We start from the raw sequence: 139,981 nt of genomic DNA on the forward strand, positions 1-139,981 counted from the left end.
TAGGGTGGGGAACATCCAGAAGAACTTGAGAACCAGGGGGCTCGGGGGCTGGAACCAGGGGCTGCCACATGCCAAGCCTGTCCCCGGCCCTGTGAGCCCTGCCCTGCTCCAAAGGCACCGTGGGGAGAGTCTGAGCAAGCGAATTCTCACATTACTCTCCTGCACCCTGAACTGTCTCAAGAGAGAAGGAGCCTCCCCCCACAACTGCACTGGCGTTCAGGGGAACCCGGGCATTATTCTGAGCGAACCCGGCATAGGTCTACATTTTCTGAGGTTACTGGGGACTCCAATCTGAGCTACTCACAAACGGCTTCCCCTGGCAACAACGTCTGTCCAGAACATTCTTTCCCCCTGTGGGCCATGATGTCCTGGGATGGGGGTTGAAGGGGACAGGAGAGGACAGCAGCCACAGGGACAATTGGGGTCTTTCTGTTTATTTGTTTTAAAAAAGGTGGATTGGGGGGCTGGAGTGATAGCACAGCAGGTAGGGCATTTGCCTTGCATGCGGCCGACCCAGGTTCGATTCCCAGCATCCCCTATGGTTCCCTGAGCACCGCCAGGAATAATTCCTGAGTGCAGAGCCAGGAGTGACCCCTGTGCATTGCCAGGTATGACCCATAAAGCAAAAAAAAAAAAAAAAAATTAAAATTAAAATTAAATAAATAAAAACCAGAAAGTTGGATTGGGCCAGAGCAGCAGCACAGTGGGTGGGGCGCTGGCCTTGCACGCAGCTCGCCTGGTCTGACCCCTGGCAGCACATAAACCTACAAGCACCACCAGGAGTGGCCCCTGAGTGCAGAAAGGAAGGCAGATTTCCAGAGGCCAGGGAGTGGTTCGGGGGAGGGGAGGGCTGTATTCAGGGTACAGAGTGCTTTGGTTCAGGTCGGGGGGTGTTCTGTCCTGGAAAGGGGTGCAGTCAAGTGTGTTTGGGAACCTCTGAGCATCAATTACTGATCACTAAGTACGGAAGCAGAAGATGATCTGGGCTCAGTCCATCCATTCTCCTCACTGTGTGGCTTTGTCCAGCTGCCTCCCCCCTCCGAGGGACGGCCCCGTGCACGGGGTCTTGAGCACAGGCTGGAGTCAGTGGAGTCCGGGATGCGCCTGTGCGGGCGAGGAGCAGGATGGGGCGGCCTCGGGGCACCTGAGGGGCAGGAGGAGGCTCTTGGGGAGCAACTCGCGTGTGGCCGGGGGTCAGATTCACCCGTAACGCAGGTTCCAGCCGGGGCCCCACCTGCGGCTGCGGACGGGGAAGTCGGCCCCTTCTGCTCCTTACCGTCTTGCTGGAGGCAAACTGCGCATCTCCTGCCCCTGGGCTGGGTTGGATGCCATTGGCTGCTTCGGGTCTCGGCCTTTGACCCAGATGGAGTTAGGCCACTGGCTCTCCTGGGTCAGGAGGACAGACACAGAGGAAGGCCAAGGCCTCGCAGCGACGTCTCGGTCTCCCTGTCTCTAGCTCCAACACAGTCTGTTTCTCGGGAGCCTCCAGTACAAACTGGAGCCTGAGAGTCCACCCGCTGGCCATCACAGAGGAGTGCAAACCCACAGCCCTGCCTGCACGCCCCCTCTCCACACACCCCTCTCCAGGTCCCAGCTCCCCTTTCACAAATCACGTCTGAGAAGTGGGGGCTCCCGGGAAGCAGCAGCCCTTCCTGCTCTTAGCAGTTACCAGCGCCCTTGGGCCACAACCCGGAAGGGGGCCAGGAAACAGCTCGGAGGAGACATGCCTTATGCACCCGGGCCCGAGCCCCAGCACAGGACAATCCTCAAGCATGGAGCCAGGGGTGGCCTTGGAGCACCAGGAACAGGGCAGAGCCCCAAACCAGTCCGCTGAATAAACCTGGAAGCAAGTATGCTTGTGTAGAGGGGAGTTTCGTCCCCAGGCAGCTAGCACTTTATTGTTTGGGTATTTTTTTGGGGGGAGGGGGAGCTCTTTGGGTCACACCTGGCAATGCTCAGGAGTTCCTCCTGGCTCTGCACTCAGGAATGACTCCTGGTGGTGCTCAGGGGACCATGTAGGATACCAGGGATCGAACCCAGGTTGGCTGCATGTAAGGCAAACGCCCTCTCCACTGTGCTGTCACTCCGGCCCTGCAGCTAACATTTTAAACATTCATCAGGAGTGTGATTTAGTCCCCCCCAAAAAAAGAACAAAACCAAGGCTCAAGCCATGGTTGAGTGTACGGTGTTTGCCTTGCACGTGGCCCACCCCAGCATCCTATCAGGGCCCTTGAGCACCTACCGAGTCAGGAGTAAGCCCTGAGCATCACCGGGTATGGCCCCCAAAGCAAACAAACATAAAGAGAAAACAAAACCTGGGCCAGAGACAGGACAGTGGGGAGGGCGTTGGCCTTGCGCGAGGCTGACCCAGGTTCCATCCCGGCATCCCATAGGGCCCCCTGAGCACCACCTGAGTGCAGAGCTGGAAGCCAAACCCGGCATCACTGGGTATGACCTCAAAACCAAAAGACAAATAATGAAATAAAAATGAATATAGATGCCTTTAAAAAAGGAAAGGAAGAAAGAATGGAAGAAAGAAAGGAAGAAAGGAAGGAAGGAAGGAAGGAAGGAAGGAAGGAAGGAAGGAAGGAAGGAAGGAAGGAAGGAAGGAAGGAAGGAAGGAAGGAAGGAAGGAAAAAAGAAAACCGAATGGCATCGGGGACGTCCTGCCTCAACCTCCCTGTGAGTGGGTGGGACGCCCCGTGTTCAGAGCGGCACCTTCAGCCGTCCTGCCGAACTGTTGTCCATGCTGGGGCTGAGGACACGTGATGCCTGACCACGGTCGGCCACTGTCCAGAGTGCTGTCCTGTTGACCTTTTTCTCAAACCTATGACCTGAGGGACCCAAGACCGGAGACTGGTCACGGGAGACGCGTGGAAGCCTCCCGAAGCTGGCCACAGACACACGCGTGCGCACTAGAGAAACACTTCCTGGGGCTGTTCCCGAGTCTAGACTTGCTCCGAACATCCACGGCCCATAGCTGAGGGCGTTACTCTGGGAAGACACCTCTTCCCGTAGCTCACCGGAAACTTGGATTTCACGCCGTAACATTTAAATTTTGGCCCCTGACTCCGGGTTAGACCCTTTCCCCATCACCGTATCATCGCCTTCATACTCCGTCTCAGGCATAATTTAACCACGCTTCACACATTAACTCGAGGAGACAGTGCATGGGATAAATCATGGCAAACAGCGAGGTGCGAAGACGTTCTGTGGTGAATAAATTAAAGCATTAATTTCAGACATATCAAACTAACACTTTTTTAAAATTTGTGGTTCCTATAATTTTCAGGCCTGTTTCTAAAGTCTTTGGTGGGGAGGAATTAGATGGAAGTGATTAGTCAGAAACTTCTAGTTTCATTTCACTGCTTGGAGATCAGCCATTTCCATGAATATTTAAAAGAGAAAGAACTTTTTAAAAAAGAGAAATTGAGCACAGAGGCCTCCTGAGAGCTACAGTGTTGGAAGTATAGGAAAAGAGGTAAGAAACAGGGCTCAGCCGTTCCCCAAACATAACTACCATCAACATGGCTTGGTGGCCACAGGACAGGACACCCAAGGAGAGTGGACACACCGGTCTGCAGGGCCAGGTGGCACGGAGGAAGACACAAATGCGCTCCTGCCATCGTGAAGGAAAGACTAAGGAGAATCTGACTCAAGTGCAGCCGGTCCAAGTGTGGAAAGGGGAGCTTAGCACCAGTCTTTGGGGGGTTCTGGGAGTCTGGTTTTTATGGGGGTAACTTCAGGGATGCACGGGGAACAGAGGCTGGTTTCTATGGGGGTAACTGCAGGGATGCACGGGGAACAGAGGCTGGTTTCTATGGGGGTAACTGCAGGATGCACGGGGAACAGAGGCTGGCTTCTATGGGGGTAACTGCAGGGATGCACGGGGAACAGAGGCTGGTTTCTATGGGGGTAACTGCAGGGATGCACGGGGAACAGAGGCTGGCTTCTATGGGGGTAACTGCAGGATGCATGGGGAACAGAGGCTGGCTTTTATGGGGGTAACTGCAGGGATGCACGGGGAACAGAGGCTGGCTTCTATGGGGGTAACTGCAGGGATGCACGGGGAACAGAGGCTGGCTTCTATGGGGGTAACTGCAGGATGCACGGGGAACAGAGGCTGGCTTCTATGGGGGTAACTGCAGGGATGCACGGGGAACAGAGGCTGGCTTCTATGGGGGTAACTGCAGGCTGCACGGGGAACAGAGGCTGGTTTCTATGGGGGTAACTGCAGGGATGCACGGGGAACAGAGGCTGGTTTCTATGGGGGTAACTGCAGGGATGCACGGGGAACAGAGGAGCAGGTGTCCGATGTGTATCCGTGCCCACACCCACGTTGCCGCACACGCGTCAGTGTGGAAAACCATCTTTACCTCTTGTTCCCGGTTTTGTTTTCCTTCATCGCTTTTTGTCACCTTGTTCTTATTTCTCTGTCTGCTGTTTCTGGCCTCTCTCTCCCATCCCGGCCCTGGAACCTGACGAGGGTAGAACTAGACGCTCTTTCGCCTTGTTCACATCAGCATTCTCAGGGCCAACCGCACCGCCGGGCCGAGGCCGGCAGTGAGTGAGTATCGGAGGAGTGAATGACCCCTCTCCTTCAGGGAGCAAACGGGAAGGGAAGGTGCAAGTCTCTCTGCTATCCCTGTTCTATCCCTGGCACCCTACCCCCTGAGCACAGAGCTGGGAGTAACTCCTGAGCACTGCCAGGTGTGGCCCACTCTCCTCCCCCAAACACACAGGAAAGGGTCAGATTTCTGAAACTAAGTTACTTCCATGAGGGGAAGAAGCCTGAATTCCTCCAGGCAGGTGGGACAGTCTCCATCTTCGCAGGAGGAGCGGGAGCTCTCGCTTCGGACCAGGGCCCCAGAGACAGGCTCACAGAAGCATGCCCTGTTCTCCGAGATCAGCCCTGGCCTGGGCTGATTTGAGTCACAAACAAGGGTCCCTGAGAACAGCTGAGAACGTGGCACCACCACCAGCCTGCGCACGCACAGGCTTCATTTTCCGCAGTTGCTGCATCCGGGGCTCACGTCTCCCCAGCTTCCAGGCGACTGGAGAACCAACAGCCAGTGGTGGGCGCACGTCTCTCCTCGCCACCCTTCCCGCCCTGGCCTTGGGTGGCAGGATGTCAGGTGGTGCCACCGAGGGTGCCAGGGGGGCACCACCAGGCTGGCCCACAGCCTCACCATTCCGCAGGGAGCCAGACACCGGCATGGAGGGGCAATGCCTTGGGACACGGCGTCCTCATGGCGGCTGCTCCCACAGACGCTCTAGAACGACCTGGCCAGCTGCAGTGCCCCCTGATGGTCGCTCCTGTGACGAGGACAGTGCCCCCCATGTGAGTGACCACCCTGGAGTGTCGGGACAGTCCATGTCAGGGGGTGGTCCTGGGCTGAGGCGGCTGGTGGCGTGACCCCAACACCCGCTGCCCATCCCCATGACTGCGCGTGCCCACGCGAACCTGGCAGAGCAGCCGCCTGAGATGGGCCATGTGTGACCACAGGCGTATGTGGCCGTAGCTCGGCGTGTGCGAGCACACCAGAGGTGGGAGTGACTCTCGCAGGTAAGCGTGGCTCGGGGACACGCAGGGCCAGCAATCACGCTTTGCGTGAGACCCTCCATCCCTTCCACAGTGTTAACTAGAGGAAAGGGCAGGGGTGAGCAAGAAAACAGAACTCCAAAATACGTCCAAGGCTTCACGTGAAACAGACGGCCCTAGATCAGAGCAACGTCTAAGTGGCCCGCGATGGTGGTCCCACGGGGAACAGTCATGGTGGCACCATGGTAGCTTTTATAAAGTAAACTATTTATTGATTTTTCTATGTTCATAGAGAAGGACTGACTAGGGTGTCTGCAGATGGAATTCTGCTCTTAGCCCAGATTTGGAGAACTGGGTACAGGTTCAAGGAAAAGTGATCAGTTAAACTATCATGACTTTGACATGTCTTATCCTTAACTATATACAAAGTATTGCCTTCACTTAATGAAATTCATATTCCACTTGAACTAAAATAATAAAAGGCTAAGTGTTAATATTTCCCCAGGGAATCTACCTGCTGGTATGCCACCTTTGTTTTTTTTTTTTTTCTTTTTGGGTCACACCTGGCGATGCACAGGGGTTACTCCTGGCTCTGCACTCAGGAATTACCCCTGGCCGTGCTCAGGGGACCATATGGGATGCTGGGATTTGAACCCAGGTCGGCCGCATGCAAGGCAAACGCCCTACCCGCTGTGCTATCTCTCCAGCCCCTGGTATGCCACCTTTGATGATTTCATCACAGTTTAAATATAATAGCACTGTAGTACTGTCGTCCCATTGTTCATCGATTTGCTCGAGCTGGCACCAGTAACGTCTCTATTGTGAGACTTGTTACTGTTTTGGCATATCGAGTATGCCACAGGTAGCTTGCCAGGCTCTGCCATGTGGGCGGGATACTCTTGGTAGCTTGCCGGGCTCTCTGAGAGGGATGAAGGAATTAAAGGTGCCTTAAAAGAAAAAGGCATTACAAACAGGAAAGAAGTGGTCCCAGCTGAGTTTGCAAAACAGCAGGTTTTGAGGGGCCAGAGAGATAGTACAGTGGGTGGGGTGTTTTGCCTTGCACACGACCAACCCAGGTTCAATGTCAACCCCCGGCATCCCATATGGTCCCCCAAGCACTGCCAGGAGTAATTCCTGAGTGCAGAGCCAGGAGTAACCCCGAGCATCACCGGGTGTGACCCAAAAAGAGCAAACAAACAAACAAAACCAGCAGACTTTGATTCTTAAGAGACAGTTTAAACATCTTCCTGTTTTATCTATTTTGTTGTGCTCACAAGTGCTGGGGGCATCCAGAACTGACTGCATTTATTAGCTTTAATAGCGTCTGCCACCTCTCAGAGCTCGGAACCGCAGGGTTCTGAGAAATCTGTACAAAACTGTGTTTGTTCTATACATGTTCCCCCCAGCCTCACCCTGGATAAGGGACCCTGAGCTTTGAATTATGGTCTCGAAGGTGAGGATGGCCCTGCTTACACTTGCATCAGAAACGAATGGTCGCTCCTGCCAGGCCCCTAAAAAGGTCCCTCAGCCTCCCACCACCTCAGGGGCTCACCCTCGAGCCTGCTCCCACTTTGGGGAGGGGGGAATCCTCGGTTCCGTTTACGCCATAAAGGTGGCTGTGACGTTGCCTCCGACTTCTCAGGGCGCAAGTCTCTCCACGCGCCTCGCTCCACTCTCCTTCCTCCTCTCCACCCTCGGCTCCCCGGGGCTGCCATGGACATGCCTGTTGGCCACCATCCGTTTGAAGGCGGCTTCCTGCTGCCTCGGGGCTGTCCTTCCCCAGGAGGTGGACACTGCCTTCCCCGCCCACCCTAAAGGTGGGGTGCGGGGCGGTGAGCTGAGCGCCCCAGAAGAGGACGCCACGGACCCCGCCACAGCCGAGTCCTGCCCACACCCGGGGTGCCCCTGGCACCTGCCCGGGCCTTTTCCTCCCTCCATCAGCAGGGGCAGCTGTGCACACACTCCTCCCTTCCCCCACTCTACAAGTTCCCTCTGGGGTCCGACCCGGCACTGGGGACGGAACTCCCAGGCCTTCCCCCGAACACCCTAAGCCCCCTTCATCCCTTCCGTGCAGAGCACTCAGATGGGGAAGTTTGGGGGCGGGGCCCCGAAAACTTGCCTAGAACCCGAGCCTGGCGCCCGCCTCCCGCCACCGCACCCAGTCCGGCCCCCGGGTCGGGTCCCCGACCCCCGCGCCGTCTGCGCCCGGGAGGCGGCGGTGCCCGCGGTGCCCGGGTCAGCGGGCGGGCCGAGGCCTCCGGCGGCTCCTCGGGGCGCGCGCGGCGGCGGCGGTCGCGCTCGGCCAGCAGGTGGCCCCGGGGTCCCGGCGGCGCCGCCTCCTCCGCGACGCCCCTCCTCCCCGGGGGCGGTCAGCGCCCCGACCCGGCTCGCACCCCGCCCGCCGCGTCCCCGGGGCCGCGCTCGCCGCCGCCGCGTCCCGAGCAGCGCCCAGGCCCGCGCGGGGCTCCCCGCCCCCAACTCGCCCGCTCCCCCCGGAAAGTTGGGCTCGGGCGGCGCCGCGGGGTCGGGGGGCGCGCGCCGAGGGGCCCCGGCCGCCGCGACGCGGGGGCGCAACTTGTCCCGGGAAGGCGCCTCCCGCCGAGCTCCGCGAGCCGCCGCCGCCGCCGCTCCCGGGCCCGGGTGACACGAGCCCGACGCTTCTCCTGGGCCCCGCGCCGGCCGTTCCCGCCGCCGCGCCCGCCGCTCCCGGGCCCCGCGCCCCGCGCCCGCCGCCGCGCCCGCCGCTCCCGGGCCCCGCGCCCCGCGCCCGCCGCCGCGCCCGCCGCTCCCGGGCCCCGCGCCCGCCGCTCCCGCCGCTCCCGGGCCCCGCGCCCGCCGCTCCCGCCGCTCCCGGGCCCCGCGCCCGCCGTTCCCGACGCTTCTTCAGCCGCTCCCGGGCCCCGCGCCCCGCGCCCGCCGCTCCCGCCGCGGCTCCCGCCGCTCCCGCAGCCGCGCCCGACGCTCCCGCCGCGCCCGCTGCCGCTCCCGCCGCGCCGCCGCTGCCGGCCCCGCGCCCGCCGCTGCCGCTCCCGCCGCGCCCGCGCCCGCGCCCGCCGCGCCCGCCGCCACCATGGAGTTCTCGGAGAGGAAACGCAGCCGGAAATCCCAGAGCTTCAAAGTGGTGAGCCGAGGTAAGGGCACCCCGCGCCGGGGCGGCGCCCTCCCGGGACCCCCCCAAAGTCCCCTCCCGCCGGCCGGGTGCGGGGTGGGGGGCGGCCGCACCCGCGCGGCGGCCGGCAAAGTTGTGCGGGGGGGACGCGGGGTGGCGGCGAACGTAAACAATGACACTTGGGGAGCCCCGGCGGCCGCTCCGGCTCGTCCACCCCGGGTGCCCGGGCTGGGGGGCCCGCCTTTCCCGCAGGCCCTGAGCCCCGATCGCGGCTTGGAGGGGGGCTTGGCGCGCGCCCCCCGCTTCCTCTCCCCCAAAGAGCCGGCGAAGCGCGGGGGGCTGGCTCTGCAGGGAAGGACAAGGCAGCCCATTAGGTGCCGGGGCCCAAATGAGAATTGTTGACATCCAGCCTCTTCTTTTCTCTGGCTACGTGATTGGGGTGGGCAAAGAGGTTTTAGAGTAGATGGCCTCTCCGGCAGATAAGTAGCATTCAAAATTCGAAAAATTAAAAGAAAAAAAAGGGGGGGGGGAAGAAAACCAACAGTCAGTTCCTGAAGATTTAACAGGTGCACGCCCCAGGCTCGGGCCGGGGTGGTTTTGTGAGGGTGCAGAAAGTTGCACGGCTCTTTGGCACTGTTCTGGTGGGGACTTCTTAGGGTCTCTGTGCCCCCCACTACCCCACCATTCCGACTTTTGAAAAAAAACTTTCAAGCTCAGAGCAGTTTTCAGTTTTACACACCCGAATACGCGTGTATGCACGTGTCTCGGTGGAAGCAGGTGGCAGGGACACCCCCCCCCCCAGCCCCAGTGGAACCCTACACACTTCCACAGAGGACTAGGAGCCACAGGGTTTAGTCTCTGCTGCAAAGGAGCTTGAGCTCACAACCAAAGCGCAGAAGCCGGTGGCTTTTCCTGGCGATTGGGCATGTGAGCAGAGCCAGGCAGGGGCTGGAGCCACCTGGAGAAGTGGGACTGGCTGATGGAAACAGTTGCAAAGTCTGCAGCGCGGCCTCAGAGCCACTGTGCTGACCAGGACAGTGTGATAAGGGACATTGTGAAGATCTGTGCATTCAGAGCTGTTGCCCCTGGTGGTACTGTTGAATGAAAAGGCTGGCGTAGTTTTCCCGGCTTCAGAATATTGGGCCCTTCCTGCTTGCCATGTTTTTCTTCCAGCAGTGTGGATTCTCCGGTCGTTCGTACTCTAAAGCTTCCCATATGCGACCGGGCTTCCCGGTCTGTCGGACTCCAGCCCAGGATTGCGGGCTGTTTCCTCAGGGGGGGACCTCAGGGAACTTAACGCACTATCTTAAAAAGTGAAAATGCTTTTGAGAGACTTTGTCCTGGGAAGCCTAAGGCCCAAGCAAACTGGTACTGTGGTGACAGAGACCTGTGAGAGTCTGTTCTATAAAAATAGGCACTTCCCGACAAAATCGCCTTCACGGAGAAGCTCGGGAAAAGATTGTACTTTAAAGTTTGACTGATGTAGCAGGCTTTTCTTTCTTTTTTTAAATTAGAATATTTTTTAAATTTAAATTGTTCCTGATTCTTTTCTCTGCGGGTGCAGTTTTTAGAAAATGAAGTGTTGTATGTTAAAATGTACTGGCTCAATGCATAAGACTTACTTGTGTGAACTGTGAGCCCTTGCTTTCTTACCCAAGTTATATTGTTTTTGAAATAGCAAGTCCGTATTTTTCCCGTGTGCTTGCCTGTAAGGTGCTTTTATTTAATTTATTTATTTATTTTGCTTTTTGGGGGTCACACCCAGCGATGCTCAGGGGTTACTCATGGCTTTGCACTAAGGAATTACTCCTGGCAGTGCTTGGGGAACCATATGGGATGCCAGGGATTGAACCCGGGTCGGCTGCGTGCAAGGCAAACGCCCTACCCGCTGTGCTATCGCTCCGGCCTCCTGTAAGGCGCTTTTAAAGGCCACCGTCTTTCTGGGCAAACTAAGAAAATAGCATCTGGTAAGAGTGCTGTTGCTTATATACTTATGAAAGTGGGTTGTGGGGGTGAATTTGGAATCCTCCCCTGCCCCCCGATTGGGTGAGGATTTCTCTTTCTTGTAAACATAGTCATCATCTGAAAGACAGGGAACCTAGTGATTGGCATCCGTGGTCAGATTTACTATGAAAACTGTAGGATCGAGCGAAGCTGTTTTCTAAAGTCAAAGTCATTTCAAGTTTGTATACTTCCTCAAAGTTTCAGGGATTCCTATTTGACTGCAAAATATGTGATTAATCAAGTTCGTTAGCATTTTATTTGCAAATTAAACTACAGACTGTCCATGCTCATAAGGCAATTCTAGCCCTGTTGCTTATTCTTATTTTGCAGGTCATTAGAATTCTAATTTTCGGTTGTTTTCTCATCTAGATTATCACCATGAGGTATATAAGATCTCAGAATTCAGCAACGATGTTAATGGGCAGGCCAAAGAGACACAACCCATTTTTATAGGTAGGTTCTTATGTCAATTAATCTCTCAGCCAAACAGTGTGGCCATTTGCAATTGCGGGTGGGTGGGAGGCGGGGGTGCCGGCAAGGGCAATGGTCTGCCATTGCTTCAAGTCTGACGTTCTTCTCAGGACCTTTTATTTTACAGATTGCCAATATATCCCTTATTAACATTGCTAAAAGTTGTAATTTCAGACATAAATGTTTATTAGTGTCTACGCAGAGTGCTAATTATCACTCCCTCCGCGCCTGTGCTGACTCGGCACCCGGCCTCCGCGCTCACCCCATTTACATCACATATTCCCTGGCATGCTTCACTGGCAATAGTTTGTGTAATTGGGGTATTACATCTTTGACATCTGGATAACAGAAATTCAATTTCCAGGAAGCCGCTATTTGTTTGGTTTTGCTTCTGCCTTGGGTGGGATAGAGAATTAATGTGCTGTCGTATTATAATGTCCCTTCACCTCTGTGGCCTGGTTGCTAATCCTGCCATGACAAAATTAAATTAAGTCGACAGTCAGAAAGCGGAAGGGAAAGTGACGGGTCCGCCGCAGCACCCCTTGCTCGGACGTGTTCCCGGGCAGCCCCGTCCTCCTGGCTTTGTGGTCAGGGCCACCAGCATCCGGGCTGCGAGGGTGCAGCACACGGGCTCACGGAGCTCATGCCAGAGGCTGCCTCGGCGACGCCCTTGACCTGGTGGAGTGGGAAGGATGAGTATGTGGCCAAGGACAGGCCACTGTTTAGGGGGCAGGGACTGGTGAGCTGTCCCCCAGTCACACACACACACACACACACACACACACACACACACACACACACACACACACACACACACACCCTATGCTGTTTGGTATTTGTGAACCACGAACCCCAATAGGACCCTTTAGGATCAGGCTGAGCTAATTGGTGGGGCTGGTGGCCTTGCCCAGCTCACACCTGGTAGACCACCTGGAGGAGTAGGGGGTGGTCCTGGGTGCTGCACAGTCCAGGAAGAGGCATGTAAAGCAAGTTCCGTGCCTGGCGTGAATGAGGACCTAAGCCTGGTCCCCAGCCTCACGCGCCCCCCCCCCCACACGCCCTGTCACTGCAGGGTGCGGCCCCGAGGGCCCCAGGCACTGCTGGGGTGACCATGCTGGCTCCCTGGCACTGCTGACCCTGGCTAAAGTAAGGCCACATCTCTGGACCTGGCGTTCCAGCCCCGTTGACCAAGTGTCACCCTGCAGCCCCTCTGACCCCCTCAGCTAATTAACAAAGGCTACAGTTGTCACCTCTAGAGGTGTTTCCTGGAGCTTAGGAATGGTCGCAGGGTCACTGCTGAGCCCAGCGTGCATGGTGTCACAACTTAGAGCTGGGGGAAAGTCAGAGTAGAGGCCCCCCGGCCCCCGCGCCCCACGATGCACTCGCTCGTTTGCTCTCAGGAGAAAGGAGGGGGCACGGACTGAGGACTCGGACTCTACCCTGGCAGGTGGGCAGGACGGCCCTTGGCATCCAGGGAACAGGTCCCACGCCCAGCGCTAGCTGACCCTGGCTTCCTGTTCAGAGAACCGAAAGTCAGAAGGTAAAGACTGGGCCCAAAGGTGACGACTGAGGAGACGCAACTGACCTTTGTCCCTCACACTTGAGACGGACCCTGGCTTTTCGGTGCTTAGATTTGCTGAGTGCGGATTCTGCGTCTCCATTGCCCTGCTCCTTTAGCCGTTGGACACCAAGGATTTCTCCTTTCGCAGAAAATACATTTGTCTTTTTTTTTTTTTTTTGGTTTTTGGGTCACACCTGGCGATGCACAGGGGTTACTCCTGGCTCTGCACTCAGGAATTACTCCTGGCAATGCTCAGGGGACCATATGGGATGCTGGGATTTGAACCCGGGCCGGCCACGTGCAAGGCAAACGCCCTACCCGCTATGCTATCACTTCAGCCCCATTGTCTGTTTTTTTTTTAATGTATAAAAACAAACCAAAGATGACATCCCTGATCCCGCTCCTGTCCACCAAGCAGCCTCTCCCCTTTCTGCAGGGGGCGTGGAGGATGGCTGGGCGGGCCGAGGGAGCAGAGGTGGGGTGAGCAGGGAGACCAGGTGCCTCTCAGGCTTCGGCTCATTCGTGGCTCCCAAAGAACCTTTCTGTCCCGGGCCCATCTCTCCAGAACCAAGTGCCAGAGCCAGGGCTGCGCCCAGCCCCAGAGAGCCTTCCGGAACCATGGCGGGGGGCGCTGGAGGGGCCTGTTTGTGGTGACGTTGTCCTCTGGACACTGCGCTGCTGTGCTCTCCTGGGGACACGGGCTTAACGCTCATCTGTCCTGGGCCTGAGTCTGTCTCCACCGTCGTACCAAGTGTGGCGGGTCATTAGCTGAAGGTCCAGCGTGCTGCCCCAGGACTGGTGCATATCTCCCTGGGATATGCTTGGGGTGTGTGTGTGTGTGTGTGTGTGTGTGTGTGTGTGTGTGTGTGTGTGTGTGTGTGTGTGTTTCTTTTTTGGGTCACACCTGGCGATGCACAGGGGTTACTCCTGGCTCTGCACTCAGGAATTACTCCTGGTGGTGCTCGGGGAACCATATGGGATGCTGGGAATTGAACCCTGGTCGGCCACGTGCAAGGCAAACACCCTCCCTGCTGTGCTATTGCTCCCTGGGATATGCTTGGGCATGGGGTGTTTGGGGTGGGAGGTGAGTGGTACCTGTAGGGTCAGAGTTTATCTGCAAGGGCAAAGTTCATGTCTCGTGCGGGAAGGAGCGGGCCGACTTCAGCAGAGGTGCTCTGATCTGACCTGGTGTTCTGGATTCGCCCCACCCCGGCGAGCAGCTGGAGGCCCAGAGGCGCAAGAGGCCTGGCCTGTGCTGCAGGAGTGACTCAAGCGTCTCAGACGAGTCCGTTTTAAACAGTCAGAAGAGGGCCTGCGGCCCTGTGGACATTGACTTGCCGCGATAAGGCTCCAATAAAAAGCAGCGCTGTGCTCCTGGGTCACCGAGCTTAGCGAGCGGGGCCTCAGGGTGGGTCTACCAGCAAGTGTCTGTCACTGCGACCCCTGGGCAGCTCTGTGCAGGCTCGTGTGACGGCAGGACGGGGGGGGGGGGGGGTCAGCTTCCCCTGCATGAGAGATCTGGACTGAGGGAGCTGGGGGAGATTCCAGGTGGAGGTGGCGAGCACTGGGGGCGGGGAGCACTGCATCCTCTCGGGGAGAGCAGGGTTGCCCTGGGAGTGGGGGAGCAGTGCGTCCTGGGGGAGCAGTGCGTCCTGGGGGTGCCTTTGTCATCTGAAAGCGCTTACAGATGTCAGCTCGTGGTGTCTTTCTAGTCTCCCCATTAGTGCACAGGGGGTGTTGGGTTCCGGCTCCCAAGTGTCCTGTCACAGAGCTTCCCCCACCCCGGAGCCAGATAGGGGCAAGGACCACCCTCCCCGCCAGCCCAGCTCCTCGGCAGGATTTTGCCTGGAGATTCGTTTGGTATCAAAACAGCAGGATGGGTGTTTACTAAGTATCTTTTTTACTGTTACACTTTCTCTCATAGTATGTTTCTCTTTTACTGTTACACTCTTTCCTCTGTGTGAAGTATCTATCTCAAAGGTGTTTAGGCTTTGGGTACGCGGGCTGGGGGCTTACCCCTGGCTCTGTGCTCAGGGATCACTGCTGGTGAGGCCCAGGGGACCCTCTGGCCAGCTGTGTGCAAAGCAGACACCCACCCCCTGTCCTCCCCCCAGCACCTCATTTTCCGCCAGGGCTTTGGCCTCTCCGTTTGTCCCTTCACACCTTCGCTGGGCTCTGGAGACTGGCCGCGCCCTGTTCTGGGGTCTCTCGGGGGCCTCGTCTCCCCGCTTTGGGAAGGTGAAGGCAGGTCTGTGGGGCTCCAGAGTGCGGGGCTTTCTCTGGAGTGTGGGGCCTCTTTGTCAGGGCTTTTCTGACCCCCAGGGTCACCCCAAATGGCACAGTACACATGGCCCTTCTCCTGCTGAGGGCAAGAAGCCCCTCAGGCCCCCCCGACAGGCGGGGGGGGGGGGGGCGAGGCTGCCCCGTTGGCACTCACAGGGCAGAAGCAGCCTCCGAGCCAACGCTGATCCCACATGGAGGGTTGGGCCGGGGCCTGCGCGGCTGTTCCACAGAGTGCCCCCCCCCCAGTGCTACAATAAAAAACGGGGGTCTTCCCTGCCGAGCATCCTTTGGTTTTGGGGTCCGTGCCTGGCAGTGCTCAGGGGTCACTCCTGGAGGTGGTCTGGGGACCGTGTGGTGCTGGGGGTCCAGCTGGGTCGGCCTCGGCAGCTCCCTTGCTAGTCTGGGGGTCCCGAGGGGCTTAGTCACAGGCAGGGCCAGGGATGGAGTCAGGGTCAGACACGCCCGGGACTGCCTTCCCAGGCCCGGGCAGCGAGTACGAGTGGGACCAGGACACATGGCAGCATGTGCCCTCCCGGCCCTCAGGGGACCCCGTCTGTGTGGAGGGCGGGCCGTGTAAGGGCACTGGAGCGGGTGGGAGGCCCAGCGCACCGTGACCGCCCCCCAGCACTGCTGCCTCGGCTTCCCATCCCCGGGGGCCTGGGCCGCCTCTCGGGGTGCCCTCCCCATCACAGTCTAGAAGCTTCCTCGAGCACTCGAAGGTTGGAAAGTGGCTTCTGGAACAGTTGCCAGCAAAGCCGGGGCTGAGGGAGCATCTCTGCATGCACATGGACACAGACATGCATTTGGGGCCGCGGAGAGAGCTCAGTGGTTAGAGTACTGCATTCCGAATGCAGCCATGCAGGCCTCCGGTATGGCGCCCCTGGACACGGCCCACAGTAGTGGGCTCAAGCATCAGACTGTCCCACCTGGTTGGCCGAATGTCACTGGAAATGGCCCCTAGACCCCCCTGACCTCTGCTTGGCAGCCCACCCCCACCCCCCTTAAAGAAAATGTGTTTCCAGGCTGTAGGCGGGCCTTGTCCTTCCTGTCACGGGGCGGGGGGTGGGGGGGTGGAGGGTGCTGATTTCCCTGTGCTGGGTTTCCGCCGTGCCACCTCACAGCAGGATGATACGGGTAGATGCGAAGCCAGACCCGAGGTGAGGGCACTCGCCCAGGGTACAGGACATTCCTCACTGACCCGAGTGTTAAGCTCAGGCGTCTGTCGCCCGCGCCCGGCCCCTCACCCCATCTGTGGGGACAAGTTGACCTTCCTGCCCGGCCTGGGTCTCGCTGCCTTCTCTCGCCTTCCGGAGCCGGCTGAGGGAGCGTGCCCGCAGTGCCACTCCTCCCTGTCTCCATCCCGCCCTCCTGTCACTGCCCGGGTGAAGGAGGGGCCCCCAGCCAGCGCCCTGTCACCCCGCGGGACCCGTGGCTGGGCACAGCCCCTGCTGCCCCTCAGGAACCTTCTGGAGAGGCCGCTTCCATGCCTGGGTTGTGCCCGTGCCCGAGTCTGGCCTCAGACTGCAGCACCCCCTCGGGGCGCCCATCCCCCTGCTGCCCCTCCCCTCCCCCTTAGCTCACTGCAGCCCCTGCCAGCTCCCGTTCACTTCTGGGGACCCCACTGCATTTCCTTCTCTGCTCTGGGGGCGTTATTTGATGTTGGATTTTCAAGCATGATTCAAACGTAGCTCATCCTGAGAGTCCTCGGCCTGTGGGCGAGGTTGAGGGGAGTCAGGTGACAGCCAGAAAGCCGGGTGCCGGGGGCTGCCCTCTCCCCGCTCTGCAGAGAACAGAGCCCTCAGCCCCGGAGCACGAGGAAACCCGGGTCTCCAGGCACCGTCTCGAAGCAGGAGGCGCTGTGCTCCTTCCGGAGCCTTCTCCCAAGTCAGAGTGGCCTTTCCCTCGCGTGTTAGCTGGTCGTTTGGAGGCTGCTGAGCAGTGGCGAGGCTGGGACGGACAATATTCAGTGCCAGGAATTGAACCCGGGTCAGCTGCGTGCGAGGCCGGCCTCGTAACTGCTGCACGGCCACAAAGCCCTCATGCCGCGTGGCTGGGATCAAACTTGGGCCCTTGCACGTACAGGGCAAGCACGGGGCCCCGCGCCATCTCCTGTAAATTCCCCGCAGGCTCCCCCATCCGGCCCGAACCCTGACCAGTGGCTCCTGCCTACATGTCCTCTTGGTGTGTGGTGGCCCCGTCAGAGCCCTGGGCGCCAGCACCGTGGGACACGCGTCACGTTCTCAGCTCATGGCTGCCTGGGGTGGGTTTGCACCTTGTCCGTGAGTCGGACTGAAGCAGCCTCCCTTCTGGCAAGAAGCTCCTGTGAGACACTAAGTGGCACAGAAAAGGGGCGTTTCTGGACCTACAACTTGTTTTGATGGGAGCCACACCCAGCAGTGCTCAGGATTTACGCCTGGTTCTGGGTTCGGGGACCCTGGTGGGCCATTTGGGATGTCGGGATTGAACCCAGGTTGGCCACCCACAGCCCTGTACGTGCCGTCGCCGCTGCACTGTCGCCCCAGCCCTGGAAACCTCCCTGAAAGTCACAGGTGCGGGTTGAAAACCAAAACTGAAAGCATAGAGAAGCGAGGCTGGTGCCCAGACCTGCCGTGACGGGCGGGAGCCGCGGGCCAGCAGGGAGGGCGCCGGCCTGCAGACCCAGCCCCCGCTGGGAGGGAGCCCTGAGTGCAGCGCCAGGGGTGAGCCCCGCGCCACAAACAACACCACAACAAACCCTCTGGAGCACTGGTTCGATTCCCCGGGGCGTGCATCCTACTGACAAGTTTCTCAGCTGGCTGGCACAGTTGCTTCGGGTTCCCCAGGAAGCAAGGTGGGGGGACCCTTCTCCTGGGGCCAGGAAGCAAGGTGGGACAGGAAGCTTGGTGGGACAGCTGGCAAGGTGGAACCTTTGAACGGGGATGATAGAGCCGCTGACCGAACTGCTTGGGACCTCGGCCAGCAGGCAGGCAGGGGCCACCCCCTGCTCTCCACAGAGCCCCCACACAGGGAACAGCCCCTGCGGTCCCTGGCTTCCCTTGCACCGATCATCAGCAAACCGTGAAGAGCAAACTTCCACGAAGGAAGGCCAGACACGCAGGGGATGTCGTGACGAGTTAGCCGCTCTGGTTCCCATGGGAATATGGATTTTTCTCTCCTGGAAAGGAAACAGTCCGGCCCTCTACAAGATAAGGATTTGGGAACAGTGTGTTTGCATCGCAAAGTTAAAAATAGACAGAGGGGACGCGGCGACTACAAATCTGGTCGTCTCCTAAGTCAGAGATTTGGGAGGGGACTTGACCTGACCGCAAGAGCATGGGGTGGGGGCGGGGCAGGCGGACCCTGCCCCAGTTCATCCCAGGGGTGCCACGGGGGGCCTTGGTCCATGCACACAGCTTCCCCGCTGCTCGGAGGCCAGGACTGACGGGACCCTGCATGGACTTCCGTTTCTCCTCTCAGCTCCCCTGCTCCTGCCAGGGCTTCCCCGCCCGGCATCCTCTGCCCGGTGCTCTGACCCCCCTCAGGAGCCATGTGCCGCCTCCCGGTCCAGGGGAGGGGGAGAGCTCCCACACTTGCACCCCACTGCTTCTTTTCTGCTCCCGAAAGGCTGATGCTGCTTCCTCCAGGCCTCCTTCTGGGATTTTCCCCGTCCATTCTCCTTTCCAGCCCCCTTTGCGCTGTCGCATCTCTCCCCCCGTTGGGGCTGTCGGCTCCCCACAGCCCGCCTCTTGTGCCCCCTCCCCAAGCCGTGGCCGGCACATCACAGACAGCCGTGGGAGCTGGGGGCGAGAGTCAGCACCAAGGGTCCCCTACAGACGGGGCCCAGCCACAGGTGCCTCCGCAGCTGTGAGCTGACGCCCACCCCTCCCGCTTCCTCGGGGCTCATCCCTGCGGGAAATGGCGGGCACCCCCCAGCGTAAAGTTCAGCTCTGAGGCAGGACGAGCGTGCCCTGGTTTCTGCCCGCACCCCAGGTCCCGCACTCCCCTAGAACGTGGCTGTCGTGCCAGCCCCTGCCTGCTCTCCCTGCCCGAGTGTCAGCCGAGCGCCCATAGATAGGGTACATCTCTCCCTTCCCTGCTCTGCACAGTGCCATGTGGTGCTGGGGGAAGGAACGAGCCCCCCCGCCCCCCAGCACAGTGCCCTCGAGGGCATTGTCCGTGGGGCATCAGCGGCCACACAAGGGCTGTCGAGAGTGGGGATGGTTGTTTCGTGCCAGTGTCCTGGGGTCTCCACCCACCACAGATGCTTTGTAAAGCTGCAACGTCTGAACTAAGGCAGTCTCTGCCGGTAACTCTGCTCCCTGCGGCCACCAACAGACCCCACAGGGCACCAGGGTCCACTTGGGTCGGGCGGGAAACCTCAGTGGTGCCACCAGGTCCTGTACAGCCTGCCCTGGCCGGGGACGGGGCGGGCAGAGAGGGGGGGTAATAGGCTAGAAGCCCCAACATGCCCTGAGAAAAGAGGACTGGGGGGCAACATTCCATCGGGGTCAGGTGGGCACCCGCTTCCTAGACAAAACACATCTTGCTTCGTGCCTGCCTCGGAGCACCCAAGAATCATTGCGAAGCTCGAGACATATTTTCTTTCAATAATTCCAGACAATCCGTGTCCTTGTAAATCAAAAGCCATAAAAGTATTTTCTTAGTATTGCATTCCCCCCCCCCCGCCATGCGCACAAATATACTGTGTTGTTTGAATTCCAAGTCCTTACAATGACTTTTTTTTTTCCAACTTGGAAATCAGATTTTTTTTTTATCTGAAAGGTTAATGGCAAAAACTAATTATGCTCTCTGGTAACCAAATGTGTGATGAGACATTTGTCTCTGTAATTAACAGCAAGGAACTTTTATCATTTCATAAAACCGAATGCCGCCCGGAGGTGTATACCGAGCATTTGTTTGGATGAGGTGTCCAAAACAGAGATGTTTATGGATGATATAAAGTTGAACTAAAATCTAATGCAGGTGTCTGTGCCTCTCACCGCATTTCTCATTGTTGAAATGGAAGCCAGAAGATTAATAACTTTACTTTGTCATGATAAAATAAGTAATGTGTTCTTGGAACAGTGGTACGGTACATAAGTTACTCAGTAATTCCAAGAATTTATTCTGTTCCAGGAATAATATCCTTAACAATTTATTTTTACAGAAAAAGTTGATGCAACATAATAGCCTCTGAAGTTGCCTGGGTGGCTAATGGAATTATATCTCAAGTCTGACTTTACACCTACCTATAAAACGCAGAGATCCCCACCAGAAATGCAAGGTTAAGGTACAGCTTAAAAGTTAAAAAAGAATAAAGTCGGGAGATGCAGAAGCAAGGCGCTCCTGTCCCCATTAACTCATTCTCATTGCACATATATAATTTTTTCAATTACTACCAAGACTTTAATCGGCACCTTAATAAGCGCGGCGTGAAATACGGCCCTGGGCGGGCTCCTGCTGCTGCTTCCCTGGGCTGGATCAGCCGGGCCGGCCCCGCGTGGCCTCTGGGTTCTGCAGGGCATGTAACCGGGTCCTCCCGGGGCCCTGACCGCGCCGGGGCCACGTGCTGCCGGAGAGCGGCCTGGAGAGGTCTGAGAGGGTCCGGCCTCCTCACCCAAGGCCCGCGTGCGCCCCCGGCTGACTGCGCGAGGCTTTCTCAGCTCATTTCACGTGGTCAGTGCGAAGCCGGGCCGTGAGGGCCCGCCGGCCTGGTGCGGGGCGCCTGCATGCGTGTGCAGGGCCAGAGCTGCCGCTCCAGCACCGCATGACCCCCCCTCACTGCCAGGTGCCGCCCTGAGGCCCCCGCCCCGGGCATGGTCCTGGTGGTCCCCGGGACCTCTGGGCCCAGCAGTGCGTAGCGTGGCACCATCCTGCCCGGAGGGCGAGAGTCGCTGAAAGGGGCCCCCGTCCCACGGACACTGCTCAGGAGCCCCCCGCCAATAAGACCCCACTAAGTTGATGGAATAAAAACGACCTTCTAGGGGCTGGAGCACAGGGCAGCGGGGAGGCCCTTTGCCTGGGTACAGCATCGCATCCTCGGCAGCCCCCGAGCACTGCCCCACTGAGAACCACGCAAGCCCAGCGCCGCCCCGTGCCACGGCTGGAAGGCGGCCCCTCTGCCCTGCAGCTAGGGAGCCCCTGGGCTCGGAGAGGGGGAGGGCAAGGGCGGCCAACTCTGTGGGCGAGCGGGCATGCTGGGCTGGCACGGGCGAGCACTTAGCCACGCAGAAGTCGCGAGCAGAGCCCGAGGAGCTGGCCAAGCAGGGGGGAGAGGGGAGACCCACATCTCCGGGGGGCACCAGCTACTCGGTGCTGTTTGCTGAGGCTTAGGGATGGTCGTCGCTAAACATGCTTTGGACATGTTTGTCTTGGGGGCGGGCTGGGGTCCCAAGCAGTGCTCGGGGGGCCCACAGGCCCCTCCCAGCATTCTTAAAAGTTCCTGGGTGAGGCGCAGGCTCTGACTGTGGGTCCCGGGTACCACGCCAGGGCAGCTGCCTGCAAGGCCTGTGCCCTCACCCCTGGACTCTCGCCAGCCCCTGGGCATGGTGTCTGGGCCCTTCTGGATCGCTGGGTGAGGCGTCTCACGGGCCGCGGGATGGGGCTCTCTGGAGCAGTCAGACCAGGGAGCCTGCCAGGCACTGTCCTGGAAGTCCTGGGCTTTCACACCGTGGGCCGGGAGCTCAGCCTTAGCTAGCACAGAAACAGGAGCAGTGACAGGAATGAACAGGTGAGAAGGACCTGCAGGACTAGAGGGCACAGCCAGAGGGGAACAGCACCCGCCTCGCACACGGCCGCCCCGCTCAGTATGTCACACAGGTGGTCCCCTGAGCCTCACGGGAGTCAGCCCTGAGCACAGAGCCAGGAGTCGGCCCTGAGCATGGCCAAGTGTGGAAGAGAAAGGAGGGAAGGAAGGAAGGGAGGGAGGAAGGGAGGGAGGGAGGGAGGGAAGGAGGGAGGGAGGGAGGGAGGGAGGGAGAGAGGGAGGGAGAGAGGGAGGGAGGAAGGAGGGAAGGGAGGGAAGGGAAGGAAGGAATGAAGGAAGGAAGGAAGGAAGGGAGGGAGGGAGGAGGCAAGGGAGGGAAGGAAGGAAGAAGGGAAGGAAGGAAAGAAGAAAAGAGGAAGGAAGGAGAGAGGGAGGGAGGAAGGGAGGGAGGAAAGGAAGGAAGGAAAGAGGAAGAAGGGAAGGAAGGAAGGAAATAAGGGAGGAAGGAAGGAAGGTTTACATGCATTGAATGTCACTGTCACTGTCATCCCGTGGCTCATCGATTTGTTTGAGCGGGCACCAGTAACGTCTCTCATTGAGAGACTTATTGTTACTGTTTTTGGCATATCCAATACGCAAGAGTAGCTTGCCAGGCTCTGCCGTGCAGGCTCGATACTCTCGGTAGCTTGCCGGGCTCTCCGAAAGGGGCGGAGGAATTGAACTCAGGTCGGCCGCAGGAAAGGCGAACTCCCAACTGCTGTGCTATGAAACTTTGTTATGTTCATGGGATGTGTGTGTGTGAGAGAGAGACGGAGGGAGGGAGGGAGGATATTTGGGTCATCATGAAAATGCGTTTCTTTCCCTGACAGTGGTCACAAATCATGTAATCACCCGTTGAGGCTCTCGCCGCCTCCAGCCCGTTCCCCTTAATCTCACTTGAGGGGACTCACTGCGGTCCACATGCCTCGGGCCGGGTGTCCCAGTTCCTCGAGGTCCGGGGGAGGCAGGGGAGCTGTGAATGTGATCCGTTTTGCACTGTCATTAATATCACTTACAGTAGGGATGCAACCGTGCGATGGCATGTAGATCTATTTAATTGGAATGCTTTTAAATGTTGAATGACTGGGGAATGTTCTAGAACCAGGGCTTAATCCAGCCTGGGACGGCCCAGGGTGAAGCTCTCTGTAAATTCCCCCTCGGGAGGAGGCCGGTTGGCGGGTCATTTTCTGTACAGTTGAGCTGAAGATCAGCGTTTCAAGTTCTACTGGAAAGAATTGTCTTTTTCTGAAGATCCCGAGTGTTTTCTCTGTCTCGGGATGCAGGCAGGAGCTTGGTTATCCCTCTGCAGGGGTTCGGAAGCGGCTCAATCCCCCGTCTGGCTCTGTCTCTCCTCAGGGTGCCTTGGAAGACATTAGCTCAACATTTCACAGAACCCTGATCGCAGATCTTTACTCCTACCTCTCCCAACTTTAAAACTTTGGCTGAGGTAAAACAGGCATCTGGGTCTGGAGCGATAGCACAGTGGGTAGGGGGTTTGCCTTGCACACGGCTGACCCGGGTTCGATTCCCAGCATCCCATATGGTCCCCTGAGCACCGCCAGGGGTGATTCCTGAGTGCAGAGCCAGGAGTAACCCCTGAGCATCACTGGGTGTGACCCAAAAAGAAAAAAAAAAAAACCCGGGCATCTCGGGAGCCATGGCCCCAAGTGGAAAGGAAGGCGCTGTGCCTGTTCGCGGCCGAGTCAGAATCCAAACAAGTAGTGCGGGGCCTGGAGCAATGGTAAAGCGGGCGTCTCTCTTGCCTTGCACGTTGCTGACCTGGATTTGAGTCCCCGTATGTTCTCCCGAGCCCTGCCAGGAGTCACTCCTGAGTGCAGAGCCAGGAGAAACCCCTGAGCACCATTGAGTTGCCCCCCAAAAAGTGGGGCTTCAGTGGGGGTCACTGCCCCCAGCGCGTGCATTCACATCACTGGACAGTCACGTGACTCGGACAGCGCCCAGCACTTGTCACAACAGCTCCCTGGATACCCACAAGCCCCGTAGCTTGGTGATGGCACTAAGGAGACGTTTGCGAGCCTGGCAACGCTCACAGCACGAGAGGCTGCTGGACAGTGAAATCTTGAACCACCAAATGTCCATTTTCCTGGGAAAGCGGTTTGGCTGATATCAGAGGCTGTTATCGGCATTAAACAGAGGCCAGAGGGCCTGGGACACAGGGGGGCGCCGTCCACGGAGGCTCGGGTCCTCGCCCCCTCCTAGTGCCTTTAAACCCGAGGCGTAACCACAGAACTGGCAGTGCAGGCTGAGGGATGGACGGGGTGCCGGGGGGAAGGAGGGAGTGGAGGAGGGGGTGGGCCAGCAGAGCGGCAAGCTCGAGACCACCCCTAAAGCACGATGCCTCCCTAAAACGGTCCTGAAGGAAAGCGCCACCGCTGGTGAGTGGGAGGGAGCTTCCGAGAAAGTCATTTCAGGCATGTGCCCCGGCCGTGGCGACACCGTCCACGCCCCACTCCACCTTTCTTGACTTTCCTCTGGCCACACTGCTCACATTCCTGGACAGCGTTACAAAAGGGGTTTTGACGCCCCAAACACCCATGCAGCCAGCTCTGCTCGCACGGCCCCGCACCCAGCCTTGCGGTGCCCCAGGGGAAACGGCACGGAAGCCTGGGCTGGTCTTGTTACCACGGAGGGGCACAGCCCACTCCAAACCCAGCCTGGGCTCAACAGCAAGGTCTGAAGGGGAAGGGGAAGCTGCTGTCCTGTCACACTCCCCGGCAATGACCAGTGAAAGTGTGCAAGGCGCAGCCGTGAGCGTGCGTGTGCGTGTGTGTGTGTGTGTGTGTGTGTGTGTGTACGCACATGTGCACACACCTGCAGTGAGATCGGATGTTTCGGCCTTGTTACGAGGACTGGGTGAGATAATTGTGTCCTCGTCTCTTGGGGACTGCCGTTTATCTTGCACAGACTTCTAAACAGCCCTGGGTCTGCTCCGCGCTTTGCCGATAGGTAACGATAGGCCGTCGTTTCATTACCCTGATGGGAATTCATTTCCCTAATGCTCTATTGATAAATGCTTGGCCTGTTCCCAGCGTCCCAGTAGCAAATGGTGCTGCCGTGGACATCGTTCTGCGTTGGTTCAGATTTTTCTATGGGATGAATTCCTGTCAATGAAACTGCAGTTATTTTCCAAATGACACTCCCCCTCCCCCAAAAAAGGGGCTCTGTGCGCCGCTGCTCTTGGCCAAGTAGCTTCCGTGAACATCAGAATCGGAGCGGGAGAGACTGGCACGGCCGTTCCTCTCCTGAGCTGCACGTTCCTGTTTCGCCCCGGCGTGGGCTTCCGCTCCCGGCGTGGCTCCGCGCCTTGGCCCGGGGCCTGTCCTTTCGCCTCCCAAGGCCAGTTTCCCAGCCGGACTCCCTGGCCGTCTCACCTGATTCCTCTCCTGAGTGCTCGCCGCAGGCTCGGGCCAGCCGATGACCCGTCCCTTCCCGGGATGACAGACGTGCTAGAACCGTCCCAGAACTGACCCGGCCCAGGCTGTGCAGTCCGGCGGGAGAGACCTAGCCCGTGTCTCTCTCATCACACTCCTCTGCTCGCACAGTCCCATAGGCGGCATCATACAAGAAACACTGAGAGAAGGCATGAATGACCCTGCCGCCACCTAGAGCGGCCTGCAGGGAACTTAGTTGTCCTTCCGCTGCAAGCACCAAGCACCCACTGGGCTCCTCTTCCTGCCAAGAAGTTTCATGCCCAGGACGCTGAGACACTCGCCACGTGTCCCCGCACAGCCCCGTTGTGGTTTTGGGGTCAACCACAGGATGTTGCAGCGATTTTCTCCCTCGCCCACCGTCCAAAGCACATGTCACCACACTCACTGGCACCCTGAACGTTCTGGAATATTCCCAGGGGTGCTTCAGGCATCGATTCTCACACACATGCTTCCCGCCGACACTTTGCTCATTTTCCTTGCCCCCCCCCCACCAACGCCCGCTTGGAACCCGTGGCCGTTTCCTGCGGACCCAGGAGGCCAGGCCATTTCTGCTGCGGGCAGCCATGTGGGAGGCAGGTAGCGAACGCCACACCCCCACCCACCACAGACGCCTCCCGTTCCTCTCACACTCCAGCACGGAGGCCTTTGTTGTGTGCGTTTGGGGGGCACACTTAGAGGGGCTCCGGACTTAGCGCTCAGAGGTCACTCCTGGTGGTGCTGGGGGGCGACATGGCGGTCCCGGGGACTGGAACAGGGTTGGCCCGCGCGAGACCAGCGCCCTCCCTGCTGTACCGTCAACCTACTGGCTCAGGGCTTGCTCCTGGCAGTGCTCGGGGGAACTCGGGGCACGGGGGACATTCTCCACATGGCTCTGCGTCTGCCTGAGCTGCCAGTGGGTTTCCGGACCCTCCTCCTGAGTCCTGGGCATATTAGTACTTCTCACTGATAAATCCTCGTTCTTCCTTTTTGTTGGGGAGGGGGCTGTTGGGACACACCCAGAGCAGCTCAGGGCTTCTCCTGGCTCTGCACTCAGGGATCACTCCGGCCTCTACCCGAGGGGCCACACTGGGTTCCCGGGGACTGAGCCCAGGTCTTGTGCGTGCACCCTACACTCTGTCCTAGCACTCCGGCCCCCTGATAACTTCTTTGTCATTTGTTCCTTGGAGGTGTTGTCACCGAGAAAAATCAAGGCATTGTAAAAGCCTGCTGTCTTTCTTCCACACGTCTTCGCAGCATTGCACAACCCTCCTGGGGACAGAAAAGCCTCATTGTCCCTCTCGTGCACGCCTCCCCGCACTTCTGGGGGTGCCCTGGGTGCAGGCTTGGTGGAGCAGAGGGGATCCCCTGAGCGATGTTGCCCAACCTCCTGCTGGCAGCTTCAGTGTGCGTCCACTTTCCCCTGGTTGGGAGAGAACAATGCACTCCTCATGATCACCCAGGGTGGCGGAGGGGAACAGAGTGGCCAGCGCCAGCCCCTCTCCCCTCTCCAAAGCCCTGCCTCGGCGCCTTCATCTATTTGGTTGACTTTTTCATCATCCCTTTGAATGATCCCAAACTGGACCAGATGGTAGATAAAAGCAGCCCGTGCCGGGCGGGGTGGGAAGCTCGGGCCCCGCAGCCCACCGTCCCACGCGTGGCCCTGGGTGGCTGGGGCTGACATGCTGGTGACTCCGCTCTGGCCACTCTGGCCCCATGGCTGCCGCTCGCTGTGAATGAACCTGTTCCGTCCTGACCAAGTGAGGGAGAGGGAGCGCCTCCTGCGTTTCAGGGCTGCACTTATCCACATTAAGGGGAAGTGAGCTAGTGAGTTAGCAACGCTGGATTGCCTAGGGAAGGTGGTTTCTCAGCACTTCAAAGGATTTCTCTTTCCTTTTTGGGTCTTTTTGGGTCATACCCAGCGATGCTCAGGGGTTACTCCTGGCTCTGCACTCAGGAATTACTCCTGGCGGTGCTGGGGGGTCTGGGGGTGCCGTATGGGATGCTGGGCGCTAGGCAAACGCCCTCCCCACTGTACTCTTGCCTTGGCCCCTTGATTCAAGAATTTTTCTGCAAGTTGAGGTTTTGACGCCCAAGGCTGTATGTCGCATAGCATGGATCCATCTGTAAGATGACTTTGTGTTTCCAAGTGATCGGCTCTCACGGAGCCGCGTGTAAGCGAGGACGCAGATAGGTCTGGAAACCAGCCAGGCGCGGGGAAGGTTTCTGGAGAGTCGTGTGTCTGCAGAGAACCCCTCCGTGCCACCTGTGTCCCCGGCATCCCCGCAGGGAATGAGACATTGACTGACCCCAGCCCGGGAGACAGGGCTGTCCCGAGCATGCCAAGGCCCCACTGTGCACACGCTTCCCGCCGACGTTCTTGGTTCGGTTCTGAGGCTGCGCCCAGAGCTGGCGGGAGCTGCCCGTGGCTCTGCACTCAGGGCTCGGGGCCATGTGTGGCGCTGGGGATGGCAGGGCCGGCCACGCGTGAGGCAGGTAAGGCCAGCGCCCGTCTGCTGTACTATCTCTCGGCCCCCGTACTCCCACTTTCTGAACAATTAAAGGACCCCGGCTCCCCGTGCCAGACAGAATTTGCACCCCTGTCTGGGGAGGATGCATGTGCCCCTGTGGGCCCGGGTGCTCTGTGGGAACCTGCCTGCCCCCTCCCCCCACCCCAGCAGCAAGGTGGGCGCTGGACTGAGCCGGGCCTTTGCCGTGTGGTCCGGAAGTGGGACCCCTGTGCCAGGGAGGCGGAGGGGCTCGGCAGCGGCTCCTGGTGTGCGAGCCGGTGGCTACCCCACGCCGAGGCCGACCAAGCGTCTCACCCTGTGCCGGACAGTCACACATCAGCCCTGAGCCTCTGCCTCAGGGACTACACGGCCGGCCCATGGAAGTGGGCTCCACACTCTCGCCCCCGGCCCCTTGTGGCTAAAGGAAGTGACCCATGCTGGTCCCTACAACTGACTTGGGAGCCCCACACACCCACACACACAGCCGGGTGACCTCCAGGGAGCCAGCCTGGCCCTCAGACCATGTCCCCACTGCACCTTCCCTGGCGTCCCTGCTTTGGGATAGGAGGTCAGGCAGGTGACCCTGGACCTTCGCAGCCCCCGTGGCCCCTGGCTCCCCGAGAGTGTGGTGTGTGTCTGTGTGTCTGTGTGTGTCTGTGTGCACGCGCGCATTTGACTTAGGCAGAAATGCTTCTGAGACACTTGCGGGCTCACCGCAGAATTCTCTGTGCCCTTTCACCTCCGGCTTCTGGCACTCGACCAGGAAGAGAAAATAGAACAAACCCCAGCTGTCTTTTCCACCTTGTGATTTTCAGGTCAGAAGTTCTAATCTTTTTAGACCTCTGTGACATGAGGTCATGACTCACTCTTAGAAAGTTCCAGAACTGCAGTGACCTTTATTTTGTTTCCCCTCCCTACAGATGGCGCTTTCTGGGAGCACTCAGCCTCCCAGTGCCCTTCTCCTGGGGTCTTGGGGTCCTTGTGGGAGTAGGAGTGGGCACCAGGCAGGCTCAGGCAGTGTGGCCATAGGGGCAGACCCTCTAGGGAGCCAGGAGGGGGGTGCTGCTCCCCACCAGTGTCCCCGAAACAAGGGTTCTACCAGGGACGGGACCCCCGTGGGAAGAAGCTGCCGCTACCCCGGGCCAGACTGAGAGGCTGCCAGGAAAGTCACTTGAGTCTGGCACCCCCGAACCACACTCGCTGGTTTACCTCCCGGTTCCCTGGAGCCCCCCGCCCCCGCCCACACCCGCTCCTGTTCCTTGTGGAATTGTGCCGCCTCAGCATCACTCTCCTCAGACCCGCACGCTGATGTGTTGTCTCGCTAGCGTCGGCTCGCAGGTGTCTGGTGTGCAGAGAGTTTTATCACACACAGAAGGATGTCCCGTGCTCATGCCGGCCCCGGTGGTCCGTCAACGAGAAGATGGGAGAAGATGGGTGTCGTTTCTGTGCTTACCCTTGCGGGGCCTCAAGAACAGAGTCCACCCCTCGTCCACACCCTTGAACAGTCTGTGAAAGGGCCCAGGATGTAGCTCCGTGATAAAGCTTGTGTATCACTATGTGAGGTTCTGGGTTCGATCCCCAACACCGCAAAAATAATTTTTTCCCCTTAATTGAAAAAAAATATGTGGAAGTTTCCTGATAATTGAGCTTATATTCAGCGAGGCAACACAAAATGCCGAGACTAATTGAACAGTTCCCAGTTCTGCAGAGAAATCCTGCGTGTTCGACGCTGCTGTGTTAAAGCGTCATTAGATTAAAGGCGTTTATTGCAGGAGCTGAGTTTCGCCGGCTAGAGACATTCTGTTGACCTTTCCTTTTCCTTGTAGTTAAAATTCAAGGCATCGAGTCACATCCCTGTGTGCGTGTGTGCTCACCCTGCATCAGACACGGGCTCACCATCCGGATTGGGACGTAATCGGGGCTTGGTCCTGGGGGAGGTGCAGCTGAGCGGTGTCTCAGAGCTGTCTGAAACGGCCAAACAGGGGCGGCATCTAGCATTATTATTTACAAAAAAATATTATCTACCTGTATGAATCTTGTTTTTCTCTTTTTGAGTCACACCCAGCGATGCTCAGGGGTTACTCCTGGCTCTGCTCTCAGGAATCACTTCTGGCGGTGCTTGGGGGACCCTCTGGGATGTCGGGGATCGAACCCTGGTCAGCTGTGTGCAAGGCAAACGCCCCCGCTGTTCACATGCTCTGCTCCCAACCTGTATGACTTTAGGGTCCCCTTTCATTTGTATTAAGCATCCTTGGTCCGCACGCAGGTGTCTTAAACCTGTTTGGAGTGAGGACACACCAGGCGTGCTCAGGGCTGACTCCTGGCTGGGCTCAGGGAGCCACCTGGGTTCTTAACGACGGAGCCAGGTGAGCTGTGTGCCAGCCAGTGCTCTACCGCTGTCTTACCTTTCCAGCCCAGATTAAATAGTTGTTGTTATTAGCCCATTATGGGAAAGGAGATCTTTAAGAGCTGTCCATGGCAGAGGTCTGGAGGTGTTTGCATGGCACCACCACTCCGTGTCACGCGTGTGTGCAGTGCAGAGCTGCGTGGAGAGGGGTGAGGTCTCCGCCGGCACAATGCAGAGCCAGGCTGCCCCTCATGCACGGCGGCCTCTGCTCCCGCACTGCCGTGGCAGGGCTGTGGGAGGCGGGGACCCTCTGTGGGTGGTCCCCCATGCTCCCACCAGCTGGCACTGGCTTTGCCTGGCGTCTGCACTGTGGTGGTGAGGCGTCCGGCCCTTCTCGAACCTTCATTTCCATCCCAAATGATTAGGTGATTTTGGCTCTGGCCCCCGAGCCTTGGCCTTATGTCCCAATTTCCTTATGACATTCTCGCTCAAAAAATGCTTCCAAAGAAGGAACTAAAAGCTCAAGCCAGATGAGACACATTCAGGGCGGGGCGGGGGGGGGGGGGCGAACCTCTTTTATCATTTGACCAGGAGATTTTTTTCTTATTGTTTTTTTGGCTTTGGGGGGTCACACCTGGCGATGCTCAGGGGTTCCTCCTGGCTCTGCACTCAGGAATCACTTCTGGTGGTGCTCGAGGGACCCTATGGGGTGCAGGGGGTCGGACCCTACCCACTGCAAGCAAGCATCCTGTCCACTCGCTCCGGCCCCGGAGAAGGAGATTTTTAAAAAGAGATGCCCCAGGAAACTCATGCCCGTTCTGTAGGGACGGCTGAAGTTTCTGGATGCTTGCATCTGCAATCAGCCATCTTTCCTGTTTCCAGAGAAAGGTTTTGTCTCCCTGCAGACTGTTTTCCCTTCTGCTAATTTACAGTGATATCTTTGGCCCTGTTTCCATTAGGAGATGAAAGCATGGAAATTAAAAAACAAGTTACAGGAATGAGAAGGTTACTGAATGACAGCGCCGGGAGGATCTACCAGCGCGTCGGCAAGGAAGGAGAGAAACTCAAGGAAGAGCCACAGGACCTGGAGTCCCTCTGGCCGCCGCGTCTGAACGCCCCTGCGGACCCCCAGAGCCTCCAGCCCTCGGCACGAGGGGCCTGGAACGAGCTGCCACCCCACAGCGGGCAGTTCTCAGGGCAGTATGGCACCCGTTCTAGAACCTTCCAGACTCAGCCCCACACCGCTGGAAGCTCCAACGGTACGGCCATTATCAGCATCCGGCACGGGCCTGGGGGCTGAGGGCAGGGGCGGCTTACTGAAAAATACCCGCCTGTTTCCTGAGCTAATACGGTGCGTGGGTTATAGCCATCCTCAGCGTCAGCCTTAGCGGAGTTCACTGGAGAGGAAGAATGAGGGAATATGGAGAAGCCAGAAATCACCGGGGCGCCAGCAGAGGCCATCGCTGGCGAGAGTTTCCTTTATTAAGAAGCTAACGCAGGGCTGGAACAATAGCACAGCGGGGAGGGCGTTTGCCTTGCACACGGCCGACCCGGGTTCGATCCCCGGCATCCCATAGGGTCCCCTGAGCACCGCCAGGGGTGATTCCTGAGTTCAGAGCCAGGAGTAACCCCTGAGCATCACCAGGTGTGACCCAAAAAGCAAAAGTAAAAGAAGCTAAAGCTCGGGGCCAGAGCCATCACACAGCGGGGAGGGTTTGCCTTGCATGTGGCCAACCTGGGTTCAATCCCTGGCACTCCATGTGGTTACCTCAGCCCCATCAGGAGTGATCCCTGAGCACAGAGCCAGGAGTAAGCCCTGAGCATTTCTGGATGTACCCCCCCCCCCCGACACACACACAGAGTTAAAACTCTCATTCACTCTACGCAGATTTTTTTTTGATTTTTGGGTTACACCTGGTGATGCTCAGGGATTACTCCTGGCGGTGCTCAGGGTACCATATGGGATGCTGGGAATCGAACCCAGGTTGGCGACGTGCAAGGCAAACGCCCTACCCGCTGTGTTATCGCTCCAGCCCCACTTTACGCAGATATTATCACAAAGCAATGAAGATGAGGGCAGGAGAGCTACCTGGGTCATTAAAGCAGCTTCCTGTTCTCTGAACACATAATTAACATCCTAATTAACATCCTCTTACTCTCCTGTCAGTCTGTGACCGCTTGGACCCTGTCCGGGTGCAGGCTCAGCCCTCACACCAGGTCACTCACCGCCCCTTGCTCTCATTTTCTTGCCCACCTGATCTGTATTTTAGAACCTGTTTCATGAGGGCTGGAAATTACTCTTCTAAAGCAAAAGTTTCTCGTGTGAATTCTTGTTAAGGAGGAAAAAAAAATCCAAATGGCATTTTTCTCCCCCAAGCTTAAGGAAAGAGTGGATTATTTTTTTAAGTCGGGTTAATTTTCCATCCAGCGACATTGGACTTTCCTTGTTCTAAAGATCATTTCTAGATGCGCTGGTCTCCAGTTTCCTCCCGAGAACGAGAGGAAGGAAGAATGTGTTTTCATAGCCAGGGACAGCACAGCAGGGAGGACACTGGCCTTGCGCATGTCCGACCCAGGTTCGGTCCCCGGCATCCCATATGGTCCCTCGAGCCTGCCAGGAGTGATCCCTGAGTGCAGAGCCAGGAGTCGGCCCTGAGCACAGCCAGATGTGCTTTTTTTTTTTTTTAAAGAAAAATGTGTTTTTGGTTTCCTTGGAAAGTTAAGTGTTGCTTTTCCAGTTCAGTGTCCTTCAAAACAATGCACACTGTTTTGATTTTTTTTTTCTCCTTTTATGGGGTGGGGGTTTAGCGCTCACCTGGTGGTGCTCAGGGGCCGTTCTCGGCTCTGTACTGAGGGACCACTCGCGGTGCTGGGGATTTGAACCAGGGTCGTGGCCACGGAAGTGAAAGCAAAACACTTATCTTAGCTCTCCTACTTTCTCTCTTTGGCCCTGAGTTTTGATCTTTTTTGTTCCTATTTTTATTTTGGGGCCACACCCGGTACTGCTCAGGGGTTACTCCTGGCTGTGCTCGGGGACCACGTGGGGTGCTGGGGATAGACCCTGGGTCAGCCACATGCGAGGCAAGCGCCCTACCGCTGTGCTGTCGCTTGGGCCCACGTTTTGATTTTCCTGAACATAATCTCTCGGAGGTTATAATAGTCCTGAAGCCACCCGGACGCTGCCTCGAGGCCCCCGGGCCCCAGGACAGATGGGCTTCTCGGGGCTCCAGTTACATAAGCCGGTATCAGATCCACTGGCTGGCCTGCTGCCAGGCCAAGGGAGATGGCTCTTTAAAAACTCCTCCAGACAGCGGGAAAGTCAGTTCTCTTTAAAATTAGAGAATGATTTATAACAAGATAAAAAGGGTTGCTTTTGTCCTCTGAAAAACGATAAAAATAGTACTCCGTGGCTAGAAATATTCCCCGCGGCCCTCCTAATTCTCCTGCCACGGGAGAAGTCAGAGGAGGAATAAAATACGCTCTGGCACGTATTAGTAAGCAAACCCCTCTCGGCCTCCCCGGCCCCTTTGTGCTTCCCGGGATGTACGCGTTCAGGCTGCTTCTGGAGCTTGTTTGGGTGTGACGCACGGTGCTCACTGTAGGACTCAGTGTTAGACGCCATTCACATGGGCATGACACATTGCGTGGACAGCGAGATGGAGCACTGGGACCGAGCCCGTGTGTGTGTGTGTGTGTGTGTGTGTGTGTGTGTGTGTGTGTGGACGTCATTCACACGGGCATGGCACATTGCGTGGACAGCGAGATGGAGCACTGGGACCGAACCCGTGTGTGTGTGTGTGTGTGTGTGTGCGCACGCGCGTGTGTATATGCATGCGTGTGTAGGTGTCTGTGTGCGTGCATGTGTGTACACGTGTGTGCGTGAGTGTGTGCGTGTGTGTGTGCATGAGTGTGTGCGTGTGAGTGTGTGTGTGTGTGTGCGTGAGTGTGTGCGTGTGTGCGTGTGTGTGTGTGTGTGTGTGTGTCTGTGGGGAGTTCATGGCGGGCCCGCTCAGGAGCGGGGCTCGTGTGACCGCAGGAAGGAGCAGGTGAGTCTCCCAAAGTCCCAGTGATCTCGGCCCAGACAGACGCGCGTCAGGCTCGGTTCCCTGAGGAAGAGATTCAACTTCAACAGTGATGTGAGACGGACGGGGGGCCGGGAAACAGGGAGGGCTGCGGGATGTCTCCCGATGAAGTGGCAGGACAGGGCCGGCCAGCGGCGCCTGGGCCACGGCCACGGCACAGCAGCTGAGGCCCAGCGGGGTCACCGACCCCAGCACCCCGAACGGCCTGCGGGCCCCGCCACTAGGACCACTGTGGGGTACGGCCCAGAACCAACCAGGCAGAACAGCCAGAATACCTTGAGCTGTCGAGTCTAAATCCGTCCCTCCCCGGCACCCACACCCCGCCGGCCTCCACAGCCCCGCACGCCCACGGTTCCTGAGGCCACAGCCGGGTTCCATACGGGAACTCCGATTTTTTTTTTTTTTTTGGTCATTTAACATTTAACTCTGAGTATGAGTCTCATCCCGCGCGCAGTGGACAGGTCACTCTCGGTAAGCCCACGCCGGCGCTCAGGTTAGTGCACAGCGTGATGTCCGGTGAGTCTTCACGGCGCTATGGGCAGAAATGGACCGGGTGACAATAAGGAACGGGCTGGGGCCTGCGTAGTGCACACAAGCTGGGCTCCACGCCCTGGGAAATAGCACACACCTCGTAGGAGCCAGCACTCGGGTGCTGGAGGCGACCAAGCACAGCACTCAGGTGGTGGAGGCGACCGAACTCAGCACTCAGGTGGTGGGGTTGACCGAGCACAGCACTCAGGTGGTGGAGATGACTGAGCACAGCACTCAGATGGTGGAGATAACTGAGCACAGCACTCAGGTGTGGAGGCAACCAAGCACAGCACTTAGGTGGTGGAGGCGACTGAGCTCAGCACTCAGATGGTGGGGTTGACCAAGCACAGCACTCAGGTGGTAGAGATGACTGAGCACAGCACTCAGGTGGTGGAGGTGACCAAGCACAGCACTCAGGTGATGATGGCAACCAAGCACGTTTTCCTGAGGCGGCTTCGTGCTCTCTGCGCAGGCTCCAGATCCCCTCAGGACCGTGTCTTTGCTCTCTGCTTTGTTACTTCCTTGTGTGGAGTCTGTCATTCTCTTCCTTCTTGCCCAGGAGAACTTCCGGCGGGGAGTCCGTCGGTGGGCCCCGGCTGCTGCACCTGCAACTGCCAGGCGACCCTGCAGGCCATCCTGCAGGAGCTCAGGACCATGCGGAAACTGATGCAGATCCAGGCAGGTACGAGGCGTCTGCGTGTCCGGGCTTCCCTGACCCCCTCCCGGGGTGCTGGGTGCTGAGTTCTCTCCCCACCCGCCTGCCTTGCTGGGCTCCTTCCCATGGATGCTGTCTCGGCTTTCCCGGCCACCCCCCTTCTGCCCCTGGCCCGTCTAGCCAGTTTCTGCCTGCGAGCCCGACGCCCTCAGGAACGGGTTCCGGGCATTTGGAGAGCACCCTGTGCCGGCCCCCGGCTCCTGTCCCCGCTGCAGGACAGAAGGAGCGTGTCTGGCCCCGCAGTGGGGCCCCCGAGCTGGGAGCCACCCAGTCTCCAATGCGGAGGAGGCCTGCCCGCGTCTGGGACCCCACGGGGCACTCAGGCCTCTGGCATGGTCCGTCCACTCGCTGCTGTCCCGGCCCCTCGCCGGCCAGAGGAGAACCAAGCTCTTCCTTTCGGCATGCTCCAGCCTCCGTTCCCCTTCTCTGAGCCCAGGCTCCCCCACAGCCGGACCCCCGGGGCCACGGCCTCGCGGCACCTTCGGTCAAACGGTTATTGCCACAGCCCTGTTCTCTCTACGCAGTCACCACCCTCGCCCTCTCAGCAGGGAAGGTCCCCGTGAGCCACACCGTGGCCTGTGGGGTCGACATCCAGGAAAGGCAGCGGGCGGAGACGGGACCCCGTGCCGGGGAGAAAATCCTAGAAAAACTTTAATACTCGGTGATAGGGTTTGATATAAAAAACGTAATACTTAGGCCTGTCAGCCTCTGAGATTACCTAACGTGAGGGGAACAGAAGGCGCTCGGGAAGCGCCGATTATGCTCCGGACCCACGGGTGGCACCCCCGGGAGCCACAAGCCCCTCGCCGGGCCAGCAGCACTCAGCCGGCCTTGCTTAGTCATGATAATCTGTGTTCTTACGAACCTAGCAAAGGTTAACATCTCCTAAATAAGGCGCTCGGAAGAAAGGTTACTTCATTATGTACGGATTCTCCCTCCCTCTCTCTCTTATGGAGGAAGAATTTGTTAGCACTTAAGAAAATATGCACATGAAATTGTAATGATTTATTTTGTTCCTTAAGCTCCTTACTACTGAAATGGCAAACTACAAATTACAACCATTTAAATCCTTGACTGAAGCCTTTTTAGAATCTATTAAGTAAATGCCACTTTGTCGCCGTGTTTTCTTTCCTGCACCTCGCAGATTAGGGCAGTAAACGATTCCAAAGCCGGAGAATAGCCGAGAGGATAAACTGAATAAATGAGTCTCCTTTAATTTTCTTAAACTTAAGAATTGGTGTAGTGCGGGTAGATTTACTTAAGCTCCGTTGCGTACAAGGCTCGGATTTAAACTGCCTTTAGGAAGTTTCACCTTTACTTCAGGGAGGACCATACGTCTGGATGCCAGGGACCAGAGCTGTCTCACAGTTTCGGGACAAGGCAAGCACCAGAGGTCCCCTGAGCACTTCAGCGCAGAAGTATTTTTACTTTTCGCTGGCATCGAGGGGCTTGGAAAGAAGTGGTCTCTGGGAGGCAGCAGTTCCGAGACCTCTTGGCTGGCAGCTGGGTGAGAATGGAGATCTAGCCCTGGGTGAGCAGTCAGATAGAACAGGAGAAGTTGGGGCCAGAGCAGCACAGCAGGGAGGACGTTTGCCTTGCTTGTGGCCGACCCAGGCTCAATCCCCAGCATCCCATATGGTCCCCCGAGCACCGCCAGGAGTAATTCCTGAGTGCAGAGCCAGGAGGAACCCCTGAGTTTGGGAGTGACCCAAAAAGAAAAAAAAAAAAAAACAGGAAAAGTTCTCCACTCCTAGGCTGGATTCACGGAGGGTTTTGAAAGCAAGGCTGCAGCCCAGAGCCTCCCGGAAGTCCGATTCCTCTGGTCTGGGGCGAGGCCCGGGCAATGGTGCTTTGTAAAAGCCCCGGTGACTTGCTCGCGCCGCCAGGGTGGAGACTCGCTGAGCTCGCCTAGTCACCGCGCAGGTAGGAAACTTTCCAGCACTCATTACAGCACCAGTAACCGCTCATGCTCATTTGTAATTTTCTCTCCCATCTGGGGATGAAAAATACCATGTTTCAAGTGTCAACACTCTTTATTTGCAAAGGGATAGAAACTGATCCGCACTCACCCACATTTAAAGTCTGGCATTTTCGTCTGGCTTAAAGTTACGTGTCTCTGTAAAATAAAGTAGGCATGTGCGCGGGTATCTGGGTACGCTGTACTGATAGTTAGCCCACAATAAAAATCACGTAATAGTGCCATACTTTCCTATTAGAGCACTGTATACTTTCCATTTGAGTATTGTTAAGCGGTTAATAAACAACTTCTCAGAGTACACCTGTGAAAACCGTAATTACTCCCCGTGCTAAGTATCGATTCAGTGTCAGAACTGCTCCATGCGTATGCCTTTCCTCTTGAAATTCAAGCTGCTTTGGATTTTACTAACTTGCTTGCCTTGCTAAGAACCCTGTTCTTTTCTTTCTTTTCTTTTCCTTCTTTCCTTCTCTCTCTTTCCCAGTTTTGGGGCCATACCCATCTGTGCATGGGCTTATTCCTCCCTCTGAGCTCAGGGATCACTCCTGACGGTGCTTGGAGTACCGTTTGCGTTGCCGGGGATCAAACCCTGGCTGGCCGTGCCCTGCCCACTGTGCTCTCTCTCTGGCCCTAGAGTTGGGTTATTTTCTGTGGTGGTCTTATGTTGTGGCCTGGTCTGAACCAGTACCACAGTGCTCCGGGCGTCAGGAGCGAGCGGGCAGCCTGCATGGCGAGAAAGGACGGAAGCGGCCGCTGTCAGTGGGCAGGCTTTGCCCACCTTGGGGACCAGTCGGAGAATCAGCCAACAGGTCTCTTCTGGCCAGACTTGCCCAAATCACTGGCCTTGTTCTGTCTCCCTTGATTTTGGAGATTGCCGAAGGGTGAGTTTCCCCTTGAAGGCAGTTGGCAGTGGCCCGGGTGAGCTTACAGAGCGTGGCCCCCGGGTTCTCATGGGTAAGAAACTGCCCTGTGCCTTTCACATAAAGCCACGCACGTTTTCCCGCCGCTCGTTACCTTCCTTTGCGTCCTTCCCACAGCGGCGTGGTGGGACTGTTTGCTGGCATCAGGCCCAACTGCCTCTGAGCTACCCCGGGGCCAGGGCTCGAGATGTGGCCGGCCTCACTTCATCCTCAGTGGGCCTCCTGTCGGGGCCAGAGTGATGGGGCAGTGGGGAGGGCGCTTGCCTCGCGCACGGCCGGCCTGGGCTCCATCCTCACCGAGCACCGCCAGGAGGGATTCCGGAGTGCAGAGCCAGGAGTAACTCCTGAGCATCGCCGGGTGTGGCCCCCAAACAAAGACTAAACGAAACGGGAAGGGGCCTGCTGTTGGTGCAGAGACGCTCCCGGGCGGGAGGGCGTCTCCGTCCCCTGACGTGTCCTGTTCACTGTCCCCGCAGCTGGAAGCCAGAGCCGGCAGCAGCCCCCCATCTCCCTCGTGTGCTCGCAGCGAGCGGCTGTGTCACGCAAGAGAAACAAGAAGAAAAAAGCCCCCCCCAAGACGGAGCCTCTCACCGTGAAGCCCAAGCCCAGCGCGTCGGGACTGGGGTCGGAGCAGACGGCAGACACCCCCGCGCCCGCGCCCCGGGCCACCCAGCACAGCCCCGAGGAGAAGCGCCTGCTGGGCTTTGGCATTGTTCTCGAATCTCCTTCCTCCGATGTAAGTTGATTATTTTTTTTTCCTGGCCGCTGACGTAAATGTGACAGAACTTCCAGGAGTTTTATAGTCAGAACGCACTTCCCCCCCCCCCCCCCATTCACGCAACTTCCCCCCTTCGCTCGTGGGGGCCCCAGAAAGTCAGAGAAACTTGCAGGACACACAAGGGAAAGAGGACAGGCGGGCATTGGGCTCCGGTCTGGACCAGGACTTTTCCCCTGGGGAGTTCTTCTCTGCCTTGGCTACTTCGACGGGTTTCCATCCTCGGTGTCTGCAGGAAGGGGGGGGCATTAATAACCTGTTCCCTAATTTCTGTAACATCTTTAATTTTGCAGTGGCCATTTTCAATTTCCTCAGCTTAGAGAACTAAAAGAACATAATTAAATCCTTTGTAGAGGGGCGTCAATGAACAAAGCCTTCCAGATAAGGTCACACCTTTCGAGAAACACAAACTAATAATAAAAAAGGAGCAGGAGTGCTAATTCTATTTTATAGATGCAAGCAATACTGCTAATTAGGGTGAGGAGCCGTGCCACTTAGTCTGCGTAATGATAGGTTAACACACTGGAAAGGTTTTTTTCTATTTTAATATCTGAGCCGTCGGCGGTGCTGTCCCCAACGGGGGGCTCAGGCAGGAGAACTGGCCACCGACGGGTGGGTCTCTGCCTGTGGCCAGTGCCCTTCCCTAGCTCTGTGCCCTCGCTGGCACCTGCACCCCTGTTTACGGTCTCCACTTGTTGAGAATTCCTAAAATAAACGAGATGCCTGATCTATTATTATCCGATAGCATAGGATGAGCCTCCCGCTGAGACTCCCACAGCCCTGATGGGATTGGAGTTTGGCCCTACCTTTCACACTCGAAATAAGAAATAAATTGCTATTCAAAAAAATAAATAAATAAAGTGTTCACTTTCAAACTGCAGAAAGACAATTCGCCAGCATGCGTCCACGGAGGTCATTAAAAAAAGGGAATGACAAAAATAGCGATCTTGTGACATTTCTGGACAAGAAAATCATTTGAACTTTCATCCAGTCCTTGGAGACAAAGAGATTTTGTCCACCTTTTCATCTATGAATATAGGCTACAATTGCTTAGAAGTTTTTCTAGGCTAAAAGCTTAGTTTGTTTTGCTGGCCCACACCCAGCAGGGCTCAGGGATTACTCCCGATTCTGTGTTCAGGGAACATGCCTGGTGGTGCTCAGGGGGCCATATGGGATGACGGGGATCGGCCCTGGGCTGGCCACGTAGAAGACCACTGCCCTACTCACTGTAGTGTGGCTCCCTGGCTAAGAACTTAGTTGTTTTTTAAAAAGTCATAAATTGGGGCTGGAGAGATAGTATAGAAGAGTAGGGAGTTTACCTTGCATTGACTAATCTGGGTTCGATCCTCAGCACTCCGTAAGGTTCCCTGATCGCAGCCGGGAGTAGTTCCTGAGTGCAGAGTTAGGAGTGAGCCCTGAGCTTTGCCAGGTGTGGCCCAAAAAAACAAACAAAAAAATCATTAACAGCGATGTGCGAGTTTGGGTTACTCAGCTCATTAGATCCTGTGATACTTGTTACTGCAATTACGACCTCAGTTTGTGAAACCCACACAGATTACATATCTGTAAGCAGGTGGATTATTGCTCAACAGAAATACATTTAATGTTAAGTCGTTTTCATCATGCTCTTAATATTTTTCTTGAATTTTCTAAGGATTCATTTCTGATGCGCATTGAAGTATCAGGAATAATCAAGTCGCATCGATCATCTTCTAAATGGCTAATCTGATGCTAATAACAACTTTCTCCTTAAAAAAGAAAAAGTCTCTTAGGTCTCAAGTATACTTCAGAGGTAAATTGAGGGAGACCTAATTAAGGCCCTAGAAATATTAGTCAGATATGGGGCTGGACCATAGTACAGCGGGGAGGGAGTTTGCCCTGCCCATGGCCAACCTGGGTTCGATTCCCAGCATCCCATACGGTTCCCCAAGCACCAGTAGGAGTAATTCCTAAGTGCAGAGCCAGAAGTAACCCCCAGGGTCACCAGGTGTGACCCCAAAAGCAAAAGTAATAAATAAATAAAAATATTAGTAGGTGGGCTAGAAGGGCTGGGGAAGCAAAGCGGCGGTGAGCACTTGGCCTTGCGCCTCTCCCACACCACTCGCTGTCCCTCGGGAACCGCCCAGAGTGGACCCTGAGCCCAGAGCCAGAGTAAGCCCCGGGTGTCACCAGGTGTGACTCCAAAATCAACAACAAAAAACAGAATAGATTATAAATATAATTTTACTGAAATGCCAAGTATTGATTTTTTAATTTTTTCCCCCTTTTGGGCCACGTACTCCGGGTGGTGCTGGGGGTCCGTATGGGGCTTGAGGCGAGGTCGGGCTGAGCAAAGCCCCCTGCCCATGTGTCCTCTCTCTGCCCCCCAAGGGTTGCTTTTTTATTTATGATTCTTGCTAACAAGAGCTGCCAAACAAACAAAGTAGATTCAGAATTGTCGATTAAAAACCCAGCTCTAGTCTTTGAAGCGTAACATGTTTCTAAAGAAAAGCCAAATATAATGGGTATTCCCTTCCCACGGTCCCGCAGAGATAGACCGTTAGGTTCACGTAGTCGTCGTAAATGAGGCCCAGACTGGTCTGCAGCCTGGCTTAGAGAGCTGCCCTGTGAGGCCCTGGGCAAGGCCCAGCCAGGCAGCCGGTGACTCGCGAGGGAAGGGGCCGTCCGAGCCGAGGCATCGACGCCGGCACCCAATCTTTTATTAGTCTTAGCCACGAGCCTTTCCAAATCTGGCGGAAGTAAAGACCGGAAAGCAGAAGGTGCATGGTCATCTCCTGGGGTGGTTTTCTTCAAAAGTGGTGAAAATGTCAAGGCCACCCAGGCTGGAATACAGGGATGCATGTGTGGGAACCCTGGGAGTCCCCGGGGTTAGCCGATCTGGCCCAGAGCTGTGGGATCGGACAAGGGGGCCACCGGGCCTTTGCACGGCTGTCCAGCTGGCATGGCCAGACGGGGAGAGACGCAGACGGCCCTTGGCCTTTGTCCTGTGGGCAGTGGGGAACCACTGTGGTTTGCCGGCGCGGGAAGCGTTGGCTGGCTTCAGATTGACGGCTGAGGAAGCTGATGTCAGAGACCAGCACCAGCCTTCTCAGCCCGTGAGGGAACAGGAGGACGGAGTCCGCGTGGGCTCGCGCAGAGCCTGTGTCCTGACCTCTGCGGGCCTGGAGGGCCAGGCCAGGGCCGGTCTCCCGCTCCACATGGCAGCCCCCGTGACCTGGTGCCGTCGAGCGTCTGCTAGACGCCGGCACGCTGGAGGAAGGTCAGAGGTCGAAGTTAACGGGGACGGGACGCCTGACGCCTAAGACGCTTAAGGGTAGAAAGTGTTTGCCGTGAAGCCCCCGGAGCGCGTCATGTAGAGATGGAAGCCTCTTGACACTCTTGGGCTTGTAGGGTCCCCAAGTAAACGTGCGTCCACGGACCCCCCACAGAAGCGCCCCGCAGGGCTGGCCATGACCGCCAGATCCCCTTCCGGCCCAGAAATGGCGCAGCCCGGCAGGAACCGCCGCAGTGGGTGACCGTGTGCGAGTCATGGGGGAGCCGGGCTGCTGTGCCTGGCACAGAAGATTCAGCAGTCCTTTAGTCTGCAAAAGGCACGCTGCACCAGGCTCGGGTCAGCCTGGGCCTAGAACTCCACCTCGGTTCCAACTCTCCCCTGCCGAGACTCCCTTTTCCTCTTCCCTGCCCTCCGCCCACCCCCCTGAAGCTCGCCCCGCAGCAGACTGTCTGTGGCCCCCTGCAGCCCGGGCCTCGAGACTCACATGACCCAGGCAGCACCTGGAGCCCGGGCACCGCATCCTCGGGCTGATTCAGCAGGAAAGGAGAGGCAAAAGGCCATGTCGCCCGCTGACCGTGAGCGCGTCCCCAGTGCCTGGCCACGGGCGGGCTCTCCTAGCTCAGGGCAGGGACGTGGGCACCGTGCTCAGACACTCGGGGGCGGCTGGCATGCGAGGAAGGCAGAAGGTTAGACAACACTCTCTCCTCTCGGCTCAGGACTGTCACGGGGGTCTTGGCGGTTCTTGCAGGCTGCCCGGGCGACAGCACAGGGCTGACCCGACGGCACTCGGACACTCACTGCCCTCCGTTTCCTCCCCACCACGCAGAGCTGAAGAGTGGTGGGGCGGGGGCCGGGGATAAGACAGCGGGGAGGGCGTTTGCCTTGCATGTGGTTGACCCGGGTTTGATCCCCGGCATCCCATAGGGTCCCCCGAGCACCCCCAGGAGTAACTCCTGAGTGCAGAGCCAGGTGTGACCCTGGCAGAGAGAGAGAGTAGGGCTGGCCTGCGGGTGACTGCCGGCCACTCAGCAGATGCTTTCATTTTAAATAACCCTCAGCAGCCCCCCGAGTCCCTCTGTGGGGACAAATATAAATATATATGTTAAGTAAGCCTCTGTGTGTATAAATGAGCACACACGTGAACAAATACCGCTCTGAAGGAAAGAGTGGCCAGAACCGTTTCGAGGGTGGGTGGAGGGCAGGGGTGGGCGGGAGGGGGTGAGGCAGGATTATTTCACCCATTTCCAGTTTGCCTGTGAAGGTGCAAATCTAAACCATACAACAGCCCCCAAATCCCAGATTTAAAAATGGTACTTGAGTCCCGAATAGGTCATAGCCTAAGGCTCTGCTGATACTTAGGAAGTTGTGGAATTTTTTTTTTTTGATGGTCACTGTTTTCTCCTATTACCTAGGGTCATCTGTGCTTCTGTGGGCCACCTACAAGGCATATGTTTATTTTGTCGTTGTTGCTTTTTGTTTGGCTTGTTTGGGGGCTTTGGGAAACACAGATCTGTTTTTTTTACAATGTTTCTAATGGGCTATGAAGATAGTCCAGGGGCTGGAGCGTTAGCACAGCGGAGAGGGCATTTGTCTTGCACACAGCCGACCCAGGTTCGATTCCCAGCATCCCATATGGTCCCCCGAGCACCACCAGGAGTGATTCCTGAGTGCAGAGCCGGGAGTAACCCCTGTGCATCGCCAGGTGTGACCCAAAAAGAAAAAAAAAAAGGAAAAGAAAAAAAGAAAATGATGGGAGGGAAGGAAGGAAGGAAGGAAGGAAGGAAGGAAGGAAGGAAGGAAGGAAGGAAGGAAGGAAGGAAGGAAGGAAGGAAGGAAGGAAGGACGGACGGTCAAGGGTTAAGGGACTTGCCTGCGTCTGAGCGGGACGTGAACTCCAGCACGGCACAGGCTGCTGACATGGCCGGGTGCGGCCCTGTAGGTCCTGAGCAGGCCGGAGGAGTCCCCACACCACAGGGACCGAGCAACACTGCCTGCCTTGTGGGCCCCACTCCCCAGCAGTGGCCCCAGGCCCCTCGAACATCACTTGGAAGGCCCCCCATCCACTTTTCTGTTTTGGTGTAGTTCCTAGAATATTTCCCATTAACTCTAAAGCACACAAATTAGAGAGGGACTGAAGGAGACTGTGACAGGTCATCAGCTCTCTGTGACTCTTACCCGAGCATCCCTTCCGGCCCTGCATCGAACCCTGCCCTGCTAGATTCTCAGGACCCTCAGCACCGCCTGGGACCCTCCCCTCCCCCGCCCGCCTCTGCCAAAAGATAATTGTATCAACACCTCTATGTCTTCATTCTAGTAAGTGGCATAAAATATCGATACTTTCAAAATCGAGGTTCTGAATTCAGAACCTGCTTCCTGAACACCTTCTTGGCCGGAGACTAACGCAGTGAGGACTAGCGCCAATAACCAAGCAAGTGATTTTTCCCACTTCTTCATTAACACACTGAGGATCGTGCAGACTGGCTATATCACATCCTGGCTGGACAATCTTGAACCAGTCGCCCCGCTCCCCCACCCCAGGCCCTCATTTTCATATCTAGGAACGGGAACTAATGACAGTAGCCATTGGGTAGGGTGAGAATTAATTCCGAAAACCCAGGTCACAGACTTGGAGCCGGTGAATGTTAATGTGTGGCCATTTTCCAGGCAGTACCGAAATGAATGAAACGGTTCTTGCCCTCCAAGAAGCAGATGAGGGAAAAACTCAGCAAGAATACAGTGTAGGTGGGGCCGGAGTGATAGCACAGCGGGTAGGGCGTTTGCCTTGCACGCGGCCGACCCGGGTTCGATCCCCGGCATCCCATAGGGTCCCCCAAGCACTGCCAGGGGTGATTCCTGAGTGCAGAGCCAGGAGTAACCCCTGAGCATCGCTGGGTATGACCCAAAAAGAAAAAAAGTTTAACACTGGTGTAAAAATAAATAAATAAATAATAAGTAAATAAATAAATAATTAAAAAAAAAAAAGAATACAGTGTAGGGGCTGGAGCGATAGCACAGCAGGTAGGGTGTTTGCCTTGCATGTGGCCGACCCGGGTTCGATTCTCAGCATCCCATATGGTCCCCTGAGCACCACCAGGAGTAATTCTTGAGTGCAGAGCCAGGAGTAACCCCTGTGCATTGCCGGTGTGACACCCCCCCCAAAAAAAAAGAAAGAAAAAGAATACAGTGTATAGGAGGAAAGTTCTAGAACAGACAGGCAGCGTGAAGGGCCTGGGAGCACGAGCAGGCGGCCGGCAGGGTGAACTTCTGGAAGGAGCAGCTCCTGGAGCTGGGCTGGAGGAAGCGGGACAGCAGTGGTTAGACTCTCCTCCCGGCGGGGGGGCCATACCCGCTGGGACGGGGTCCGACCCTAGCTCTGCACTCAGGGGTCACTCCTGGCCGGCTCTGGGGACCATGTGGGGTGTCGGGGATCAAACCCAGGTTGGCGTGTGCAGCACAAGCGCCTTCTCCGCTGCGCTCTGGGCCTCTCCCCCCTTAAAAAGCGTTTTGGTTCCAGTATCTTTAACAGATCAGGCACTGTCCTCGGACCCGCTGATTTAGTGCTTAGGAAAGGAGGGAGCGGAAACACGTCCTGCAAGTCCAGAGAACTCTCCACGGGCCGGATTATACTGTCTCTTCCCTAATTAAATTCTAAATTTGATCAAAGAAACGAATCAATGAAGGGTTGACTTTGTTTTTATTTATTTATTTTGCTTTTTGGGTCACACCCAGCCATGCACAGGGGTTACTCCTGGCTCTGCACTCAGGAATTACTCCTGGCGGTGCTCGGGGGACCATATGTGATGCTGGGAATCAAACCCTGGTCGGCCACGTGCAAGGCAGACGCCCTCCCCGCTGTGCTGTCACCCAGCCCCGAGGGTTGCCTCTTTAATGACGCCCCTCACCTCCTCCTTCCCGACACCAGGTGTGTGAGAGCAGAGAGGTCACGTGCACCCCGGGAACCGTCTGCCTGAGGGTTTTGCAGGGGGGGACCTGGCACCCCTTTCACATTTTGGGTCTTTTAACTTTTTGTTTTGTTTTTGGCTTTGGAGACCAGATCTGGCAGGGCTCAGGGGCCCTCGGCAGTGTCAGGGGTCAAACCCAGGCTGGCCATGTGCGAAGCAAGTGCTCTACCTACTGCGCTGTCTTTGGCCCTCACATGAGTCTTGGAGCCCGTCCAGCATGGAGCCTTTGCCTCCAGCACACATGTGCACTCGTGTGCACACACACATGCACACGTGCACACACATGCACAAACACATATATACGCATGCACACATGCATGCACACATATGTACACATATTCACATACATGCGTGCATACATGTGCACACATGCACGCACATGTGCACATGCACACACGTGTGTGCACACACCTGCACACGTGCACATGTAAACACATGTACATATGCATGCACTCAAACACATGTGCACACATGCACACATGTACACATGCACACAAATGCATGTACACACATGTGTGCTCTCACGCACATACATGCATGAATGTGTGCACATGCAAACAGGCTCACAGCTGTTGGGCCTTGCCAGCGGATCAGGCCTGCCTCTCAGTCCCACGGACCCTGGTCCTGGCAGAGCCATTCACAGAGGCTCCCTGTGCCTTGCTCAGCATACCCTCCAAACAGACCTAAGTCACAGGAATGGGTCCCCTTCCTCCTGCCAGGGGCCGCTCTCCTATGTGAGCAAAATGAAACCAGTTATGAAGGGGCTTTATGGGTTTTTTTAGCTTTTTATAAACTCATGTCTTCGAAATGCATTCACTCTACTACTAGGAAAAATTACTAAATGAGAATAAACAATAATTGTATATGATAACACTCCGAACAGAAAGACAAATTCTCTGCCTTTAGACTTCATCAATTCTGTTGCATATTTTTAGTCCAAAATCGGTTGGTTTTTTGTTGTTGCTGTTGTTTTTTGGGGGGGCTTTTTGCGTCACACCTGGCAATGCTCAGGGGTTACTCCTGGCTCTGCACTCAGGAATCACTTCTGGCCATGCTCAGGGTAACATATGGGATGCCAGGGATCGAACCCGGATTAGCTACATGAAAGGCAAATGCCCTACCCGTTGTGCTATCAATCCGGCCACCAAAATCAATTATTATTCAACAGAATTCAGTTCTGAGCCCAACTGAAAATCATCTAACCACCAAGTCTACAAACTACTCTAATTTATTCATTTGCACTTGAAAGTCTTGGGCTAATCCCCAATGTGAATATTAGTGTTCTTCATTTTTCTTTAACTTGATGACCACATCTACTCAAGTCTTACTGTAATTTGGTATCAATACCTTCTGTAAAATAGCTTATCTCAGAAGTGTGCCCTTGGTGACTAATTTGCATGATCACTTTTAAATCGTCAAAGATGCTTTATACTGGGCATTGCATGATAGCCTCATGAGACTTGTGGGGAAGTCTTCATTGACAGGGCTTAGGGACCCCCCCAGACTAGACCTTACCCCAGCTACTTCTGAGCAAACAGGTCCCATCTGAAATACAGAGAGAAGCCAACAGGCCTGGGCAGGCACTCACAAGAGTCTCTTGGGCTACCGCCCTCTGGTCACCCGTGCTTCACCCGAGTGTAAGATGTAACACCAGCAGATACGGACAGTTCCACGTGACACCTTATTGCACTGAGAGCAGAGATACTGCAAATAGTCAGTGCTGCTCAGAACCCCAACTAATCACGGGGATTCAGGCTCCCGATTCCTGAGCTGGTGGCTGTCTCCTTTAAAGATGCAGGGACATCGTAATCAGTAGACTCTGTAAAGCACCACACCTGTGCTTGACGCAGGCCTGCCAGTGAAGGGGTGAGGGAACAGCTAGTTTTCAGAATGCGATTCATTTGGGAGGGTGGCGGTTTCCACCGAGCCATCACGTGAGCTGAGAGACCTCCCTTAGACTAGAGCTGGCCCATAAAGGGATTCAGCTGATGCACTTTTAACCCTCCTTCTTGGGAGAAGAGATACACCCAGGACAGTGCTCAGAAGGCCGAGTGTGCCAGGGGGTTGAACCCAGGACTCCTGTGCTAAGGCATATGCTCTTGCATCATCTTGCAGCCCCTCTCCAGTTTGAACTCTTTTATTTATTTATTTATTTACTTATTTATTTATTGGCTTTTGGGGTCATACCTGGTGATTCTTCTGGCTCTTCACTCAGGAATCACTCCTGGCGGTGCTCGGGGGACCATATGGGATGCCAGGAATCGAACCCCTTGCTGCATGTAAGGCAGACACTCTCCCCGCTGTCCTATCACTCTGCCCCCTTCGGCCCTTTTTAAAATGCGTGTACCAAATGGTAGATCACACCACCCACCAGTTCCCTACGGTGATTATCTCCAGTAGAGGTAGAAATAAGGGTGTTTCCCGGGCGAGAGGGGGACTGTCACCCGGGTCTTTGACTTGGGAAACAAAGCGACCCTCTGTCCTGGAGGGACACTGGCCCGAGCATGTTGGTTGTGCAGACTTGGCCACTCCTTAGTGTCCACCAGCTCAGAACGCGGTGTGTGAGAGGCCCGCCACCACCCCGGCTGGCACTGCCCTGTGCCCAGGTGTGGGGAGCACGGCTGGGGTGCAGTGGGGCCAGGAACACCAGCAGCTTCTGCACCAGAGTCGCAGCTCAGAGACCAGAATATTCGCACGGTCCCAGCAGGGGCCTCTGCCCTCCAAGAAACCTCCAGAAGTTCACGTCCATGCGGGCAGTGGTGCTGGCAGCAGTGTCCGGCCCGACGCCCCGGCCTGCCGGCGCCAGGGGCTCCTGCCTGTGCCCTCCTGAGCCCCGTCCTCGGCTCCCCTCGGGGCACCTAGCGCCAGGGCTGCTCGGCCTTACCCGATGGCTGTGCCCCCCGGCAGCTGCCGGCCGCCTCAGCTGCACCCGCCTTGCGCCTGCTCCCCTGCAGAGTCCCCGAGTGCCCTGTGAGGAGCTGGCCCGCCCCACACCCGCCTTCCCTCCCGTTTCGTTGATTCTGCAGTGCCACTCGCTGGGCCCTAGCGGGCTGCCCGCTCCGCACTCCAGGAGGGAGAAACACCCCGGCCCCTGGTCGAGACTCCACCCCCTGTTCCACAGCACCGGCTTCCTGGGGTCTAAGCAAGATCGGGGGTCCCTACCCCGTGCCCTTGTGTGAATGTAAAGGCTTCCCCTATCCCCCACGGCCCCTAGCAGCCGAGAGGAGCTACTTCTGTAGAAGAAACTGCAGCTTTTTGTTGTTATTGTTATAGATTCTCGGGCCAGGGCGTAGCTCGGTGGGACCCACAGGGCTGCCATACTATGCCCCGGCCCAGTTCCCAGCGCGGCGACAAAATCATAATTAAAAAGGAGGGGCTGGAGAGACAGTCCAGAGGGAAGGGCGCTTGCCTTGCACAGGGTCCTGCATCCCATAGGGTCCCCAGAGCACCACCAGGAGTGACCCCCTGAGCACAGGTGTGACCCAAAACAAAAAACAAAGCAAAAGGCTGTAAGAGCCCTTAGCTGGGTTCAGAGATGGATTCGTTTAGAATTAAAGTTCAAAACGCTGCCATGAAACGTGCAAAGTCAAACTCTGGCCATGAATGGAACTTCATTGAGATTATGATGGCAAAACTCTCCCCATCCTAATATTTCTACGTTGAATCTTTCAAGAAATATGCATCAGACATGCTTGGCATGTGTTTCTGTGTAGGAGGTGGGGTTTAGTACCCCGGTTCCCGTCACCCCCATTGCCTGTCTCCTGCAGTGGGGAATTCTGCCGGGGGCTGGGGGCTGCTGTTGGGGCCTCTCAGTGAAGCCGGAGTCCTGTTCTCTTGACTTCGGCCCTCGCTGAGAGAAACAATCGTTCCAGTTCTCCCAGAACAGTGCTCATCCCAGGTCCTGGGGTCTGATATAAAATAACACAAAGTCGGACCAGGCCTGCAAAGCAATCTGGCGGGGCAGGAGCTTTCGGGGGCCGTCTGACTTCAGGGAGCTTTTCTCCCGACTGATGAGATTACCAATCTCATTTCAGCGTCCTAAAGAGAGTGGCTCACAGCCATCAAGTTCAGGACTCGGTAGTACAGATGATGACTAGTGAACTTGAACCTCTACGATGCAAACTTACGGAGTGCCCACAGGTGCCCGCCCTGGGGGCACGGCCCTGACTTGCAGTCACGGGAAGGGCTGCCGTCTTCGAGCCGTCCCAGACATTCTAATAACGTCAGTCCCGGAAGTACTGTACGCCAAGAGTGATGACGCCACATGCCCGTCTGCACCCTTTAGAAGGAAGAATTGGGAAGGGCTCTGAAAAGGACTAATGTCGGTGGGGTCAGATGAGGCCGAGGCCCCTTGAGGCAGCCGTGGTGCATGACAGAGGCAGTGTCAGTGCTGGCGCTTCTGTGCCAGCCTCCCAGCCAGGAAATTCCAGCTGGTTTGCTTTTTTTTTTTTTTATTCCAATAAAGCTTTACTTATAGAGAGCAGACAGCAGGCCAGATTCAGGCCACGGACTGCATTTGCCCACCCTGAACGATACTTAGGAAGAAAGAACAAACCTGGAACCCTTTAGTGTCTGGCATTATCCCGAGAGCCATACATAAGGGTAGCACAGGGCACTGGGGTGGGAACTGTTTGCCAGGTGGTGCGGGAGGGGAAACTCCACCTGTGGCCCACACAGGATGAAGCTTATGCATAAAACACCAATTCGGGGCCTGAGCAGTGGTACAGTGGGGAGGGTGTTTGCCTTGCACACGGCCGACCCGGGTTCGATCCCCAGCTTCCCATATGGTCCCCTGAGCAGCGCCAGAGGACGGGCGAGGTGAATTAAACCCCACGAGGCTATCTGCTCTTCATTTTCACGTATTCACTTTATGTAGGTTTTCACTGGGGAACACATGGCTGGGAATAACTGGCCAAGCCAAAGAGTGAAAAGAGCAAGGAAGCCTGTGAGGTCCCCGTTCCGCGTCCCTCAGTAAGGGGCAAAGGGCTCTGTGAGCTGCAGTACCCTGAGCACGTTGTTGTAAAGTCCTTTGGAGGATCCTTGGTCCAGAGTTTCTTCATTTAAGAAAAAGGTGGGGGGGGGGGCGCTGAAGTGATAGCACAGCGGGTAGGGCGTTTGCCTTGCACGTGGCTGACCCGGGTTCGAACCCCAGCATCCCATATGGTCCCCTGAGCACTGCCAGGTGTGGTTCCTGAGTGCATGAGCTAGGAGTGACCCCTGTGCCAGGTGTGACCTTTGGGTCACACACACACACAAAAAGAGGGATGGCAGAGCAATAGTATATTTGGTATATTTGCCAGTGATAGTGCAGCGGGGAGGGTGTTTGCCTTGCACACGGCCGACCCGGTTTCGATCTCCGGCATCCCATAGGGTCCTTGGAGCACTGCCAGGAGTAATTCCTGAGTGAGGAGCCAGGAGTAACCCCTGAGGTCACTGGGTGTCCCCCCGCCCCCGAAAAAAAGAGGATAGTTCACCCCGAATTCCCAAGTCCCGCTAACTAGAACCACGTGATTCCGTGGCTGTCGGGCCTTCTCGTGGCTGTTTCTGCAGCTAAGAATGCTGTCTCAGCGCACGCCTGTCCGTGCCTTTTGACAAGACCTAGCACTGGAATGAGAGCCTCTTTTTCTTATGACCCATGACCAGCCGTCGGTTTTATGAATAGAAGACACAGGCGTGCAAATCTGTGTCCAGCAGCAGCGGGTGGCCATGCCAGCGGCTAGTGATGTGTTTTCTGCTGTTGCATGTGTGCCCTAGGTCGAATACTTCAAATCTTGCTTTTAATGAAATATTTATGTTCTTTTGGTAGCCAGAAGTGCAACTTGCTGAAGGCTTCGATGTGTCTATGCCTAAATCTCAGCTGGACTCTATATTGTCAAACTACACTCGCTCAGGAAGCCTTCTGTTTAGAAAACTGGTGTGTGCGTTTTTTGATGACAAGACTTTGGCTAACTCCTTACCCAATGGGAAGAGGAAAAGAGGACTCAATGACAACCGGAAAGGCCTAGACCAGAATATTGTGGGTGCAATAAAAGGTTGGTCTGCATCGTTTCCTTCTAACGGGTTCTTTGTTGAGCTTTGCCCTCCTTCTCCGCAAATACAGCTAGAATTGGGGTGACCTAACAGGAGGCTAAATTAATCGGTCATGGCAGTTCTCCCCCTGGCTTGGCTTTTGGGGTGTGAGTCCTGTGACTCAGCACCCCAAACACCAGGAGGATTTGGTATGCCAAGATGATGGTAATTTTGTTTAACTGTGATTGTTAAGAGACAGTGTGATCTGCTGCAGAACCAAAAAATGATGATGATAATAATGTGTCCCTTAAATCACTTTTAAAACCTTTCTGGGGCTGAAGCGATAATATAGTGTGGGTAGGGTTCTTGCCTTGCACGTGGCAAACCCGAATTCGATCGCAAACATCCCACATGGTCCCTCAAGTACCACCAGGAGTGATTCCTAAGCACAGAGCTGGGAGTAAGTTCTGAGCATCTCCGGTGTGACCCAAAAACCGAAAGAACATTTAAAAATAAAATAAAACAAAGGTATTTTTTTCTCCTCAGTAAGTTCTAAGAACTTCATCGAAATGTGATTCCCTCTGAGATTTTTAGTTGTGAATAGGGTTCCGATTTTTAAAATGCTAACAATAAAGCAGGGCCAGAGAGATAGCTCAGTGGTTTGGAATTTATGAAAGAGGTCCGAGGTTTTCTTACTGCCCCCCCCCAACACCCTGCCATTAATTTAATTAAATTTTAAAATAAAGCAAAATTTTTTCTGAAGTTCAGAAGTGGTTCTACCAGGTCAGTACTCCTAAAGATATTTGGAACATAAGTAAAACCAAACCCTTTGCATTTGTGCACTTCTGGCCACATCTGTGGCCTCTGGTCTTGTGATGTGGAGTCACACAATTGCATGCAAAGTGCCCGGGGTCCCCTGTGCAGTGCTGGGAGCACGGCGGGTCCACGTTGAGCTGGTCTTCATTTATTCGATGTGCCACATTCTAGAATTATTTCCTCATCTGAAAATGTTGTTGTCAGGCCTCTAGTAATCCTGATTTCCAGTCATAATAGTAGTTAAAGGTTATTTTCAAAACTAAAAAGAAATGGATTCTAAGAACTAAAAGGCAGCGACCCAGAAAGCGTAGGTTTGGATGAGGCCTTACGGAGCTCTGGGATCCCGGCTTGGCGTGAGATGTCCTCGTGGCCTCTCTCCCCACCCCCTCCCCGAGAGCTGGCATGTAGTGGGTTAGTCCTGCTTAGAGGACACTTGCAAACCCGCAGTGAGCATTACAGAATAATTCACATTTCCACTGAAATCAGCGAGTGGCAGGCACCCTCTGATCAGGGCCAGAGGGATGGAACCTTCAGGAATATTCAGGAACATTTCTCCTTCTCCCGCTCAGCTTTTTCACCTGAAGTGGCAGCTGACTGGTGCTAAGAGAAGGGACAAAGATATCACAGGCGGTGCCATTTCTGAAACGGATGATTCAGCCCGAGTGACATTGTAAACAAGATCACGGGCCCCAGAATGGCACTCATGGGCCGTAGGCTAGCTGAGGTGAAGAAAGTTCCGTCCAAATCCACGTGGCAAGGGAAGCCCACTGACACGGGACCCCGCTAACACAGGGCCTGCTAACACGGGGTCCTGCTAACACAGGCTCCCACTAACACGTTTCCCTGCTAACACATTTCTCCGATGACATGTTTCCCCTCTAACACGGGCTCCCCCTAACACGGGTCCCGCTGATGATGCATCCACGCCAAAGCTTCTAAACATGCTGAACACTTGCCGGCAACTGCCCAGGTTTTCTTGCTGGTTGCTTGCTTCATTTTTTTCTTTCAGGGCGGTTTATTAAGACTGTCATAGCATTTGGGAACCAGAGTGACAGTCCAGTGGGGAAGGCGCTTGCCTTGCATGAAGCAGACTGGGTTCAGTCTCCAGGATCTCATGGTCCCCTGAGCCAGGAGTAAACCCTGAGCCCTGCCGGGTGTGCCCCGTCCACTGCTCCCCCAAGAAAATCAGGGAACTCTAAATGAGCACGTTCCCTCTTAATGACAGAAGTCACTGGACGGTAGACAGTGATGAGTCTGATTTACAGGTAGCGTGGCTTTATTCCGCTGTGTTCAATCTAGATTGGCCATTCTACAATTGTTTGAAAAACTGTTACAAACAGAAGTAGAAAATAGGTCTGAGTTTTCTGTCTAATCTTCTCTTTAGCTAGAGGTAAAAATGGCTACGAGGAGCCAGAGAGAGAGGGACAGTGCTCCCCTGGCCAGCTGGAGCATATGGTTTAGGTGCAGGAAGCCCGAGTTCATCCCGGGCATCACATTGTCCCCTGAGCACTGCCAAAGAGCATCCTCTGAGCACAGAGCCAGGAGTAGCCTGAGTACCACTGGGTGTGGCCTAAAACAGGAAAAATGGAGGCGGGGCAATAAAACTTCTGCTCCTACTAAATTAATAAAGCAGATTAGGGGCCGGAGCGATAGCACAGCGGGTAGGGCGTTTGCCTTGCATGCGGCCGACCCGGGTTCGATCCCCGGCATCCCATATGGTCCCCCAAGCACGGCCAGGAGTAATTCCTGAGTGCAAAGCCAGGAGTAACCCCTGAGCATCGCTGGGTGTGACCCAAAAAGCAAAAAATAAAAAAATAAAGCAGATTAATCACAGAGCTCACATTTTCCATATGCTTTTCTGAAGCTTCTATTAGAACAACAGAATGACTTTAAAGAGACAGAAATCCAAGGGGGGCTGAAGGGATAGTACAGAGGGAAGGGCACTCACCACACACGGCTGACCCCAGCACACCATGGGTGCCTGAGCACCACCAGGAGTGATCCCTGAGCACCACCAAATGTAGCAAAAAAAAGAAAAAAACCCACAGAAGTCTACCCAGAATGCTCCAAGTTAAATTCTATTATTTATTGGCCACCAACGGTCCATGTTAACTACTATGATTCACTTATGTCCTCTCATTGTTTACACATCGACATAGATATTAGTTTTTCTCTGATTACAGAAATAACGCATGCTTGTAAAAGAGACCCAAATCATTAAAAGGAAAAGAAAAAGAACTTGCTGAAGCTAAAACACGTCTGGAACCCCACCCCTCAGAGGTGTATGTAATCCTCCTGTGTTCCAGGGAGACAGAACGTGGATCTCCCACATACAAAGCAAAACATTCACTCCGCCTGTTGAACTCTCTGGCTCATTTGGGGTTTGTTTTTTGGCTGTTTGAGGGCCCCACCCAGCAGTGATCAGGGACCAGCCCTGGCTCTGTGCTCTGGGATTGGTGGACTCAGGGGACCATGTGGGTAACAGGGATTGAACCTGGGTCAGCTGCATGCAAGGCAAATATCCTACCCACTGTACTATCACTCCAGGCCCTCTGGCCTTTATTTTATAGGTGATACTTTTACAAGCTAAAAGTTTATTAATCCAGATAATATAAAATGATTTTCAGAAGTTGTTACTAATTGAAGGTCTTATCAAATAACGATGCCCCATTTTTCTTGCTATTGAGAAGTATAATAAGAAATTTCTCTAGTTCAACTTTGGTACACCTGAGTAATCTGGGAAAATAATAAAATGGTTCTTTTCTCTATCATAGTATTACTGTTGCTACCACATACTTTGAAAAGATTTTGCAAATATTGAGTCATTTTTACTCTGTGCTTTAGGGGATGTGGCATCGATATTATATTAATTTGAAATGTTCTGTAACCTAAGAATATGTGGATATCAGCCCATTTTTTTAAATCTTGAAGTAAAAATAACAGCTGGTTGATCAGGACAGTCTTGGGAAAACAGATGAATGAAAATTAGTTAAATGCTTAGAAATAGGAACAGAAATGGACTGAGGAAAAAGTGTGTGGAATTATTACCAAATCGATTAATAGTTAATATCCCCTCTGAGGATATCTTAAAAATAAAGTGCAAACCTCCTTATACAGAGAGATTATGTTTTTCAAATACCCCAGTCTGGCTTGCGGGAGGTGGCGCCTGTCGGTAATTTATCGGTAAGTGGACGAGGTGCTGAGGTGTTCCTGAGAAAGCCCTAGGTACTGCGTTTACGACTGTGTCTCTGAAGATTGTCCAGCCCAGTGGGGGCTCGGGCCGAGCGCTGAGAACCGTTGGCTTTGAGGGTTTGTTCAGGACTCAGTTTTGGCGGGGCATTCCCACTGCTCGCCGCCCTTTGGGCTTCTCGGTGTGAGCCACCGCAGAACAGGGTCCTTAGGTGGGAGCCCAGTACCGACGGGCCCTCAGCTCTCTGCATTCTCTCTGGGGAGGGAGAAGGAGAAGCAATGGCGTCCAGGCCAATGAGGGTTGGACTGATCTTCTGGCATCCGTGGAGGAAGATCCCAACTCTGGAATCTCGCCGTCCAGGAGGACGGTACCGCCCGAGGGTCTGTCGAGCTGTGCAGTGACTGCTCTGGGGGAGAGGTCTGTGCTGATAGGCGGGACAGCCCCGGGATTAGGACCTCCTGGGCTTCCTTGACCTTTCTGTGTGTTCTGGTTTTGGGGGTGGGGCTACATCTGACTGTGCTCAGGACTTCCTCCTGGTACTGCCCAGGGACTGTGTGTAATGCTGGGAATCGAACCCAGGTCTGCAGCGTGCAAGACAGGTGCCTGCCCCCTCTGTACTGCACCCTCCGGCCCTCATTCTCCGATCTTAACTCAGCCCGTGACATAGTCAGAAGGCCCCACGGCATGTGCCATTCTCGATGGAGAGACCCCACCACCGCCGTCTCTCTGGACGCCAGGAACTCTCCAGAGAGTCTGTTTGCCTCCACAGACTTCCTGTATTTTTTCGTTTTTTTCTGGACATCGTCATTCATGTCCTTGGATTTGATCAGGAAAAGGAAATCGCTGTTTTCGCTTTGATCTTTCACCGACTTCATTATGACTCCAGGTGGAATTTACAGCTGATTTATTATTTATTCTAATATTTATTATTTATTCTAATAACAACAACTCGTAGGTGTTACCAGGACTCCCGGAGAAGCAGGCTGAGACATCAAGCTGGGTTTCGCTCTCCCCAGTCTCGCTGATGTCATTTCCACTCACAGGAGAGGGAGCTGGGGCCAGGGGCATTAAGCGAACTCACCTCCTTCAGCTGGTCAAGGTGGAGCCAGGCTTAGCGTCTGCCCCTGCTGCAGCCTCCAGCCTCTCCGCCACGGTCCACAATTATCCTTCCAGCAGGAGGGAATATATTTTTTTTTTGTTAAAAAAAAATTCCCCAGGCCGGAGCGATAGCACAGCGGGTAGGGCGTTTGCCTTGCATGCGGCCGACCCGGGTTCGATCCCCAGCATCCCATATGGTCCCCCAAGCACCGCCAGGAGTAATTCCTGAGTGCAGAGCCAGGAGTAACCCCTGAGCATCGCTGGGTGTGACCCAAAAAGCAAAAAAAAAAAAAAAAAAAAAAATTCCCCAGGGCTGGAGTGATAGCACAGCGGGTAGGGCGTTTGCCTTGCACGCAGCTGACTCGGGTTTGTTTCCCAGCATCCCATATGGTCCCCTGAGCACCACCAGGGGTGATTCCTGAGTGCAGAGCCAGGAGTAGCCCCTGTGCATTGCCGGGTGTGACCCAAAAGCAAAAAAAAAAAAAAAAAGTTGCCCGTGCTAATTAGTTTGGTGGTTGTGTAGCCAAGAATGTGCAAGGTGAATATGCGGGGATGGTTATGCTTCAGCTCATCTCCTTTGCTCAGAGAGTGGGCTGGTGAGAAGTGTGAGAATCTGGTCTGTACACTAGCGAGGAGAGCAGAGATTTGGTTCCTTCTCTGAGGGGACATTTCTGAGATTCCAGTGCGTGGACTGCACGGAACAGTACGTGCGTGAAAGTGACATTGCGCGTAAGGTGTCTCTTAAAGCCAGTCAGATCCCACTGAATGGCGGACAGTCAGAACCAAATGCTGAGTAATTCAAGAATCCTCTTTGGAAGATGAATAATCATTTGCTCACTTACCTGTGCACAGTTTTTACATGTCAGATTGGCGTAAGACATGACAGAATTGAATAATAGGTAACAGGAAACTATATAGACACTGAATTGCATTAGAAACATAATCTCCCTCTCTCTCTCTCTCACTTCCTCCTCTCTCTCTCTCTCTCTCTCTCTCTCTCTCTCCCCTGTCTGTCACCATAGTCTAATTGCCAGTTATTTGTATTATTTGTATTTTCCCTTTTGTAAACAAAAGCGCAGTGATAGTTTGTGTTGAAACTTGGCCATTCTGAATCATCCTGTGTCATTCGAATGAAAGTAACCGGACATGTTAGTTCAAAATCAAGATTTCTGGGCCAGAGCGAGAGTACATCGGGTAGTGCATTTGCCCTGCATGCCGCCAACCCGGGTTCAATCTGGCATCCCATATGGTGCCCCGAGCACCACCATGAGTGATTCTTGAATGCAGGGTCAGGAGTAACCCCTGAGCATTGCTGGGTGTGGCCCAAAAGCAAAATTCGGATTTCTGGGCCCCGTCCTCAGAGGTGGATGCAGCCTGTGTAGGATCCAGGAGTCGGAGGTGGAGTGAGGCCACGGCAGCGCCCAAGGCTTCCAGACCACGCTTGCGGGGCCCTTGACGGGTGTCCTGGCACAGGTGCCTCTCCCCAGGGTCCTTCGAGCACCCGGTTTCCCCGAAGGCCGCCCTGCTCTCCCGAGACCAGTGGGCGGGGGGAGGGGCGGGCATGTGTCAGGACCCGCCCTCCTCTGCTCTCAGGCTGATGCGAAGGTTGCTGTTGCGTTCCCCGAGGGCCCTGGTTGCAGGGGTGCCCGCACACCCACTCCAGGACTCGACTGAGGAGCCGCTGGTTTCCGAGGCAGGAGAGCGGGAAGAGCCAGCTACGAAATCCAACTTGGAAATGATGCCCGCAGTCAGTAAGCAGGGGAGGCGTTTCCTTCCCGTCTCGGCAGGGGGCTGTCCCGACAGGCCCGTCCCCTGCCCAGCGTGACTCGCGGGAGTCAAGGCCAGTGACGTGGACGCGGGGTTTCCATCTGCCCCGTGCTTCATAACGTCCCTTCTCAGGGTTCGTGGCTGATCTTCCAGAAGCTCCAAACAGGACTCGCCTCCTGCCCCAAGGCCGGGCCATCTGCCTGCTCCTCTGGGCACACGGAGAGGCGGGTCCTGCCCTGCCTGTCTCGTTCTGTGCAGGGCTGGGCGCAGGGCTGGGTGCAGGGCTGGGCGCAGGGCTGGGTGCAGGGCTGGGCGCAGGGCTGGGTGCAGGGCTGGGTGCGCGGCCACCGCCAGGACCTCCCTGTCCCCGCCGCCCCCAGGCCCTGCCGTCTTCTCTCGGCGTCAGTGTTTAGACTGTTAGAAGTCAGCCGGAAACTGCCTCCCGCCAGGAAGACTGTAGCCCAGGGACGGTCGGTTTGTGCGCTGGGAGACAGTGTTCAGGCCACGGCGTGCCGGTACGGACAGCTGGCCAGGCCCCGGCAGGACGCGTCCCCCGTGCCTGTTCCCTGTGCTGTCCGTTCCCCGGGTTGTGCAGCTGATCCGAGAGCCCCACACAGCACCTTGCGTTCCTCTTTCCCTGCCCGTGACGTCTGTGTGGTTCTCCTCGTGCGGTGACCCGTCCATGTACGTGGCAGGACTCGCCCGCTTGACGGTGGTGCCCACTGGGGTCCCACACAGGGCTGGGACCTTCTGTGCCCTTTGGCTGGCGGCAGGCTGAGGACTGGGTACTGTCGTTTGTGGTGCTCCTCGCCGCACCCAAGATGGCACCCCCCCCCACGTCACCCCCCTGTCTGACCTGCAGGGCCTTTCTGCACGGAGCCCCTCAGCACCCGGGGCTGTGCCATCTCGCTCCGTCCGGCCTTCCCCTCGGGACCTGCTCTGGGTGAAGTTACGTTCCCCGCTATTGCCCCCAGGATGGAGAGAGTTGGCACCCTTGGGGGGCTGCCGGGGGCCCCAGGGGGCTGGCACTAACGTGCCACCTCTTAGAATCCCTCTCGCCTGTCTCCTGTTAAGTAGTTTAGCAATAAATCTAAACACTCTTCTCCATTACTCACAGCTTTTATGGAGGAGATTCTTTCATTTATTGCCCAAATCAGGACACTTTTGAGAGTGGAAATAGTGCTGTTAATGATTTCCACAGGGCCCGGGGAGAGTGTACAGAGGGTCTGCCACATGCCTTGTATGTGGTGGACCCAGGTTCGATCCCCAGCACCGCCAGAAGTGCTCCCTGAGCACAGAGCCAGGAGTAAGCCCAGATCAGCACCAGGCGTGACCCCAAAACCAAAACCAAAATAATAATAATAATTCCAACAGGAAAACTGTCACTGTCACTGTCGTCCCGTTGTTCATTGATTTGCTCGAGTGGGTACCAGTAATGTCTCCATTGTGAGACTTATTGTTACTATTTTTGGCATATCCAATACACCACGGGTATCTTGTCAGGCTCTGCCATGCGGGTGAGATACTCTCGGTAGCTTGCTGGGCTCTCCGAGAGGGACAGAGGAATCCGAACACAGGTCGGCTGTGTGAAGGACAAACGCCCTACCGCTGTGCTATCGCTCCAGCCCAACTATATTTTGAATTATCCTGGGCAGACCCGGGGGTGTGGCCGTCATCTTTCTGCTCAAGCATCTCACCTTCCCGTAGGGTCACTCTCCCTGGGGGCTGCGGTCAGTCCTGTCCGCTGTGCCTGTCCGCTGGCCCCTGAGACAGTGCCGCCCGTCTCACTAACGTCAGCTGCAGGGTTGCCAGGAAGCAGCAGAGGGAGGGATCAGGCGGTCGGTGTGTCTTAGCGGAAAGGAAGGAAGTGTAAAGCCTCGATCTGTGCGGCCAGAATAAGGAGTGACGCTCCACACACCTCCGCTTCACGCCGCAGAAGGCGGCTGGAATTCGACAAGGAGGGCTGCACGTTTGAGGAGAAGCAGCAGCGGCAGCTGGTCCAAGGGTGCCCAGCAACTGGACACCCCGTCCATCTGGTCTGTCCGAAGCCTCAAGGTGGTCCTGATCAGAGCGCCAATCTTGTATCTGCTGGGGTCCCTGAAAGCATCGATCCCAGTTGAACTCCAAAGAGCAACCTGCACAGAATGCAAGAAATGGCTGTTGGTCCCTTCGCGCATGACGGGGAGTAAATCACCTTGGGAAAGTAAATAGAGCCAGACCAGAGCAGTCCTGCAGGGGTTCGGGCACTTGCCTTGCCCGAGCCCCACCCAGGTTTGATTCCCAGCATCCCATATGGTCCCCCAAGCACCACCAGGAGTAATTCCTGAGTGCATGAGCCAGGAGTAACCCCTGAACATTGCCGAATGTGGACCCTCAAAAAAACAAGCCAAAAAAAAAAAATCCTTAGCACCCTCAACCAACATAGAGCCAACCACAACCAAACCTCCCCAAAGAGTCAATATTAGCAAGACATTAGGCCGCACAGCCAGGCTGAGGATGCCGTCCACAGCGTTCACAAGCTCAGCTTCTTCCCTGCCAGTGCAGTTACCCATCAGGTGTGTTTTGCTGTTGTTGATGATTTTATATTTTGGTTTTTTTTTCTTTTTGCGAGGGGGGGGGGCTTGGTGGTATGCAGGGGCTGCTCCCAGCCAGAGGGTAGCTTGGGGGCATGTGGCACTCTCTCCTGAACTGGGGGTCTTCCTTCTAGAACCTGGGGGTCCTGCATACACAGCTGCTCCCCACCCCTCTGGGCCGGGCCCTACGTGTGGTTGGCATTTCGGCCTCAGACCCTCTGGCGCCCCCCAGAGCACCCAGGAAGAGCTCCAGAAGCTTTCGCCACCAGCCTCACTGGGAGCCCCCCTCCTCCTGTTGCCCACAAGCAGCAGGATTGGCCCCGTTCAAACAGACTAGAAAATCCCGTCCTGCCTAGTGCCGGCCCTGGCCGTCTCGGAGGGACAGGGAGGCTCCTTGCTTCCGGATCTGCTCACTGACTCCTACACTTCCCTGCAGGCCTCCTGCCAGGGTGAGCCCAGGGCCTCCTCACTGAAGGATCTGGAAAGTTCCTGGAGCCAGAAGTTGCCGGTGTTAAAGGCAGTCAGGGGGAGCAGTCTTCACTCCCAGCTCATTTCTAAGAGAAAAGCCAAGTGGTGGCCCGGGCCCTGCCCCCGTGGGCTCGGATGGCCCTTGGCCTCTCTCAGGCTCTGCCTTTTTACTTGGCTTAATTCTCAGTTTCTGGTCTACCAAGTGCCCTGCAAATAAAGTGTCTGGACAGCCACGATTTGAAACATTTCTTTTGGTCACAGGGAGTAGGATGGTAGACGCAGGCTAAACCTCCACTCACACAGAGCCTGTTCTCGCCCGCGGACGCAGTGCAGTGCCCGGAGATACCCGGCCGTGTTCACTGCGGGTGCACCTGGCACAGCAAGCCGAGTGTTATTATTTCCCAATAGTTATATTATAAGTGAGCTCCTCTGCGGGCTTTCTTAAGTGGAAGTAAATTAAAACTAACTTGGTTTAATTTGAGAAACCTCTGAAGGCATTTTCTTGTTAGACAGAGCTGCCATTGTAGAGGCTGGATAAAAGGGTTCCAGAGCTGTCTCCTTCCCGCTGCCCCCCCCCGCCCGCCAGTCCTCCAGAATCCTGATTAAACAAGACTGTTCAAACCTCAAAGTCCCACCGGCGTGGGGTTAATGAAAGGAATGCAGAGTTACTCTTCTCTGCCATTTGAGATCTTGAAACACTACCTTCTCTTGAAAACACAGCAGAGAAAGTATGGCCTGGACAATTTTTAAACTCTCAGTTCAGCTCAGAAATTGCAAGGTTCAGTAAGTTTAGTCCGGATTCTTAGAAGTAAGCCTGGAGTGTTAACTTTTAGTATATGGGAATGGGTTTTAATTAACTCTATAAAAGTTCCCTGTCTTGGGCCTTTTTCAAGCTGCCCCATCCAAAGGTCGGCGCCCAGGATTAGACGTTGCTGGGGTCAGCTCTGACTCTGGCCCCCAGACAGCCCTCAAGTGCGCTGAGGCAATGGTTCAGCAGGATATTCGAACTTCATTTTTGGCAGGGGGGAGGGGGGTCACACCCAAAAAGCGTTGCACAGGGGTCACTCCTGGCTCTGCACTCAGGAATTACTTCTGGCAGTGCTCGGGGGACTATATGGGATGCTGGAATAGAACCCCGGTCGGCCTCGTGCAAGGCAAATAAATGCCCCACCTGCTGTGCTAGCTCCAGCCCCGTGCATATTCTAACTTCAGCCACGAGTACGTTCCAGCTCCTGTTACTGTGCTTTCTTTTTTAATTTTTTTTTGTTATTTATTTATTTATTTTTCTTTCTTTTATTAGTTCACCATGTGGAAAGTTACAAAGCTTTCAGGTTTAAGTCTCAGTTATACAATGCTCAAACACCCGTCCCTTCACCAGTTACTGTGCTTTCTTGACCTTGTTGTACGTACATTGCGGTCCTGGGGATCAAGCTCGGCCTCACACCAGACCGGGCCTGCGTCCCACGGCTGAGCCACACCCAGCCTTCGTGTTTCAGGGATTGGAGTAAGAGTCCAGCAGGTCGGGCCTTGCGCCTGGCTGACTCGGTTCGATCCCCTGAGATCTCCCATTAGTGATCCCTGTGTGCAGAGCCTGGAGTAAGCCCTGAGCACCCTGGGGAGTGTGTCTCAAAAGCAAAAATGAAACTGAAAGCCAACGCTTAGCTTCTAGCCCCATGCGTGTGAGGCCCTGGGCTCCGCCCTGCACAAAACAACAAGAAGACTTTTTTTTTTTTATGCCAAATCTGATTCAGTCAGAAATGGATGGCAGGGCTCAGGCTATATATTTTTATTTGAAGGCCGGTCTGAGCAGTCCGCAGGCTTACTTCTGGCTCTGTGCTCAGGTGTCACTCCTGGACAGCCCATGGGCCGTGCCGGGAGCTGGGGACCGAGCCCAACCCGCTGTACTAGCATCCCGGCCCCTTTAGGACCTAATTTTTGTTTTTCATCCATCCTTTTTATTTCTTTGGTCCAAGTCAAAGCAGAGTTGTTGAGAAGGCAAGTGAGGTCACTAGCGGGGGTAGTACAGCCCTGGCTGCCCACAGCCCCAGAACCCACCCCGGGCAATCCCAGGCAGGGACCTATCTCCCCAAGGACAGAGAAGAGAGTGACCCCTGAGCACAGGGTCTGTCGGGGACACCACTATGGAACCGAGTCACAGGGCAGCAACTTCCACAGCGTCATCAGACTAATAGCCTGAGAGCACTTATGCACCCACCAGAAACATGTGAGAAACCCTTTTATTTTTATTCTAATGTTTGCCAATAGCCCAGACTAAAAACTTTTATTTTTTACTGGGGGTGATGAAAAACAAAAATTAGATTACTGAGATTGAGCATCATTTCATAGAATGGCTTTTATTTGATTTTCCTCCTTTGGTTTTTTATTTGATTTTTTTTTCTTAATTTCTACCTGTCTTGGATTTTTCCATCAGGTTGTGCTTTTATTGTCTTACATGAATTCTTTCATCAGTTATACGTTATGCATATTTTTTCTTGTTTTCCAACTTGTGGAACTTTGCTTATGATGTCGTTTATCATGACAAAGTTTTGATTTAACAGATTTCTTTGTGCTTTGTGTGTCTTGCAAGCATTCATTTTCAGAAACTTCTTCCTCTAATAATATAATGATATTCTTCCTCTTTGTTTTTTATTTTTCAACAGAGTTTTAAAATTTTAAGTTTCATATTCCAGCCTTTCACCTACCTGAAATGGGCCTATCGTGTGGGGAAGTGAGGCCAGAGAGAGAGCAGTGGATAGGGCATTTGCCTTGCACACGGCCAACCCGGGTTCAGTCCCTGGCACCCCAGATGGTCGGTCCCCTGCATGCAGACCCAGGATAGTCCCTGAGCATCACCGGGTGTGGTCCAAAAAGCAAAATAAACAAATGTGGGGACGGGACTGAAATGTTTTTCTTCTCAGTCCATTCCTTTCCTGGGCTGTTTCCTACCCACTTCACACATGTTAAAACAATAAACTCGCTCTCCTCTGAGCCCGTTCGACGCACTTCATTAGCTCAGCACCGTGATGGACCCTAATATCTGGTGGTCACGTGCCCTTGCCGGTTTGTGCTTCCTCCTAATTTCAGTGTCGTCTTCAACGCAGCTGTGAGTGTGTCCTGGGGCGTGTCCTTTGCAGTCGTCAGCCTGGACATCCCTTCACCCGCCCTCACTATGAGGTGATGAGGAGATGACTGGCAAGGTTACTTACCCCGGAGCGCCGTCCTGTGCCTTTCAGGCCCCGCCACTGCTGAGAGGCGGTCTCTTGCTCTGGGCACACGTGTGTTGCTTATGATCTCCGTGACTTTGAGACGCCCCAGTTTCCTCCTTGTCAGTCTAGGGGTGGACTTGCTTTTGCCAGTCTGCTTGGACTTGGGCTTGTGAGACCAGCGGTTGGTGACTGACCAGCTGTGGAAGGTTCTGTGTTCTGATTCTTCAGGTTTTGCTCTTGCTTCATTCTCCACCCTGAAACATCTGTTGTTTTATAGTGATCCGTCTTATTCTGCCCGCCACATTTCTTAATTTGTTACTGTTCCCACCTGTTCTCTGTGCTGCATTCTGAGTAATTCTCCAACTCCCTAATCGTGGGTATTAATTTCATGATTAGCCTGTCCTTAGGATTTTAAGTTTTCTGGGACTATGTTTTTTGTAAGTTCCATCTGGTTCTTTTTGAAATCAACCTTCTTTTCTTGATGCTTTAAGTCCTTCTTTGATATCATTCATTTTTTTTTCTTTTTGGGTCACACCCAAAAAGCGTTGCACAGGGGTTACTCCTGGCTTTGCACTTAGGAATTACTCCTGGCGGTGCTCAGGGAGCCATATGGGATACTGGGAATCGAACCCTGGTCGCCGTGTGCAAGGCAAACGCCCTACCTGCTGTGCTATCACTCCAGCCCCCAGCATTCATCTCTGTTTTTGTTTTATTTTGGGCCACACCCAGCAGTGCTCAGCGGTTACTCCTGGCTCTGCACTCAGAAACAACTATTGGTGGTGCTCAGGGGACCGTATGGGATGCTGAATATCAAACCCAGGTTTGCCGAGTACAAGACAAACGCCCTACCATCTGTACAACCTCTCCAACCCCTCATTCATCACTTCATTTAGTTATTTATTTGGCTTTTTTGGGACACACCCAGTAGTGTTCGGGGATTAGCTACCCCTGATAACTAATGGCTCTGCACTCAGGAATCACTCCTGGCGGTGCTTGGGGGACCATATGGGGTGCTGGGGATTGAACTCGGGTTGGCTGCGTGCAGACAAACCCCCTCCCCGCGGTCCTATCTCTGCAGCCCCTCATTTACCACTTTCAGTGGATTTATTTCCCTCCCATTGCTCTAAGTCACTGGACATCTGCTCCTGTTTTTCTTGGGTTACTTGGCCCCGGGCCTGCGGTGGATTCGTATGTGCTATAACCGTCCTGTGCCGTTTCCTCGGAGGCCAGCTCTCCAGCGCCCCTCAGAGGGAGTCTGCATTTCCTTTGCTCTTGGGCCCAGGACACGTTCAGTAACAGGGAGGGTGTAACTTCAGCTCCCGAGCCTGCCTGAGGTCCAGGCATTTGGAGTTTTCTTTTTTGTTTTGTTTCTGAGCAACACCTGGCGATGCTCAGGGCTTCCTCCTGGCCCTGCGGTCAGGGCTTCCTCCTGGCAGTGCTCAGGGGACCATATGGGATGCCGGGATCAAACCCGGGTCAGCTGCGTGCAAGGCAGACGCCCTCCCCGCTGTGCTATCCCTCCAGCCCCAACACCTGGAGTTTTCTGAGGAAACTTCCCTTCCTCCGTGCGAGACTGGACAGTGCTCCCCGCCGGTGGAGACGCGCCCCTCAGCGCTGTGCAGCCCTGTGACAGGTTCCGTTCGACCCACAGGCTTCCTACCTGACCCTTCACTCGGGCCCGTGACTTGATTTTCCTATTTTTTCCTTTTTTTTTCCTAATAATGTAGGAGTACGGCTATTTGTTCAGCCACTGATGAAGATGATTGAATTGGGCATAAACTCCACATTACTTTTTTTTTTAATTGTATCACCGTGAGATGGAGTTACGGAGCTTCACGTTGAGACTCAGCATACAATGATGGAGCACCCGTCCCCCCACCAGGGCGTTTCCCATCACCCACATCCCAGTCCTCACCCTGCCTCCACGGCAGGCAATTTCCCCAATACTCTCTCTCTAATTTTGGGCATTATGTTTTGCTCGAAGTTTCCCACCACTATTCAAGCCTTCCCACCAGTGGCAGACGCTATTTGAATATCATGAGCGCTCACATGGCCACGACTGTAAATGTAAATTTCTCGATTGTAAGTGGTTGGGTTCCAGAGACATCTCTGTGTGGCACTAATCCATTTTGGGGTTCAGCTGGGAGTCTCTGGGCCAGGGCTGTTGGTGCGCTAAGATGGCAGCCGGTGGCAAACTGGGCATGACAGTTTGGACTGGAGTCTGCTGGGCTGGCGGGGACCCGGGGAGGGGCGGCCTGGAGAGTCCGCCCAGGACTCCTGTTTCTTTGTGAGGGCCAGGCCTCCCCCACGCATCTGGGGAAGTTTCTTCCTTCTCTGCGTGTGTGTGAAACTCCAGGCTGGGCCACCCCCTCCTGCTCGCTCCCCTCCTGCCTTCCCTCCGCTTCACCGAGCGCTTCTTGCGGACAAGGGGCCGTTTGTTCCCAAAGTCCTCGCGACGTCCCGGCCAGCACCTCCTGCATGGAGCCGGGCTGCTCTCCGCGCAGGGGCGAGGCCGGGTGCAGGGGGGAAATCACCAGCGCTGGAACTGCTCTTGGTCAGCCTCAGCACAGAGAGGCAGGCCCCGTGCTCAGTCTCAGCCCCCCGCGGCCTCGGGCAGGGCGGCGTGTGCCTGAAACTGGGTACAGGAAGGCTTGTGGCAGCAGAGATGCGCCCGTCAGCCTGGCAGGGCCGGGGCTCAGAGGGTGAGAAGCCAGACCTGGGGGTTCTGGCCCTGGGCCGCTCGGAGCAGTTTGGGACAGCGGGGAGGGCGTTTGCCTCACACGCGCCAGACCGGGCCCCAACCCCCGGCACTGTCGGGTCCCCAGAGCCACGCATGAGCGCCGAGTATGGCCCCAAACAAAGCGAAACAGAGAGGCTCCTGACCCCTGCGGAGAATGATGCCTCTGAGCCAGGGTCACCCCGGGCCCTGGGGAGGCCGTCCAGGAGACATGCCCAGCCCTCCCACCCTCTCCCCTGCCTCCTGCTCTTCGTGTCCCACATCACACTGTGCAATCTCCTGCCGTATCTCAGCTTTTGCTTTATCCTCATTCTATCTGCTGGGCTGCCTTGTGCGCAGGGCGCTGCTGCTCTGGTGCTGCAAACAGTGCCCGGAGACGTGGCAGACTGCACTCCTGAGTGCTGGCGCTTGTATCGGCGCCTGTTCCCGGCTTGGCCTCTCACCCACGTGTCCGGGTCGGGGAGGGGGCAGTGCGTGTCTCTCACTGGGACCGGGAACAGGAGTGACAGACTGCCGGGGGCTGGCAGAGCGGCATGACACTGGGGTGGGCTGAACGGCCACGCCCCTGTGCCAGACAGCACCTGCCACCGTGGTGTGGGCACAAAAGAGAGATCCTAGAAGGTGCTTAGGTTCTAGAAGGTTCTTAATGGCTACTCCAGGGAGCACAGGACAGTAATGTGAAACAGCCATTTCTGCAGCTAAGGTGAAAGTTCGAAGGTTAGAGACTAAAGGTCCAGGGGCTGGAGTGATGGAGCAATAGCACAGGGGGGGAGGGCGTTTGCCTTGCACACAGCTGACCCGGGTTTGATTCCCAGCATCCCATATGGTCCCTCGAGCACTCAGGAGTGAATCCTGAGTGCAGAGCCAGGAGTAACCTCCGAGCATCGCCATGTGTGACCCAAAAAAGCAAAAAAATTTAAAAAATATAAATAAGTAAATAAATAAATAAAGGTCCAACCAGACATGATAGTCCCTCAAGCCAACGCAAGACTGAGTCCAGAGCAGAGCCCTAACGCTCCTCGTTCCTTCAAAGGCTGAAAGAGGTGAAGATGCTGAGGACGGAGGGAGAGCTTGAGGCAGCAGAGATGGCAGGAAACTGAACCTAGCACACTAGTGTTGCTGGGACCACAGCGGGCTCTGCCGGAAACCGCCCAAAGGCGCCAGTGACGGGCTCGCACTGACAGCAAGTCTTCCCTGTGGGTGACGCTCCCCTCTGGCTGGAGGGTGGTGCTGGCCCCAGAGCTTCAAAGGACAGGGTGACCGCCTCGTCAGGAGATGCGGCTGATGAGGATTTCCAGCCTGAAACAGACGCTCGTACACCATCCTGAAGACCCTGCCTTCGGGGGAGTTGTGCTAACTCCACTCTCTGCCCGTTGTGCCGACTCCGCTCTGCCCGTTCTCCACCGGCAGACAGCGAAGCCTGCGAAACAGCCGGGTGCCCACATGATTTACTGGATCATTTGAGCCTATTATTGAGACCGCTGTTCAAAAAATAAAATTCGTTTCAGGACTGGGCCGATGGTACAGTGGTAAGGTGCTTGCCTTGCACGCAGCCAACCCAGGCTCAATCTCCGGCATTCCAGATGGTTCTCTGAGCACCGCCAGGAGGGATTCCCGAATGCAGAGCCAGGAGTAACCCCTGAGCATTGCCAGGTGTGGCCCCAAAACTTAAGAGAATAATACAATAATAAAGAAAGGCATTTTGCTGCAGCTGCCAGCTTGGCAGTTCCTCTGGAGGACCTGGGCCAAGTCCACTGAAAACCTTCTGGGAAGGATTCAGCACTGCAGATGCCACGGAGAATGTTTGTGAGTCACGGGAGAAGCCCAGAGCGACAGCACCGGCAGGCGCTGGAGGGGCTGAAGGCGAGCAGAGCAAGGCTCTGGGGCGGGAACGGGGGGGCTGGGCCTAGGAGCAAGCCCACGGGTCTCACTGAGCAACCGGAGCTGGAGAATAAACGTGCACAGGGGAGCCGTCGCTGTTCAAGGAGGAGCAAAGAAATGGGACCCTCGGGGGGACCCAGCCCCTCAGGAAGAGGCGTGAGCAGTACTCCACTGAACTGACAACAAAGGGTCCAGGATACGGCATGAGCGGAGAGAGCCCTGGCAGGGTTCGAGGGGAATATGGCAGGAGCCGACTGCAATTCCGAAAGAGGCTTGACTCGAGGTCGAGTGCTGGCACACGGCGTCGCATGCTGCAGAGAAATCTCTCAAGAAAGGGCGTGTGACCACGCAGCAAGCACCGTGGCTGTCTCATGTGAAGAACCCGTGACCTGAGGCTTCAGCCACCCTCCAGCCAGCGCCGACAGCCCCGGCCACCAGAGACGGGCGCTCGCGAACACTCGCTGGAGCGTTTCCATAGTGAAACGTCTTGACGTGACGGGCCTCACTGACTTGCTGTAGACAGTCTGCCGGGACGTCCTGAACCGCGATGGTGTGGAGACGGCTGACCGGCCTTCGCACCCGGACCAGAAACCAGCCTCACTCCCCGGCCACGTTCCCCGGCGTCTGCAGCAGAGGAGCTGACAGCTCCGCGGGGCCGCGCGTCTGCAGGGGGAAACGGCCCACCTGCCTCGGGGGCTCGCTCTGCTCCCACAGCCCCCGCCCTCCACCTTCAGCTCTGCCCTCCCGGGTCTGGCCGGCGCGACACTCCCACCGGGGCCCCCTGCGTCCTTAGTTCCAGGTCCAGATGCCACTGCCTCGTCCCCTCTCCCTGTTCCTCCTCTGAGTCGCTGAGTCTGCAGCCCGGGCCAGGCCTGAGCAGTGCCGCCCCTCCGGCCGGGCAGCTGGGGCCACGAGTGGCCCCTTCCCACGGGACTGCCCTAGGGTTAATTAACCCTGTGCTCTCCAGGCACTCTGCTGCTCAGTGCAGGCAGACGGTGCCCCTTGCAACTGCCACCCGAATTTACTTAGTCCTCTCTAGCTCGAGTTACGGGGAGCTGGTCCTCAGTGGGTGAAACCCCCCTCCCGGCCCCCCAGGGTTTGGACGGAGTTTCTGGCCCTGCACAGGTGGGAAATGGCTCGAGGACAGTCCCAGGACGCTCCGGAAGGCCTCGAGACCATAGTCCTGCTCCTTCCTTTTCTCATCTAGAAACTCGGCCGCTGCGTGTGTTATGTTGATGAATCACTGAAAAGGACATCCGAGCAATGATTTATAAATGGCCAGTCTGGAAAACTGGAGAAAGATGCACAGGATAGCATTTGTGAAAATCCAGGCTCTGCACCCAAGAGCTAGGGCTGCACCAAGAGCTATCGGGGAGGGCGTTTGCCCTGCATGTGGCCAACCCGGGTTCAATTCCTAACATCCCATATGGTCCCCTGAGCACCACCAGGAGTAATTCCTGAATGCAGAACCAGGATCAAGGCCTGAGCATTGCCGGTGTGACCCAAAGAGCAACAACAAACAAACAGAAGTAACCCCAGACCATCACTCAGTGTGACCCAAAAAGAGCCAAAAAATAAAAAGTGAAAAGAAAAGAAAATCCAGGATCTGTTAGAAGCAGGTGGGCTGGAGTCCTTGGTGTCAGAACCAACGGCGCCAGCCCACCCGCGCCCAAGCACCCGCTCCTCTCCCTGCCCCAGGCCAACTGGCCTCTGGATCTGGGGCATCTCCCAGCCCCGCCTGGCCCTCTCCAGCCCTCCCCACGTCCACCAGGCCTCGTTTCCTGTCCCTGAAAATAGCACCAATGCTCACAGCTCTCGTGGAACTATTAACTCGCTATTGATTTGCTTATATTTGGAGTTCAGTCATTTTTCTTTTGCAGAGTCCACGGGCTCATCTACAACTTAATTAAGAATTAAATAATTTATGTGGAAAATAATCTCTTTGAGCTGCGCGGTTGGGGGCCAGCTCTTTCCCCTGCTTTGGCCGCGTCGTCTGCGGCGTGACGTTCGCAGTACGAGCTCTGTTGGGTTGTTGTTCTGACGCGATGCGAGACAGAAGGTGCTGAGCTTGGGGGCCGCGTCACCTGACCAAGCAGCAGCCGGCACGAGCAAAGAGGAGGGTGCAGACTGTCTCCCCGGCGCCCCCCTTGGCAGCGAGGAGCTCTGTGCCCCACCCTGTCGCCAGCCCCCTGCAAGATGCTGGGCAGACCCAGTGAGGACCTGGCTTTCAGTTCCGCCTCATGCCGACCCCTTGTTCGCCCCGTGGCGAGCTCCAGTCTCAGAGCTGGGCTGGCACCGCTGGTCAGTCTTCTCCCGGTGAGCACTGATGACAGGAGTCCTGCCCGCAGCCTCCTGCCTCCCCAGGGTCTGCGAGAGCGACTTCCTGTGGGGACCCGTGCTCGGCTCTGCCCAGTGGCCAGATCCCTGGGCCCCAACAGAGGAGCAGCGGTCTGGGGACGCCCCGGCCGGTCAGCTGTGTTCTCGAGTGTTCTCGCGTGTTCTTGGCGTGTGCCCTCCCCTTGTGCCGTGTGTCCACCCAGGAGGCTGTCAAGTGCCACCTTCCTGGGGCGGCTTCTCCATTATTTATATACAATTAAAGGGCACTGTTCAAATGAGTGCAGGCAGCGGAGAAAGTCATTATTCATGTCCAGGTCCAACTGAACACCGGCCATTTCCCCGCTGACACTCCGTGCCTCGGGACCCTGGATTACGCTCTGCAGAGTGGGTGCTTTACCTCTTTCATTGCGTTCACTTCTTGGCCTCAGTCTTTCTGTTCACGTTACTGGGACTTGTTTAAACTCATCCCCTGCCTCCCCTTAATGTACTGAGAAGGGGAATGGAGAGATGTTTCTTCGGACCTATTGCATGCTAAGGACGAAAGCAAGTGGCGGTTCTATCATCCGTAGTGACGCGTTAACAAAGAGGGAGGCCAGCGCATTGGGGCACTGCCTCTTTTCACAGCGTTACTCCTAATGTCACTGTCGCCCGGATAACAGCTTGACCTTTGGCTGTAGATTCAGAGAGGGGAAATATATTCTGCCCATCGATACCTCTATTCACCTGGCCTATTGAGCGTTTTCCAGATCAATACAAGGGCAGGCTCTGGACCTTGTTCCAAGGCACATCTGCACAGATCTGCAGAGAACGGGAGTTCATCTTCCGTGCGCAGCCTGGTTAAAAGTCTCTTTGAAGCTTGGATGGAGTTCACGAAATAGAATGTCAGGAATTCACCCAGTGGAAATATTTGTTTATACAGGTATTTTCAGAAAGCCTAGCACAGGCCGTCAGAGGTCTCAGGGACCCGGGAGACAGATTTCCCTGGCTTCTTACTGAAACCTCTACATTTTCATTGAAAAGAGAGGAAATAGGGGCTGGAGCAATAGCACAGTGGGTAGGGCGTTTGCCTTGCAAGTGGCTGACCTGGGTTCGATTCCCAGCATCCCATATGGTCCCCTGAGCACCGCCAGGGGTAATTCCTGAGTGCAGAGCCAGGAGTAATCCCTGAGCATCGCCAAGTGTAACCCATAAAGGAAAAAAAAGAAAAGAGAGGAAATAAATAACCCAGGGGCTGGCAAGACGCGCCCAGAAGGGCCATGTGTGGGACCCTGGTTCAGTGCTGGCCCTGGGGGTGGCCCTGGTGTTCCCTGGCACGGCACCCACCCGCCTCCGCACTGAGGCGTCTGTCTGAGTTGTCTGGCATGGCTGGAAGTTTCCCCAAAGACCCCTGACCACTGCTCGGCCGTTCTACCCACCAGATAAAGGAAAGTAACATTGTTGCCTTTTCAGGAAGGACAGACAGGGTGCTTCCCCTGCAGATTCTCTCTCGGGACTCTCCGCCGCGAACCCCTCCCAGAGCACGCCCAGCGCCCGCCCCACGCAGCGCTGGCTCCTGGCGGCTGCCGCACACATGCCGGGACCCACCCGGCGGCCGCAGGACCCAAACCCGCCGTGCTAATTTGGAAGCACTCCTTCTAATGTGCGCTAATTTGAACACATGCATTTCAGAATGTCAGGAAAGAGGGGTTGCCATGGAAATTGATTATATAAATAATATTACAAGGAAAGTAGATGTTTACCTGCTAAGACAATGTATTCAGTCAATTTCTGGGTACACATTTTCATATAAACTAATAAGGTGCTAAGTACAAACATTATTTTTCCTCTTCGTTAAAACAGGACTCTAGGAACCAGTCGGCAATTCTCTGATTAGGAAACATGATTGTGGGCACTGCAATATACTCAATAGTGTCCTTTAAATAAATTCTATTAATTAAGACTTCCTATCTGTTCGGGAGCCCCTCACCCCTAGTTGATCTGCGGGGGGAAGCCGGCAGCCTTTTGGCTTCCGTGAGGAGCTGCGGAGGGAAACAGGCTTAGGTGGCAGATGTTACTGGCTCCTGCTCCCACACCGAGGGGCTCAGAACAAATGAAGACCCCAAAAGTTGTCTGGCCCCTAGTGCTGGGCAGGACGGCGCCCCCGCCCGGGTACCCCCAGTCTTCTGCGGTCTTCCCTCCTCCAGGAGGCCTGTCCTCTCACCCCCGGGGCCCGCTGCCCTCTGAAGAGCTTCGTGGAAGACCCTTCTGCCCCCCAGCTGCTGAGTGTCTGGGCCCTCCATGGAGGCCACCAGCCTCGGCCCAGCATCGTGCCGGGAACTGCTCGGAGCCTGTGGCCCTGCTGCCCTCCCAGCCCTCCCCACGCCGGTCATTCCAGAGTCTTCCCGAGTGCACCGCCTTGCCCTGGAAGCCCGTGTTCCCAGACAGCAGGCGGCAGCGCGGGCGGTGGGAAGTCGTTGGCTGTCCCCTGAGCTGTCCCCTCCTTCACAACGCTGGGCCTCGCTGGCTCTCCGAGCCAGTGCTCCGGGCGCTCGGTACGTCCTCCCAGGCACGGTGTTGGCTTTTGCCGTTCTCACTGCTACGTCTGTGCCTGGCAGCCGAGTGGTGCCCCCCTTCTGCGGCGCCCGAAGGAAGAGTTCTGCTCCTCCGAGTGACGTGTGCTCTCAGCTGCCTCCCCCTCTGGGTGTAGCAGAGCCCGTGACGCCCCAGGAAGGAGGAGCCGCCCCAGGCACTGTGCTGGTCCCCACCTGGAAGTTCTCCACCGCTGGTATCCTCACTGTCTCACTGGCTGCAGTGCAGTTTTTCCATAAATGATAACATTTGGTTCCCGTGCTCCCTGACCCTGGGAAGGAGAGCCTAGTGGTTTGCGAAGCCGTCTGTGAAGAGCACAGTGATCGCTACTCTTACCCAAACCCAGGGTTCCCTGACTCTGGCAAGGACGAAACGGGCAGCCAGCAACGGAAACGTTTGGTTTGGTCTAGTTTTGTTGTGGTGGTGTTTTGGGTTGTGGGTTTTTGTTTGTTGTGGGGGGGCACACCCGATGATGCTCAGGGGTTACTCCTGGTTCTGCACTCAGGAATTACTCCTGGTGGTGTTCAGGGAACCATATGGATGCCGGGGATCGCACCCAGGACAGCCACATGCAAGGCAAGCTGTCCTATCTCTCGGACCCAGCCTGCAGCTGTGAGAGCATTAATGATCCATTTTCTTTTCCTGTGGGAGGCTGAGGGACGTGTCCTGCAGTCCATAGGGACAGTGTCCAGCATGGGGGTTGGTGGTCAGGTCAAACCTAGTGTTCCCACATGCCAAGCAAGTGCTCCAGCCTTTGAGTCACTTCCCTAGCTGAATCTGGTCCTTTTCTCCGTTGGGTGCAACAGCATTTGTTCTTGAATGCTGTTTGGTACTTGGCACAGCACCTGGCTTCAAGAATGTGTTGAATTCAAAAGGCCTCTACTTCACGCAACATTCTAATGCATCCAGAGAGCAGGGCTGGTCCCCATGCCAAATGTTCTGCAGAATGATAAGAAATAAACATCCTGTCTGTTCATTTTACTTCCAGTGAAGTTGGGAAAGATTCGCAGCAGACTGCTTTACAGTGTAAAGACTTCGTGTCTGACACTCGGTCCTGGGTCCTTAGTCTCATCTGTGAGAAGTACCACCATCCCCTCTAAGACAGACCTGAACGCAACTAAACTGCCAACCCTGTTGTTTTTTCTTGTGCAGAAAAACTGCCTAAACAGTCACGCAGCAAATATGTGTGTGGTGAAAATGCCTGCAGCAAAGAGCTGGAGGGGAAGTACCTAGAACTATCTAGAACTGACTAGAATGGCTCAGGTCCGTTCCAGCCTAACATCCCCTCACCCAGGTGGCCATAGTCGCTGCCCCCATGCTTCACGTCTCCTCTCCCTCTGCCGTCTCTTCCTGCCCAGCTGGTTATTTACATGTTTATCTCATTGTCCCCTTCTTTTTCAATGATTCCTAAAGATACGTCTCTAGAAGAAAGCTTACCCAGGGCATGAGCTTTTCGTGTGTCTCATCATAGCTTGCCATCCTACTTCCCCAAAGGGTTTTGCCGGTGTGCGTGTTTAAGTGTGTAATGACACGCCAGTTTTATCAAGTGTCAGCTTTTCGACAGTTTGTCTGTTTTAGTTGGTTGAGCATATGTTTGTGAACATTCTTTGGCTGACCTATTAGTTGAACATGTTTCCTAATGTGTTTTTTGCTAAATATACTTTGTTCATGATCCACATGGTGACTTCTGAATTGGTCTCTTTGAATTAGCTCTTTAGGCGGTGGTAGAAGCTGAACCTTCTCTGCCAGGTTTAATGCGACTAGCTTGGCTCACTCGAGTGGAACATTTGTTTCTCACTGCACTGAAAACACGCAGCTTTCTATCGTTAAAGCTGCCAAGATTCGCCACTGTTACTCCTTTCTAAGGGAAGCCTTTAAAAACTTGAAAATGACCAATATTTTCAAGACCAAGTCGGCAATGCAATGTGACTGCGCCTCTGGTCCCGCCCTTCCGGAGAGTAAGATGACAAGACAGATGTCAGATGCCCGGGGTGGAGAGGGAGGCGGACACCTCAGCAGCAGCGTCCGTCCACGCGGTCACACGTGGTATGGCTTTCACGAGCTCATGGTCTTGCCTCCCTTTGTCCCAACACGATTCTCCATCATATCTTTGTGCGTCATCACTGGCTGTCTCCTGGGGACCGGGACAGTGTGAAGAGTGTGGCTTAGCAGCAGTCTGAAGCACTTTGGGTCTGGGGTGTTGGTCGGGGATCACTCCTGGTGGGGCTCGGGGGGCTGTATGCTGGGGATCAAGCCCAGGCCCCCAGGTCAGTCACACGCATGGCAAACACCCTACCCACTGGACTCTCTCTTTGGCCCCTGACCAGGAACTTGATTAACTTTACTGCACGATGCTGATGTGAGTACTGATTGAGTTCATAGACGTCATGACAAAGTCTTCCTTTTTTTTTCTTTCGGGTACGATTTTGCATTCAATTTGGAATGAACCCAGATATGAAACTTTTAATGCATTTGCTGAGCACTGTCATGGGGCCAGTGGGCCCGATTGGAAGCTCTTTCCTTCTCTGTTCACACATATGCACGAGTGCAGAGGTGCAGAAAGACTAGTTTCCACAAAATGCTAATAACTCGACATCTGGTGCTTAAATCAGACACTAAGAAAGACTTAGTATTATCCACGGCTGCTTTCATTTATCAAGCTCTGTCTCCACAAATGCAGGGTCCCCTGGAATACTGACAAGCACCACGGAACTTGACATCCTCTAGAATAGACTGTTTCCTTAGGATGTACTCCTATTTCAGATCTGCATATTTTGTGTGTTGAAGTAACAATATTTCGCATTTTCTTTCAGTCTTCACAGAAAAATACTGTACGGCTAATCATGTGGATAAACTTCCTGGCCCGAGAGACTGGGTCCAGATCCTGCAGGATCAGATTAAACTGGCCAGAAGAAGGTTAAAAAGAGGCTCAGGTATGAATCCACCACAAAGACTAATTCCAGGCCCTCTCTGGAGCTCTCCGGCTGTCCGTCTGGACTCTGCTCTGGACCCGGCACTGGCTCTTGTCTTTTGAAGGAGAAGCTTCTGTAAAATGCACCATGGATTTTTTTTTAAAGTCTTACTCCAGTGCATTTTGAAATGACTGGAAGATTAAATCGTGAAAATGACACGGTGCCGCTTACCTTTAACAAGACAGACAGAACGTGTTGCTAATCTCTCTGTGCCTACAGCTGGAGCGTGGTCTCTGTCTAACTTGCTTCTGTTGCTTACTTATTTTTGTTTGCTTGGAATTGCATGACTTAATACAAAGATGCTGGTTGCTAGGATTAAAAATAACCGTACAAGGGACTTTAGAGATAGTACAGTGGTTAGGGCGCTTGCCTTGCACTTGGCCAACCCAGCTTTGCTCCCTGGCAACCCCCGTTCCTCCCTGTGGTACCCACAGACACATACGTGCCTGGTCCCTTCTCCCGCTTCCGGGGGGCTGGGAGAGTTGAAGGAGAGAGTGAGGGACTCTTGGCCCTCCTGCGACTAGGCAGGACAGAGCCAGCTGGACCCAGAATTCTGATTCTACCCGTGTGGGTGCTGCAGAGATGGGGCAGGACGTGCTCCGGGACGTGTGGCTCTAGCAGACGACAAGGGGTCCACGTTCCTACAGGACCCACGTGTCCAGCTCTCAGGGAAACTGAGGGGAGGAGACATAAAAGGGGAGGAGAGACACGGTTACTCGCTGTTGTCTCTCAGAGAAGCTGTCCTCATGCACAGAGACACCCCGCTGGTGTCATGCCCGAGACTGGGGCAGGGAGTGTCGCTGAGACGCCACTTTCCCGAACTCCGTGGACTTCCTGCAGAAACACAGCTCTCCCTCGGCCCTATTCCAGATGCGGAGAGCGACTGAGTCCAGCCTGGCCTCTGCCCCCTTGGCCCCAGCAAACCCTCAGGCTTCCCTGGGGATCTCTCTCCCGCCCAGACTGTCCAGAGAACACAGTCCTCAACCGAATCCCACCTCGTGTGCAGTTCCTGAAAAGCTCTGTTCTGCACAGGCGGGAAGCCCAGTTCTGCGGACGGGACCGGGCCCCCAGCGCGCCCACACGTCCCCTCCCCCCAGAGCCTTCCCACACACTCACCTCTCCCTGGCCACGTACACTCGGCCTTGTGTTTGCTGCAGGACACTTTCACCGTCAACACCCGGGTGGGGATGACCCAAGTCGGCGTTTGGGGTTGGCTCCTGGCCACGTCTTTTCTGCCTTGAGGGCAGGAACCTGCCGGGAGAGGCTGTGCCCAGCCCCGTGTACACCTAAACGGCCCAGAGCAGGTCCCAGCCCCCAGCCAGCATGCTCCTCACCACACAGACAGAAACCAGGGGCCCAGGGTCAATCATCCTGCTCACTCTCGTGCTTCTTTTCAGTCTCTGGGATGGTAGAAACAGGGTCTCCAGATATTCTGCACATTCACCCTGATTTATCCTCATTGGCTCAGGTCCTGGAATTAGGTGTGACTCTAAGGGGGCAAAGCTAACCAGCCCACTGGTTCCGGAGTCCACACTGCCTGCGCCTGTGAAAAATGGAAACGCCCCGTGCAGATTTGAAAGGTTACGTGAATCCAAATAGAAATTCATTTGGGCTCTCGTGACATGTCATAATTTTTTTCCCGTAACTGGAATAATTTCTTTCCTGGTGTGGATTTTTATCATTTTCATTAGATTATTTCCTCAGCGCTGAATGTGTGTGTGCCTGTGTCTATATTAGATCTAGGAGTAAAGTTGTCAGTGCTATTAAATTTTTATTGAACTTGCTCCATCTTTTCCAAATTTCACAACTTGCCTGTCACCAGGGAAGAAAGATTTTGAGCTTGTTGTTATTATAGACCGATGTTATAATTAAATTCAGACAACACGACACTTTGTCCTATTCATACAGCACCATATAACTTATGTATAATAATTATGTCTTAATATATATTTCTTTGTTCTTTCTTTTCTTACTAAAGCATTTGATTGCATGGACCTTTTTTGGGGGGATTCCCCGAAACTGTGCTCAGGAGGTCGGAGGACCCCTCCCACCAGTCCTCGGCCAACCAGATCATGGGTTCAATGGTGCTGCTCGGGCCTGGGGGTGCGGGGTTACCTGGAACACCCCAGTGATGTCAGGACACAGGCCATTTTTTTTTAAATGCACATAGCATGGGGCTGAAGAGATAGTACAGGAATTAAGGCGTTTGCCTTGCACACAGTCAGTCCCAGAAGAGCCCCCGCACTGTGCAAGGGCCCTGAGCACCAGCGGAGTGATGCCTGATCAGAGTCAGGAGCAAGCCTTGAGGGCAGGCGGGTGTGGCCCCCAAGCCAAAACAGCAGCAAAACTGAGTCTAGCTTAGCCACAAAGGGATAATCTGTTTATACGCAGATGCAAAGAACACACGTTATAACCAGATGAAAAGCAACTATACATGCAAAGTATAACTCAGCGCATTGCTGAAGTGTAAAGCAAACTGAAGCTGTCGTGGGAGGGGCCAGAGCCCAGAGCGAGGGCGTTTGCCTTGCATGTGGCCAACCTGGGTTTGATTCCCAGCATCCCGTGTGTTCCCCCGGGCATCGCCGGGACTAATTCCTGAGTACAGATGCAGGGGTAAGCCCTGTGCATAACCGGGTGTGACCCAAAAAGAAAAAAAATTCCATGGGTTTATTTTCAGGGGTTGGGGGAGTTTAATGACAGGTCGATAAATGGCCGTGTAGATAAAGCACTCCTCTGGTGAGAGATGGAAGGTATCATCGCTCAGTATTTCTGAAGGTTTTATTTATTTATTTATTTATTTATTTATTTATTTTTTTGCTTTTTGGGTCACACCTGGCAACGCACAGGGGTTACTCCTGGCTCTGCACTCAGGAATTACCCCTGGCTGTGCTCAGAGGACCATATGGGATGCTGGGATTTGAACCCGGGTCGGCCGCGTGCAAGGCAAACGCCCTACCCGCTGTGCTATCTCTCCAGCCCCTGAAGGTTTTCTTTAATCCCAGTGAAACAAGCCCCTTGTTCATCTCCCTGCCCAAAGCCACTCAGACCAATCGGAAAGCCAAGCGCTCCAGCGGGGACTAGCGAGAGGCCCTCAGCCCGTCTCCCTGAACGCCGTCCCGCTTGCTCGCTGCGGCTCTTCCCTGGCCTGTTTCCACCGGAGAAGTGGGGGGTCTCTCGAACGCGTACTGCTCTCTCTCCCCCCGCACGTCTCTAAATAAGTTCCAGTAAAAACTGTCTTACTCACCAGAAAAGAATAAATCCTACATTCAATATTTTTAAATATATAGGATTTATTTTGCCACACCGGCGATGCTCAGAGCTTACTCCTGGCTCTGGGCTCAGAGCTTACTCCTGGCTCTGTGCTCAGGGCTTACTCCTGGCTCTGTGCTCAGGGCACTAGATGGAGTGGGGATCAGACCCAGGTCGTGTGCAAGGCGCGCGCCGTATCTTCTCTAACTCTCTCTCTGGCGCCTAAATAAGTCTTTTTTTCTTTTTTCTTTTTGGGCCACACCCAGTGATACTCAGAGGTTCCTCCTGGCTCTGCACTCAGGAATTACCCCTAGCATTGCTTGGGGGACCCTATGGGATGCCCAGGATCAAAGCTGGGCCGGCCGTGGGCAAGGCAAACACCCTACCCGCTGTACTATCACTCAGCCCTCTAATTCGCTTTTCAAAAACCAGCAATTTAAAGACTTTCTCTACGCCTGCCATTTGGAAGCGCTGTGAACATCTCGGCAATTCACCGAGAAACCTAGTCACAGAGCTTTCGTCTTGCCCTTCCTCCTGCAGCTTGAGCCGCATGCTTTCTGCCGCTAAATGCTCATCTCCATCATCGATTTTAGTGCTTTCTTCTCAGAATCTCTTCCCAGTGCTCCCTCTTTGGGGCCGACTTAGCAGCCCGCAGACGCTGGGCCTTTTACTGCTGCCCGCCTATAGCCATCTGAGGACACGATGTCAGGTGTGAGCGAGAGTGGGAATCTTTGAACGCTGCCAGCCGTAGCTGAGCCCCAACTGTGTCTGAAAGTGACAGCAGTGAAAACAGAAACCGCCCAGTGGGCCCCCGCCCATGCAGCCTGACCGTGGGCGGCCGAGGGCAGTGCTTTAGAGGGGGCAGGGGCGCTGGGACACAGGGCGCATCACAGTGGCCTTGGGGAATGTGCCAGCCTGTCCCAGCTTGTTGGAAGACTGACAAGCCCAGAGTTATTGAACCTCATGGGCACCCCCTTTTCTGTAACTGTCCGGAGGAAACGTGTACAAAGATCAAAGCATCAGAGAAGGGTAATGGTTTGTACTTTCTTTTAAAACACAGAGGGGGGTCTGGAGTGATAGCACAGCAAGTAGAGCGTTTGCCTTGCACGTGGCCGACCCAGGTTCGATTCCCAGCATCCCTTATTGTCCCCCCGAGCACTGCCAGGAGCAATTCCTGAGTGCATGAGACAGGAGTAACCCCTGTGCATCACAGGGTGTGGCCCAAAAAGAAAAAATAATAATAATAAAACACAAATGGACTGTGAGCATGCAAGGCGCTTTCCGAGGAGTTGTGGCAGATAACAGGGAAACATAAAGTGCATCTCTTGAAGAAAGGCTCCTTCCTCCTGCTTTTCTTTATGACTGAATGGTGAGCATTTAGGCTAGCAACACCAGGGTCTGAATTTCTGGTCAGCTCCAAGGAAAGACCCTTGTTCCATATTTCCTAAGCCCAGTTCGCCGAAATGGCCCCGGGCGTAACAAGTACAATCCTTCCCCAGGAGTTCACTGACCCGCCCTTTAATGATGTCATATTTAAACAATTCACCCCAGATTCTGGGCAAGTGTTAAGCACAAGGCAAATGAGTGAAAATGGATTGGAATTACCAGCGATTGATAGAATAAGATTTGTAAGGTGTAAAATCCATTGTATCCGAGAAAAGCGACTATATCACATCTTAAAATATATTTTATTTAAACACGGCACTGGAATCTGTAATGTGAGCCTATTGAAGGGAGAAGAAAGGTGAAAGCTATTATGTATACTGGGGTTTGTAAATCGTATTACTGTACTCAGTAAAATGAATGTGCGTCCCGAAACTAATGAGATTTGTGTTTTATGTTTGTAACCAGCAGAGGTAGCTGACGGTGATGAAAGACTGGACAGCGTTTCTCTACCACCAACAGGTAAAAGCACATTTACATTTCCATCACTGCGGGAAAATGCAGCCCAGGAAAATATTTGCATTACGGTTTCTAACATTACAGATGCAGACCTCCAACAAATTGCTACCAGGGCAAACGCCGGTCCTCCAAGCAGCAGGCCCAGTGCCCTTATGGTTCTCAAGATTTTTCCTATTGAACATAAAAAGCTCCAGTTTTCTAGCTGTTTCATAGTCTTAAAAACCACAGGCAGGGCTGGAGCAATAGCACAGCGGGGAGGGCGTTCGCCTTGCAAGCAGCCGACCCAAGCTTGATTCCCAGCATCCCATACGGTCCCCCTAGCACTGCTAGGAGTGATTCCTGAGTGCATGAGTCAGGAGTAACCCCTGAGCATCTCCGGGTGTGACCCAAAAAGAAAAAAAGAAAAAAAAACACAGGACAGGGGCCAGAGCGATAGCACAACAGGGAGGGTGTTTGCCTTGCAAGTGACCGACCTGGGTTCAATCCCCGGCATCCCTTATGGTCCCCCAAGCACTGCCAGGAGTGATCCCTGAGGCAGAGCCAGGAGTAGCCCCTGAACATAGCCAGGTGTGACCCAAAAAGCAAAAAAGAAAGGAAAAACCACAGGCTAGCGATTCCTAAGAGCTGAGAGGCCCATCGTGCTGCTCCCCCAAACCTTTGGCGAGCTAGTTGCTGACATGAGCTTCTTTCTAGGACGGGAATCCCAGTTTTAGGGCACAGTTGTGTGGTCACTCCCACACCCCACAGTGCTCTGGGTTTGCTGTCCTGCTCCTGCGAACACAGGCCGCTAGCACATGCTGTGCTTCCAGCGCGGGGCTGGAGAAGCTGGTCCCAGCGCGGGGCGTGGCCTTTCCTGCTTGCCGCCCCGGCACTGGCTCCACAGCGTCTCGCTGGCACTTTGCTGTGACGTGAGCCATTCACATGGCTCGGATTCCACCCGCCTTAGGGCTCACGTCATGCTTCTGCCCCGCCCCCTCCCGGCGTTGCTCCCCACCTGGGTCTGACCCAAGAAGTGGCAGCATATTCCCTGCACTTGGCCTTGGGGCTCTTCTTGGCCGCCCTCGCGGTATCTGAAGAGTCTCTGCCCACAAACACCCCAACAACAAAGAGTAGGAACAATCTCAGTGTTTGGGGCTGGAGCGACAGCACAGCGGTAGGGCTTGCACGCGGCCGACCCAGGTTCAATTCCCAGCATCCCACAGGGTCCCCTGAGCACTGCCAGGAGCTATTCCTGAGTGCAGAGCCAGGACTTAACCCCTGTGCATCGGCGGGTGTGACCCAAAAAGAAAAAAAAACAACACAACCAAAAACCTCAGTGTTTCTCTTCTCAGTTTGGGGCAGTAAGAGTTCAGTATTTACGGAGTCGGGAACGGGGAGGCTTGGCCGGGAGCTGTGTTCACGGATGGCACTTCCGGGGCGGCTGGGATGGCGGGGGGCATCGGAGAGGGCTGAGAGGACACCAGCTCCGTGGACAGTTGGAGCTTCTCCGGCGGGGACGCTGGTCACGTGGACGGGCGGCGGGTGAGAAGCTTCCTCCCCAGGCTCCTGCCGTGCAGAGGCCTGTTATGAACGCGGTTTCTTCTCGTCTGCATTTCCACACTCACGAGCGGAGAGACTTGCAGTGCCAGGCTCTGGGCTCCTCCTCTGAACACCAGGACAGCTCGCCAAAGCCATGTTCTTCGCTCGGCCGTTTCCCAGCAGAGGCCCGAAATTCTACCTCTGACAGTGAAATCACGTGTCACTCTATCTCTAATAATGAAACTGTGTGGCAGGGGGCCCTTTGGAAGAATCCCAAGCTGCTCTAGTTGTCTTCACAAGGATTCCTCAGCTCCTCAGCTCTCCCCAGGGACCCCAGGGCATTTGCACTGCCCTTCCTGAGGTCCTTTGACCCAGTGAATTCCAAAGATGGTATCATCGGGAAGCCATTCCCCCTGAAATGATTCCTCTGCCTTTTCCTACCTTGTAAAGCAGAGAGATGTTTCAGAATGCCATAGGAGGGATGGGAGAACCACCTCATGGAACTAGAAAGACGTTCAGGAAATCGGAAAGACATTAAAGATCATCTGAGATGGGGCTGGAGAGATAGCACAACGGGTAAGGGTTCGATTCCCATATGGCGTCCCATAGGGTCCCCTGAGCGCCGCCAGGAGTAATTCCTGAGTGCAATAGCCAGGAGTAACCCCTGTGCATAGTCGGGTGTGACCCCAAAGGCAAAACAAAACAAAACCAAACCCCTCTGGTCTCCCCAGTCCTTTAGTTCCACAGAGAGGAGGACCTGAGACCAGGGATGCTCTGCCGGCTCTCACGCAGGTTTGCAGCCTGGCCTCGGTTCCTGCCTTTCCGTCACACCGTAACCTGCTGCCAGGGTTCGAGCTCGGGGGCCACACCTGGCGGTGCTCAGGGCTTCCTCCTGGCTCTCTGCTTGGGAATTGCTCCTAGTGGGCTTGGGGGACCTTCCGCAGTGCCAGGGGTGTAACCCGGGCCCGTCACATGCAAGCCCAGCGCCCTCCCCGCTGTCCTGTCACTCCGGCCCCTCAGTCACGTGCTAACATCTGCACAAAGCGCCTCCCGTCCAGGTAACCGCTGTGTTGAGGCATTTTCCAACACGGCACGTGCTACTCCCCTGTGGGAACCCCCGCCATGGGCTTGCCTTTGACGGTAATCAGGACAAACTCCCGGGGGCCCAGGCCGGCCTCCCTGAGGGGACCTCGTCCACTCAGAACCTGCCTCTAGCCACCGCCATCCAAGATCGGAAGCGACTCTGGGAGTGACGCCCCTTCACTTTGTCATCTCTGTTGTAGGGAACATGTTTGACACCAGGAGGGAAAACACAGCGGACTCGGCGTCCGATTTCACTGCCTGACGCACCCCGTGACGCTGCTCCTTCGCCTGTGTGACGTTCCTCTTGGGGTTTTCTCAGAGCCACGGCACGTTTTCCGGTGACCGCAAAAAGTGGGTGTTCTGTGGAGTTTCCCCGTCATGTTGGAATCTTTCATACACTTCCTTTGTAACATGTGATAATCAAGCCTCCAATTTGCTATATTTTTTTAAAGATCATTTTTAGAATTAATTTATCACCCCTTAATTGTCCAACATGTGATCCAGTTTATTGTACAACGAAAGAAGGCAGTTCTCTGTCCTGTTGTTTCTTTTTCCCAGACCTTTAATGTGAATATGTGGACTTCTGAAGCATATTTATTTTCAGTTAAGTTGCTTAGATGCAAGTATAAAGGAGAATGTCCGTCTCCAGCCCTGAGAGAAGAGTTGCGAAGGCCAAAACTAATTAGGTCTTTATTGGATTAGAGAGGAAAAACTATCCAGGGTGATGGGACAGCTGTGATCTAAATAAAATCATCTGTGGCATCAGTTCCCCTCCAAATAACTATTTGAAACTAAGTGCAAATGATATATAAATTCTTAGAAAGATGGGGCCAGAGTGATAGTACAACGGGTAGGGCGTTTGCCTTGCACGTAGCCAATCCAGTTTCAATCCTCGGCATCCCATAGGGTCCCTCAGCACGCTTCAGGAGTAATTTCTGGGTGCAGGACCAGAAGTAACCCCTGAGCATCACCGGGTGTGACCCATAAAGAAAAAAAAAAGAGTGTTTTAACAGAGGGCTTAACTATGAATGAGCCAGTGCTTTGGTATGATGTGGCAGTGAGCCACAAACACACTTAATCACTAGTATATACTTTATTTGCTCCCTAGAGCACTTGCCCTCCTCTTGATATACAGCTGACATGAAAAGTTAAATTAATTTCAAAGCAGTATCTTGCCACATTGGGCCCTTGATCTACAGAAAAAAATTACCTCTAGACTTCCTTTCTCTGATGGTGCATTTAAAATACCATTTATTGTGGGGCGAAGAAATGAACAGAAACTTTCTCAAAGAAGAAATCCGAACGGCCAAATTACTATTTATCTAGAATGACTGCACTTAGGGTATAAAGTAAATTCTTTGGAGTCACTGATGCTTGATCCAAAGGCTTGGAAGAGATTCGGAGTGCAGCCCATTCCTGCCATTCCCTATCACTGTCAATTCAGTATCAGAAAGGGTTCCTTAGTCACCCCCGCCCCCCACACACACACTGGACATACCGGCTAAGGTGAGGCCCAGGACTCCTCAGGGACAGGTGACCCTGTTGGCTAACTAAGTGCAGCCCTCGAAACTAAATTCCTTCCTGCTGGGTCAAGGTGCAGTGCCTGAGTTGAGAAGGAACTGTGGGGGGGCGTGTCCCTCTGAAGACAGCCCCTGGTTGCCCTCTCAGGTAATAAAGCTGATCCCAGGTGCCACTTGTGGGGTCTTCAGTGTCGGACATTTGCATCCCACACATGTGTGCTTGTGGCGTCCCAAGTTCCAGAGCTGCGTCTGCTGAGGCCTTCCTCGTGCAGGGAGACGGGGGAAAGGAGTTTCCGTCAACCTTAGCTGGCCGTGGACATTTCAGGACCGTTAGGATTCCTCGCCCTGAAGCCAGCCCCTTGGTTTGGGGGATGATGGGATGGAGTGCCAGGAACCAGGGCTTTTGTCCTTCTGCAGAGGGTTTTTAAGTTTGTCCTGGGCCTCTCCGAAGGAAGGATTTCTCAAGGGAACTGGAAGATCAATTAGTGGCCTGCCCGAGATCACGGTGTTGCTAATAAGGGTCGTAGGCTTTATCTTCCAGCTGCAGGGCCTGATGGATGCACCAGACCAGAAAGTGGCAAAAATCTTGGCAGAGTGGGCCAGAGCTGGAGTGTGCCCCTTGGGGAGGGCATTGCCCAGTGTGTGCCAGGGCCACACCGTGCGAACGCAGCTCACGGGAAGGCTATGTTTCCTAAGTAAAAACTGTGTTTGTGTTTCACTGACTATGACTACTGTGCAGACTCTACCCAGAAATCGTTTTTATAAGCTTTCTTAGCATTAAAAAAATCCATATCTATGGATAATGTCTCCAATCTTATGTATATATGTTTTATTAATATGTAAATATTTAGATTTTTTTAAAATGACTATGTTCTTTTAAAAAATTCAGCGCAAGGCTAGTTGTGGAAAATGGTGTATAACGTTGTGTTGTGAGATCAGCTCCCGAGATGCACATTTGTTCTGGAAGAATCCAATAAACGACTTAAACTGAACAGCCTGTCCGTGCCTGCCGACTGTCCAGCGTCCATCACTGCAAGGTGTTGTTGTTGTTGTCGCTGTTGTTGTTTGGCTTTGTGGGTGCTGGCTCTGTACTCGGGAGTTACTCCTGACGGTGCTCGGGGGACCCTGTGGGATGCCAGGGATCACACCCGGGTCAGCTGCGTGCAAGGCAAACCCCCTTCCCTGTGCTATCGCTCTGGCCCCTAGAAGGTGTTTCTCGGTATTCTCGGGCTCTCCCCCAGAAAGTTTGCTTTCCTCATGAAGTAAGTTTGAAAAAAAAAGAAAGAAGCAGCCCTGGCTGCACCCGAGGGCGTCTCTGCAGGCAGAGCGCCTCGGAGCTGTGCCGGGCAGTCCCGTCTGCGCTGCGGCAGGCCCCGGGCGATACTTGAGCAGTAAGTACCGAGACGCTTGAAACCTGACTTTAAATGAATTAGGGAGCCTGATAATCTTCACTTGAAAGGTTAAGCCCTGCTTCTATGGAAACAACACATCAGCCACAGGGCCGCACAGCCCGGCCTCGCCGCTGCCCACGCCAGCCCTGACGCTGCTGTGTCCTCTCCTTCCACCGGAGGGCGCTAGCCCCTGGGATCCCCCTGCTCCCGCCTCCAAAGGGCACTGCCCCCTTTCCCCAGCTAGAGCAAGCTCCTGGCGGGTCGAGGACCCACCCCTTGGCTTCCTGGTTTCTGCCCGGAGCTGCTTCGCAGCTGTCAGGGGGATAAGCGATAAGTGGCTGAATTTCAGGAGACAAGGCGAGAGGAATTGTTTGCAAAACAGCAAAATTCTAAACTGCCGCAGAGCCCTGCACAGAACCTGTCCTCGGAGGGTATCGGAGGGTCTCGGAGCTGGCAGGAGTCTGACCATCCTGCACAGCCCAGCCGCTAGCTTCACAAAAGCGTTAGTGAAGGACCCCCGCTCCCCGTGGTGATAGCTGGCCCAACCGCCCCCGAGAGGCGCTTCCGGCTCCCACAAGCAGCTCAGGGTCTGGACATCGCTGACCTGGCTCCCTCCCGGTTGCACCCCAAGTCCCGCCTAGCTAGTCTCAGCTCTGTGCCGTGGGGAGATGACGGGCGCGCCCAGTACTGCTGGGGTGCAGGGCCAGGTTTGGCAGCGGCTCCCGGGACAGGACGCAAGCAGGGAGGTTTGGGGGCATCCTCAGTAACCTTGACCAGGTTCCCGTTGCACGGGCCCCACTGACCGCGGGGTGAGACATTAACTAAGTCCAAGACAAGGAATCGGGGCTGGAGCAATAGCACAGCGGGGAGGGCGTTTGCCTTGCATGCGGCGGACCCAGGTTCAATTCCCAGCATCCCATATGGTCCCCCGAGCACCACCAGGAGTGATTCCTGAGTGCAGAGCCAGGAGTAACCCCTGTTGCATCGTTGGGTGTGACACACAAAAAAAAAAACAAAACAGAAACCAAGGCAAGGAGTCCTACAAAGGCACCGTGGGGACCGCCAGGGTCCACCCGGGACCCCGGATGCCCACGCATAAGGAAGCAAACCAGCACTGGGTGTCCTGGTACGGAAGATCAAGTGCCGCTTCAGGGAGGAGGCACAGGAGCTGAGCCAGCCCTCACTGGGCACCGTGGGCAGGTGTTTTGTTTTGTGCCAGGCAAGGAAAGCAGGGGAGGAGCTTTAGGAGAGAGGGAGAGACAGTTGTCAGAGTTCAGCTGTCCCGCACCTGCTCATTCAGCAGCGTCTGCTGGGCCCTTGGGGTGTGACTGGCACTGGCTCCCCACAGCCGAGAGCCCAATTCCTGCTCGTGTTTGGGGCTGCACACAATGTGTGAACCCCCAAAGAATACCAGCATATTCCACACTGTGTCCCAGAATGACAGAAGAAGCAGGGGGTGTGTGTAGGGCCAGGAAGGGGAGAGGCCAGATAGGGGACTCAGGACTTGTTAGGGAACTTGGTAATGCTGGCCCAAACAGGGAAAACCAAGATTTTAGTGGCACTGTAGTCCCGTTGCTCATCGATTTACTCGAGCGGGCACCAGTAACGTCTCCGTTGTGAGACTTGTTGATACTGTTTTTGGCATATCCCGTACGCCACAGGTAGCTTGCCAGGCTCTGCCATGCGAGCGGGATACTCTCGGTAGTTTGCCAAGCTTTCCGAGAGGAACAGAGGAATTGAACCCGGGTCAGCGGCATGCCAGGCAAACACCCTACCCGCTGTGCTAAGTTCCACATAATTGCTTCACCGTGGCAGATGGACCCAGGACCATCAGCTCAGAAGGAGCCATCGTGGGCATCAGGTCGCTGCTGGGTCCATTCTGCCATCGACACCCTTGTTGCTTCTCTGTTCTCCACTGGAGTCTGTGCCGTGCCGTGCCGGATCCTTCGAGAAAGGCCTTTCAGATCACAGGGACGTGGGGAAGACTGACTTCAAGGCGCCCCGGAGAAGTGGCCAGGACCTCGCCGGTTCTGAGGCTGTGAGGATTTGAGAGATGACTGACTCTCCCTCCCCATTGTCCTGCCCTGTGGACAGGCACTTCTGCTCTGTCCGGAACTGTCAGTGGGACCAACAGGGAGATGCTGGCGTGGAGCACAAGGGTCTGACTGAGGCAGCAGAGAAACTGAATTGGCACAAATCTGCTCTTTGGCCTTCTTGTCACCTCAGAAGCACAAGGTGCTGGGTCTCCCTGTGCGTTTCCTGTTTCTTCCCGCTGCGCACTCGGTGAGCGGAAAGGGCACAGGCGGACTGACCGAGGGACCAGGCAGGGCTCAGGCTGGTTTGCTGCACCCTGGGGTGCCCTGGGCCTGCTGAATTTGACACTTTGACACACTCTGATGTTTCCAAACAGTCTGATACTTAAGGGTCTTTTCTTGGGCCATTTTTATGTTAATAAAGAAATGGAAGGGCATTTTATTCATTTATTTATTTATTTATTACTTTTTAGGTCACACCCGGCGATGCACAGGGGTTACTCCTGGCTCATGCACTCAGGAATTAACCCTGGCAGTGCTCAGGGGACCATATGGGATGCTGGGAATCGAACCCGGATCGATCGCATGCAAGGCAAACGCCCTACACGCTGTGCTACTGCTCCAGCCCCCTAGAAGGGCATTTTAAAGCAAAAGTCTGAAACAAAGCGACTGTAGATAATCACTTTAAAATACACTTTCAGGGCCTGAGTGATAATACAGCAGGTAGATCATTTGCTTGCACGTGGCTGACCTGGGTTCCATCCCCGGCAGCCCCTAAGCAATGCCAGGAGTAATTCCTGAGTGCAGAGCCAGGAGGAACCCCTGAGTATCGCCAGGTGTGACCCAAAAATCAAAATAGTAAATAAATCTTTTTTAAAATAATAAATGTTTAAAAATACCCTTTCAGAGCCAGATGATAGTAGTGAGTAGGGCCTTCCGTGAGGCTGACCGGGGCTAGTTAAATCCTCGGCATCCCATATGGTCCCCCAAGCACACCAGGAGTGATCCCTGCGCACAGAGCCGGGAGTAAGCCCTGAACACTGCTAGGTGTGGCCCCAAAATAAAATTGTTTAAAAAATTAATAAAATATTCCACATCTGCACGAGCGTGAATCCAGACCCAGCAAAACCTCTTTCGGCATGGGCAACTCCTCGCAGAATGTCTCCAGCCTGAGAACTAAGCCTCGGCCCCGTGCCCGCCCAGGAGGGGAAAGGTATTTCTCTCTCTCTCTCTCTCTCTCTCTCTCTCTCTCTCTCTCTCTCTCGCCTCTTTCTCTCCAGGGATGAAGGGCGCGGTGTCCGCCATATTATGACGACCACAGATTGGATTTTCAAGCCTGCAATGATCCAATATCTGGAAGAAGTCTCCCTGGACTTAGTTGTTAAAGTACGGAAATTCAAAACCGCGCGGCCGCGTGACCTCATTTGTCTTCACAGTAGGTCTGAATCTAGTGGGGTACTCCTAACAACAATAGTGAGGTTGGTGTTGAAATATTGAATTTAACCAAAGTAAACAGAAAGTAAAATGAAACTTATCAGTTACAAGGCGGGGGATGGGGGGGCGGGATGTGAGGTGTGTGTGTGGTTTTTTTTTTTTTTGGTGGTGGTATATGGGTGCTGGTGAAGGGATGGTTGTTTCAGCATTGTATAACTGAGACCTAAGCCTGAAAGCATTGTAATATTCCACATGGTGATTTAATAAAATAAAATTTTTATTTATAAAAAAAATTAATAAAATATTGGGGGCTGGAGCAATAGCATAGCGGGCAGGGCATTTGCCTTGCATGTGGCCAACCCGGGTTCGATTCCCAGCATCCCATATAGTTCTCTGAGCACTGCCAGGAGTAATTCCTGAGTGCAGAGCCAGGAGTAACCCCTGTGCATCGCCGGGTGTGACCCAAAAAGATAAATAAATAAATAAATAAATAAATAAATAAATAAATAAACAAATAAAGCCAGCCCTCTTGACCCCTGGTTGTACAAACTCCCCACCCCAAGGCCATAACTGATTCCAAAAGCAGAGGGTTCTCCTCGCTCTAACTGCAGGGCAGAAATCAATTTTCACAAGGGAAGTTGAGCAACCTAAAGTGGTCCAGTGAAGGGGTGGACCAATCACAGATTCTGGTCTGTTCGTGCGGGAGGAAGAGGAGACGTTTTGCTGGACGGGGCCTCCCCTGGGCGGGACTGGACACCAAGCCGGGCTTTCCAACTCTGGGCATTTCTTTTTTTCCTTTTTTTTTTTTTTAAAGTTGGGCTGTGTTTAATGTTTGCTGTAGCTGCAGGCACTAGAGATTTCCTTTTACTATTTATTTATTTATTTTTGCTTTTTGGGTCACACCCAGTGATGCTACCTTGACTCTGCACTCAGGAATCACTCCTGGCAGTGCTCGGGGTGATGTAGGCAGGTAGAGAGGGAAAGGCCCTGGACAGTGAAACAGGTCAGCAAAGTTCTGGGAGGAAAATTCCAAGGCTGATCCACTTTGTGGACAGGATAAGACCTTGAGCAGTGAACCCTGAGGAGATTGGACCCTCCCAAGGAAGGAAATTCCTCGAATTCCCTCGGACCTCCCCCTCAATCTGATTAATTCGGCCCAAAGAAGACCATCACCACTCCCAACCTCCCTGATACCTCCTTAGCAACGGGCTTTCACCTGCGAAGAAGCCCCACGCAGGGGCGGGTCTGAGAGGCCCTATGAAAGGCACCTTGAACAAAGGGAGGGCACGCATTGTGTACTTTCACACTTCTGTGTCTAACGCTGGGATGTGTATAGGGGCTCTCTTAGCCCTTGGAGAAAGTCCATGTTCTCTCTTGAGTGCCTCTCTCTCTCTCTCTCTCTCTCTCTCTCACACACACACACACACACACACACACACACACCTTTAAAAACCCTCCAAATAAAATCTATTTATTCACTGCTTGTCTACTCCTGAAATTCCTTTCTTCGAGGCGAGACAAGAACCCAGTAACCCTGGGTCCCGGGGGGCAGAGGCGGATGGGGAGAAAGGGACCGTCTCTCTCCTCCCTGCTTCACATAAGTCACCCGTGGGGCCCACCGACATCAGAGGGACCACATGGGCCGCTGGAGATCAAGCCAGGTCACGGCGTGCAGGGCCAATGCCCGACCCACTGCACTATCGCTCTGGCCTGAACTCGGACATTTCTCACCAGTCAGCACTGCATTTCCAGTCACTGGACGGGACAGTCTGGAGTGACCCTGTTTCCCCAGCCTCATTGCCCGCTTCCGTTGACCACTCTGATACTGACCATCCGCGGGGGAAGTCTGTCGCTGGTGTGGCACGTCCTGCCTTCCTCCGCCTGCCTCCCACCCGTGTTTGCATGCCGACCCAGAGCAGCACCGGCCCTTGGCGAGACTCTGGCGTGTGCCCGTGCTGCCCACCTTTGGATTCGGTGTCCCCAAGACAGCTGCCACGTTGGCTCTGCCCTCACTTTGTCCCTGGGGGACTGGCTCACGTGTCAAGGAAGAGGCCAAACTCTGAATGTCTGGCTAAGTCCCGGCGGACCCTGGCTGCTGACTCTCAGACACAGTACCCAGGGCCAGAGCGAGGGCACAGCAGGGAGGGCGCTCGCCTGGCACACATCCCAGCATCCCACAGGGCCACCAAGCACCACCACGAGTGATCCCCGAGTACAGAGCCAGGAGGAAGCCCGAACACCCCCAGTGTGACCCCCAAACCCAATAACACAGTAACCCAAATGCACTGTTGGTGGTGCCCCAAACTGACTTTCTAATGTACATATTCCCTGAGCACGGAGCCAGGAGTACCCCTAGGTACCACCAGGTGTGACCCAAACATCGAAAACAAAACCAAACTTCCACATGTGGATGTATGTGGTCCCCGCTCTTGGGGACGGTGTGGAATGCCTTTGACACTCATGTGAAGCCCTCTAGTGCATGCTTCTGAAACATCACAGAGACACCAGCTCACGGTGCCAGCAACACGCCCCTCAAGCCTGTGGACAGGCCTCCGAGGTTGGTGCTTTTCTTTGAAGACAGAAGACTCATTCTGCAGCTTAGCAGGGAAAGAATGTCCTCTCGGGGCTTGAAAGGAAAGCAGAGAAGAGGCATTATAAAAACATGTGTCAGTTGCAAGACAATAAGACACCCTCCCAGGCATGCCTGACAGCACCTGACACACCAGTGCAAAAAAACACAAAACCTTCTGGGCCTTCGGGGTGTGGAGAAAGGGCTTTCCTGGAAAAAAGAAGGCACCCTGGGGTGATGCCAGGAGCTCAAGCTCAGGCCACTGAGTCTGTTCTCTCTGCCCCTCACTTGTCCCACCCTGACCCACTAGGGGATGCGGTCTGCCTCAGGCTGGACACCCACCAGCACAACTATGAGGCCCAGGCACCGTTTCAATGCCTCAGGAGGACAGCTGACCTCACAACCCGCCGCTACCCTGGGAAGCAGATGCTGTTACTATTCCCACGGGACAGAGAGAAGCAACATTTCAGGAGAAAGCAAGTCGGGGTGACGGCGGGCACTGCCGTGCGTGCAGTCGACCCGGCTTTGATTCCCGGAAGCCCACAGCAGTGAGCCCTGTGCACAGAGCCAGGAGGAAGCCCTGAGCACCCCTGGGTGTGCCCTCCGCCCCCCACCCAAAAGAGTAACCTGTTGTGGGCTGGGAGACACCCCGCGGGGCTGGGACAGGCTCGGTCCGTGGCACTCCCCGTCCCGCTCACGTCTGGGGCTTGGCCTCAAAGCAAAGAGCCGGCCACGACCTGGAGGCCTGAGGCCTTCCCTGGCTTTAGTTTTGTGTTGTTGTTGTTTGTTGTTGTTGTTGTTTTGGTGGGGGGAGGTGGAGGGGTGTGCTTCCTTGCACCTGAGAAAGTGAGCAGGCAAGGACAGGAGATGGGTGAGCGCCCACGGCCCGGCCAGGCACTGGCACCCACCACTCGCTCTCTGCCCTCTGACCTGCCCACTGGGGCGTTTCCTCGAAGTAGAAATAAGCAGCAGGTGGCTTGCTGACCAGCTCCTTTCAGCGTGTTTGCGAGGTGGGTCCCTGCTGCCCCTCAGGCCTCCACCCTTGCTTGTGCCAAAAGAGATTTCGTCCATTGCGCGACTTGCCGTGATTTCTTTATCTGCTCCTTAGTAGGAGCCAGAGGGTCTGTGCACCGCACTCGAGGAACGGTTACTGCCGGAACGTCCGTTCAGGATTCTTGCTCTTTTTTTTTTCTTTTTGGGTCACACCCAGTGATGCTCAGGGGTTACTCCTGGCTTTGCAGGAATTACTCCTGGCGGTGCTCGGGGGACCATATGTGATGCCGGGGATTAAACTCGGGCCAGCCCCCTCCCTTGGCGCCATCTTGCTGCATTCAACAGAGAAAAATCCGGGCGTTCTGGTAAGCCACACAGGCTGGAGAATGCTCCCAGTGACCCCAGACCAGGTCAGCAACACCAGGGAGCCAGACGGAGGATACCAGACGGAGAAGCCAGCATGCCTTCTCCAGATGGAGCCCCGGCGACACTGAGCAGCTACTAACATGGCTCCGGGATGTGGGACTGGGACATCTCCAAACCTTTTCTGAAAAATGAAAACATACAATCCATTGATGCCATCCTGTAAAAAACTAAAGCATGCTGAGGGGCGCGTGCACTCGAGGGCTCTCCAGGCGGCTCTGTCTCACCGCCCGCGTCCGGTGCCCCAGAACCACTGTGTGTGCTGTCGGTCGAGGGCAGGCGACGGAAGGAAGAAGGAAGAAGGCCAAACTGGTTGCACGATCCGTTTATTTCATTCTCTCCCTCCGCTTCTCTCCCGCTCTCCTGGATCTCTCCCCGTGGATCTGCCCCGTGGATCTGGCTCGTGGATCTGGCCCCTCAACCCACTCTCACAGCCTAGTTAAATCTCCCCAGCATCAGGGGGTTGGGGCATACACGTAGGTGTGGTCACCATCAAGGGTAAGGTTCCTTTCCCTTAGGGGATGCTTCTCCTAGGACTAAATTCTCTTTCAGCAGGAGGATCCACCCAAGGGCAGAGTCCCATGAATGTGTTTCTCTTCTCCTCAGCCAGCAAACATATAAGAATTCATAATATTAATTATTTTGTATGGACACAATAAGAGATGCATTAAAGCTTATAGAATTGCTCTCCTGGGGCCATCTCAATCTCAGACTACAGTGCTCAGGCCAGATCAGTCTTTCCTATCCCTGGCAGGGTCCCAGTCTCATAATTACTATTGGATCATGACAGCATTTGTCTATGATCAAGCTCTTAACTTATAGTTAAGAATTAGGCACTTTGGCCAGGCCCATCTCGATGCCAGGGTAGCACATAACTCACCGCTTGCCCTGGATCCTTCCCGTCCCACGTCGGGGACCCTACTTTTGGGTGGTAGGAACTGAGGGCAACTGAGGCTGAAGTGGAGAAAGCAGAGGCCCGGGAGGGAATAATATTTGAGGCCAATTAATTCCCAAGTTATAAAAACATAATATTGTCTTCTTGTGTCTATACAAAACAGACATAGCTTTAAAGTAAATTATTCAAAAGGCACAAGAAGAGGAGAAAGGCAATATTAACTTATATAATATAAATTCAGTATCCTAGGAAGGTCTGACCTTGCAAATTAGCAGTCAGATTAAGGGAAAGCTGAGGATTAACTGTTTTGGGGAAGAGAACATGGAGAAGTGATTATAGCTAAACAAAGGGATGGGAGAGATTTGGGAACACCTTGATGGGTGAGACTGGGGTAAGCCTAAACTCTGGGTAAAACCGGGACAAGCTACTTGTGGCAAGGAGGGAAAGGGCAAAGTAATGTCATCCTACACCATCCAGCATGTCTGACTGTTGGAGGAAAACCTCCAAATAATCATAGTGAGATTCCTGTTGAAAATTGAATGTAAGCAAAGTAAGGAAAGAGTAAAGTGAAAAATGTCTGCCACACAGGCAGAGGGGGAGGGAGGGGGGGTATGCCGGGGTTTGGTGGTGGATCAAATACGAAAACTTTGTAACTGTATTTCACAGTGATTCGATAAAAATTAATTAAAAAAAAAAAAAAAAAAACCTCGGGTCAGCCACATGCAAGGCAAACGCCCTCCCCGCTGGACTATCACTCTGGTCCCCGGTTCCAGATTTTTACTAGGACACCTGAGTGGTGATGCCAGTCCTACAGTGGCTGTCCTTTTGCGTCTTGGAGAAGCGCCAGTTTTCACAGTCCCACCAGCAACAGATGAGGGTCCTCATTCCCCACTCCCCACAGCGGCTAGCGCTTAGCCTCTCCTCCACAGGGCTTCTGGGAACTCTCCGGCCACGCCAGGTGGACCCACTCACCCTTTTTCTCCCACAAACGTTATTCTTCTCTCGAGTTCTCTACAGATGAAACGTAGACACGCAGAGAGGCCCGGGAGGTACGGGGGCAGTGCTGAGACTTACTGGCGTCTGGGCCCAGGAGGCTGGTCGGTGAAGCTGTCTCCCTGCGTTATCGACTGCGTGTTTATGTCGCGCCTTTAGAGCCTGCTCTAGAAAGGAAGACAAGAAGACCCGGACGTGAAGTGGGCAGGTGAGTCTTATAACCTCGCCCCACAGCTGAGATTCTTCACCCTCCACGGTGACAATCATGGGCTCGGCACAGCAGGACAGCGGGTAGGGAGTTTGCCTTGTGTGCGGTCAGCCCAGATTTGATCCCCTGCACCCAGTTTGGTCCCCACTGCCCTGCTGGGAGTGACCTCTGAGTGCAGAGCCTGGGCAAGTACGGGGCACCACCCAGTTTGGCCAAAAATGAGAACAAAAACCCAAAAACCACAAGCTTTTGAAAGCCTGCCTCTCTGCAGTTAAGCCTCTGACTGTCGCTCCAGCTGCCCCCAGCCCCAGGGAAACCCTTTCTCAAGATGAGTTCTCACAAGGTGGTAGGAACAGCTTATTCTCGAACGCTAACCATCCTGTTCATGCCAGCACAGCATGCGCAGAGTTACGTAAAATGACTCCACAGCATTGAAAAGCAGTTATCTGGTGCAAAAACAAAAGTAAAAACCTTGTTTCCGTGAACTGTTGTGTTATTACTTCTCTCTTTACACATTTCATATCATGTAGGGCGTTTGCCTTGCACATGGCCGACCCGGGTTCGATTCCTTCATCCCTCTCAGAGAGCCTGGCAAGCTACCAAGAGTATCCCGCCCGCACGGCAGAGCCTGGCAAGCTACCTGTGGCGTATTCGATATGCCAAAAACAGTAACAAGTTTCACCATGGAGATGTTACTAGTGCCCGCTTGAGCAAATCAATGAGGAATGGGAGGACAGAGCTACTTTCTGATGTTTTGTTTTGTTTGGGGGCCACACCAGGCTGTGACTGGACACTCCCAGGGGTTGCCCAGTGGACCCAAGTGATGCCAGGAATTGAACCCTGGTCTCACACATGAAGGCAAATGCTTGAGCAGAGTCACAGTCCAGCCCAACCATCTTTTTTTTCTTTTTTTTTTTTTAAATTTTGTTATCAAATCACCATGAGCTAGACCCTTACAAAGCTGCTCATGGTCGGTTCGGCCATGCAGTGTCCCCACACCCGTCCCTCCCCCAGTGCGCATCTCCCAGCACCCGAGTCCCCAGGGCCCCGCCCACCACCAGAGACTCCGCCCTCTCTTCTGATTTCCTTAGAGCTGACCAGGGTGGGGACCGAGTCCCTGAACCTGAGCAGCACCAGAAAGGCTGGAGATCAGATCACGCTCTGAGGACAGCGTCCTGTTGTTTGGAAGTGAGAAGGGCCCTCCCACCCCCACCGCCCCAACTTTCGCCTGGTTTCCCAAAGAAAACTCACTCTTTTGTGTTCGAAACCCGCCCTGCTGGGGAGCTATCAAAGGACAGCAAAACCAGTTCTGTCTGTCCCCAGGAATTTCAGCTCCTGACAAAGGCCAGTGGCGGGAACGGAACAGGAACGGAACGTGGCTGAACCGCTGAACCGGCATGCTATTAGACCCCGGGAGAACCAGCGGAGCACACGGGGCTCCCCCTGCCGCCCCGCGGGAGGGCCTCGCACACGCCTGTCTCTCCTTTGGCTGCTGCTTGAGAGGGGCAGTCCCAGGACTGACTCCTTAGGCGGAATCCCAGACGGCTGCCGCAGACGGAACTGAAGGCTTGGGACACCTCAGGAGACCCAGAGACGGGATTTTCTTTTTCTTTTTCTTTCTTTTGATTTTTGGGTCACACCCGGCAATGCACAGGGGTTACTCCTGGCTCTGCACTCAGGACTCAGGAATTACCCCTGGCGGTGCTCAGGGACCATATGGGATGCTGGGAATCGAACCTGGGTCGGCTGTGTGCAAGGCCCTACTGGCTGTGCTATCGCAGCACAGCAGGGAGAGCACTTGCCTTGCACACGGCCCACCTGAGTGCCATCCCAGCATTCCCTAGGGTCCTTGAGCACCGCCAGGAGTGATTTTTGAGGGCAGAACAGGAGTAACTCCTGAGCACTGCTGGGTGTGGCCAAAAATAAGCCAAAGAAAATAAAATAAAAGGATAACAAGAAAAGGAAAAGAAAAGGCTGGAGCAATAGCACAGCGGGGAGGGTGTTTGCCTTGCACGCAGCTGACCCAGGTTCGATCCCCAGCATCCCATGTGGTCCCTGAGCCCCACCAGGAGTGATCCCTGAGTGCAGAGTCAGGAGTCGGCCCTGAGCACTGCTGGGTGTGGCCCCCAAACAAAAACTAAAAAAGATTATGTATCCTGGGGCTGGAGTGACAGCACAGCGGGTAGGGAGTTCGCCTTGCACACGGCTGACCCGGGTTTGGTTCCCAGCATCCCATATGGTCCCCCGAGCACTGCCAGGAGTGATTCCTGAGTGCAGAGCCAGGAGTGACTCCTGAGCATCGCCAGGTGTGACCCCAAGAAGAAGATGTTGTGTCCTCCCAAAGGTTATGCTGAAGCCCTAACGCAGACCCTCAGCACTGTGCTCTCAGCCCCTCCAGTGTGGCTCCCGCAACAGCAGAAACTAGGAAGACTGGGGGGAAACGCCTGGTGCTCTTCACCCCCACTTTGTAGAACATTTCAAGTCACTCTGTTTGGGGCCACGCCCGGAGGTGCTCAGGGGGCCAAGTGTGGTGCCGGGGATCAGGCCAGAGTGGGTCACACGCAAGGCAAGCGCCGCCTCAGCAGGTGACTGTGGCTTTACGGCGGGCACGCCGGCAAACTCCAGGGCACCCGGGAAAAGAAAACACACTCGGGCTTGGAGGACAAGTGCAGGGGTTCTAAGCCCTGCAGCCTGTGGTCCCGGGTCCAAATCCCTGGTGCCCCACCTGTGCTGAGCAGGGTCCTGGGGCTCTGCCCTGCTTGCTTGGCAGCCCTGCCAGCTGCAGCCCCTGACCCACATGCCACTCCAGGGCACCACGACAGGGTGGGCCCTAGGGGTGCCACCTGGAGGAAGCATTTCCCCGAGCTCTGTGAGGGCCCCACAAGCACCGAGACTGTCGCTCACACGCTCCAGGCACCCCAGTGAGAGAGCACAGACTCAGAGAGCACCGCGGCCCCAGTACTAAACGCATTTTGGGCTTAGGACAATTATTTCTTTTATTTGGTTTTTGGGTTTTGTTGTTGTTTTTTCTTTTTGGGTCACACCCTACAGTGCTCAGGGGTTACCCCTGGCTCTGCACTCAGGAATTACTCCTGGCAGTGTTTGGGGGACCATATGGGATGCCAGATATTGAACCCGGGTCGACTGTGTGCAAGGCAAATACCTCCCCACTGTACTATCGCTCCAGCCCCAGGACAATTATTTCTTATTTATTGGATCATGGGAGATGCACAGTGACAAAATCATGATTGGGTTTCAGTCGCACGATGTATGGAAACCCGTCCCTTCACCAGCGCACAGTTCCCACCACCCATGTCCTCAGTTTCCCTCCCGCCGCCCCCGCAGCCCCCACGCCCCCGCCCCTCACTCACTGTCCTTGTAGGCACTGTGGGTACAGCTGCGGAAGGTATCACGCTTGTTCCTGTGCCTCCCTCGAGCACTCAGCCCTTGTCCAGAGAGACCATTCCCAACCATCTCTGTCACAGTGGCCCCTTCCCTGTCCCGAGCCGCACCCACCACCCCCGTGCTGGCGGCTTCCTACCACGGACCCCACAGAGATCGGCACACGACAGCAGCAACAAGAAGAGCAGCAGTGCAGCGTGGACGCAGACAAAGGGACTCTCGTGCGCTGCTGGTGGCACTGATGACTGGGCCGGCCTTTCTGGGACAATATGAACATTCCTCAATGGAGCTTCCAAACGACCCAGCAAGACCTCTCCTGGGAATATACCCTCGTGGCCCGAAGACACACAGCAGAAAAGCCACTTGCACTTCTACGTTCACGGCAGCGCTGCTCAGAATAGCCAGAACCCGGGCTCCGGACATGTTTTGCCCAAGGATTCAGAAGGACATTTTTTGGCTTAGGAAGATGGAGGATTGTCAGGGTGCAAGCCCCAAACCAAACGTGGGTGAAAGCAGTTCCTCTGGCAGCAGCACGGTGGTGTGAAGGCAGGAACCCACTGGGAGGGCGAGATGAAGGTGGGAGCAGCCCCCAGGCCCCCAGCACTGCACCCCAACAGAGGAAGCCCCAGGTCGGGCAGTCTGGGGAAACCCCCATGAAATCAACTCTACAGAGGCAAGCAGTGGGGGGGGGGCGCGGGACCCGTCCCTACCCTCACTCAGCCCCTGCCCCTTGCTGGCCCGTCCTGCCACAAAGCTAGTCAGGGCTCATGAAGAAGCACAGCAGCCGAGGGGCTGGAGCCATAGCACAGCGGGGAGGGCGTTTGCCTTGCACACGGCCGACCCGGGTTCGATTCCCAGCATCCCATATGGTCCCCTGAGCACCGCCAGGGGTGATTCCTGAGTGCAGAGCCAGGAGTGACCCAAAAAGAAAAAAAAAAAAAACGAAGCAGCAGCCGAGCGCTAGTACAGCGGGGAGGGTTGCACACAGCTGACCTGGGTTCGACCCCCGCATCCCATATGATCCCCTGAGCCCGCCAGGAGTGAGCCCTGAGCACTGTGAAGGGTGACCCAACCTCCCCCCGCTCCCCCCCCAAAAGCAGCGGCAGCAGCCCAGCCCTTCCCGAGCTTCTCCGGCTCTGCTGCCCCCACACTGCTCTCCAGGCACGGGCCTGAGGGCGGGCACCAGGCCGCAGGGAGCAGAGTGGCCTGGGAACCCCCGCGAGCAGCCTCGAGCCCGCGCACTCCGGGCTTTTAATCTCTTTAATTGAAATCGATTGGCCTCGGAGACAGCAGGCCCGGGTGTCAGACGCCATCACCCCGGGCATCTTTCTCCTCCAGCCCCTGGACACACCAGGGCAGCTAATCTCCGCCCGGAAACTCCCCACGCCCCAACCAGGAGCAAAATCAGAAGCCAGCGCACTGGCCAAGCGCCAGGCATAAGGAAAGCCCCCGATAACGAAGGGAAAAAGTGGTGTCAACCACCCCCACCCCTTTGTGGCGGCTGCCAAAGGCCAGGCCAAGCCCATTACCCAGAAAATGCCACCCAAGGGCGAAGTTTGCCAGGGGAGGGACGCAGGAGATGACCAGCAGCAAAGCAAGATTTTACAAAGGGAAGAGAAGCGAAGCCCGGCCCGGCTCGGGGAGAAGAAAGCCCCTCGGACGGACGGCGGCATCGGGGGGGGGGGGGGGGGTATGCAAGGCCTCTAGGGGCCCTCACGGGCCTGGTCTCCTGGGACCGGCCCGCTGGGGTCAGCTGGGGGCGCCACTCCACTGGGGGTGGGACCGGGCTGGAGGTCAGTTATGCCCCAGACTCACCTGGGCACAGCTTGGTCAGCCACGGCGTCCACTAAGGACACCACCTTACAGCTGCGGCTGGGCCCCGCTGCCCGGGGAGACCCAGCACAGACCCACCCCGCCTGCCACCGTGGACATCCTTGTTCCTGCCCAGCCGGGAGAGCCCGCCGAAAGGGACCGGGACCCGCCTCCCGCCAAGAGGTGTCCCTGGGCAGCAGGAGGACAGACACTGACTTCCCTGCCCTCCCCCTCCCGCCGAAAAGCAGGACATGAAAGAGAGAGAGAATTAATAAAAACAAATAAAACTCAAAAACTGAAAAAAGGGCACAACTCTCCCTGTGGGAATCCCCGCTCCAGTCAGAGGAGGAGGAGGAGGAGGAGGAGGAGGAGGAGGGAGGAAGAAAGGGAGGAGGAGGAGGAGGAAGGGGAAGAGGAGGGGGAGGAGGTGGAGGAGGAGGGAGGATGAAAGGGAGGAGGAGGGGAGGAGGAGGAGGGAGGAGGAAGGGGTGGAGGAAGGGGGGAGGAGGGGGGAGGGGAGATTTTATCACCCAGAGGAAAAGGTGCCCCCTGAAATGGGGGTGGGGGAATCAGGTGGAGGGAGGTTGACTTGGGCCCAGTGCTGAACACTGCTCGCCTAAAGCTCACCCAGGCATAGCTTTGTCACTCACGGTGTCTCCACAGAATCATCAAGCACCGTGAGGAAGAGGAGCCACGCCTCCATTTCAGAAGGGAGGAAACCAGCGTTGAGAGGAGCGGGGCCCAGAGTCCCAGAGCTGCCGGCCAAGGCCAGGTGTGAGCCCAGCGCCTGTGGCCCACGGCCGAGGCGAACAGCTCCCAGAGGCAGGGACCCAGAAGGCAGGAGCCAGAATGCCGGTGCCGGGTTCCAGTGAAACTGCCTCGCCACGGCTGCCACCGGGGGGGGGGGGGGGGGGGAGATTTCCCTTCACTAGCCCCGCTGCTCCCTCCCAGGTGTGTCCCGACTCAGTTCCCAGGGCACCTGCTGGCCTGTGGCTCCCAGGCAGAGCCCCTGAGGGAGCACTGAGCCCAGGCTGGAGTCGAGAGAGGACTCACGCCACGCCTCTCTGCTGGCGTCTCGTGGGTGCCGGATGGTTTGAGTGTGTGGCCAAGACTTGACGGACGTTCACCAAATCCCGTGTATCCCCTTCTTCCTGCCGTCACAAGGACACGCCTGCTGGGGAGGCTCGAGGCCCTGAGTTTGATGCCGCCCACACGTGACAAGCAACGCCTGGCCGTTCTGCTGTCGCCCGGTGTGTGAAAGGTCACTGCAACGAAAGAGGGTATAGCCCGGTTAGCACCCGAACTAGGAGATGTGTGAACACCTCAGCCAGGAGTGTGAACCCTCGCAAGCACAAGCACCACAGCCGAGTGTGTGAGCACCCCACCGCGTGGTCCACCCCCAGGGATCACACGCCAAGGCACGAGAGGCAGGAAAGCGGGGCAGGTGGCGCACCTCCCAGCCTCCCTTGCACGTCGGCAGAGCGTAGGGACCCCGGTTCTCATCAGAGGCAGTGCAGGAAGAAATGCTGGGCTCCACTTGCCTGCCCTGGCTCTCCGGTCCCCAGCTCCGAGAGCACCTGACTCGGACGCCATCTCTGTTAGGTGGACGCAGTCCAGATGCCCAGCCCAGAGTGAAAGGAAGAGGCTTAGCTGACATCCTCCAGCCTGTGGTCTTAAGCCGCTGGTGACCGCAGCACAGTGTGGACTTCCTGACAGCAGGGACCGTCCAGGGCCCCAGTGTCCTGAGCACCCTCGGAAGCGGCCTCTCAGGGATTTTCCTGCTATGATCTATTTTCAGGTCCTACACTTGCATGGCGATGCATTTCTGAGCATCTCCTTCTGTGTCTGGGTTACCTTCCCATCCTCCCTGGGGTGTGTGGGGCTTGTTGCAAAGATTAATCAAGGACCAATTAGCAAGAAAAACAGGAGCCAGAGGGATAGTACGGCATGTCGGGCACTCACCTTGCACGCATCCGACCCAGGCTCAATCCCTGGCATCCCATATGGTCCTCCGAGCACCACCAGGAATGATGCCTGAGTGCATAGCCAGGAGTGACCCCTGAGTATCTCCAGGTGTGGCCGCCAAATTAACAACAAAAGAAAGAAAAATTATATATATACATATACACACACACACACACACACATATATATATATATATATATATATATATAGTTGGACTGGAGTGATAGCACAGCGGGTAGGGCATTTGCCTTGAACTCGGTCAACCGGATTCGGTTCCTCCATCCCTCTTGGAGAGCCCAGCAAGCTCCCAAGAGTATCCTGCCCTCATGGCAGAGCCTGGCAAGCTACCCGTGGTGTATTCAATATGCCAAAAAACAGTAACAACAAGCCTCATAATGGAGATGTTACTGGTGCCCACTCGAGCAAATTGATGAACAATGGGATGACAGTGCTATATATATATATATATATATAGTAATAGTTTTATATATATATATACATATATATATAATACACACATACACACATGCACATACACATACCTTATGTTCTCATTTAAAAAGACCTGGAAAGGAAGAAAACTTGATTATGATTTTGTTCTCCTACAGGGACCATTCTGAATTTTACTATCCAAATATTTACTTCTTATTCGAGTAAAACCCAGACGAAACCTTCCGGGAGCAAAGCTCTCCTGCACAGACGCATTCCACAGAAACTGGAGTCTGTGTTCATGGGCACGAGCACGCTGTGGACTTCGTTGGAGCTGTTTGGACAGCTGGCCCACAGAGGGGTGACAGGCCCACCCTCCACACTGTTGGGGTGCGCGGGCTCCCTGGAGGCCTCTGCGGGGCCCGCCCTCTCGGCCGTGCTGTCCCGGTCCTTGGCCCGTGCCCTGACGCGGGGCTGCTCCACGCCAGCTGCCTCGGGAAACACTGACTGCAGCACTCAGCCGGGCCCTGGCAGCAGGTGGATTTGCAGAAGGGAAGTGACCCTGCATAAAGCTTGTTTTCCTGACACCAGACGCACCATTGAGAAGTGCTCGCAGCAGCAGCCCTCGCCTCCGTGGCTGTGGGTCCCTCCCAGCAGCTTCGCGTTTGCAGCCCTGGGCGGGGAGACAGCCGAAGGGCCGGAGCGCGCGCTGCACACTCGGGAGGCCTGGGTTCGGTTCCCGACAGCCCGGGGACTCCCGAGCACAGAGCCGGGAGTAGTGGCCAGACCACCACGAGTAAGGCCCTCCAAACAAAACCAATATTAGGGTTTGGGCAAGGGGGAGAGGTTGTTTTCCAGCTACTTCTTGTGGGGAAAACTGGGTGAAACTACGTGGCCGAGTGAGTAGGACACTGATGTGGTTCCCGGTGGCCTCTGTATTAAATTCAGGTTTTTAGCCTGACAGCGAAGGCAACACCTTTCCCCACGTCCGTCTCCAGGACGGTCCCCCCGGGACCACCCCATGCAAGGTTCTTACTCAACTGACTCTGACCAACCCCAACACCCCACCAAGGTTCTGCTCCCGCTTTCCTGCCTCCAGCACTCCCTCGCCCTCAGAGTCGTTCTAGCATGTTCTTTCCTTCCTCGCCCATCACCCCCACCATAGCAACACAGCACTGCGACAGACAGTAGCTCTCCACAGACCCTGCCACCTCAGACTCAGGCGGGGGGACATCCATGGATTCCCGAGCACACGAGTGACATTCCCGACACGCTTCTCCCTCGTGGCCCTGGCTGGATGTTCTTGCAGGTATTTCCTTTCCGTCTGCTCATGTTCTGGATTTCCACCTCTTACCTGGTTCAAGCTGTGCCTGACTAGGAGATTTTGAGAGTTTTATGTTCCCACGGCTTTGGATCGCTTCCGCAACTGACGATGTATGTTTCTCTGGCTCACAGAGCCAGCCTTCACCAATATTCCCCTCGGTGCTCCCCCAAATCCTAAGAACCTCTTGGCATACCAGGGGGGTGGTCACACCTGGCGATGCACAGGGGTTACTCCTGGCTGTGCACTCAGGAATTGCCCCTGGCAGTGCTCAGGGGACCATATGGGATGCTGGGAATCGAACCCAGGTTGGCCGAGTGCAAGGCAAACACCCTACCTGCTGTGCTATCGCTCCAGCCCCATATTTGCCTGTTTTCTAGATGTTTCCTGCTCCCTTTCCTCCTGTGCCATGGCTCTGTTGCAACCAGCAGTCACACTGACTCTGACTTCGGTTCTCTGGTGTCTGAAACACCCTTCCTGAGAGCCACGAAGAGGCACAGCAGAGCGAAGCTAAGCCAGGGAGCAAGCCTCACTGGCTGCTTTCAGTGAGGCTTGGCTGTGCTCTTTCCGGAACCAAGCCCAAGCCAACCCCTGTAAAAAAACTAAAGCACGCCGAGGGGCGCGGGTGCACTCGCGGGCTCTCTAGGCGGCTCTGTCTCACCGCCCGCGTCCGGTGCCCCAGAACCGCTGTGTGTGCCGTCGGTCGAGGGCAGGCGACGGAAGGAAGAAGGAAGAAGGCCAAACTGGTTGCTCGATCCGTTTATTTCATTCTCTCCCTCCGCTTCTCTCCCGCTCTCCTGGATCTCTCCCCGTGGATCTGCCCCTGGATCTGGCTCGTGGATCTGGCCCGTGGATCTGGCCCCCAACCCACTCTCACAGCCTAGTTAAATCTCCACAGCATCAGGGGGTTGGGGCATACACGTAGGTGTGGTCACCATCAATAGGGTAAGGTCCTTTCCCTTAGGGGATGCTTCTCCTAGGACTTAATTCTCTTTCAGCAGGAGGATCCACCCAAGGGCGGAGTCCCATGAATGTGTTTCTCTTCTCCTCAGCCAGCAAACATATAAGAATTCATAATATTAATTATTTTGTATGGACACAATAAGAGATGCATTAAAGCTTATAGAATTGCTCTCCTGGGGCCATCTCAATCTCAGACTACAGTGCTCAGGCCAGATCAGTCTTTCCTATCCCGGGCAGGGTCCCAGTCTCATAATTACTATTGGATCATGACAGCATTTGTCTATGATCAAGCTCTTAACTTATAGTTAAGAATTAGGCACTCTGGCCAGGCCCATCTCGATGCCAGGGTAGCACATAACTCACCGCTTGCCCTGGATCCTTCCCGTCCCACGTCGGGGACCCTACTTTGGGGTGCTAGGAACTGAGGGCAACTGAGGCTTAAGTGGAGAAAGCAGAGGCCCGGGAGGGAATATTCGAGGCCAATTAATTCCCAAGTTATAAAAACATAATATTGTCTTCTTGTGTCTATACAAAACAGTCATAGCTTTAAAGTAAATTATTCAAAAGGCACAAGAAGAAGAGAAAGGCAATATTAACTTATATAATATAAATTCAGTATCCTAGGAAGGTCTGACCTTGCAAATTAGCAGAGTCAGATTAAGGGAAAGCCGAGGATTAACTCTTGGGGAAGAGAGCATGGAGAAGTGATTATAGCTAAACAAAGGGATGGAAGAGATTCGGGAACACCTCGATGGGTGAGACTGGGGTAAGCCTAAACTCAGGGTAAAACTGGGACAAGCTACTTGTGGCAAGGAGGGAAAGGACAAAGTAATGTCATCCTACATCTCCCCCTTTTCTGTTTACAAAATTACAAAAATTTGAAATAGAAAGAGGAACAATTCTAAATACAGTACAATTCCAAATCACAGCACAATTCTAAATCACAATACAGTCTTATTAATTAATTGTACTAAGATTTCAGTCCAACCCTGGATCCAGAGCAGTGCTTATAGTAAAGCGTCCAATTGTCCTGCACTGTCCAGGGTTGATGAGAGTCAGTGATGATAAGAGTCATTTAGTCACAGTTTGAAGAAATGAAGTTTCTGGACCAAAACTGAAGAGTTGTCCTGTAACAGCAGCAGTAGTGGTAGCAGCAATGAGTCTCAGGGGGGCATCAATTAGAAGTCCGATAAATTTCAGGAAGCACTGGATCAGTCAAGGAGCACTGGAACAGGAGCACCACAACATCTGGCAGGAGAACTTCAGCAGAGGAATGCAGCCATTCTCTGGTCTGGTTCCTCAGCAGTCCTAGGTGTTCAACCTAGCTTATGTTTGGAAAAAACACTTTAAAGTTATTAGAGGCTTTCGCAGTTGGGGTTTGGTCTCCATGCCTGTGGATAAAGAGACAGAGGAAAGCTCCAATACAAATGGATATCCTAGAGAGAAATGAAAAGGTGTTCCTGTTAAATCATTCCTTTCTCGTTCAGGAACCTGTGAATTCCAAGGAGAGGGTAAAAATAAAGTATTGTTAATTAAAAATATGTAGGCCTGGCATTGTCCAATCCACAACCTGTAAAAGAGGGGTATAAGGAAAGGTCTTAATGTGACCTCATTAGATGTGTAAGGAGCTAGAGGCCTTTGCTCTAAGTCCTCTAACGCTGGCTCCTCTTCTTTCCTTGTGACTTCCAGCTGAAATCAGTTTGGCAATGAATCAGAGCTGGAATTTGAAGGGATGTGAGTCTCTGGCGGTCTGAGATCCAAATCAGGTAGTTGAATTCTGCTTCTGATAAGAAGTAAAGGGATCCAAAGTTTCTTAGTGGGGTTGTCATCTGTTGAAACAAAAGCATAGCCTTTTCCTCGAATGAGGAGTTTTCCTGCCACATTCAATTGAGAAAATACCTCCTTTTTGTATTTGATTTAACATTCCATGTGTCCACTGAAAATGCAGAGGTGGTGGGCTTAAGGCCGCAGTGTTCTATACTGAAAAGGGGTTGTAGTAACTGTATCGGGGCAGGAAATAGGCTGCACTTCCTGCCGTCCCTAGCTGCAGCGATTATACTGATTGGAGCTCTGAGACTCCACACTGGAGAAAGGGGCTGCAACTGAGAACATCCCCTGGTTTTGCGGGGCCTGGGACTGGCCCCCTTGCAGGTGTCCTGAGTTGGGGTCACCCACTACATCAAAATTAAATCGACAATCTCTGGCCCAATGATTTCCCCTCTTACACCGGGGACAGGGCCCGGGAGGTGCAAGTCTGGCTCTGCAGTCTCTGGCCCAGTGGTTTCCCTTCTTACACCTGGGACAGGGCCCAGGACGTGCTCTCGTAGCACGGCTTGGGGGTGCATTGCAATCTCTACGAAAGTGGCCTGGTTTTCCACAATTAAAACATCTTTTCTGAGCTTGTCTCTGTAAGGCATAGACCTGCACCTTATGTTTAACAGAGCCAACATTCCAGCATGCTTCCAAGTACCCGAATATGTCTTCCTTCTCCTTAATAGGGCGCAGAATGGCCTGGCAATCCTCATTAGCATTTTCAAAGGCCAATTCTTTAGTCAACAGCTCATGAGTCTCCTTACCCTCAACCTGCATTTCTATGGCTTCCATCAATCTTCCTACAAAGTCTGCATAAGGTTCTGAGGCTCTCTGGACAATCTTTGTAAAGCTTCCCTTAAATTCTGCTTCTGCATCAACCTTCTCCCATGCACGCAGGGCTCCGTCACGGACATAAGCAAGAACAGCACGAGGCAAGGTGACTTGCCTTTCTGGGTCGCGCCATTTCCCTTCACCAGTTAACATCTCACAAGTCAACTCAATCCCTGAAAAGTTTTGTCCAGTATGGCGTAGGCCTTGAACCTTTGCCTTGGCCTCCTTGCTGAGCCACATTCTCCACTGCAAGTACTTAGAACGGCTTAAGCACGTCTTAGCAACCCTGTGAAAATCATGAGGTACCCAGTAGGACTTTTTACTCCAGTATGCAAGATACTCCCTACAGTACGGAGATGTAGGCCCGTACGAGACACAGGCCTGTTTGAAACGACTGAGAGAATCCATCCTTAACCTGCGATAAGATGGAGGCTGCTGCTTCTCTGCCTGGACTGGGCGATTGGGAGCATGTCCTGAGCGGTCTGGAGGCCGCTTGGCTGAGTCACTCTCGGACTCAGAATCTGAGTAAGTGGCAGCAGACTCATAACCTGCATCACTTCCATCTAATGCACTGGAGGTAGAGCTATATTCACCAGCCTCAGAAATATTCTTACTATGAAAACCCTTTCGAGACTTAGGTGTGGGAGGAGCTGACCCTGTATTATTCCATATATTCTCCTCCACATCAACAGCACTTTTCAAAAACAGGAGAATAGAATTAACAATCTCCCAGGTAGTCCAGAATTCCACGGGGATCTTAGTCCCTTCCTTAGATGCCTTGGAGACATTTTTCCTAACTTGTTTCCAAATCTTACTTTCTAGAGTTCCTTCGTCTGGGAACCATGGGTTAACTGCATAAACTACCTTAAAGCAGGACCGGAGCTGGTCTCTGGAAATGCAGAGTTCCGGGTCTCCTGTTCTGCGGGAGAGACACTGAATCAAATCCATAAATGGCTTGCCATGTTCAGTCTGGTTTGAGAAAATATGAAAGATCTTGGGAAGGCCTAGAATCTGTCCCATCTTAGTGGAGGATTGCTGTTCGGATTTTAATCCACAGCACACTAAAAAAATCCTGATCTCCCACTCACTTTCTAGAGTGGGGTGCACCGAACGCTATTCTTACCTTTAGTTGGTAGTTCGTGCCCGCTCCAGGGACGCCAGCTGTAAAAAAACTAAAGCACGCCGAGGGGCGCGGGTGCACTCGCGGGCTCTCTAGGCGGCTCTGTCTCACCGCCCGCGTCCGGTGCCCCAGAACCGCTGTGTGTGCCGTCGGTCGAGGGCAGGCGACGGAAGGAAGAAGGAAGAAGGCCAAACTGGTTGCTCGATCCGTTTATTTCATTCTCTCCCTCCGCTTCTCTCCCGCTCTCCTGGATCTCTCCCCGTGGATCTGCCCCTGGATCTGGCTCGTGGATCTGGCCCGTGGATCTGGCTCCCAACCCACTCTCACAGCCTAGTTAAATCTCCACAGCATCAGGGGGTTGGGGCCTACACGTAGGTGTGGTCACCATCAATAGGGTAAGGTCCTTTCCCTTAGGGGATGCTTCTCCTAGGACTTAATTCTCTTTCAGCAGGAGGATCCACCCAAGGGCGGAGTCCCATGAATGTGTTTCTCTTCTCCTCAGCCAGCAAACATATAAGAATTCATAATATTAATTATTTTGTATGGACACAATAAGAGATGCATTAAAGCTTATAGAATTGCTCTCCTGGGGCCATCTCAATCTCAGACTACAGTGCTCAGGCCAGATCAGTCTTTCCTATCCCGGGCAGGGTCCCAGTCTCATAATTACTATTGGATCATGACAGCATTTGTCTATGATCAAGCTCTTAACTTATAGTTAAGAATTAGGCACTCTGGCCAGGCCCATCTCGATGCCAGGGTAGCACATAACTCACCGCTTGCCCTGGATCCTTCCCGTCCCACGTCGGGGACCCTACTTTGGGGTGCTAGGAACTGAGGGCAACTGAGGCTTAAGTGGAGAAAGCAGAGGCCCGGGAGGGAATATTCGAGGCCAATTAATTCCCAAGTTATAAAAACATAATATTGTCTTCTTGTGTCTATACAAAACAGTCATAGCTTTAAAGTAAATTATTCAAAAGGCACAAGAAGAAGAGAAAGGCAATATTAACTTATATAATATAAATTCAGTATCCTAGGAAGGTCTGACCTTGCAAATTAGCAGAGTCAGATTAAGGGAAAGCCTCGGCTTAGCTCTTTTGGGGAAGAGAGCATGGAGAAGTGATTATAGCTAAACAAAGGGGTGGGAGAGATTCGGGAACACCTTGATGGGTGAGACTGGGGTAAGCCTAAACTCTGGGTAAAACCGGGACAAGCTACTTGTGGCAAGGAGGGAAAGGACAAAGTAATGTCATCCTACAAACCCCTGCGTGTCAGTCTCCTGCATTCCAGCCACACCATTCATGGAGGAAGGTGCCATGAGCCACCGCACCCTGTCACCTGCAGGCGCCACACTCAAAGTCCCAGGCCGCAAAGCAGAGAAACCACGCGGGTCCCGGACATCTCAGCACACTGACGGTCCATGCTTGGACCAGACAGAGAGCTCAGTGGCTAGAGCATATGTGGCAGTTCCATCCCTGACGTGCATGGTCCCCTAAGCACCAGCAAGAGTGACCCGGAAGCACTAAGCCAGGAGTAAGTCCTGAACGTGACCTGGTGTGACCCCCAAATAAAAAACAACCAAAACCTCAGCTCTTCAAACTTACAGGGACCTCCCTCCCTGGTGACAGCCTCATCAGGTTTCAAACTGGAGTTAGAAGACAATGTACAAGGACTTTTATATGCAACCCTTACACAACTGTTTAGTACCATTTAGTCACTCCATGCAAAAACCAAGCCGGCTTTCAGTGATGAAACAAGTAACTCCAGGTAAGGTCCTGGCTAGCAGGATGAACATCGTTTATCATTTTGAAGTGCTGATTTGAAAGCTAAGAGAGTAGATCTTAAAAGTTCTCATATGAGAGGGGCTGGAGCAATAGCACAGCAGGTAGGGCGTTTGCCTTGCACGAGGCCGACCCGGGTTCGAATCCCAGCATCCCATATGGTCCCCTGAGCACCGCCAGGGGTAATTCCTGAGTGCAGAGCCAGGAGTAACCACTGTGCATCGCCAGGTGTGACCCAAAAAGCAAAAAAAAAAAAAAAAAAAAAAAAAAAAGTTCTCATATGAGAAAAGAATGCCAATGTAGAGGCTGGAGCAACAGCCGTTTGCCTTGCACGTGGCCGACCCAGGTTCGATTGCCAGCATCCCATATGGTCCCCCAAGCACCGCCAGGAGTGATTCCTGAGTGCGAGAACCAGGAATAATCTCTGTGCATGGCTGGGTGTGGACCCCCCCCCAAAAAAAAAGAATGCCAATGTGTATGAGAATGGGTGCCAATTAGGCTTATTAAGGAGATGGCATCTCAGAATATGGAAATGTCAAACGTGTTGTACACCCCAAACTAATATAATATTGTATGTCCACTTGGCTTTGGTTAAGAAATTAATTTTGGGGGGCTGGAGCGATAGCACAGCAGGTAGGGCGTTTGCCTTGCACGCGGCCTACCCGGGTTCAATTTCCAGCATCCCATATGGTCCCCTGAACACCGCCAGGAGTAATTCCTGAGTGCAGAGCCAGGAGTAACCCCTGTGCATCATTGGGTGTGACCCAAAAAGCAAAAAAAGAAAAAAAAAAGAAAATTGTCAACTTTTTGTTTGGGAGTTTGGGTTTGGGGGCCACCCATGGTGGTGCTCAGGGGCTGTCCCCGTGGGCCCTGTGGTGTTGGGATCAGATCAGGGTTGGTCACATGCAAGGCAAGTGCCTTTGTGCCTGTACTCTCTCTCTGGCCCCAGTGAATTCATTCTGGGAGAGAGACACCCCTGGGGTCTCTCCGGGTCCCAGGGGACTGTGTGCTCAAGGCTTATTCCTGGCTCTGTGCTCAGGGCACCACACCAGGGCCAGCACTCAAACCCGGGGCTCAGCAGAGATCTGCAGCTGGCAAGCGCCTTAAACCTTTGTGCAATCCTTCTGGCCCCAGTAAATTCATCTTTAAGGTCTCAAAACTTTGAGTAGACAAGTCCGAAAGTCGCGGAGGGCTAGGGACCGCTGACTCCGTGTTCCAGCTCCCCGGGCAGGCCGCACCTTCCCCAACTGCTGGGGCTATCTGCCAACTCAAACAAGAAAAGGCCACGGCCGTTCGCTTTCTCCTATGGCCTTGGGCTTGCTGGAACATTCGCAGGGCGAGCTAAGCCAGCCGCAGAGGGTTCCCACCTCCAGTCCTCTCCCTCAGCTGCCACTTCCTTCCGGAAGCCTTTCCTGTCCTGCCCAAGCACGCACTGGGTGACGCACCCCCTCACCCCCAGGGCACCCCTGTCTGTGCTGCAGTGAGGGGCTACCGGGACCCTGGGCACGGGGAACAGCTGCTGACCTCGGCGTCACAGGAGCAGCTCACAGCAAAGCAGCAGTTCCCATTCCCGTGCGTGCAACCATCTCTGCGGGCACCCAGGCCCCCCAACTACCACCCCTCCTACCCACCGCCCCGAGACCCGCGGAGAGCGGACTGGGCTCAGCGCCGTGTACCTGGGGGGCAGCTCGGGGAAGAAGGGCGCTGGGGTCACGCTCACCACGGGGCAGCGGGACTTCTTGGGCGCCAACGTGAAGCTTCTCGACTTCTAGTGTTGAAAGCACAGCTGGGGTTCGAGTCATTCACCAACCGGCCTGCCCCCTCCCTGCCAACCGCGCGCGCTTCTGAACAGCTGCCACGTCGGGAAGCCACACCACGGGAAGGAAGCAGGTGTCCAGGCTCGCTGCCCTTCCTGGCATCTTCATCCAGAGACCCAGAGAGGGTGAGCAAAGAAAACGGGCGCTGTGTGAAATCCCCCCGAGTTCAGGCTCCCAGGGGGCCGCCGAGTCCTCCGGGAACAATCTGTTCCTCGCTCTCTTTTTCAAATTAAAGAACTCGGACTTACTTTTCCCTTAACAGTCCATCAGCTCGGAAGCGGGATGCGCGCATGTGTGAGTGAGTGCGTGCGTGCGTGCGTGCGGCTGATGCACAGGCTTCCCACTTTCTTGGGGGAGTGGCAGGAATCACTCAACCCACCTCCCTGGAAATCTACCTTTCCTTCTCTCTCTCCCTCTTCCCGTGTTTTTGGACCACAGCCGCGGCTGGTCTGTGTCCGTCCTGGGCTCGGGACGATTCAGAGTGCTGGGGCTCAGACCGAGGTCCGCTGTGTGCAAGGCTTTCCACGCCGTGCTGTATCCCTCCCCAAGCTGAATCCCCCTGAGGGCCTCCCCGGGTGCCAGGGTCCTGAAGAGCTAGGTGGGGAGGCCACAAGGTGCCGGGGTTAAACCCACGTGTCAGTCTGTGCAGCCAAACTCACTGAGCCCACTCCCAACCTTGAATTTAGTGGTTTTTTCATTCAAAGCTATCTTTTTTTTTTTTTTTTTGGCTTTTTGGGTCACATCCGGCGATGCTCAGGAGATACTCCTGCCTCTGCACTCAGGAATCACTCCTGGCAGTGCTCTGCCATTTGGAATGCCGGGGATCGAACCTGGGTGGGCTGTGTGCAAGGCAAACGCCCTCCCCGCTGTGCTATCGCTCCGGCCCTTCAAATTTATCTTTACTATAAGACTCTCCTCAAATAATGTGGAACACGTGTGTGTTCCATGGCACAGCCTTGGTTGGGCCAAACCCCTTATCTCAACAGTATTCTTCTGAGATAGATGAGGATGGGGGAAACCGATTCTCAAAGGCTGAAACAAATAGATGTGATGGGAGAAAAACAGCTAGAAAATCCTCCTGGCTTGCTGGCATGTCCAGTGTGCTGCCTCTTCCACGCTCATTCATTTTCTGAGGAGCAACAGAGGTGCGGGGGCATGATGGACATTGTTCTCACTAGGAACACACACCGAGGGACCCTGATGTCTGCAGGTCTTTAGAAAACAGAGAGGGGGCGGGAAGGGAGGGGGAGAGAGAGGGGGGGAGGGAGGGAGGGAGAGTAGACATGCTTGAGCATAAAGAAGAGATTGAGAGAAATAGAGCAAATACATCAAAATGGATTTTTAAATGATCTCTGAATTCCCTTTCTGCTCTCATTTCAAATTTCCAAGAATGTATCAAAACTCTCCAACCAAATATTGAAAATTAGTGTTTAAAAGTCAACTGTAAGTCTATTTGAACAAGAAACTCATGCTTTATCTTCTTTCTTCTTCTCCAAGCTATAATTGTGCCCTTTAAAATCTAAATATTCGCTTCCCTTTGCATAATCTTTTTTTTTTCTTTTGGTGGGGGTCCCTGGCAGTGTACAAGAGACCCAGCACAGTTCAGTGCTCAGGAGGCCGGGGGCGGGGGGAACTGGGCCATCCCTACACCAAGTTGGAGGGGCCATGTGGTGCCAGGGATTAACCTGGGATTCTGAGCACGCAGAGTGGGCACAGGTGGGACCCATCCTTTGGATGCAGGGGCCTCAGTTTGACCCCCAGCACTGCACGATCCCTGGGCACACAGGAGCAAGCTGAGTGGAGCACCCATCAAGGGTATGACAGATCAAGGCAGAGCAACACTCAGCACGCTCAAGGCCCCAAGTTCCATCTACGGCATGGCATGACTCCCCGCCACTCCCGAGTGCAATTCTTGGGGACCAGATGGGGTGCCGGGGATCGAACTGGGGTTTAGCCGAGTGCAAAGCAAACGCCCTGCTCCGGCCCTGCGCTGAGATATTTTAGAAGTCTCCCCAGTCAGCGCTGGGGCCACCACTGGCCTGCACTTAAATATTTAATAACTGAACAGTGGCATCCCCAGGCAGAAGGGAGAGGGGGAGGGGGCAGGAGGGTTTCTCTTTCAGGGTGGAAAAACGAACAAAATGAATGAAGGCAGCCCTGAACGCAGGCTCCACCTTCACGGCCAGTCCTGTCTTGTTAAAGGAGCTGGTGTGGTTAACTGGGCGCTTTGGGAGGTGAGAGGCTGGCCCATCTCAGCCCGCATCCCGGCCCTCACCTGGAAGCTCCAGGAAGGTCCTGCCCCTCTGCAGGCTCCGCCCCGTCGCCCACGACCCCGCCCTCTGGCCCCGCCCGGCCGCCCGCGGCTCCGCCCCACACTCTCCGCCCCGATGGCAAGCTCCGCCCCCGCCAAGGCCCCGCCCTCATCGAGGTCCCACCCTTAGAAGCCACCGAGGCCCCGCCCCGCCGCCCGTAGCCCCGCCCTTAGACCACACCTCCTGGCGCCGCCCGCGGCCCCGCCCCGCAGGCCCCGCCCCGCAGCCCCCGCGCTTCCTCTCGCTCACCTCCGCCGCCCGGGAAACTCCTTGTTTTCCTGAACTTCTGAACTCCGCCTGCTTCCTTCACCTCCCGTCCTTGGCTCGCAGCCTGGGATTCTTTATCGGCCGGTGGCCGGTGCGGGAGGCCTCTCCCCGCCGGGAGTTTAAGGAGGAGCGGTTTTCACACGGTCTGCGTCCTTTGGACCTCGCGGCTCCTTCTGCCCCCTCCGGGGGGGCGACTTCTGGGTACCTTTGCCCTGGTGTCCTCTGCGCCCCCACTCCCCAGCCTGCACGCTCGGCCGGCCCTCCTGCTGGCTCTGCCCGCCTGATGCCACACTGCCAACTCCACGCAGCAGCCAGGAACTCAGTCGGGCCTCCAGGACTGCAGAATTCTGCCCCCTCCCTGCCCCAGGTTCGCGCTTTCCTCTGCGCACACCCCAGTGGCCTCAGCATTTTGGCTGGTTGACAACCTGCAGGCTTGTTGGCCGTCCGGAAGAAGCATCTTGTGGGCTGGGGAGATAGTGTAAAGGACTGAAGCATCTGCTCGCATGCGGGAGCTCCTGGTTTGGTCCCCAACGCTGCACGACCCCCCAGGGACTGAGCTAAGAGCAGCGTCTGAGTACGGCCAGGTGGGGCCCCAGTGTAAGTACCATCTCGTGAGTCTGGACGGAGGGCAAGCTCTGCAGACAGAATCCCTGGACCCGTCCTGGGCCCCGTGGCCCCCAAGCACCACTGGAAATGATGCCTACACACACACACACACACACACACACACACACACACACACATCCCCAGCACCACCAGGTGTGGCCAAAGACAAAATGAAACAACAAAATAGCATGTTGCCAGACGGTGCTAGTTGTCGCTGGAGACGACAGTATTGCGATGCCATAGACCGGAAGAACCCACCCATCAGAGACTCCATGCCTGGGTGCTGACTGGCTTCCTTTTTCTCTTTCAATTTTTATTGACATAATTTGCAGCGTTGTTCATAAGAGTATTGTTTCAGGGGCTGGAGCGATAGCACAGTGGGTAGGGCGTTTGCCTTGCATGCAGCTGACCGGGCTCAAGTCTCAGCATCCCCCAAGCACCGCCAGGAGTGATTCCTGAGTGCAGAGCCAGGAGTAACCCCTGTGTATTGCCGGGTGTGACCCAGAAAAAAAAAAGAGTACTGTTGTGTTGCAATGCCAATGCCACCACCAGTATGTCGTTCCCCCCCCCCAAAGTCCCCAGGCTCCCTCCCACCCTGCCCCCCGGGGTGATGGGAGCAGGGAAGGGTGATGGGAAGGACCCGCCAAGCACCAGAGCCATCTCCTTGACTCTCGGCGACTCTCCCTGCCCCGGCCTCTTCCCGCCCGGGGTTCCTGCTATTCGTTGAGTGGAATTAAATCGGACCCGCTTAGCGCATCTCATTACTTAGCGCGTGGTCTTTGGCCACAGTGGCTAATCAGCCCCAGCGTATTCGGGACACGTTCTTGTGGACACGCTAGGAGCTCACAGGAGCCCCGGGTGGGTTTTAGAAAGGCCCCGACAGAACTGGAGAAGCTAAATGACTTTTCCTGTGTCTCCTTACAGAATCCTGCGGGGCTGGGGGGCAGGGGGGATGCTGGGCGTGGGACCCCCGGCCTCACAAGGGAGGTGCTCTGAAACTGAGCCCTATACCCGGTCCCTTCGCAGACGGCTTTCCCCGGCCCCCTCTCCCCCGTGAGGAGGGTAACCCGGCCTCAGGATCACCGAGTCCGTGCTTTGGCCTGGACGCTGGGCAGGGTGAGCCGCCTGCTCTGCATCTGGTTCCGGCTCAGACCCCCGGCGCTGTGCGGTCACGCCTGAGCAACACCCAGCGCCATGGCCAGTGCCACCCCCAAAAAAGTTGCTTTAGGGAACGAGGGTGTGGCCCAGTGGGGGACGAGGGAGAGAGTTTGCTCCCGGGCACCTCATGGGCTGAGTCAGGCACTGACCTCAGCGAGGCCAGCCCCGAGCATCCCCGGAAGGACTCAGGCCCCGAGCTCCACTGAGAGTGGCCCCTGTTTAAAGGAGTGTATCAGAGCCTGAAACATCCCCCAGTACCACCTGGTCCCCAGGCACCGACGAGTGAGGCCGTTACTAATGGCTGTGCCCTCCCCAGCAAAACACCTTGTATCTGGGGCTGGAGCAATAAATAGCACAGCAGGTAGGGCGTTAGCACGCGGCAGGCCCAGGTTTGAATCCCAGCATCCCATATGGTCCCCTGAGCACTGTCAGGGGTAATTCCTGAGTGCATGAGCCAGGAGTAACCCCTGTGCATCGCCAGGTGTGACCCAAATACAAAAACCAAAAACCAAAAACAAACAAACAAAAACCCCTCGTATCAGACACTGAAAAAAAGCAGACAAGTGACTTGCAATTAGTATGCATGTGACTTTCCCACCGCGGGGAAAGCGGGGAGAGCGTTGGCCTTGCACGCCGCCAACCCAGGTTCGGTCCCCGGCACCCCTGAGCACCGCCAGGAGTGATTCCTGAGTGCAGAGCCAGGCGTAAGCGCTGAGCATCACCAAAACAAGCAAACACCAAAATAAGTCTGTTCTTGTCTCATAGCTCTGAAAAGGGAGGAACTTCAGGAAGCCACTGGTGGCCAACGAATTACCCAGAGCACCTGTTCCCCGGGCAGGGGCCTGGCCCTCCACCGCCAGCCGCCCCCACTCGCATGGACACCTTGTGCCCTGCCCCGGCCCCAGCTGCTGCTTCCCCGGAGGCCAGAGGCAGTCACTGCCCACCTGGGAGGTGAGAGCCCGCCAGGAGCCCTTCGGGGAAGGCCAGGCGTGCCCGCTGGCCACACCCCCAGGGGAAGCAGGCAAGGCCCAGGTATTAGCATTAACAGACTTTGGACCCAGGGGATTCGGGAGGGGAACTACCCCCCTCCTTCGCCCTCCCCCCCAGGTCCTGCCTCAGGCAGGGCTCAAAGGTCCTCCAGTCCCCTCCCCCAGAACCCTCCCGGGGAAGCCCTGAGGGGTGGTGGGGAGGCGGCTCTGACCTTGGCTCAGGGTCCGAGGCCCAGCCTGCAGCGTTAGTGAAGAAGCAGCAAGGCCGTCCTGAGCTGCAGTACGGCGGCGAAGAGGGCACTTGCCTTGCCGGCGCCAACTCAGGCTTGATCCCCGGCACCCCCTGTGGTCGCGGGTCTCCCCTCCCCCCACCCCCAGTGATCCCTGAGCACAGAGCCCGGAGTCAGCCCCAGCCCGGCTGGATGAAGCTCCAAAATGAACCAAAGCAAACGAAAGGCTTGGCTCGGTCCGGCTCTCGGCTGAGATCCCTGAATTTGCCCTGAACGCGTCTTCTCTTCTTTCCCACAGCTTCCCCCCGGACTTCTTCATGAGTTTCCGAATCTCCTTGGGTTCCCTGAAGGCCCTCTCGCCCCCCACCCCCACCCCACCTGGAGCTAAGCCGGCCGACTCCGGGCTCTGTGCTCAGGGGTCACTCCTGGGAAGGCCTGGGGGGCCAGGGCTCAAACCCAGGACGTCTGTGTACCAGACCAGGGCTCTGCCCGTTGCACCAGTGATGTCGGTGGCTTACAGGGGTCTGGAGGAGAGACGGTCACTTTCCTCCCGGTCTGCCTGTGCCACCCGGGACCCAGGTGGGTCCTTGTCTCGCCCGCAGAAAGGAACTTCAGGAGTAGACAAGCAGTGAAGTAAATAGATTTTACTTGGGGGGGTTCTGAAGGTGTGGAGAGAGAGTAATGTGCTCGAGAGAGAACGCGGGCTTCTCCGAGGGCGGAGAGAGCCCCACACACGTCCGGCATTAGGTAGGAGAGCATGGTTTGGGGTGCCAGGGGCTACTTTTGGCTCAGTGTTTGGGGGTCACTCCCAGAAGTGCTCAAGAACCACAGGACCGAGCCCAGGGCTTCCCCGAGCAAAGCATGCTCTCCAGCCCTTTGCGCTGACTGCCTCAGGTGTTTTAATTTCATTTTATTTATTTATTTATTTATTTATTTATGCCTTTTGGGTCGCACCCGGCGATGCACAGGGGTTACTCCTGGCTCTGCACTCAGGAATTACTGAGGTGCTCGGGGGACTGTATGGGATGCTGGGAATCGAACCCGGGTTGGCTGCGTGCAAAGCAAACTTCCTCCCCGCTGTGCTATCGCTCCAGCCCAGCCTCAGATAATTTTAACCAGAGACCAAGCATCCAGCTGTCGGATGTTGATTGATTGTCCAGTGTTGTGCAAAGTACTCATTTAATGCACACCAACGAGCTTGAGAGTCAGTAGAGTGACCAGCGTAATTTCCAGTGGGTGCCGGGGAGACCAGAGGGGTTGGGTTGGTGTACCTGTCTGAAGTCACACAGCAGGACAGAGGGAACAGTATGCTTCTCCCGTAAGTGTGTGTGTGTGTGTGTGTGTGTGTGTGTGTGTGTGTGCGCGCGCGTGTGATGCTCAGGGCTTGATCCGTGCTCAGGAATCCCTCCCAGTGGGGCTTAGGGAACCACATAGGCTGGCAGGGATGGAACCCAGGTCGGCCCTGTGCAAGGCAAACGCCTCCCTGCCATCTCTCTGTTCCCTCTCCGCTACGCCTCAGCATCTCTGACAGAGACTCCACACAGATCAGGCCTAACCCCGCAGGTAGTTCCTGCCAGCACGTCTGCTGCCCGGCTTCTCAGGCATAAGATGATTCCTGAGCAGCTTAGGACACCAGGGGCACAGAGTGGGCACAGAGTGGGCACTCCCAGGGCGTGTGCCCTGCGACCGAGCTGAGTTGCAGAGGCCTTTGGGGACCCACTGGGCACGTCCCTTCCTCGCTTCTGCCCAGCTCCAGCCTTCCTTAGGCGGGGCGGGAGCACGCCTCACGAGTGCCAGCTTGGCAGATGCCACGCCGCTGGCGCCAGCGTGATCCCTGCAGACTCGCCCGGTGGCCCTCGGCTCTGCATGGCTCTAGGCGGTTGGGTCGGTTGGGAAGGACGGGGAGCGAACAGGAGCGCGAGCCCGGGCCCCAGCAGTGGGCGCTGCTGCCCCCTGCTGGCTGCACTGCGCCTTGCCCAGAGCCCACCTGCAGGAAAACTTGGCGGCCGGGATTCCGACCTTGACGGATGTGCTCCAGGGATACACATCCCAGGGCCAGAGGGCCGGGCTGGGGTCTCTCTGACTCTCGCAAGGGGAGCAGCAGCCCCGAGACTTGGAAATGCCACTCTCAGAGGAGCAAGTTCAAATAGCAACTATGTCTTCAGCGCTGAGCAGGGCTACCCAGCCTGGGGAAGCTGCAACATTTGCTCCAAGGAAAGCCAGTCTGGTGGCCTTGGCATCGCGCCACTTAATTTTTTGTTTCCAATTTAAACGTCATTCTTAGGGACAATTCTTTTTTTTTTCTATTTTAAAAATTTTAATTTTTTTCTATTTTTAAAATTTCTTGTTATATTATCATAGTTAATTCCATGTATTATTTTCATTATTTTATTATTATGATAAAATGTTTCTTATTATTCTTTTATTATATCTTATAATAAGTTTTATTATATGGTATAATAAATTATATTGATGCATAATGATATATATCATTATAATAATGAATAATATTAAATTGGGCTGGTGTGATAGCACAGTGGGTAGGGCATTTGCCTTGCACATGGCTGACCCTCTCGGAGAGCCCGGCAAGCTACCAAGAGTATCCCGCCTGCACAGCAGAGCCTGGCAAGCTCCCCGGGGCATATTCGATATGCCAAAAACAGTAACAAGTCTCACAATGTTACTGGTGCCCGCTCGAGCAAATCGATGAGCAATGGGATGACAGTGATCCAGTGATAGTGATGTTAATATTAAATTGTTATTAAATTAATTAATATTTAATAGATAGCAAGGATAAACATATTATTCTTTTTTATGGAATCACCAATTCAGTTGAGATACAGTTATGAAGCTGTTCATGATTGGGCTCCCGTCACACAGTGCTCCAGCACCCCTCCCTCCACCAGTGCTCATTCCCGGCACCAAAGTCCCCGTCTCCCTCCGGCACCCCTGCCCCGCAGCCTGCCTCTTTTCTTCTGTCCCCTTTCATGTGCTGAGATCGCAGTACGGAAGGTCACCATGAATGTCCCTTTACCCCGTCAGCACTCAGCTCTTGTCCAGGGTGATGATTCCCGGGCTGGTGGGAAGCTGGACTCAGCTCTCGCTCTGTCCACACTGCTGACTTTCCCCATGACAGCGGGGCGGGGGTGTCTTTGTCCTGTCCCTACTCTCCGTCCTACACACCAACAGTTCCCCGACACTTGCCACCTTTTGGGGGGCTTCCTTCTTGGGGGGTGTCTCACCCAGCAGTGCTCAGGGGTTACTCCTGGCTCTGTGCTCAGGGATCACTCCGGGCAGTGCTCGGGGGACCGGATGGGATTCTGGGGATCAAACCCGGGTAGGCCTTGTGCAAGGCAAACAAACACCTCCCTGCTGTCCAGTGGCTCAGCCCCACTAACCCCCCCTCTCCCTGTCGAATGAATAACCTCTCCCCGGGAGACCTCATTCCCCTCTTCCCTGAGCTGATGGCGTTTCAGCTGCTAGCAACCCGAGGTCAGGAGCCCAGTCTTCTACTCTGGAACAGGCGGGCTGAAAACACTCGAGTTTGAACCCACCCCGCACGATGGTGGACGTCATCCTGGCCGAAGGGTGGGCGCAGCAGGTGGTGGCCTCAGCGGGCAGCTTTCACCCACTGCAGGGCAAGGTGGGCTGCCTGTCGGGCCAGGGAAGCCCCGGGGAAAGCAGGAGACAGAGGAGCCGCCCACAGGAGGCGGCATCCGTCAGATCTGAAAGGACGGAGATTTCTTGGGGCGTGCAGGGGAGAGGAGGGTGACAGCTGGGGAAACTAGAGAGGGGAAATGCAAGTGAAAAAAACAACACAAAACTCGAAAATTAGAAAGACTATGAGCAGAAGTGCTGTTTTTTCCAGTCTTTAAATTGAGAAGACAGACGGAGTCAGATCACAGAGCAAAGGAGAGACCTGCAAAACACCCTATTTACTATTATTATTGGGCTGGAGCGGTAGCACAGTGGGTAGGGCGTTGGCCTTGCACGCGGCCGACCTGGGTTCGATTCCTCTGCCCCTCTTGGAGAGCCCAGCCAGCTACCGAGAGTATCCCGCCCACACAGCAGAGCCTGGCAAGCTCCCTGTTGAGTATTGGATATGCCAAAAACAGTAACAACACAATGGAGACATTACTAGTGCCCGCTCAAGCATTCAATGAGCAATGGGATGACAGTGATACAGTGATTATTATTATTATTATTATTATTATTATAGGTTTGGGCAGTTTTTAGGGGTTACTCCTGGCTCTGCACTCAGGAATTACTCCTGGCATGCTTGGGAGTTCATATGGGATGCCGGGGACCGAACTCAGGTCTGCTGTGTGCAAGGCAAACGCCCTCCCCGCTGTCCTACCATTCCGGGGGCCCCCCCCATTTCTTTCTTTGTTTGGGGTCACAGGTGCTCAGGGCTGGGGAGTGAACCAGGTGAATCGCATGTGACACAAGCCCCCTACCCCATACTCCCTCCCTCCCTCTCCCTCCCTCTCTCTCTCTGGACCCAGCGTTTGCGGTTTTGAGTTGGGCAGTGTGGGAGTTACTTTTTACTCCCTATCCCCCAGGGTTTTCACTGACGCCCCCACCTCCGACCGACCATCGTGCTGGACTTTCACGCATGTGGCGTCCCTGCCCCAGGTCCCCCTCCTCCGCCCCCAATCTGCAGGCTGAATCTCGGGTCTGGATACTCCCAGCTGTGCTCCTTTGGGTCACACCTGTCCCTCCCCCGCCCCCTGACTTCTCGGGGCAGGACCAGGACGGCACCTGCGGCCCCCAGTGCCACCCCTGGAGTGGCAGTTGCAGGGCCTCCTCCCCCCTGAGGGATGGGCCTGTTCCCCTGCAGGGAGAGCGAGGGTGTGTGAGACGCTCCTTTCTGCTGGCTGGGCTGGGGGGGCTTGGTCCTGGCTGTGTTAGGAGGGGCCTCTGATGGCCTGAGGGTGCCTGGGGTCACCGTGCTGTCCTCTCTCTCTCCCTCTCTCTCTCCCTCCATCCCTCCCCCCCCCCTCTCTCTGCCCTTATCTTCTTTGCAGGGGGGGGTCACAGCTTCTGCCTCTCAGGGGTCCCCACTCCTGGCTCTCTCTCAGGAATTACTCCGTGTGCAAGATGAGGCCCTGCCCGCCTCCCGCTGTGCGACCCCCCAGGCGCGGCCGAAGCTTCTTTCACTGTCACTGAGAGCACCGTCCCCCACCCTGCGATTTCCAGCTACACACACTTACCCCCATGACTGCAACTGACACGTGAGCAAGGCGTGGAGCTTTCTGGGAGCTCCGAGCACAGTGCTCCTCATTCTCCCGCTGTGTCCCTTGCTGTGTGGCCCTTTTCCAACTTCCGGGGTCCAAATCCCGGCACCGCCCTCTCTCTTCCACTAAGGATCTTGGGGATCAAGGGCCCTAGGCCCCGCCAGCAGGAATCCCTCTTTTCTGCAGCCTCTGTGGCAGGGTGAGAGCCGCAGGCTGAAGGGTAGGGACAGCAGGGTGCCAGCCAGAGGGTGCCCCGGGCTTCCCAGGGTCACAGCCGGCCAGGACCGGCCAGGACCGGCCAGGACCGGCCTCAGCTACCCCCAGGCCCACTTCTTGTCTAGGTCCCCAGCGCCTTCCCCTCCAAATCTTAATCTCAAAAGGAGGGAAGCTGAGACCGGACCTTGCCCTAGATCTGGTTTTGTCTTTCACGGAGGGGGGTGGGGCTGCACCCAGCGGTGCTCAGGGCCGGTTCCTGGCAACTCTCAGGGATCCCTCCTGGAGGGCCCGGGGCTGGCCGGGGCAAGGCCCGGCCTTTCCCTCGGTTCCCTGGAGGTGCGGGGCAGCTGGCCTTGCCCTCGGCCACGGGGGCGGGCGCAGGAGCTGGCGCGGGAGGAGCCGCGTCTGTTTCCCTCGGGAGCAGCTCCTGATTGGAGGGCAGGTGTGGGGAAAGGCTTTGGGGGGATTACAGACCTCCCCAGTGAGATCCCCAAGGTTCTGGAACAATCAGAGAAGCCCGCGGGACTCTGGAGGAGTCTTGGCACCTGGCACCTGGCCCTGCTTTCACTGCTGTGACCCGGGGGCAGAGAATGTGGCCCGGAGGGTGTGGCCAGAGAAGCACCTGGTAGCTCTGCCATCTGTCCGTCTGTCCGGGCCTGTCCAGTGGGGAAGGTGCTTCCCCTGCACGCGGCCAACCCGGGTCCCATCCCAGCGCCTGTCAGGAGTGCAGCCCTGAGCACTGCAGGCTGTGGCCCAAAAACAAATACGGAAAAAAAGAAACAAGAAAACCCCACTGGCTGGAAACGACAGGGCAGGTTTCATTCAGGCCCAGGACGCGGGACGGGGGACAGCAGCGGGATGGGGAGACTGAGGCCAGGCAGCAGGACCAGAGGGGCTGGGCGCCTCAAGGAGGGGTGGGGGGTGCAGGCCCAGGGTCAAGACCTGATTTCTGGGAGCAGCAGGAATCGCAGTGCTCCCTATTCCCGGGGCCAGAGAGGGTTCTCGTCCAATCCGGGGGGGGGGGGGCGTGGGCTTGAGAAAAACTCCTCAAGCCCATGGGCGTGGGCAGAAGCCTGAATTTTTGGGGGGGCGCTTTTTGGGCCACACTCGGCAATGCTCAGGGGTTCCTCCTGCTCTGCACTCAGGAATCACTCCCGGCAGTGCTCGGGGAACATATGGGGATCAAACCCGGGTCGGCCCCGTGCAAGGCAGACGCCCTCCCCGCTGTGCTGTCGCTCCAGCCCAGAAGCCTGATTCTGTCGGACCCAGCAAAGGTTTGTCACAGTCCAGCACGTCCTGTGGAAGCTGAAGACTCGTATTTTTAACAAGCCCCGAGAGACAGGGCTGCTCAGAGGCCCACCTCAGGGATGGGGCCTCAGGGGGCGAGAGCGCAGGGCGGGAGGTGGGGAGACCCAGAGAGGAGGTAGGTGAGAGGGAAGGCGGGAACACTGCAGGAACCGAGAGAAAGGGGTCTCTGCAGCCTCGCCTCTGGACCCAAGAACAAGGCCTGGGGTCCCCGCTCAGTGGGGAGGGGCTTGCCTTACACATGGCACACAGGGTGTGGGCCCCAAACAAAACAAACTACAAAGGTGGGGTAGGGCTCCTCCCAGCCCACCCTGGGGCAAACTCAGGCCATCCCCTGGTCCTCTGACCCAGGGGCCAGAGAGACGCCCCAGAGGGCCTTCACACACGGGTAGCACAATCACGCCGTCCTCGTCCTCGCCTCCCCCACCTCTCCCCCTTTCAAAGTCTCCCTGGCACAATTCAGGGAGAGGCTTGCCTTAGTGGTTGCACCCCACTTGTTTGCAAACGAGCGAGCGGTGGGAGAAGTTTGGCAAGAAAGGCGGTGAAACAGAGAATTCCGGCTGCCCTGCTCAGGTCTTACTCCTGGCTCTGTGCTCAGGGACCATTCCTGGCGGGCCTCGGGGGACCCTACCCAGACACCAAACCCTGGTCAGTGGGGCCCAAGGCAAGGGCCCTGCCCACTGCACCATCTCTCGCACTGCAGCAAGACTTTTCCACCGCAGAAGCCCCCCACCAACCTTCTTGCCTCTCAGAAGTTCTGATCTGTGCCCACCTCACTCCCCTCCCCATCTAGCTGCCCCAAGCTGCAAATCTGGAGGCCCCGTGCTTGGCTAGCACAGGGACTTCCAGCCAGAGACGGGGGCCCTCCTCCCCCCAGATGTGGGCCATCTTGAAAAATATTAAGAAAACAAACTGACGCTTGCGAAGAAACAAATCTGACAAGTGACCGTGGCAAAGGATTTGGAACTGCTCAGTGAGGCACGAACGTCTGCTCTGCAAACTCAGCCTTTTATCTAGGCCTCCACTTACCCATTACCCATTTTGGACCCACTCCTGCAGTGCTCAGGGACCACTCCTGGCTGGGCCTGGATGGAGACCGAACCCAGGTCATGGTTTCTAGCAGTAACATTTTTTTTAAAATTTATTTATTTTATTTTGGGTCACACCTGGCGATGCACAGGGGTTATTCCTGGCTCTACACTCAGGAATGACCCCTGGTGGTGCTCAGGGACCATGTGGGATGCTGGGAATCGAACCCGGGTTGGCTGCGTGCAAGGCAAATGCCCTACCCGCTGTGCTATCGCTCCAGCCCCTCTAGTGGTAACATTTGAGGGGGTCGGGGCTAAACAAACAAACCCCCACAACTCACAAGGCAGAAATACATCATTAATTGGGGTATGTTATGTGTTTTATGTTACGTGTTATATAACATGTTATATGTTGGGACATGGCTTGTCTCAACTGTTAGGGGGTCCCTCCCCTGCGGCATTCAGGGATTCCAACCCGTATGGGGGCTGCAAGTCCAGGGCCAGAGAGGTTGTCCAGAGGGCTGAGTGGGTGCAGGAGACCCAGGTCTAACCCCGGCATCACGCGGCCCCAGAACCCCACGCGGGGAATCGCCACCGAGAGCGCCCGGGTCTCTGTAGCCAAAAAACAGTAAGGACAAAATTAATTAAAAAGAGTGAAAACAAGCCAAAGCTCAGCGTGTGCCCTAAGAGCCCAGCCGGGTGTGCTCTCCGCGGCGCGCGGGGCTGCCGGGGTCCCCCTCGCCCGCACCCCTGGGGGGCCCCAGAGGCTTTCCCGCCCGCACCCCCCCCCCCGGCATCTCCGGGGACGCCCCCAGCCCGCGCCTCGGCGCTTCCCGCCCTGGGCACGGGCAGCCGCGCGCGCGGGGGTCTGCGCCCCGGACCCCCGGCCCGGGACACGTGCCGGGCGGACAATGCGGCTGGGGGGGGCCGGGACCCTGCCAGGAACTTGGCCGCGGCGCGGGCGCGTCCCGCGGGCTTCGGGGGGCTGGGGGGCCGCGCCGCCGAACAATAGCAAGCAGCCGGGGTGGGTGCGGGGCCCCGGGGTGCCGGCGAGGCGGACGGGTCGGTGCGGGGGCCGCGGCGCAGCCGGGCCGCGAGGCCCCCCGCGCCGCACCCCGCGTCCCGCGGCCGCCCGCCCCCCGCGCCCCGGCCCGGCGGCGCCCGGCGCGGCCCCTTTAAGGCGGGCGCGGCCCGAGCGGGCCCGAGCGCGCGCGCCCCCCGCGGCGCCCCCGGGGCCCTCCCGCCCGCCGCCTTCGCGTTCCGGCGACGCTTAAGGGCGCCCGGCCGCGCGCTGCATTGTGGGAGCGGCCGGGCCCCGCGCTCGGGAGGAGGCGGAGGGCGCCGCGCGCACCGGTAAGCGCGGGCCGCGGGCTTAAAGGGGCGGCGGGGCGGGCGGCGGGACCCCTCGGGGCCGGCCCGGGGCGCGGCGCGGCGGCGGCGGCGGGCGCGGGGCCCGCGCCGGGCGGGCTGCCGGGGCCGCTTTAAAAGAGAAGCGCCGCCCGCGCGCCCCTCGGCCGCCGCCGCGCCCGGGCGGGGGCGCGGGCACGCACGGGTTAACCGGGCCCGCGGCCCCCGCGTGCGCCCCCCGCGCCCCCGCCCGGGCGCCCCTTTGTCCCCCGGCGGCCGCGGGGCGCGGGCGGGGGGCGCCGCCACCCCCCGGCTGCGCGGGGCGCGGGGGAGGACGGGGGCGCCGGGGGGGGGGGCCGGGCGGGCGGGGGGCGGGGGGCGGCGGGCCCGGCGCATTGTGCGTCCCGGGGGGCGGGCGGGCGGGCGCGCCGGGAGTCATGCCGGTGGGGGGGCCGAGCGCGTCTCCCCCCGCCCCTGCGCCCCGGGCGGTTGGCGGCCGCGGGTCCGGGCCGGCGGGGGGTGCCCCTTCCCGAGCCCCCGCCCCGGCCCCTGGGGAATGCGGAGACGCCGGTCGGGCTAAGGTGCAACTTTTTCCCCTTTCCCCTCTCCCCCCTCTGATCGAAGTTGGGGAAGGTGTGAGCTGATATGAAGGAAGTGAGCCGCCCCCCCCCCCCCCGCTTTCCCCTTGGCCTGCGGGTCGGAGATAGGGAGAGAAACAGGCGGGGTGCCTCGGGGGTCCCGTCCCCCTCCGCTTGGAGTTTTCCCAGCGTGGCCGCGTGCTTTGCGGACCCCTCCCCAGCCTGTTCTGCACAGGTGGTTCGCCTGGAAGTTGGGGGGGGGTTTGCCCCTGGTCCCAGGCGCGGTTCCTTCCCGGGGCGGGTGGCGGAAGGGGTCGCGCGCCCTCCAGGCCGGGCCCGGAGCCCTGCGTGTCCCCGGCGGGAACTGCGCATGGGAACCAGGCTCTTAGTCATGAACTTGACTGAAACTGGCCCTGAATGCGGCGGGAGGTGTGCGGTGCTCAGGGGCCGCCGCGTGCCCCGTGCAGCGTGGCGCTGGAGGTGGGTAACCCCTCGGAGCACCTGTGAGGTCTCGGGTCCAAGGGGAATAGCACCTGGCTTGAGAGGCGCGGTCCAGAGACTGCTGGCGGGGCGCGCTGCTGGCCGGTGGGGATGTAGCCTTGTGCCTGGTCTGAGTCCCGCGTGAGTAAGGAGCAGCCTGCCGGTTTGGGTGGGATGTTTGCTTTCTAGGAAACCTCGCCGCCTTCCCGCCGCGGCGGTCCCCCTGGGTAGAGCGCAGGTGCTGAGCGGCTGTGGGGTGTCGGAAAGCCGAGTTCCGGGGGGGCTTCCTATCAGGGTGGGTGGCGCCGCGGCCTTCAGCGGCTCGGAGGGAAAAGTTTTTCCTTCCTGAGTGGGTTTGACCTTTCTGAAGGTTTTGTCGCTGTTGCGTCCCCGCAGTTTCTAGCTGGGGGTGTTTGTTGTGTAGACGAGATGAGCAAGATACGGAGGTTTTCCTGAGGGCCGGGTGTTGGGGTTCCTAGGAGAGTCTCGGGCTTTGTGTTCCAGAGGGCACTGTGAGAGCCAGCTGGGGCTGGGGGCTGGGCAGTGTCCCCCACCCCCGGGTGTGGCAGCCCCAGTCCAGCCTCCCCTTCCTGGCAGATGCCAGGGAAAATCCTTTTAACTGTGTCTGTCTTTGTTTGGGCGCTGCCAGGGGGTCCGTGAAGAACCCAGCCAGCTCGGAGAGGGCGGGGAGGCGGCCTGCGCCCCAGAACCATGTCTACACGGGAGTCCTTTAACCCCGAAAGTTACGAATTGGACAAGAGCTTCCGGCTGACCCGGTTCACGGAACTCAAGGGTACAGGCTGCAAAGTGCCCCAGGACGTGCTGCAGAAGCTTCTGGAGTCTCTGCAGGAGAACCACTTCCAGGAAGATGAGCAGTTCTTGGGCGCCGTTATGCCCAGGCTCGGTAGGTATTACCTCATCTGCTCGGAAACCCCAACCCCATGTATATATAAATAAGGCCCAAAGCAGGTCCTGGTGCACCCAGACTGTTGTCCCTGAGAAGCATTGGAAGCGCAGTCATCGTTGCGTTCTCTCCTTCTGCCTCGTTCGGGGGCTCATTGTGACGCACCGGGAGGCCGGAGCCCTAGTGCGGTGGGAGGGCACTTGCCTGGCACACAGCCGGCTTACAGAGGGCCCCTGAGCCCAGCGGGGAGATCGGCGAGCACAGAGCCAGAAGTAAGCCCCGAGCGCCACCAGGTGTGACAGAGTCTGCCGTTGGCGCCTGTCACACCAGAAGCTGCGCTAGAGCAATGATCTCCTCGGCCGAGAATCCCACCGACCCTCCCCGCTGCCTCTCCTAAAGCTCCGTCGCACCCTCGTCCTGGGCCAGGAGAGCAGTGGCAGACAGGGCGCCCTGTCCCCAAAGCCAGAGCTCCTCAGGAGAGGCCTGTGCCTCAGCCAGCCTCGGCGCCTGGCGTCTCTGGGTGGGGACCCCCAACCTCGCAGCTGAGGGATCGTGGGGAAGGCCTGGTGGGCGTCCCATGCTGCCCGCCCCTCCTGCAGTCACTCTGGTTTTGCCTATTTTGGGGTCACACCTGGCAGTGCTCAGGACTTACTCAGGGGGAGGTGTTGGGGACCAGCGGGGGTGCTGGGGGCTGAACCCAGGGTGGCTGCATGCAAGGCAAAGTGTCCTACCTGCTGTGGCCTCGGCCCTCACGTGCGCTGGTCTGGCCTGGTCCAGCATTCCGATCTGTAAAATGGGTTAATACTGTCTGTCATTGCCGCTTCCTAGGAAACGTGTCTCCGGTGTCTGTACGCACAAGGCCACGTATTTGTTTCTGTGTTCCGTGTCCCCGTGAAAATGACTGTGCCGTGGTCTGAAGTGTAAAGTGCTGTCAGCTGTAGGGTTGGTTTGTTTGTTGGTTTTTTGCTTTTTGGGTCACACCCGGCATTGCACAGGGTTTACTCCTGGCTCATGCACTCAGGAGTTAGTTACTCCTGCGGTGCTCGGGGGACCCCATAGGGGATGCTGGGAATTGAACCTGGGTTGGCAGCGTGCAAGGCTAACGCCCTCCCCACTGTGCTGTCGCTCCAGCCCCGGCTGAAGGGTTCTTCGGTGTACCTGAGTTTCTTAGATGTTCCTTTATCAGGAAGTGCCTTTGACCCAGGCCCGTGGCAGGCTGACCCTCAGGCTGTGGACACGGGGAGTGAGCCCGCCGGGTAGAGCCGTGGTGTCCGGAGGGCAGAGGCGTGAGCTGACTTTGCGAGTCTGGGCGTACTGCAGCGAGACAGCAGGAGACGGGTAAACTGAGCCAGCCTGCCCCGGCTGCCCCGTAGACTCGGAATATTGGCGCATGCAGTTCATTGAGAACGTTGCTAACGGGGCCCAAGCCACAGGACAGCCCGCCCGGATTTAACTCCTGGCACCCCGTAGGGTCCCCCCACACCGCCAGGGTGCAGTGCCGGGAGTTACCTCCAAGCATCGCCGGGTGTGGCCCCAAACCTTTTTCTACACAAAGTTTAAGACACCACACTTGAGGTGGTGGTGCTAAGTGAAGTCTGCTGAGACCCTTCCAGGCTGCCAAGGTCCCCTGCTGGGCGGGACAAGGCCCGGGGAGGCCTCTGGGTTCCATCCCCAGCGTGCAGGAAGACGGGCCCCTTCTGATGCGGGCGGTAAGTATGTATGACAGCCCACAGAGGAAGAGCCTTATTCCAAGTGGTCACTCAAATCAGAAACACTTGAGGCAGCATTCCAGAGGGGTTTGCGCCGCTTCCAGGAACTGGAGCTGGGAGGGAGCTTTGGAAAGCGCGGGCTGTCTCCCTCCCTCCCACAGGAGTGGTTGGACTCCTCCAAGGGTCCCGGGGCTAGGGTCCCGCTGGGGGAGGCGAGGCGCTATCCCCGGTGGCCTGACATGGTTTCTGAAGACTCTGCACACAGTGCTCTCTGGCGAAGTGGGGTCCGTGGGCACAGGCCTGGGGAGCTTCCCTCTTGGCCCTTTCGAGCGTCTCTGCATCGTCTGTTCTTCGGAGGTTTTTGTTTGGGGGACCCGGTGGGGTGCCGGGGAGTGGACCCCGGTCAGCCGGGTGCAGGGCTGGCGCCCCCCGCGCTGTGCCCCCTCTGGCCCCTCTGGGGGATTCTTAGACTTGCGGCTTGCAGTGTGAGCCTTGGCTGCTGTTCGAGTTTCTCGGGGGGGGGGGCACTGCGGGGGGGCGGGGCGAAGCCGTGGGGTCCCGCGGGTGCCTTGCGCACGCCCATCCCGGGCCCCCTCGGCTCCCCTCCTGCGGCTGACGCGGCACCTCGCTCTCCGCAGGCATCGGCATGGACACGTGCGTCATCCCCCTGCGGCACGGCGGCCTGTCCCTGGTGCAGACCACCGACTACATCTACCCCATCGTCGACGACCCCTACATGATGGTGAGTGACGGCCGCGGCGCTGCCTGTCCAGGCGCCGGGCTGTGTGGTGGCGGCCGAGCTGCTGGCAGGACGTGGCCCGGGTGGGCGTGCCCACCCTGCACGTGTGTGGCCCTCGCTGCCAGCCGGGCCCCTGCGGAGCTCCTGGCCAGCGCCCGTCCCCCCGAGCCCGCACCCAGGCCCGTGTCTCGCGCTCCCCCAGCTCTGCTGGCCACGCCCGGTGGGGGACAGAGGTGCTTCCCCTGTCCTGGGGGGCCGCCCCCAGTGGTGCTTAGACAGCCCTTGGCGGCACCACTCGAGGGCCCAGGCGGGCCGGTCAGCACAAGGCGAGCGCCTGGGCTGGACGGTCGCCTGGCCCGGGCCCCGGGTCCCGAAGTGCCGCCCGCTCCGCGGGGCAGAACCCGGGCAGCCTGTGCCCAGGGAAGGGAGCGAGTCCCCTGCTCTGTCCCCGCCGCCCGACCCTGCTGTCCCGCTTCCTCCAGGGCAGGATCGCCTGCGCCAACGTCCTCAGCGACCTCTACGCCATGGGGGTGACCGAGTGTGACAACATGCTGATGCTCCTGGGGGTCAGCAACAAGATGACGGACAGGGTGAGGCCCGGGCCGCGGGGCTCGCAGCGGCTAGTCGCTTCCTGAGCGTGGGCTGTGCCCGGCGCTACCTGGCCTGGCGGCCACAGCCCCGCCCTTGCTTTGGTGTCTCTCGGGGAGAGTGACCCTTTCCGCACTCCTGCCCACCCGGGATGTGCTTGTGTGGGGGACACAGCAGCCGGGGGGGGGCTTCGCTGTTGTCCCTGAGTAGCCCAGTGGGCGGGTCTGGCCCGGCTGGGTTGGAGTTGGCTGGGTTCCAGTTATCTTGACGGGGGGGCAGGAGGGGCCGTTGGGGTTTGGGACCACGGCCCGCAGTGCTCGGGACCATGTGGGATGCTGGGGCTCAAGCCTGGGCCGGCAGCGTGCAAGGCAAACGCGCTCCCCGCTGCGCTGTGGCCCCGCCCCGGTGGGACGGTCCTGGTGTGGCATTCTGGCGGGCTCTTCTGGGTTCTGAGCTGAATGATGTGACTCTGCATTTTTGTCCTCTTGCACCCTAGGAGAGGGATAAAGTGATACCCCTAATTATACAGGGCTTCAAAGACGCGGCCGAGGAGGCAGGGACGTCCGTGACGGGCGGCCAGACCGTGCTGAACCCCTGGATTGTCCTGGGCGGAGTGGCCACCACGGTCTGCCAACCCAACGAATTCATCATGTGAGTCTGTCTCCAAGGGCCGGAGAGGTGGCTCAGTGGGCAGTGCTCCACTGCGGAGGCCTGGGTTCTGCTCTAGCACCTCCCGGTTCCCCTTAGCCGGGAGTGTCCCTCCACCAAACACATTGCACAGGCGCACTTGCAGCCCTCAGACATGTGTTCTGGTGCTTTCGTGGGCCCGTGGCCAGCACGATGCTGACCTGCCACCTGCCGGACACCCTCCTGGCTTCGTGTTTGAGACTCAGCCTGGCTGGGGCCCAGGGACGGCGTGTGCGGCCGCCTTGGTTCCGTCACAGCAGAACAAAACATCTATTTTTAAAGTTTGTCCTGTTTTTAAAATTTGTCGATTTATTTTTGTGTGTTTGGGTCACACTGGTGGTGTTCAGGATGGCTCCCGGCTTTGTGCTCAGGGTCACTCCTGGCAGGCTCTTGTGGGGGCGCTGGGCAGGCAGGCCGACCGGGCTCCTGTCACTCACCTCGCCGCCTGCGCCAGTACCTGGCGGTGCTCCCTTTGTTGGGCCGTGCTCCACCCCACCCAGCGCCCAGCCGCCCAGAAACAGCGCCAGGCGGACCCGCCTTCTCCTTGTCCCCGCCCCTGGCGCGCATGGGGAGCCCGGCCCTGTGCCTGGCTTGGCCCTTCCCCGTCAGCTCCCGTGTTCTCCCGTCTGGGCTTCTGCCCCCGAGCCTGTCCTGCCTGGGTCCCCAGGCCGTGTCCCGGGCGTGTGCAGGGTGGACTCTCAGGGCTGTCTGCGGCTGCCGCCCTGCCCTGCCCTGCCCTGCCCTGCGTCTGCGAGACTCGCCGTCCCCTCGGGCACCTGTGTCTGCCTGGTGGCCAGTGCCAGGCGCCTGCTCTGGGTGTGGCGGGCCCAGTGGGGGCTCGAAGGTGGTCGGCACCTTTCCGGTGGGGGGGTCTTCTCCCGAGTGCCTCCCCTGCAGCCGGAGCGAGCCCTGCAGCCACGTGCCCCCGCAGCCCCCTCTGTGGAGTGAGGCGGGCACCTTCACAGGGCGGGCTTCACGGACGCTGCCCTGAGCCGGGGCGCGGGTGGCGCTCCTGGGCTGTGGCGGCCGTGTCTGCCCCCGGTGACGCTTCTCTCCCGCAGGCCAGACAACGCCGTGCCGGGGGACGTGCTCGTGCTGACCAAGCCCCTGGGCACGCAGGTGGCCGTGGCCGTGCATCAGTGGCTGGACATTGTGAGTGATCCCGCGGGGGGGGGGGGGGGGGCTCTCTGTGCCCGTCACAGCTGCAGGGTCTGCTCCTGACGCGGGAGCTCGGGACGTGCTCAGGGTGGGGCCAGGGCGCTCGGTGGCTGTCTCCTGCACCTGCCGGGCGCCGGGATTGCACCCCAGCACCACAGAACAGCCGGTCGGCGAGCACGGTGCCCTTCCAGGGAGGAGAGTGCGTAGTTTTGTAGTTTTGGGGCCACACCCAGCTGTGCTTCGTCCCTGAGCACCCCCGGGTGTGGCCCCAAAACTCAACAAAGAGGGGCCGGAGCGATAGCACAGCGGGTAGGGCGTTTGCCTTGCACGCGGCCGACCCGGGTTCCATCCCCGGCATCCCATATGGTCCTCCAAGCACTGCCAGGGGTAATTCCTGAGTGCAAAAGCCAGGAGTAACCCCTGAGCATCGCTGGGTGTGACCCAAAAAGCAAAAAAAAAAAAAAAAACACTCAACAAAGAAACTAACATGAGACTCCCCGGCGGGTGACCCTGTCTCTGGCTCAGCATAGAGGTTAACTCCCCCCCCCCATTTCTTCCGGTCAGCCCGAGAAGTGGAATAAAATCAAGCTGGTGGTCACGCAGGAAGATGTGGAGCTGGCGTACCAAGAGGCCATGATGAACATGGCCAGGCTCAACAGGACAGGTACGGGACGCCGGGCGGGTCCCCTCCCGCGGGTGCCGGTGAGCCCCGAGCAGTGTCGTCCCCCTGCTTGCTTGTGCATTTTTTCCCAAAACCTTTTCTGTGGTTGGCTGGTTGTTTAGTTTTTTGGGATTTTTTTTTTCTTTTTGGGTCACACCCAGCGATGCTCAGGGGTTACTCCTGGCTCTGCACTCAGGAATTACCCCTGGCAGTGCTTGGGGGACCATATGGGATGCCGGGGATCGAACCCGGGTCGGCTGCGTGCAAGGCGGCCTACAACGCTACACACTGTGCTATCGCTCCGGTCCCCTGGTTGTTTAGTTTTATTCATGTTACAAGTGATAGGTTTTCGTGCACTTCACACGCGTGGGGAGCCTGGTTTCTCCCATTGAGCACCATAACCCCCCCTTCGTGTTATATAATCCTGCTACATGTGTTTTTTTGCGGGGGTCACACCCAGCAATGCACAGGGGTTACTCCTGGCTCTGCACTCAGGAATCACCCCTGGCGGTGCTCAGGGGACCATATGGGATGCTGGGAATCAAGCCCGGGTTGGCCACATGCAAGGCAAACACCCTCCCCGCTGTGCTGTCGCTCCAGCCCCTGCGTGTGATTTTTAATGACATCGTGCACCAGGGATGTGTGTGGTTCTTTCTTTCTCCTGCACTTGAACAGTCCTTTTTGCTGGGGGGCTGCATTCAGAAGTGCTCAGGACTCCTGGCTCTGTGCTCAGGGATCATTCCTGGTGGGGCTCGGGCGACTGTTACGGGACATTGAGTCCAATGCCCAGCCTTCCATGCCGTCTCTCCAGCCCGGACAGTTCGTTTCGAAATCATTGGAAAGTTTCTGGGGCTGGAGCAATCCAGTGCCGCGGGGTCGGTGCTTGTGCCAGGCCGCCTTCGCTCCCGGGCGCTGAGCCCCGACTGGTCCTCTGACCTCGAGGCTTTGGCGGGCAGCAGGGAACCGGGGTTGCCGTGGTCGCTGGGTGGTGCGGGCAGGCCGTGAGCCGTGGCCCGCCTGTCCACGTGCAGGGACCCTGCAGAGACCTGGTGGTCTCGGCCCCCGGCCCCACAGTGATGCGCCCCTGTCCCTGCAGCCGCAGGCCTCATGCACACGTTCAACGCCCACGCGGCCACGGACATCACAGGCTTCGGCATCCTGGGCCACGCGCAGAACCTGGCCAGGCAGCAGCGCAACGAGGTGTCCTTTGTCATCCACAACCTGCCCGTGCTGGCCAAGATGGCGGCCGTGAGCAAGGCCTGCGGCAACATGTTTGGCCTCATGCACGGCACCTGCCCCGAGACCTCAGGTACACTCGAGGGGGTGCTCGTGAGCATGGCAGTGCGTGTGGTGTGTGCCTGCTCGTGGGTGGTGTGGGTGCGAGGCCCTGCCCTGTGGGGCCGACGTGGGCTCGTAGAAGCAGCGTTGGAAGGGGAGCCGTGTGTGTGGGTGACATTGGACAGGCTGTGGCTTCCCCCGGGAATACATGTCTGAAATCACCGACGAGTGACAGGGAGCAGCAGGCCTCGAGTGCCCGTTTCCCTGACCCTCTCCCCTTTACTGTCCCAGACCCCCACTTCATCTTCCTGTGTGTGATCCACGCCCGGCCGCGCTCAGGCCTCACTCCTGGCTCTGTGCTCAGGAATTACTCCCGGGGACCAGCGCCACCACTTGCCTTGCATGTGGCCAAGCCCAATTTCATCCCCGGCACCCCTTATATGGTCCCCTGAGCACCGCCGCGCGTACCACCACCCCCTTGCCAGGCTGGAGAGAGCCCGGCCATCTGCGCTTCGCACGCAGGAGACCCAGTGTGACCCCGGCCCGCTGCCTGCGTTCCCCAGCCTGTGGTGGGAAGGGGGGTACAGCGTTCCCACGGTATTAGGGCTCGCCAGCAGGTGGCGCTGTGCCCGTCCTGTGTTCTGCCCTGGGCTTCACCGTCAGCCGGGCACGCGGTGGGGGGTGTCGGGTGTGGGGGCCGCGGCTGACTGTCTCTCCCGCCCCCCAGGAGGGCTCCTGATCTGCCTCCCGCGCGAGCAGGCCGCCCGGTTCTGTGCGGAGATCAAGTCGCCCAAGTACGGGGAGGGCCACCAGGCCTGGATCATCGGCATCGTGGAGAAGGGCAACCGCACGGCCCGCATCATAGACAAGCCTCGCATCATCGAGGTCGCCCCCCAGGTGGCCACGCAGAACGTCAACCCCACGCCCGGCGCCGCCTCCTAATCGGGACCCGCGTCTCGCTCAGTTTGGTTTCTCGGTAGATGGTTTCCTCGCGTCACTTCAGTTCCAGACTCCGAGCAGCAGCAGCAGCAGCAGCAGCCGCCCCTCCTCGTGCCCGCCGGGCCCGGCGCGGGGAGGAAGCAGTGGCAGGATAGAGTCCATGGCCTTTTTCCCTTTTCCTTTTTTCCTGTTACATTACCTGAAGCTGTGCCCGTCCCGCGGCGGCTTCTGAGTTGGGAATGATATTATTATCCAATACTGTTGAT

At 56.0% G+C, this 139,981-nt stretch overlaps 2 protein-coding genes across 8 annotated transcripts in view; both read left to right on the forward strand.

The window, feature by feature from the left end:
- Positions 1-8,592: 8,592 nt before the first annotated feature.
- BEND7 (BEN domain containing 7) lies at positions 8,593-88,093 on the forward strand. Of its 3 annotated transcripts, none has more exons than XM_055147565.1 (9): positions 8,593-8,673; positions 11,025-11,108; positions 30,939-31,238; positions 35,152-35,274; positions 38,679-38,938; positions 52,020-52,245; positions 77,677-77,796; positions 82,936-82,989; positions 85,788-88,093. In XM_055147565.1, the coding sequence occupies exons 1-9, from the start codon at positions 8,613-8,615 to the stop codon at positions 85,847-85,849; spliced, it is 1,290 nt and encodes a 429-aa protein (XP_055003540.1). In that variant the 5' UTR covers positions 8,593-8,612; the 3' UTR covers positions 85,850-88,093. The 3 variants fall into 3 exon arrangements, with proteins under 3 accessions (XP_055003540.1, XP_055003541.1, XP_055003542.1); XM_055147566.1 differs by having other exon boundaries at positions 82,939-82,989; XM_055147567.1 differs by lacking the exon at positions 11,025-11,108 and having other exon boundaries at positions 8,632-8,673.
- Positions 88,094-129,867: 41,774 nt separating this feature from the next.
- Positions 129,868-139,981, forward strand: part of SEPHS1 (selenophosphate synthetase 1) — an 11,475-nt gene continuing 1,361 nt past the window's right edge. The window contains exons 1-9 of one of the 5 annotated variants that reach the window (XM_055147294.1): positions 129,868-130,000; positions 131,702-131,956; positions 134,304-134,407; positions 134,887-134,994; positions 135,489-135,643; positions 136,741-136,831; positions 137,402-137,501; positions 138,595-138,807; positions 139,504-139,981. The exon at positions 139,504-139,981 is cut by the window's right edge and continues 1,361 nt beyond it. In XM_055147294.1, coding sequence (XP_055003269.1) covers positions 131,764-131,956; positions 134,304-134,407; positions 134,887-134,994; positions 135,489-135,643; positions 136,741-136,831; positions 137,402-137,501; positions 138,595-138,807; positions 139,504-139,718 — 1,179 coding nt within the window. In that variant the 5' untranslated portion in view covers positions 129,868-130,000; positions 131,702-131,763 and the 3' untranslated portion in view covers positions 139,719-139,981. Of the gene's footprint in view, positions 130,001-130,433; positions 130,576-130,725; positions 131,194-131,701; positions 131,957-134,303; positions 134,408-134,886; positions 134,995-135,488; positions 135,644-136,740; positions 136,832-137,401; positions 137,502-138,594; positions 138,808-139,503 lie in introns of those variants that run through there. The other 4 variants (XM_055147296.1, XM_055147297.1, XM_055147293.1 and 1 more) reach the window with 4 other exon arrangements.

This window comes from Sorex araneus, chromosome 9 (assembly GCF_027595985.1).
Source record: "Sorex araneus isolate mSorAra2 chromosome 9, mSorAra2.pri, whole genome shotgun sequence".
Classification (NCBI taxonomy): domain Eukaryota; kingdom Metazoa; phylum Chordata; class Mammalia; order Eulipotyphla; family Soricidae; genus Sorex; species Sorex araneus.

Bases quoted from the DNA above. Each gene is read 5' to 3' on its own strand.
- BEND7 (XM_055147565.1), top strand. From the start codon at position 8,613: ATGGAGTTCTCGGAGAGGAAACGCAGCCGGAAATCCCAGAGCTTCAAA. The intron at 8,674-11,024 runs GTAAGGGCACCC...TTTCTCATCTAG, and splicing joins CTTCAAAGTGGTGAGCCGAG to ATTATCACCATGAGGTATAT. The intron at 35,275-38,678 runs GTACGAGGCGTC...CTGTCCCCGCAG, and splicing joins ACTGATGCAGATCCAGGCAG to CTGGAAGCCAGAGCCGGCAG.